This window comes from Misgurnus anguillicaudatus, chromosome 21 (assembly GCF_027580225.2).
Source record: "Misgurnus anguillicaudatus chromosome 21, ASM2758022v2, whole genome shotgun sequence".
NCBI classification, from domain to species: domain Eukaryota; kingdom Metazoa; phylum Chordata; class Actinopteri; order Cypriniformes; family Cobitidae; genus Misgurnus; species Misgurnus anguillicaudatus.
In genome coordinates, this window is record NC_073357.2 from 63758732 (window position 1) to 63902910 (window position 144179).

Consider the following 144179-nt stretch of genomic DNA (forward strand, 5'->3'; position numbering starts at 1 on the left):
CAGACTAGATGCTAGTAAGATAAATCATAAATGTTTCATTAAATTATATCAGTATAGGTTTCTATGATACAATGCCATAGAAGAACAATTTCTCATTTGCCATCAATGGCGTAGATAGATCCTTTCAGTCATAGATTTGAATTTTTTCTTAGTACTTTGTCCAAATACTGTTTATTTTACATTTTCATTCCACCAAATGCAGCTGTGAAGTGTAGTTCAACTTGAACAAGCTTAAAGATGCCAAAGTTGCGACACTCAACAGCCATGTTTGCCATGCTTCTGGGCAGTTGGTTTAGTCCAGAGCCCTTTAGTAAGAGACTTTTAAAAAACGGAATTCCAAAAAACTTGGCCGTTATGTGATTCATAGAGACTTCAGTTAGTTCATGGAAGCTCATAGTGAGCCATTGAAATACATTAAGTTAGAGGCAATGAGCTGTGATTTTTCTTAATAAATAGTCAAGAAATGCATTGATTTACAATATTTCTATATGCCACCAATATGTGTAGGTAGTATTTATATGTTGTTCTATCAACAATGTTTTTTGACAAATAAATACACTAATATGAGAAGATTAGTATGGTTAGCTGCTGATAATTTACACTGCCTTAAAGAACTGTAAATCTGTAAAATGCAACACACTGTGTAGCATGTAAGCTTATAATGTTGCATGTTTATAATGTACAATTGAATGTGTGTTGTGTATATATTTCATACCTGTTTGATTTATAAATATACAAGGAACAAGATTTAAAAAAACTCATACAGCACTTCATTTAATTTTAATTATAATAATACCCCTGGCTCACTCTTGTTTTCTTTATGTTGTTAATATGATCATCTGATTGAAGATGCCATTTTCATCACTTTCATTTTTAATGAATCCCTGAACGTATTAACATATTGTCGCTGTCTGATGAAAACCACGTATGTCCATTTTGTCGATTTTGCTATTTTTCGACGGATTGAATGTGCAGGTTAATTTCCGTATACAGTATGCTTCACATATCTAAATGGCCAATGAAATGTTGTGAAATCATTTTATCTGATTTTCACGTATATCCATTTGGTGTCAAAGCTGTCAATCACGCCGCGTATCTCCTGCCCTGTGGAAGCGTCTCGCCGGTCTCGTGAAGTTTCATCGAAGCTCAGCACTGGATAGCCGAATAAACATAGCCTGGTATGACAGCGACTTTCCTTCATCGAGGTAAACGTTTCCCCCCTGACGCCAGCCGTACGTTTGGCAGTGACAAAATTACGGTAGGACTGTGCAAACAAAGCATTACCATGTCAGTGTATTGATTCATTGTCCCTTCACAGTTTGCAAGAGACATTTAAAGGATAATTCCGGTATTTAACACTTTGAGTCTCATTTCTGGTTTGTTTTGGATGAACTACAGTGATGGACACAGAAATGTTGACAATGGGTCGTGTCTTGAGTTTTTGACTCGTTTAGAAGCGTCTCTTGACTGTTTCAGAATGAAAGTCAATGGCCATGCACAAACATGTCATTAAAACAACACTTAACGTTCATTTTCAAAACTGTGCTACTCACCGAGTGGTTCGTGGTGTTCGTTGATGATTAAAAACAAGTTGTGTAGCGAAATACAGTTTCTGTCGTGTTTTATTTGGCATTTTGTAAAATTCCATTGACTTCTCTAGAAGACTCATTGCTCGCTGATATATCACTCCGCCGCCGGGAAACAGAAAAGGGTCTGTTTGTTTTTACATGTGGTTGTAGTTTTTTTGCTCGGTTTCTCTCAGAAGAAATTTTTCCCATATTTGTAGGGCTGGACCAGAATATTCGAATATTCGTTCCGTGGGTTGACATTCGATTTTCAGTTTTGAGATTAGAATATATATATAAATATTTTACAGCGTTAATGCAGAGCTTTTGCCAAGCAGGAAGTGCGCTTCACGCTCCCGCTCTATAGGTGGCGCAGACAGACCAACATCCATAGCCAACAGCCACCAAACGTCACCAGTGTGGAAGAGATCGCCTTGAACGGAAAGCACGCTTCCTGCTTTGGCATTTACGCTAATAGTGTTGTAAATAACGTTCAGTTTCTTGCAAAAACTGATTGATTTGCTTCACAAGATGTCAATATGTCACACGGAGTTATGGGGGATTACTGTTGTATTGGATATATATGCTTTAGCTCTTAAAGTGTGCGGATCTGTTGACTTGCATGACGGAGCACTGGGGTTTCTGCAAAATATCTTCTTTATTGTTCTGCCGATGAAAAAACATATTCGATGGTGTAAGTGTTATAAATAAACTTGATTTTGAAAGTATGCTACCGTTTTATTACAGTTTGTTGGACTACGTTCATTCATGCTTCAGACTCAAATATAGAGCGGAAGTATATACGCGGTTGTGAGGTATCTGAAAAAAAAGTTCCACTATAGCAAATAACACGGATTGAAATCATACATTGCGCTAATATATTTGTTTTTAATCATCAACGAACACCACGAACCACTCGGTGAGTAGTACAGTTTTGAAAATGAACGTTAAGTGTTGTTTGTGCATGGTCATTGACTTCCATTCTGAAGCAGTCAAGAGACGCTTCTAAATGAGTCGAAAAGTCAAGACTCGACCCATTGTCAAAATTTCTGTGTCCATCACTGTAGTTCATCCAAAACAAACCAGAAATGAGACTCAAAGTGTTAAATACCGGAATTATCCTTTAATAAATGTATAATTAATATGAAATAAACTAAGCGTATTTAATACACTAAGAAATAGGCTATTTAATAAACTGAGCGTATTCATCTGTATGGACCACCGTTACTGTAAAATATACACGTATGTCCATTTAAACTCAATTTTGGTTAAATGTGGATTATATGATTCATTACACTGGCAAGAATATGGTTACATGTAAAGATGCCGTACCAAGTATGACAACACTACATTCAACTGCTTTTGAAATACGTTTTTTTTTTTCACTTCCTGAAAAGTAACCGTTTTGGACATAGGTGAGTTTCATCGGGCAGCGATGATATGCATTTTATGTTGATAATAAATTAATTTCACCCATACTTCACCAAAAAAAATCACCCATACTTTTTTTACCATCATCGCATTTAATAGCCTCTCTAATTACACAATATTTGATGAATCTGCATTAAGAAAACAAAATGAAAAGGCTGTTTGTGGTTTGTTATGTGTTGCTTACGTTATCCTTAGCCTGTCCTAGCCTGGCCAGTTTTCTTCTAACATCCACTAAATGTAATAATTTAATGAGAAATAATCCACTACAAACACATTGATGCACAAAGTGATTGATTTACATGTAGTGCTAACGTACAATCTTTTTTTAAACCTCTTAATTTTAAAAGTTTTATCAAGTTCATCACATTCAGTCTTTTCTGCTGCAGCTCTATGAAGCTGACAGTAACATCTGGGAACTCTTGAGACGCTCCATGAGCCGCCATTGCTGTAAAAAACTCTTCCATTGGAGTGAATGGAGTTGATATGCCAGTAGTCTTGCCAGACTAAAGTCCTATCTAATTTAATACGCCATGACTCATTCCATTCTCATTTAATGTGGGAAATATTCATTGCTTGAAATTATTACAATGTGATACATTTTTTATACATATTTGCCAACTTAATATTATATATATTTAATAAATCATATCTATCTATTTTATATAGCAAAAAAAGAATTACATGGAATTTAATGTTTTCTTTTTTATTGTGTACTTCAGATTTCAGGTATCAGAGTAGTGTAATTCATATAGTCGAGAGACCTCAAGTTATTGAACTAAAGAGCTTAGACTTGACACAACTAAGTAGGGCAGGGGGCGTTACATTTATATCAAATTACAATAAAGCCTTTCTGGTGTTAGATACATCTGATTCAGACTTAAGATTATCTACTGTTTTAGAATGAAGACATTTTTCTGTTGAAAGACACAACTAGATCGGATCTTGAATGTGCTCATATTGCCTTGAAAAGAAAAAAGATTTGGTAATAATATGAAAACATATCAATGATTTATATTAGATGAGGAGGGGAAATGATCACAGTTCTCTTAAATGTCCATAGAGTATTATTCACGCTAACACCGGGTCATTGGGCACTCCTTATTATCAAGCCCTAAACTAGAAGCATTCAATTTAGTTGAAGTGTAACGATATATATGGGTCATTCCCCCTTCTTCAGAAAGAATAACCTACTGGAAAGCAATCAGTTTGGCTTCAAGAGTGGTCACTCCACCGAGACTGCACTGCTCTCAGTCATTGAAGCCTTAAGGCAGGCAAGGGCAGCATTTAAATCATCTGAACTGATCCTACTGGACCTCTCCGCCGCTTTTGACACTCAATTACCACATCCTCTGGTAGACCCTCAAGGCTATGGGTGTCTCTGGTACAGCACTACTATGATTAAAGTCTTACCTCTCAGGCAGGTCAGAGTATCTTGGAAAGGTGACGTCTTAGAACTGTAATGTCTCAGTACTGGCATACCTCAAGGCTCAGCGCTTGGACCACTGCTCTTTTCTATATATATGATATCCTTGGGTTTTGTCATTCAGAAAAATGGCTTTTCTTACCACTGCTATGCGGATGACACACAGCTCCACTTGTCATTCTAGCCTGATGATCCAACGGTTTCTTTTCAGCATGCCTGGGTGACATCACAGTCTGGATGATTTGTTAAGACTCTGGTAACAGATGATCTTTTAATTACATCAAGTTGAAGCATGCTTTATTGTCAATCCATGTAAATATAAAATAAATAAGTAAAAGGATAAAAATATAAAAATGTAACATTTTATTTTCAAATTACTGCATGTTTTTAAACCGATATATCTTTCTAGTATTAAGTTGATCATTTAGGATGGTGCACCTCTCAGAAACAGACAACTAATGATCATTTTAGATGTTTAATTACTAGAGTACTGGGATTGCTAGACAAGGAATTAATGTAGGCTACTTATTTTTTATGGAAACCTCCAATTCATTTAGACAGCATGGGTCACATATGGAACTGTGCTGACAGACACAATAAATGCTTAAATGTGATGTACAGTATTGTCGGCGCTCTCAAGTTTGTTATTTTAATATACAATACAGTAGCACATAGGCAAAAGCTGTATGGAGCTTTGAAAACGAGACGTTTGTATTCCATGCGTATTAGTAACGAGAATCAAGTTATTTGTCTTTTTGATTAACATTTTGTATTTTTGTTTTTAATAGAATAGATTTGAATAGATATTTAAAGTTAAGTTATAATTATAATTAAAAGCAAAAATGCATGTAATTTGACAAACTTCCGGTTTAAGACCCACCCACTTAAAGTTTCATCCAAATACAAATACAGATATAAATAATTTTGAGATTGTTACACATACAAATACTGACTCCGCTGCACACCCCTACTTAATATAATGTTTATTTTATTTAAATTATTGTGTGTGCATTTTTGAGGAAGAAACAGCGATATGGATGTGACAATTATAAACTTTGCATTTGCACGAAAATATAAAAATATGGAAAATAATTAAAAATGCTTTAAAAACTTTAACAGAAATATTGCATTGGTATTTAACCCACGCTAACTCATCTTCCTCCTGCTGGGGTTACCATACTGACACAAATAAACATTGATTGAATATTGATGTCAATAATGTACAATCATCTCTTTTGACTTGAATGAAGAAATCTCTTTAGTTTTGAGAAGTTTTATGTTTAAGAATGAAAGATTGTGATGTCTGATGGTCATGTCAGCTCACAAACACCTCACGCATCATTAAATCTTAGACACAGATCATTTGTTTGTTTTCACCATCAGTCAAATAATGTTTACCTCGTTTCTTGGAAGAGAGCGTCATATGTTTGTACATGCACATGAAAGAAAATAAATGCTGAATAATGTTTCTATATTCACTGATTGTGCACCGATTCAAATATTTATAAATAATAATTAAATAATTAAACAATTAAATAATCGTTCTTGTGTCTATAAAATCTGTTATGCTATAAATAATTAAGAATTCTTATTACTGGGTGAACTAAACACAAATTTTAACACACAACTTTCACAGGGATTCCTCAGAGGGGAAGTGTTTAGGGAAGTTTGCGAGTGCTCATCTAAAACTGGAGTGGAACGCAGCCCTGGAGTCTTAAGATAATATTTTTGGAGGTGTCGACTACAGCTACTTCGACTAATACTTCGAGTTTGCTCTGCACAATAACAACATGCTTATTTGAGCCATGCCTCGCCAAAAAGAGCTTTCAGAGGAGCTACCCGAATTGTTGCTTTAGATAAAGCTGTAAAGGGTTAACAAGTTTTTTTGAAAGACTTTAGAAATTCATCAGTCTACAGTTAGACAAACATTCTACAAATGGAGACACTTTAGGACTGTTGCTACTCTACCAAGAACTGGGTGCCCAGTCTAAATGACACAAAGAGGACAACGAAGACTCATTAATGAAGTAAAGAAACAACCCCGAATGACAGCCAAAGATTTAAAGGCATTATTGGAACTTGCTAACCTCTCTTTCAATGAGTCTACAATACATAAAACACTGAACAAGCAGGTTATCCATGGCAGGACACCATGAAGGAAGTCACTGCTTACTAAAAAGAATATTGCTGCACAACTGAAGTTTGCAAAAGAGCACACTGACTCTCCACAGCGGTATTGGCAAAATGTTTTGTGGACCGATGAAACTAAGATTTAACTATTTGGAAAAAACTCACAGCGCTACATCTGGCGTAGAATGGGCACAGCATATCATCATAAAAGAATATTCTTTTAGGATAATGTGAGAATGTATGTACGTCAGCTGAAACTGTGCAGAAGGTGGGTGATGCAACAGAACAACGAGCCAAAACACCGGAGCAAGTCCACAACAGAATGGCTTCATAAAAACATAATCCACCTTTTGGAGTGACCAAGTCAGCTATGGATGGACTTAAAGAGGGCCATACACATGATGACAGAGCTAAAGCAGTTCTGCCAGGAAGAATGGGCCAAAATTCCTCCTCAAGAATGTGCAGGTTTGATCCACAGCTACAGGAAGTGCCTGGTTGAGGTTATTGCTGCCAAGTTATACATTCTAACGTTTCACTTATTTTTTCCACTGCCATGTTGAATGGGTTTGTTCAATATAAAGACATGCAAGATCAGAATTTTTGTGTACTTATTTTTTAGACACATTATGTTTGTCAATTCTGTTGACATTTTATGACAAATTTATTCAAAAAACCATTAAATTCCAAAAGGTTCACATACTTTTTCTTGCCATTGTAAGTAGCAAGTGTATATAGACCCCTTCAAGGTTTGTAAACATTGAATGACTATCGGGTGCGCGCGCAGCACAGGGTCGAACTGTTCATACCATTTAGGCTTTATAATTTAATCTAACAGTGCTGAAAAATGATGACTTACCTCAAATGAAGTGAGCACTACAAACACAAGCCTCTTTGATATTTGCATTGTCTCAGTCTGCACGTTAATTGCTTGCAGACGCAAATGCTGTATTTTTTTGTTTTTGAGTTTCTGCATGAATCGCGAAAACTTAACGGAAGACCTGGTGCGATTTTCACAGCCCACGACGTAAGTAGGCATTTTTGACGATACCGAATAATACGCAACTCAATCTGCTGTAATGACTTTTCTGACCCCGACATGCGCAGTGGGAACAGCCTGTGACGTGAACCGTGAAGGGGTCTATACTGAAACATACAACAACACAAAATCTGTGCCTTGAATGTGTGCAGTAACACAATCTGATCTTTAGATGAAACAGATCCTGAAATGAAGGGTTTGGAAGAAAATGCAACATTGTCATTGAAAAACAATCCGATGGGAATGTTTTTCAGAGGTACCAGGAAAGAAATGTCACTAAGCTCACCTGCCATTGATGAGATGCTTCTTTAACAATTAACAACTAACACAATACTAACTAATACTCTTAACTCCTGGGGCCTTATGTATAAAGCTGGAAACATGCGTACGCCAGTTCCCACACAAAGGTTGTGATTTATAAAAAAAACAAACTTCATGGAAGAATGGGCTTGCAGGGTGGGATATTAGGATGATTCATGTACGCACACTTGCAGGTGATCTGTGATTTATAAAGGGAACATTGCTTTGTTTTAGAACTCTTCATAATTTTTGGCTTTTGTGCGTACGTAGACTTTTAATAAGAATCTTACGCACAGTTTTATTCATGAGGCCCCTGAAGTTTAAATACAGTCATTTAGTTTTAACAGTTCACCAGCAGAGGTCACTACTGTATATTATTGTGTGCTTTACATGCATATCCTCCTATGTACTTTTCTAGGTTTATAAATTCTTTATCGTTTTTGCTATGCTAGTAACATATATAATTGAATAAAATATTTATGATTTCTAAGTAGGATTTAATGAAGTACCATTTTGATTTACAACCTGATCTCATGAATTTCCGTGGCATAGTCACGGAATTTTGTGCTCATTTTTCCGTGGCATTCTCACGGATCTCCGCATTTTTCCGTGGCCCTGCTACGGACTGTCTTTTTCCGTGGCATTCTCACGGATTGGTTACTCAACTGTTTTGTCCTATTTTCTTACCATTTTCGCTTCAGTTTAGGGTTAGATTTACATGAAATGACATCCCTACCCAAACCCAACTCTAACCCCAACTGCCACGGAAAAAGACAGTCCGTAGCAGGGCCACGGAAAAATGCGGAGATCCGTGAGAATGCCACGGAAAAATGAGCACAAAATTCCGTGACTATCCCACGGAACTTTGTGAGATCATGTTGTTGGCTTACCATGATTTCAATCAAAGTTTTATTTCCATTTCTTACTTTTTATTGGGACCTTTTAAACCACAGCACTAAAACTCATCTTATTGTCTCAGTGTCATACTCATAGGTGATTCAATAACCTCTTTCACACAGTAATTCTGGTAAATTACCATGAATTTACCAGAATGAATTTACCAGTAAATACAAAAATGTGCTGTTCACACATGCAGTGACATTCCGTCTTTTTACCAGTAAGACATCATTCACACATCAGTATCAAAATACCGGTAAATTCATTGAGAAAGCGGAAGTACCTGTGGCGCGCGTTGAGCTCAGTGTTGTATTTGTAAACAATCCACGTCGTTCATATCCACGGTCCGTATTTTGTTGTTTTTACATCTGTGGTAAACTCTGGCAGTCGCGAAGTTGCTCATGACCAAACAACATTGCATGAGGCGACGTCAAACCGAAAATGCGTTTTAAACAACAGTACTGTTTGCACCTTAGGGTTCACAGAGAGCGTGCTAAGGACGTCGGCAATTCGGCAAGTATGTGGTAAGCTGTTTTAAACAACTTTGGTGAAGAAATGTGGATGTAAACTTCAGGTGTGCTCGACTTTCAAGCAGCGCGTGTGTGGAAACGTCCGTAAAACAGTGCGGGGGTAAACTCGTCATCTCTATTAAAACATTATGATTGGTCTGAAGCTGTCAGCGCGGTCTGACGTCGTCCGTTCTAAATGCCGGTATTCCTATATTTTTCGTTCACACATAGCGCTTACCGGTAAATTACTGGTAATCTTACAACCTGTCTTACTGGTAAATTGGGAGCACTGATTTACCGGAAAGGTTCTGTTCACACATGATCTGTTAACTGCAATTTACCGGTAAATTACCAGTAAAGACTGCATGTGTGAAAGGGACTATTGACATGACAGCATTGTATTTTTTTTACAATTAATGTTTAATTTTAATTACCTGATATCTAATTAGACAGTAGTGTTATTTTATGTTATGTTAATGTGTATAGTTAGATAATAACTCATTTATTGTATTTTAATTGCAGTTAGCTAATGTAACACTTCACTAACAAACGTAACACACGTTAGATAGGATACAGTCATGACATCACAGGGGACATGGGATTTTGTGCTTTTTACAGTGCTCCAGATGCTGCAGCACTCCTATTTCACCCGCCAATGACATGGAGTCACAGCAGCACAACACGCAATTCTTCATGGTTGTGACTCCATGTCTGGAGCCCTGTAAAAAACACAAAATCCCATGTCCCCCCACTTTTTAAGTGATGTCATGACTATCTAACGTGTGTTACGTCTTTTTTAAAGTTGTTTGTTATGGTCTTTTAAAGCCGTGATTAAACAGAAGTAGTGATTGTCTTATTTTCTCTATGGTGACATATATCCGAGTGAAAAGGCTTCTGAAATGAAAAAGGCAGGACTGGACTTGAATTCATTCATTGAGAACTGATTGAATCATTTGAAGTTGGGTCATGCGGCTATAATCGCTACAAACTTTTCCCACACCACCTGCCATACAAGTAGTTAGTTAGAACTTTATTATCCCCTTGGGGAAATTTTGTTGCTTGTGTTTCACATGCACCCACATAGCACAACAATACACATAATACAACATAAAAGAAAAACATAAAAAAATACACGCAATCATCCCTGAGACCCGCTCAGATGGCACCTACACCGTGATCTTTATTCAATAATTTAACTGCCTGGGGCAGGAAGGAGTTTCCCCCCCTGTTTTTAAAAATGGCTGACATCCTAAATCTACGCCCTGAAGGTAATGTTTTGAAATTAATAAACAGAGGATGCCTACTATTGTCTGTGATTTTTATCGCTTTACTAAGGCATCTGTTTCTGTAAATTTGTTCCAGGCCTTTCAAGGGGATACCAATTATTTTACTCGCTGTACTTACAATTTTCCTAATCGAACTCTTTTGTTTAATTGTGGCATTTCCAAACCAACAGGTAATACAAAATGTAAAAACACTTTCAATAAAATAATTATTTAAAAACTGAGGATTGGGACACTTACATTAAATGACCTCATCTTCCTAAGGAAGTATAGTCTTTGCTGTCCTTTTTAATCACAGTCTCAGTCCATTTATCCCACTTCAGTTTATGATCAAGAACAACCCCTAGATATTTATACTCATTAACACTCTGGATTGACTCCCCCTTGATATTGGTTACACTCACTGAAGACTCCTTCCAAAAATCGATGCAAAAATGTTTAAAGCTCCACTGTGTACTTCTTTTAGTTAATTCTTAGCAAAAGTCCATGTTTTCTTTCAAAAGTATGTGCTCATTCATGTGTAATTACTTCCACCCCACTAATCAAAGTATTCTCGTAAGTGTAGAATCTGCTATTTAAAATACATACCGCCGTATCGCTCTCTGGCTGAATCCATGTTGTGCCTCGATCTTTGAAATACATTCGCCGACGAGGGACATTCCTGAAATTCAAGCTCCGCCTTTCGTGCTTTCACACTACACTCACACTGGTTGCACGGAGGTTGCATGTGTAGGCGGTATACGTCATCAAGACAGACTTATTTCAGAATATTAACAATTATAAAGCTGACAATTATTCTTAGTTAATTGTAAATTGATGTAATATGCTTATGACTTGCGAATGTAATGCTCAGTTAATTTAAATAAACCAGGCTTGATGACGTATGCAGCCTGCGACCTGCGTAGACTGAATCCTTCGGCCGCACGCCGTGTTACCTGCGATCTAATGCTTTGATTTGAAAGCCTGTTGAAGACATATTCTCGAGGACATTAAAACAAGTCGCCAAGGAAGCGAAACGGGGATTTTAAACAACAACGCGACAGGAAAAACATCAAGACCAAAGTCAATATTGGAGTTAGTTTTCCAAGATGGGGCTCAGTGGACACTGACGTTGCTAAGTTACTTTCTATCTTCACCACAGGTAATTCAGCATATTCGTTTACATCTATACAGTCTATGTTGTAAACTTGAAGTTTTATAGTTCTTTGGCTAACTATAGCATGGTTATGCAGTTAATGTAAACACGCATGTGGTTTTGTGTGCTCGAACCGCCACACGCCGTCTCTCCGCCCATTTATGTAATCTGAGGTATTGAGATAAATGTTTTTCATATTTTCTGACCTCTAGCACAAACACAGGGTGACAGCGCTATTTTTAGCCTTTCATTGATAAAAGCATCTGATCTGCGCGTCGTTCGTTTCATTTTACAAGCGTGTGAAAGTTGTGCAATCTTATTTCACCAATATCAGAGAAAGCTCTTACATATACACGGACATGTAACGTTTACTTAAAACATAAGCATTGGACATTGGATAGTGTTAAAGGCCGAAGAAAAATCAGTAAATAAAATTTTCACATGATTTTTAGAATTTACAAAATGCGAATATACAATATGCAACAGTGTTAAAATTGCATCGTCCACTCCCTTATTGGGCTGATAGGTGAACTGCAAAGGGTCCAATATATGTAGGGTTTTTGACACAACAAACCGATGGCATAAACAGGGTGCGAGACCCAAAAGTGCTCAAGACATTAGACTGTCACGAGTGTCACAAATTGCTGCATTAGCATCATCTACCCCAGATATGGGTACAACTTGAGTAGCCAATATTGGTATTCTACCACCCCCTGTACGGCTTGAAAATAGATTTTGAAGCACTAATGAGTTTTTGGTATTTATGAATGCTATATCAATGTTGCCAAACATATCGGCAGACTCTGTTGATGTTCTCCTTGAAAATTTAAACATTAAAGTTAAAGATGCCATTGATGGTATAGCTCCAGTAAAGGTCAAGGTGATCACTGGCAGACGTAAAGCACCCTGGAGAAACACAACAGCAGTACAGCACATGAAAAGAACATGCAGAAAAGCTGAACATATGTGGCGGAAAACAAAACTTGAAGTACATTATAGCATCTATAAGGACAGTCTTCATGCTTTCAATGTAGAACTAGGCACAGCTAGACAGACCTTCTTTTCAAACATTATAAACAACAACATAAACAACACTCGCACTCTTTTTGCTACTGTAGAGAGACTAACAAACCCCCCAAATCAAGTTCCTAGTGAAATGCTCTCTGACAACAAATGCAATGAGTTTGCAACCTTTTTCTCTGAGAAGATCAGTAATATCAGAATAGCGATCAATACGGCCTCATATTGTACTGTGGTCACTCAGATATCATTGCAACAACCTCAGAAAATAGTCATTTTCTCAGAATTTGATATAATTGATATAAAAACCTTGGAAGAAACAGTACAACATCTTAAAGCATCAACTTGCAGCCTTGACACGCTCCCCACATCTTTTCTCAAAAAGGTACTTAACTGCTTAGAAACTGACCTATTAAAAATAGTAAATACCTCTCTGATCACAGGCACATAACAAATGAAAATAAGACGAAAATGTTAGGGAGGGACGAATGGAGAAGAGATCCAATCAGCGCTACTCATTTTGTGGGACAAGTTGGGAAGAAATCCAATCAGAGCGAATCTTTGAGGGTAGGTTGATCTATGCAGGCAGCAGAGGCATTTTAAAAACCCTCGGCAAAGTTCGTTTTCACAACAGGTTGTTAACATTATATTTAATTGTACAGTTATCTAGTTTTGGCTGAAGTCAGTTGACTTCGTTCGTAAGCAACACCCTACCATTTTGCAGTACACCCGGTCCGAAGACATGTCTCATTGACAACAAATGTCAGAGCTAACGTCTAATTTGGTCACACTTTACATATGACAAGACCACCTTTAAAGACGACTCATTCAGAAATACATGCGAAGGTAAACAAACACGCTAAGGTTATTTTATCAGATAAACCACTGTGTTTTCGCTAAACTTGGAATAACATAGAAACGAAAGGAATACACATCTGAACTGTATTGATTGTATTGGATTGTCTGAATTAATACGGAGTATAAATATTCAGTGTCCTCAAATTGAATGAAATGTGTAACGTTACTAATATAGTAGATGTTGTGCTGTTATATGTTTGGACAAAGTGTGTGCGTGTGTGTGTGTGTGTGTGTGTGTGTGTGTGTGTGTGTGTGTGTCTGTCTGTCTGTCTGTCTGTCTGTGTGTCTGCGCCCGTTTGTGTCTGTGTGTGCATGTCATTTAGGGAGAATGCATATCTTTTTCTTGAACCATGTATATTTTTTAGGTAGAGCGGGTCTTATGCCTATTTTATGTGAGATTATCTTTTGTGAGAAAGCCACGGTCAGTGTTTTGACATTAAGAATAAAATAAAATAAGTGTTTTCTATAACAACCATTAAATCTGTGTCTGTATTGCATATTCAAACCTTACCATTCCATAACAGACTGAGGATACTTCCAATGACTAAAAAACTTTAGACTAGACTAAGACTAAAACTCTTATTATATTTAGTCAACTAAAAGACTAAGACTAAATCAGAATTTGCTTCAAAAATTAACACTGATGTATACCAACACAATGCTCAAGGCGAGAGGTCAGTATATTGTGATCTATGGTGTCAAATGCAGCAGTAAGATCTAATAGCATAAGAACAGCATAGTTACTGTACCTACGTCAGTGGCAATAATAAATCATTATAAACTTTTAACAGGGCAGTTTCTGTGCTGTGAAGTGATTTAAAACCAGATTAATACATTTCTTGCAAGCCATGCAAGACAGTAATTGTTAAAAAAAATTCTAGTATTTTGGTAAATGTAAATTTGTCAAAATTGGGCTTAAGTGGTCATACTTCTTAGATCGAGTAAGCTCTTGCAGCTGTATTTTAAACCAGCTGAAGCTAATTTACCTGATTTGTTACCTGAGTTTTTCCTTTCAAAAGCATTTGATATGATTGACTTTCAAATTTTACTTGATAAATTGTCGCACTATGGGTTCAGGGGGTGTGGCTCTCCAGTGGTTCAGGAACTATATTTGCGGACTCTGGATTACAAAATATAGTATTTGGGGTTCCCCAGGGATCTATTTTGGGGCCTCTTTTCTTTATTATTTACATTAATGATTTTGTATTTTGCTCCTGTGATGTTCAAAAAATACTTTTTGCTGATGACACAAATCTGTTTGTATCTCATACAAACAACAATTATTTGGAAAAATTCGTAAATGATACATTAGCACAAGTAGAGACCTGGTTTAAATGTAATTATCACTAAACACTAGTAAAAACCTTTTCGTTCAAGTAGTCATAAGTTTAGGAATTGTGACATTAATTTTAATATAGATGGTAGAGCAATTCAAAGAGTTGACGCAATAAAATTTATTGGAATCCATATTGATCAATTCATAAACTTTAAGGAACATATTAACAAGCTGGTTAAAAAACTTTCTAAGCTTGTGGGTTTGTTCTTTAAAGTGAGACATGTGCTCCCATCAGATGTGCTCTTGTCACTGTATAGGTCTCTGTTTGAGCCTCACTTGAGTTACTGTAATTTTTAAAAAAAGGAAGCGTAAACTGCGCTTCTGCAATCCAAAACAATCCGGTGCGACCAGAGAAGGACGGAACAACGTAGACAAAAAAGAGATCGCCGGTGCAGCACAGATGTCTATTATAAAAATATTTTTAAAAAAGGTGCACAACAATGACTAACGTTTCGATGCACAATACATCTTCATCAGAGTCCAGGACCCCTATTTATAAGCTGCTGCTGCTTGGGAGTCCATTTTTCACAATAGTATTAAATTGTAACTGCTGCATTGAAATGTAGTGTACAATGCAACATGTGTAATTGTAATGCAACATGTGTAATTGTAATATTGTGAAAACAAATACTATACTATACTAGACAGAGAGAGAGAGAGAGAGAGAGAGAGAGAGAGAGAGAGAGAGAGAGAGAGAAAGATTTGTAATGTTAATATTTTTTTTACTTCTATTCTATATATCTAATTTGATTTTTGTGCCTTTAAAGACACAATGTATAATCTGTTTGTGTTTTGCATCAACCAAATAAAGTCTGAGTAATTTGCATTGTTATGATAGTGAAATCAATGCTACATTTACATTTGGGCATTTAGCAAAAGCTTTTCTCCAAAGCAAGTTACAAGGATTAGCAAGAAACCATTAAGCGATATATCATAAGGAGGCAATATTAAAAAAGGTGCTTATTCTAAAATACACGTTTTCACTTTTCCGTATATAATACCTGTTTTTGGAAAGAGAGAGTTGGTGTGTTTTATAATGACAAAAGAGATAGAAATGCGGTCAATATTTATGCAATGTACTTTTGGAAGAGATGGGTTTTTATTTGTTTTTTAAATGTTGCAAGAGATGTAGCTGATCGAACTGCTATAGGAAGGTCATTCCACCAGCAGGGGGAAGTGAAGGAAATTGAGTGGGAACGATTTAGTGCCTCTTTGTAAAGGTAACAAAAAAAATTGTTGTGTTGTCAAGTTGAATGTATATGTAGGTTGTGCTGTAGCGTGGGTTGTGCCAAAAATACCAGCAGCTCCATCTTAACAAGGTGGTGTTTCTTCATCCAAGCCGAGATGTCCTCTGAACAGGCTGTAATGCATGATGCAACAGTGAAATCATCTGGGTGAAATGAGACGAAGATCTGGGTGAATGAAGATGGAGAAAAGGAGTGGACCAAGCACTGATCCTTGAGGGACCCCAGTGACCATATGGTGAGCTGTGGACTGCACACCCTTCTGGAGGATCTCCCGGAGAGATAAGATTTAAACCATTGGCGAGGAGTAGGCGGGATCCATAGCGATGATAGGGTGGCTAGTAGCATCTGATGATTAACTGTGTCAAATGCTGCCGATAGGTCTAGTAAATCAGAACTAAGGATTTGGCTAGCGAGCCCTAATGCTTTGGTGACTGCTAACAGCGCTGTTTCGGTGAAGTGGTTGCATTTATAGCCTGATTGCTTGTGATGGTCATTCAATGATTGAAAGGAAGATACCTTGCTGAAAATTGTTCTCTCAAGTGTTTTTGCAATGAACGGGTCAGTGAGAGAGGGGTTCAGCATGTTTTTTAAGCCATGGAGTGACCAGGGCCCGCTTGAAATTGAAAGGAAAGGTGCCGGTGAGCAAGGAGGTGTTGATTATACATGTGAACACAAACATGTCCTGTAAATGTTCTGGGTGAGTTTTATTGTAAGTTTAATTGCAACCTGACATCAAAATCATTGTCATTAATTGTCATTAATAGGACAAAACAGTTTTTGAGTCATTCACTTCAACAACCTAGTGACCTTGCGTAATCCACTAGATCAGTGGTTCTCAATCCTGGTCCTGGAGGTCCACTGCTCTGCACATTTTGAATGTCTCTCTTATCTGACAGACAATGAGATCTCTGCTAATGAGCTGATGATTTGAATCAGCTGTGTTAAACAAGAGAGACATACAAAATGTGCAGAGCAGTGGACCTCCAGGACCAGGATTGAGAACCACTGCACTAGATGATCCCAATTCACAGTTTGAAAACCCCTGGTCTAACCACTAAGGAAATAGATGGGGATACCTTTATTCATTTGTTTTGTGGCTCTTCTGAATCTGCAAAAGACTTGTTATGCACATAGGTTGCAGATGTTGCAATCCTTGAGCACATGTCCAAATGTTTAAGTTTGTGTATGCAAGGAGTGGGCAGACGTGTTCGCTGAGTGTGCTGATTGGTGGACACTGCATCATCCTCTTATTGGCGAGTGTCCTTTAAGTGAGATGTTACAGATAATACTGCTGTCTGTTTTCCCAGCGGCAAATGTAGCAATCATATCAAATATGTCCAGTGGGATTTTCTATAGAAAGATTCAAAATACGGGACAAAAACAGGATGATAGGGTGATTGACAGGTATTATCCAGACAAATCCCAGCCGGTTTTTCTGTGTATTTAAAGTAATCTCTGTGTGAAAAGAGAGAACGAGAAGAGATGGAAGTCAGATGATAGTGTGGTGTATTCATAGGTTTGTGGTGAAAAGAATTGGTTACTGAGGATGATGCTTTTGCTGGTTTGCAAAGTCACCAGCTGACGATAGTAGATGGATGAAGGGAGACAGAGGAGAGGGTTGAAAGTTTTGAAACAACTGCCTTGTGTTGGGTGCGATAGTTACCTTGGTGGTCAAGTAGAGAAGCAGAGAAAGAGAAGTGATTGATAGTGACAGAGGTCGGCAAACACACACATCTTCAATAATATATTTGAACATGAGGGAAATATGTCAGTTTTGGCCATAACTTTATTCAAATATTTTATTAAATAGATTCTTGAGTTCCCACCCAAAGATGAATTTTGAAACAACAGTTCAACATTTATTCTGGTCTCTTATTGACTGCTTGATTCTTCAGTCCAAGTCATCTCAATCCATTATCAATAAATAAAAGATTTCTTACGCAATAGAAGAAACTAAAAGGTGAAAGTATGTTTGGAATATGTTTGCTTTTGACCTGCAAAACTAATTTTATCTAAAGCAAAGGCTCGTCTTCAGATCAAAAGTGTTTTAATATCATGAGAAACATTTCAGTGAAGTGTCCCTAAACTTTTGACTGGTAGTGTAAAGAGATGAATGCTCTGATCTGGTGGTTTTCCTCTCATCTGGTCACAGCTCATCAGCTCATGGTTATCTGTAGACAAATTTTCCTGACTTTGCATGTCTTTGCTTAAAGATGAAGATTTTGAATAAGAGATCTGAGACGGACAGCATCAGCATGACTCCATCCATGACTTTGGGTTATCTGATCAGGACGGTGGTTTGCATACAAGGTTGTACAACAACCTTTTTACAACAAATAAAACACAATACAGCAGACATCTCAGAGAGTTTAACCTGTACAGCGAGAAGATCAAGCTCTTTACTTTTCTCCAATATTTCAGGTCATTTGACTTTACAGATTGACTTACAGATAATATATACTATTACGGTGTAAAAGCAAATAGAATCATGTATTTGTTCTGTAAAGTTGTGTATTTAGGCTTGTTTCTGGAGGAAATGTAATACTAACATCTCATGATGATGTTAGTTTATTTAAGTGTGTCTCTGTGTTTCATGTAGATCATTACATCAAAAAATATCTCTTCGTTTTAAGAAATTAACTACACTGATCTGATCTAATTTGGAATGGAGATGAAAGGTCTGCTTCAGATATTACTTCTGCTTGGTGAGTAATCAGGTTTTACAGAAAACCATATCATATTGAAAGACATCAAATATTGTTAAAAACTCATTAATTTATTCTGTGTCTCTTATAAATGAGCCGGGACTTCTGCTGGTGCTTCTCAAAAATCATCAGTTCAGTTTTTATTGTAATGTTTGTTTGTGTGTCTATAGGAGTTGTGTTATACTCACAATGTGATCAGTATATTCTGATCCAGGAGGATAAAACCTGGCATGAAGCTGATGTGTTTTGTAGAGTGGAAAAGTATCTTTTGGGTACGGTTCACAATGAAACGGCCTGGGAGGACTTCAGAGCAGAGATGTCTGCCAGTAACTTTAATTTTAACATCTGGATGGGTTTGTACGTTGACGTCAATAGCTGGCGATGGTCTTTTCAAAACGAAAACTTAACATTTACAAAGTGGGCAAGTGGAGAACCCAACAATCATGGTGGCCACGAGGAGTGTGGTCAATATCAGACAACCAATGACGGAGGATCTTGGAACGATGCTTCTTGTTTTGAACGTATTGCTTGTGTTTGCTTCGACGGTGAGAAAATACATTAATTTGTTAATTAATTCATTTTAGTGCCACATAATGTAATACATTTTCATTCATATTATTTTGACTAAATGGTCTTGAGAAAGATGTTCTGGACGATTCAACTTTGAGGATTTTTTTGTGATTTTCGTGTGATTAAACAAAATAAACTTTCAACTGTGAATTTTCCACATCATGGTCTGGTGCCTTAAAATTAAAATGAGAAATATAAACACCAAAATGCATGTTGGACAGATGGACACACTAACTTTCACAAATTATCCATAAAATAATAGTGTGTATATATTTTTCTCTTTTAACAGGAACGACAAACCGTTTTGTTCTTGTTACCGATCAGACAAGAACATGGTCTGAAGCTCAGCTGTACTGCAGACAAAAGTACACAGATCTCGCCACGATACGTAACATTAATGATCAAAATCAGATAAAGAACTTGATTTCTCAAGCCAATAACGTTAAGGCCTGGATCGGATTATTTCGAGATTCCTGGAAGTGGCTGGATGGGAATGTCACCTCTTCCGCACCCATCATGTGGGCTAGTGGACAGCCGGATAACAGTGCAGGGGATGAAGTTTGTGCTTACTCTGATCCTGAAGGACTAATTCATGACAGCACATGTTCACTTCCGTTTCCATTCGTCTGCATTCAAGGTAAACACCAAATACATTTACTCTTAAATATCAGCACAGCAAAAGATTGAAAAATTGTGTTTGACTTGTTCTTTTTGTGTGTGTTGTAGTTATTTTGGGAAAAATAAAGATTGTGAGATTGGAGGTAAAATCAGTCAGAAACATTTCAAATGACACTCGGATTCAAAGCATCATCTTACAGCAGGTGACTGTCACTGTCTGCTAAAATACATTCATTAATAATAATAATAATAATAATAATAATAATAATAATAATAATAATAATAATAATTCATTAACTTTTAATAACTGTACATACAGTATGGATGTAATACTAGGGTTGTAAAATTCAGGTAAGTTTTAAGGCTGGAAACTAAATGGAAATTAACGGAAATACTGTATATTGGAATTAACAGGAATAAGCTGGGAATTAAAAAAAATGCAGAGTTGCAGGGAACCTAAATATAGTTCAAAAATCTTGCAGCATAATTTAATGTCATACAATAAGATTTAATGCAGTTTCAGTTGAATATCCACCCTGCACATCCTCAGTCCCATGCACACTGTTTACTGAAGGGCCATTGAGGCCACACCCCCTACATGAACTTTGATCAAATAAATCCAATCTTGATGAGCACAAGAATATCAGGATTCTTCAAAATTTATATTACCTTGCATGCATGTCTGCTTAGACAAAATGTTTATTTATGTTTGTATATGATATAGTTTATAAAAAATTCCCATACATTTCCATTAACTTTCCATTAAGAATATTTCCAAATTTAATGAAAACTTTCCACCCCTTTGCAACCCTACATTGCAAATACAGGAGAATCTCTGAAATTTGTTTTTGCTGATTACTAGAGAATTAATGCATGTTTAATGTTATTTAATTTAAATAAAAATTATTTCAGCTAATTCCCTTAAAGGGACAGTTCACCTAAAACTGATTTCTGTCAAAAGCTGCTCATCTGGAGGGGCCGGATTACCAAATCTTTATTAAGAAGAAAATTCTTCTTAGCTGCCACTTTTACTTAAATTCAAACTTAAGAAAAAAAGTTAAGAATGTTTTTAAGAAATACATCCTCAAACCATGCAAGTACATTGCATTACACACACACACAAAAAAAATTTTGCAACGTCATATGACCCCTTTAATCCTTGACAGTCCTCAATTATTTTCTATTTATTGCAAAAGAGAAGCCAGACGATTCTTAGATATCTTTGAGTTTTGTCATAATGACAGAATCTTTATTTCTGAATGAATGTTTAATAGGCATAAACAGTGAACTTCAGTAATGTAAGATTGGTTTTTTTTCTCAGTTCCAGGAGAAGCTGTTGCATCATGGGATGGCAGCGGGAGTCAATATAACGTGGAAGGTTCAGTCAGACAATCTGCTCTTTCACAAGAAAGATTATACACAGAAAATAGATACATGTCCTAACTGTAAATGTCTTTATAAATGGCCCAAATAAAATATTGTAAGTCGTTCAGAGGAGAATGAATACTACAGCAGATTTAATAACACAATATCTCTCTCTATAAAATACTAGTTCACATTCTTATTTGGTGTGGTTTTATATTTTACTTGTTTTATGTATTGCTTGTGTAATATTTTTTTCTCTTGTTCAGCGCTTTGAGATGCTACCTTTAAAGGCGCTATACAAAATAAAGTTTATTATTATTATATTATAATTGTGTGATAAAGCTCAATATCAGCACAGCTGTGATAAGGACAGAAGCAAGAGGCCGCATACGATCACAGCAATGCTTATATAGAGTTATATTACACGACTAAAAGAGCGATATTGCACAAGTGTGTAAAATAGTGAAAAAAAACTTTGTAGTGTCTTTAAAAGTCTCCTTTGTGAGGAACTACTTACTTCCACCACAGATTTGACAAAGGCCAGAATGACAGGCAACCCTTTTAACCGTTTAAAGGTCATAACTCAATGTGAAACTCAATAGATGTAGCTGTTTATCAATATTACTGTTTTTGGGTGACAAATGTAGTTTTAAGATTAGTTTAGGTGAGAATATAGATGGATAATCTTTCAATCTGCAGTCGAGTAGTAAAGGTAGATTAGACTAATTCAGTAATGTGAGTTCCAGACGCGACAGTCGAGTATCAGCGCTCGTTTACTCCGCTGAAGACAGACTCATCTCGGACAACCCTATAGTTCACGGCTGACTCTAATGTATCTGTGTCTGATGAGATTTCATTTCGTTTGGGTTTATCTAAGCAGCAACAATCTTTAGTCTCATGAATTCTATTTAATCTTAACGCTGAACTAGAGCTCTGTCTTTTTACTGGATTTTGTTCTTGTCAATCCTACAAAAACAGAATAATAATAAGTGTTTTTATATTTACTTTAAACAGTTTTTTTAAACCACAGGTCTGTTGAATGCTTTATTCTGATTGGTTGAGAAATGTTTCACACGTATGCATTATTTTTCTGTAAACGCACACCTGGCCTGTCAGAGGTCTTAAAATAACCACAAGAGCGATGTCTGTGATGGCCGTGATATAGGAGGAATAATTGATGACATTTTATCAGGGTGCTGAGCTAGGAGAATACAACACATTAAAAATACAAAAAATATAGATAATGAAAATTATAAAGAAAATAAAATAATCAAGTAAAAGCAATCCTAAAATAAAACGTTTTAAGACGCGACTTAAAAGTCTCTAAAGTATTTGCTTCCCTTATGTCAGCTGGAAGAGAGTTCCAAAGCTTAGGAGCATAGGATGAAAATGCTCTATCACCCCTGGAGCGAAGCCGTGTCTTAGGCACAACTAAGAGTCCACTTTGAGAGGAACGCAGATTACGACAAGGAGTATAAGGCATTAAAAGATCAGTTAAGTACTGAGGAGCCAGATCATGCAAAGCCTTATAGGTTAACATAAGGACTTAAAGTCATTACGGTACCTGACTGGGAGCCAGTGCAAAGACTTCAAGACAGGGGTAATATGGTCTCCAGCCCTGACCCCAGACAGTACTCTAGCAGCCGAATTTTGTAAATATTGGAGTTTGTTGAGTAATGATCTAGATACTCCAACTAAAAGACCATTACAATAGTCCAGACGAGAAAAAACAAAGGAGTTTATCAACTTCTCAGCCACAGCAAAGGACAACATGGGACGTAAACATGCTATGTTTCTGAGGGGAAAAAAAGATGTCTTAACCGTATTCTGAACAAAAGGCTCAAATGACAGCGACGCATTAAAAATGACCCCATTTTAGTTTGGTTTGAAATGCCAGGGTGACACCATCAATAGACAGGGTAAGCGAACCATCAGCACTTCGCAGTTGATGAGGAGAGCCTAGGAGCATAATGTCCGTTTTAGAGCCATTTAAGGACATCCAAATCTTAATCTCAGTAATACAGTTAGAAAGATGCACAATGTCCACATGTTGACCTGGCCTTGAATGAATATAGATCTGCGTATCGTCAGCATAAAAGTGATAATTAAGGTCTAGAGATCTAAGTAGCTGACCAAGTGGATAAATATACATACTAAAAAGTAAGGGACCCAGTACTGACCCTTGTGGGACACCCGTATGTATAGAACCAACTTTGGACCTATGGCCACCCATAAAAACAAATTGACTGCGGTCAGTAAAATAAGACCTAAACCAGCCAAGAACGGTCTCTGACAAACCAAATACAGTTTCCAGACGATTAAGTAACAGTGCATGATCAACACAGTATCTGTGCAGTTTCCGAAACCCAGATTGAAGGGGCTCAAATAAACTATTTTCACTTAGGTGATTGTTCAATTGGGCCACACCCTCTAAGATTTTAGCCAAAAATAAAAGTTTAGAAATTGGGCGATAATTTGTAAGAACATTCACATCAGAATTTTGCTTTGAATGGCATCTGCTGCATTGGTGGAGAAAGAGTTAGCAGTTCACCCATAAGACCTCCATTCATTTTCGGAACACAGTTTAAGATGTTTTAGATTTAGTCCAAGAGCTTTCTGACCCTCTATTGAAAATGTATGTACGGTATACTGTCCATGTTCAGTTGGTCAGTTAGGCTAATATTTGTTGAAGCATCGAAAATACATTTTGGTGCAAAATAACAAAAGTTACGCCTTTATTTAGCATTGTCTTCTCTTCTCAGTCTGTTGTGAATCTGTGTACATGAAACTGCAATGACGCTGCTGACGTGTAATCTGGTGCACCCAAGCTTCGTTTACAGTCTGAGGGATTAGGAAATCAGCGACATGCACACATACTTAGCAATATCAATAACAAACGATGTAAAATAGCATGAATATGGTGTGTGTCCCCCTCGGACTGTAGGCAAAGCTCGGGCGCACCAGATAGCACGTCAGCAGCGCCACAAAAATGTATGCACACCTGAGGTGGTAATGTGATGTGATGCAAAGCAGAGTTACACTGCAGGAGTGTGTTATTTTGAGTCAATTATTCCTCTTATACCACGATTACCACAGACTTTGACTTTGTTGGTTATTTTAAGACATTTAACAGATCAGGTATGCATTCAACAGCCCCTGTGGTATAAATATAGATTAACAAACATGATTTACATTTAGTCATTTAGCTGACACTAAAGCAACTTACAAATCAGGTAAACAATATAGAAGCAGAAACAGATTTTACAAAATGAATGGTAATTTGCACTTTCTAAATGTCTTTATTGATGTAAACTCTAAAATTCAGTGAATTGTGTACAGATTCAAATTGTTTTTATACAAATTATTTCAAATAAATACACATGAATGACTATCAGACAGTATCGTTCTGTCTTTATATGTTCACAAGTTACTTAAATTCTTTTATTGTTTAAGTTTTTTTGAATTTGTGTCTTACATAAACATTCATTTAGTCAGTGAAGTAATTCTGGGGTCAATAAATATTTTACATAAAAACAAACCCGTTCATTTATTCGATAATATTTGTTGTATTTTTCTTCATCCCTATATCCATGACAAATAAAAAACACAAGATTCTAAACCAAGGTTTTAAGATAACAGAGAAACATGATGAGTATTGAAACTCTTGTAATTGTTTAGTCTGGTTAATAATCGATCATTATTATGTGTGTGATGATATACAGATGTAATGGTTATACGTTTAATTCATTGATAATCATTATTCAGTTATTTCCATGAACTAAATTTCATTCGCTATATACAGAAATAATGGGTTCGGGCCAGGTCCGAGCTCGAAGCCCTCCCCCGAACAGCACGCCAAATACGCATTAAACCTTAACCTCTCATATTGTGTGTAAGTGTGAACTTGTAAAACAACAGACTAACAAACAATGAAGACTAAATTAAACATAAGGAAAAACTAATTAACAATGACAAGACCGTAACAGTACTCCACGCTCCCCCTAGGCACATCCCGCACCGTAAATAAAACTACACTGGAGTGGTGGGAGGGAGGCAACTAAACAAAAAAGGAAAGTCAATAGGTGTGTTCGAGATCATCCGGCTCTGCGCAGACCGATCGGCGAGGTTTGCCGCTTGCAGTCGAGAGAGGAACTGAAGACGGAGCCGTCAAGCCGGACACCTACTGTTTGCTGTAGTGACGTGTGCGCCGTGTTTCCTTGTTTTTTATCACGAATTAAGTGAATTAGATGCTGAATTTGATAAAAACAAATCTTTTAATAAAAAGTTGCAACCAGAAACATTTAATATCGAATATTTTAATTGCTGCTTATACTGTATACCCGAAAATAACGGGAAACAAGCCTATATTATTAAAATACCAATAGAGTTTTTTATTTTCATTTTTATTTTATTACACGACACAATATAACATTTTTATACATAATAACGTGTTTTCCCTGTTTTAAAACGTGAATTTATAATGTTTATTAGTGGAACTAAAGGTTGGATTAAACTTGAACGCACATGATCGTTGTCACCAGTGAGGCGACCAATCACGTAAAGCTGTTACGTCATCACAACTCCGGGCAGCCGCTCTGGAGAAGCTGCACCGGCTGAGCTAGCCGGCTACTCTCGAAATGCTCTCGCGGTACTTAAAAACCATATGACACAGTCACGTGCCTGCAGCGCCAGCTGAAGTCGGACAAAATTACTAACCGGAATGCACTGCTTCAAGTCAGCCGCCGATCGGTCTGCGCAGTGCCGCATAAAGTCGAACACACCTAATTAAGCCAAGGGGGTGAAGACGGAGGGAGGAGCGTGAAGTGGGAGGACCTGATGTAGCTCCAGAGACCAGCCAGTCTCAGCAGGGAGGAGCCAGGTTGGAGTGATGGTGCTCGACACCCTGGGGACGACCAATGGTGATGGGTATTCTGGAGGAGGAGACCTGGGCGGAGCCGAGCAGACTGAGGGCCGGGGGGAAACCGAGGTTCCGGAGGGCCAGGGCGGAGCCGACAGCTCAGGCAACTGACGTGGAGGCGGGGATCTGGAAGCCTGCAGTGGAGCCAGAGCGACCGAGGACTGATATGAGATAGACGGAGGGAGTTTCAGCAGCACACACACATTAGTCCCTTGGGTTCAATCTTACCCCCAAGCCACTTTTCTTCAGTTAAAAAACATGGTTCCTGTTATCTCAGTGGATTAAGATGTTGTGACTTTTCTAGACTATCTGTCAATGTTTATATAAAAAAAACATGGGCTTGATTCGATCATTCTAAAGATGTGTAAAATGAGGCCATTTGGGAGTAAAAATGACCCCAATTGAAAATGAGTAAGAAATGCAAAAAAAGTATAATAATAATATTAATTTGTCAAAAAATAAATAAATGCATCCAGAATAAATCTAAAAATTTCAACACAGAAAAGTAGGCCTGGTACTAGAGCACAAATGCAATATAGAAAAGACATACTCAATCACTAGGGTGACCATACGTGCCATTCTTCCCGGATGAGTCCTGGCCAGGATTTCGGTGCGTCTTCCGGAAGTCGTATTTGTTGACAGTATACGCCATTCAGTTAAAAACATAAGACATACAATCATAGTTTCATTCTTACCTTAAAATGTAACGGTTGCCTTTCTGTAATAATAATAATAATCCTCTATAATGTATGCGGTCGACAAATACGACTTCCGGAAGACGAACCCGAAATCCTGGCCAGGACGCGTCCAGGAAGAATGGCACGTATGGTCACCCTAGTGATTGAGTATGTCTTTTCTATATTGCATTTGTGCTCTAGTACCAGGCCTACTTTTCTGTGTTGAAATTATTTTTAGATTTATTCTGGATGCATTTATTTATTTTTTTCACACACACTCACACACACACACACACACACACACAAAAACACACACTTACATTCAGTCAAATATTTGTGGCATGTTGTAAAAACAGACATTTCAAAATGCATTATAAAAATTATACTATTTGAAATAATATTTATTTTTAATGTCCTTTCTAATGTATATATATATATAAACATAAATTCACAAAATGTATCACTAAAGTAGTGGTGTTGAGCAGTTGGCCACATCCAGTGAAATGAATGGGTCTCTATGGGTACATCATATCTCCCAAAACACAGCATTAATGTATAGATGGGAAGTAAACAAATAAAATTGATATATTATTTGTATCATTAAAGATGTATATATTTTTTGTAATTTCTGGGGTCATTTTGACCCCCACAGAACTCTAATGTATACAGGAAAATATATGGGCTTTTGAGGGTTAAGAATGAAAGATTGTGATGTCTGATGTTTATGTCAGCTCACAAACACCTCACGCATCATTAAATGTTAGACACAGATCATTTGTTTTCTCCATCAGTCAAATAATGTTTAAGTCATTTCTTGAAAGACAGCGTCATATATTTGTACATGAAAGGAAAATAAATGTTGGATAATGTTTTTATATTAATAAAATGAAGAGTAAATATAAAGATATTCAGATTCATTTTGGATGATCTGATGACCTAAATGTTTTAAGATGAAAAATGAAGGAGCATAAATCACAGATAGATTTACTGTAAGTACATAACAAGTTTTTATTGTTTTAATATCTTAAAGTAAACTTTTAACAGGGACATTTTTGCACAAAGCAATGTTTAATCCATTTCATTTAATTGTGTAAAACAATAACAGAGGTCATGTAATATTATGCTGTTAAAATTAATTTGTTCAGTATGAGTTTAATATAATTGTTTTCTTTTGCTCTTCACCTCTGAAGACATTGAACTATAAACCAAAATATAATAATTTGCAAAAAAGATATTAAATTAAATTTCAGTTAAGATTTTTTAATATCTTTCCAGTGCACTGATTTAAACATGTTATGTTATATGTGTATCTAATGTTACTTGTGTATATCACTCTTTCCCCCAGTTTCAGGCTTAAGGTTAGTCTCAACTAAAAATAAGTTGCACATGCAGATCTTAAAATAATTCAGCGCTGTTAATTTGTCTCAAGATACAAACCAGTAAAGTCTTTCTGAGGCAAGCTTAAAAAAACTCTTAATTTAACTAGGGTCTAGACCTAGCTTTAGCTAATCCTTGTCTGTGAAACCGGGCCTTTGAATAATATTTTCAATGTAAAACCTGACGTCAACATGCTAATAGAGATTTTAAAGTGAACAGACTTCACACGAGCGTTCTTCTATCTGAAGTTACAGCAGTTGAAGGATTTGTGTGATCATTTATTTTCATCATGAAGATTGTTTTACTGTTTGTCTTCTTATTAGGTGAGAGACTTTCATTTCTTTTATTGTCATTTTTCCTCATTTGTTAAACATTTGATTAATGTTATTATAATATAAACTAATTTGTTTTATAATAAGTCTAACTGTTTTAAATGTGAATGTGTCTAAATGAATATTTTTTGTGTTTTTTCAGCTCTGTTTGATGGTTCATCTCCACAGAGTTATGAGTTTATCTTTGTGCCTTTATTTAAGACGTGGTTTGATGCTCAGATGTACTGCAGACAACATTACACAGATTTAGCCGTCATTAAAGATCAGACAGATCATGATAAAGTGGTAGCTTTGGGAGAACCTTCTTGGATGGTTTGGATTGGACTGCATGGGACGACTCATAATCTCTGGATCTGGTCTGATCAAAGCCAACTCACATTCATCAGTTGGGCTAATGGACAGCCGCGTCTCGGTACCTTCTCAGTGTGTGTTGTATCTACAAATGTGGGATGGTATGATCAGTATTGTTCAAATATGTACCATTTTGTTTGCTACAGTGGTGAGTATTTATCATGAATTTCACTGGAACAATATCATTTTTTTAATTTGTTTTTGTTTTTTATAAATATTCTTAAACTTTAACTAGATTATAGTTAATGTTCATGAATGCATTCAAATTATAATCATCATCATCCATGACGTGTTATTGTTTATTTCTAACAAGCATTTTTTTATGAGTAGATCAGAGCTTCCCAAACTTCAGAGTGGAAAGTCCCCCAAAAATATAGCAAAAGCTCCACCCCCCCCCCATTTGTATATTACATACGTTTTAAAAAACAGATTGTCTCTTTGCATAAAATTATATATAATATTTATTAATCAGTTTTTAAGAATCTCATGCAATTTGTGAGAACTACCATAAAATGTAATATTTTATTTTCTGTTGAAAGATGACGTAAACATTCTTTACAAATATTTAACCTGATAAGGAACACTGTGCCGTACACGGTACACCCCTTCCCTTGCACGTGAGGCTTCATTACATCATTGTAACTTTGAAGCATTAAATCTACAAAATATACGGTCATGCAGCACATTGTTTGAAAGCTTAGACTTTCACACAAAGCATCATATGAATTATAGCGGTCATAAATCTGTAATCTAGTTGTTAGTTACCTGGCGGCACCGTTTTAGGATATTTACTTACCTTCAAAATCTTCCCTTTATCCGCTTCGGTGAAATTGCCCAAAACAAATTGTTCATAAATCCCCAAAAGTCCAAGGAAATGGAATATCCAAGCCGTTTAATCCAAAACGATTTGTTCATCTCACAATCTTGACGTTTCTGACCGAATTACGATATAAATAGTGTTTTTAATTAGTTCACTAATGGACATTCGTTAGAATCTCACTTTTCATTCACGATTTATAATGAATATATTCGGATGTCACGTTTATTCTGAAACGTCTGAGGAACAAATACGCCCCCTTGTGGAATTTCAGCCGTTCCATAAGAGGCTACACCCATAACACTACATACTTTCTGCAAACTATTTACAATTATAATGTATCAGAGTGTGTCACATAAGCTATATAGTTCACAAATCTATTGTAATGAATTACATAACTATGTTTAAAACAAAATAATAAAATCGAAAACTATTTACATTTAAACTGAGGAACGATGAAGGATCCTGTATCCATCTCTGCTGTTTGCTGATGTCAGGGAAGTAGTCCTCCTTCTGAGACTTTAAAGGCTCCATGTGCTCTCTCATAGTAACAGGATGTGGCCTCTCGTCCTCAGACAAAAAGTCTGACACGTTTTCGAAGCACTTGTAGTTAGCTCGGCCAATTCTTTCCCCCACTGATCAAATGTCCTTATGGTTGCCTTTATTTTGTTTTACACATGAAACCTTTATACTGTTGTCCCATGCAGAGCTAGATTGAGTCCATTCAAATGACTAAAAATGTCTGCCAAGTAGGCCATCTTACAAAGCCAAACGAATTCACAGAGGCGGTCTGCAAGTTCAAATTTGGATTCAATGAAAAATGTTTTAACCTTGTCGCGTAACTTGAAGAGCCGGGTGAGCGTTCTGCCGCGTGGGTCCAGCGGACCTCTGTAGTAAAAGCTGGTGGTATTCGCTACCCATCTCTTTACACAAATTGGAAAACAAACGTGCTTTCAGTGGATAACTTTTAATATAATTCACCATTCTGACAGCATCGTCCAAGACGATGGGCATTTACTAATGCCTCTCTGTGAATGCAGCCATGTACGTGATTGAGCAGCGGGGGCCACGTCTCAGACTCACTTCACCACTCCAGTGTGTCGGCCCAGCATAGCACCAGCACCATCGGTGCTGAGTCCAACGCACTTTAGGTCATACCTAATGAATGCCAGCAGATTTGCCATACCAGCAATTATTATACCCGCAATTTGGTTTGCATAAAAACAACTCATTAGCATAGTACACAGACAGACGTGGGGTTGTCAGCAGGACCATCACTCGTAGCACTCCTCGCTGTACTTACAAGTTTTTCGTTTACTTGAAGTTCAGTTAGTTGAAGTTCCAGTGGATGAGGATGGATTGTCATCCTCTGCTCCTCTTTTACCAAACAGCCACTGTCACATTTTTTAATTGACGGTAATAACTAACTGAATTCTCAACTGATGTCAGTTTGAAAATAAGCAATCTATCTCGCCTCACTATAATGGAAAAACAATGTACTATAAGCTTTATTTTTATGTAACAAGCAGGAAAAAAAATCTTATTTCAGAACAATTTGAATAATTCATTTATTTGATTAAGCCTGCAGTAACACTATGACCCCGCGGCCTACAGTTTGCACTGGAATAGATGATGTACATACAATTTGTGATGTATTTTATAGTTATCTTACAGCTTCTGTGTGTAATGTCATAAAAAATTATTTATATTTTATTTTAAAAATGAATCTAATGAAAGTGTTAGTTCATGCTAACATGATGATTTCGTCATTAATTCCTCACCCTCATGTGATTTCACACCTGTAAGACCTTCATTCATCTTCACAAGATCAACACAACACACACAGACACTAAAGAGAGGAAAAGTTTGAAGTCGTTCTTTTTGTGTATTCTTGTTGCTTTAAAATCTGAAGATTGAACCTCTGTAGTCACATGAACTATTTTACACATGAATGTCTTTCTGAGCCGTGACACTTTCAGTTTCATTGCTGTCTATAGAGTCAGAAAGCTCTTAGATTTTATCAGTAATATCTTCATCTGAAGGTCTTACAAGTGTTGAATGACACGAGGGTGAATAATTAATGTAAGAAATTTCATTACTGGGTAAACTAAACACAACTTTAAACTTCTTTTATAGAAAAGAAGAGCCAGATCTTGAGATTGGAAGTGAAATCAGATCAGAACGTGAATGATCCTGAAGTGATGTCAGATGTTTTAGTGAAGGTGAATCTCACACTTTTGCTGTATTTTAACCTACATGTTCATATTTATATAGATAACAGTTTATATACTAAAATAAATGACATACAACAAAGTGTGCAGTAACACAATCTGATCTTTAGATGGAGCAGATCCTGAAGATGAAGGGATTGGCAGAATATGCCACAATGTCATGGAAAATCCAATCCGATGGGAATGTTTTCCAGAAGTACCAGGAGAGAAATGTCACTAAGCAGCCCTGCCATTGATAAGATACTTCTTTAACAACCCACAACTAACACAATACTAACTAATACGCTTAACTTCTGTAGTTTTAAGAGTTTACCAGCAGAGGTCACTGCTGTGCTGTATATTATTGTGTGCTTTACATTCATATCATCTTGTGTACTTTTCTATGTTTATAAACTCTTTATAGTTTTTGCTATGTTAGTAATAGGGGTGGGCCGATCCGATATTCTAAATGGATATTAGTCAGATATTGGTGAAAATGGTCTGCTTGAATATTGTAGAAGTCGGGGAGAACAATCCGATCTGATACCAACACGGACCTTAACTGTCATGGCAACTTGGCGTAAAGGCGACTTACTGAGCAACATCCCATAAAAGCGTGACATAAGCAACATGCTGTAAAGCACGGCAAGTAGAAACCGTAGCTGAGCACAAGCAATAGATGAGACCTGTCCGGAGGTACTTTTTTATGTTTATCATACGTAAGTTAGGGTGACCATACGTGCCATTCTTCCCGGACGAGTCCTGTCCAGGATTTCGTGCGTCTTCCGGAAGTCGCATTTGTTGATCGCATACGCCATTCAGTTAAAAACATAAGACATACAATCATAGTTTCATTCTTACCTTAAAATGTAACAGTTGCTTTTCTGTAATAATAATAATAATCCTCTATGATGTATGCAGTCGACAAATACGACAAATACATTTTCAAGGCTAACAAATGTGTTATTTGCAGCTTAATTGATTAAAAGGGCGATAGAGATGGTATTGGATCGGTATCGACAGATAATAAAGGTTGTGGTTTCGACATTGGTATCAAACAAGACAAAGCGATATCGGCCCAGCGCTATGGTTAGTAACGTAGAAACATAAATATTTTATTCAATTATATCAGTAGGAATAAATGATGTGCCATTTCGGTTTAGCATGAATGACATTTTTTTCATCATGATGATGGTGCCAGGATGTTTGCCAGCTTGCCATCTCAGTTTTGTCCTTGTTACCCGTTTTATTTTATCTGTTTCTGGTCTGTTTTGTTAAGCGCTCTGTTCCCCTTTGGTGTATGATCGCTTGACCTTACTGATATTAGATCAGCTGGATCTGGTTGTTTGTTCTGGGATCGCAATCCTATGATTGACAAACAGAATTTCACTCTATACCAGTAACACTGAGAGAAGTCTCTTACCTGCTGGGATGTTTGTGCCTCTTCTTCTTCTTTGTTGGGTTTTATGGCGGATTGCGAAACTTCATAGCTGCATACTGCCACCCAGGGGCGTTGCTAGACATAAAGCTCTACTGGGGCACGGGTCCCCCATTTTTTTTTTTACTTTTTCTTGAAAGCCTGTGGTGTGCAAGATACAATTTCCTTTGCTAAACCACTATTCCAACATTGCAACAAGTACTGGGAAAGACAAACATTTATTTAAAAATATTTAAGTATCATTATATACAACTTTATTAACATGTTTAAAGGCATAAAATGTTTGGAAATAATGTAAGGAGACAAAATATTTTTATGCACATTTGCATTTTACATAACAATGATTAATAACTTTTTTATTTTTAAGAATATTTTCATTTTATGACTGCTACTAAAAAAAATCTATCTTACTGCTAACTGTTTTAGAGCTAGTGAACTAAATATAAATTTCATATCTGAAAATACAGAACAGTATAACACAGTTTTTGTATGTGAATTCAATTTTATAGACTATTGACAGAGGTTTTCCTGAGATTTTTCCTCTAATGTTTGAGCCCTGACAGGGTAAGATGTTATGTGTCTTTACTCCCTTAAACTCATCATCTCTCATTTTTGCTTCCCTTTTCCTGCTTTGCACAAAACATTTCTGATGTCCATCACATGCGTCAATGATCGGGTGAAAATAAGATTTTCATTATTATTTAGAAACTTACTTTAGTCTCGTCATGTTTTCATAAACCAACTCATTCGCGTGTACTTTGTATGCGGCTGCGCACAGCAAAACAGTCGCGCACGGACATGAATTGGGGCGTGCACGCGTCAGTTCGACTGCTGCGTCGCTTTTTCAAACCTGAATTGGGCAACTACATTGCATATAGATCCGTTTTGCCGCGATTGTCTTTGTAAAGGAATATACTAGTTAACTGCTAAAATGTAAACTTGAGATTTACACAGGGGCACAAAAGATTTACACTGGGGCACGTGCCCCAGTAAAAGGGGTCTAGCGACGCCCCTGCTGCCACCTACTGTGATGGAGTGTGAAGAGAATGAACTAAGCACTCCTAAATCCTGTTATATAAATACTTCCTTAAGACTTCAGCTTTCTGTTTTATATGCCTTACATATCTTCAGGACATGATCTACTGTCTCCTAACAGGTGTCACATATAATCCTGTGTTATGTTTCCCTATGATGTGTAGATTGTGTTTAGATTTGAATGACCTGTACATAAACATGTAAAAATAACTTGTTCTCTTCTACTTAAATTGTGAATTATTTTTATCTTGTTTATGCTTTTGTAATAATGCCGAACCTGTATGACAGGCATTTAATCTTTCTGCCATTTCATATTACACGTTTTTAAAATAAAGTGCTTTCCTTCTGATCCTAACAACTGAAATATTTATATTTGGTTCATTTATCTTAGTTGATTCTTTGGCTATTTTGTCAACCTCCTCATTTCCTTAAAATTCCCAAAAGATGCACCCACATAATCCAAATTATTAGAATGTCGATTTTTACATATTCTAAATTTACGTATTATGTTTTTACCCATGGTTCATTCAAATGTTCTTCAGGTGTGACTTGTGTGGCAGTAAAATGAATGGCTTTCTATGCCCTCTGCTGGTCAAAGCCATTTCAGTAATTACTTTATGTTTATCTCTAACCAGCAAAAGGTGGAATTCTACACCTAACACCTAGATCAATATCCAGAAACAATTTAAACTAAATTTAGATAATCATTTATGTGATTTTTTTTATAAAAATATATATTTCACATGCACGCTAATGGTGTATTTGGGGATTTTTGTGGTAAATGGGTACAAAAGTACTTCAGATCTCTCAAAACACATCTTCATTGTATAAATAAGAAGTAAACAACAAAACAAGATATATTGTTTGTATAAGGTATTAGGTCCATACAGGGGGAATTGGTGAGTTGCACATTGCCGATTAAAGGGGTGAGCGGTTGTCCAGTCATAGTGGATGAGGGGCAGGACATAAATAGTTACTGACCCATTACACCAATGCCAACGTTTTTAGGAAAAGGTTTAGTTAAGTGATATTCATGTTCACTGCAGCTGAATGAGCAGTCTGGTGGTGGTCTGTCGGCCACGTGTCAGGCTTTTCCGTGCTACAATGGAAAAGAGTCAGGTTCAGTTCAACAGCCTTAAAGGAATATTCCATTTTCTTAAAAGAAAAATCCAGATAATTTCCTCACCACCATGTCATCCAAAATGTTGATGTCTTTCTTTGTTCAGTCGAGAAGAAATTATGTTTTTTGAGGAAAACATTGCAGGATTTTTCTCATTTTAATGGACTTTAATAGAGCCCAACATTTAATACTTAACTCAACACTTAACAATTTTTTTCAACTGAGTTTCAAAGGACTATAAACAATCCCAAACGAGACATAAGGGTCTTATCTAGCAAAACGATTGTCATTTTTGACAAGAAAAATAAAAAATATAGGGGAGACCGGGGTTGGTTGTCACAATTTTTACTCATGCATGAATTGCTCATCTTCAAAAAATCTTTCAGCAGTAATTCCTACATGAAATGAAACTTTGGAGTCTTGGCTTTAAATGTGTATACTTTTTATTTTTCGAATGTATTGTAACAGGAAGTAATTAACCATCAAAGACACTCTGACACAATGTGACAACCAACCCCATAATGGGGTTGGGGTTGGTTGTCCCTATAGAGGTTCAATAGGATTTCAATGATAAAATGGGATCTGAAAAGATAATGTGTAACTTTTTAGTTTTTTAAGCTAGAAACTGCAAATAAGTTTTAATATGAATCCACCCCTTTGATAGTTGTTATTAATGCCCCTTATGTTTAAACAATGGGATTAAAGTGGGTGATCAGTTACTTGAATAGGCTTTATGCCCAACTGCACTATGAACTTTAGCCAGCTCCTTGTTTCCTGTCTGCCATTATTGGACAAACTGATTAATCCAGGTGTGTGTGATTGTTGTTGTTGTGACTACTGAGGTCAGGCACACCTGGATTAATCAGTTTGTCCAATAATGGCAGACAGGAAACAAGAAGCTGGCTGAAGTTCAGGAAGTAGTGCAGCTGGGCATAAAGCCTATTGTCTACTGTGTTGAGAAATAAAATAAAATAATTTTTAGTGTTAAAACCTCTTTATTTAATGCTTTATTTTATTTTATTTTAACAGCAAACAAAGACAAACAAACAGTCTTAAAAGGTCTACATGTCCAATATTCTTATGTGACAACCAACCCCGCAAGCTATGTGACAACCATCCCCAACTGACTTCTTGACAAACATGCTAAGCTAGCTGCCACACGGCTTTAACTTGATCGCTAAAAAATGACTCAAAATAAAGCTAATACTTTTAGCTTTTTAATGAGTGTTTTGTTTTTGAATGACTACTACAAGATCTCAACACAAAAACAACACCAAAATGAAAATTTACTCTGACCCATAAAAATAAAAAATTGTCTCCTAACCTCAATGTTTTGTGTCTGCTCAGCAAAATTTCAAGTGCAAATGTGTAAGCTATTAAAGGCTAACAAATTGATATCAAAATTGTAACACAGTGCCATGTAGTATGTCTGGAATAAGCAGTGTGACAACCAACCCGTGAGACAACCAGCCCCGGTCTCCCCTACACTTTTAAAGCACAACTTTTCGTCTAGATCCGGTCCAGCGCGACCTAATGTAAATGCGTAGTGACGTAGGGAGGTCACGTGTTACATATATAAAACGCACATTTGCGGACCATTGTAAACAATAAACTGACACAAAGACATTAATTAGTATCAGTTGACATACAACAACGTAGGAAAGGTCCTCCTTCAACACACTTGTAAACACTGGGGCGGAGTTTTGCGTTCGTCTTCTGTGACCTCTTGACATCATGACGTATTGTGTGGGGTCACCTGGCGCATCACGACCAGATCTAGACGAGAAGTTGTGGTCTAAAAGTGGATATTTTTATTTTTCAATCGTTTTGCTAGATAAGACCCTTATGCCTCGTCTTCAGAATTTCATTTATGCATTTTCCACTTACCAAACCCTTTCTGAAATATCATTGGCATTGTCCTGAGTGTAAAAAAGTATAAACATGACAGCAAAATGTTACCAGCATTCATTCAATCATTCATTCATATGCTGATAACTGTGATTATTTGAACAGTTTCGTAACAAAGAGATTTAATTCAGAATGCTAGTGTCTTTAAACGAGTATAAAGTCAATAGGTGATGGTTTTAAGTCCACTTTAGTGGTGCAAGGATGCAAAGATGTGTCCTTTGGTTTAGCCAATACCTTTGTAAAATGCTTTTCCTTAAGGAATGTTTACGACCATCCTGCCTTCAGATGATGGTGAAGGGGGGGTTCAAGGTTCAAGGTGTGGGGGGGGGGGTTCAAGATGATAAGCAGAAATGGTGTGGTCTCCGCTTTGGCACGGAGGTCAGTTGTCCGAGCAGCCTTATCTGGTTGACTGGACACTTGCTTTTGTTAACCCACCAAAATCCAGTCCAAATGTAGCAATTGGGGAGGGGTCTGGAAAGCTTTGTTGTACGCTGTTTACTACACTTGATTCTTTGAGTTTTAGCGGTTAGAGTAATTTGTCAGCATAGGCACGTAGATGACATAATTACACAGCATTTTGTCATGTCCAAATCCAACTTAAGAACAATATAAACTACTAAATAACACATTTGGAGGCTTGAAGGAGCCTTTGAATTGGGACAGCCTTCATCACGGCCCGGTGACATCATTTGCATTCAGCCCCATGAATTGGGATGCACCAAGCCTTGGCTATCCCAAGATGCAATGTGAGCCCCTGACGTCTGGGTATTTTGAAATAAGTTAAATAAAAGTGTATATTTAAATTTAAATTAAAGGTCCTGTCTCATTTTAGTTCGCTTTGTGGCCTCTGCCGCCTTCAAATATCGAGCCTTGCCTTCAAAGTCCGCGGCCTTTAAAGGATCCAGACTCTGAATTGGGATTCACCCTGGCTGTTTCTCAATTCCAAGAACACAATGAACAGACTTGCGTTCTCGTGGAGATTGGTCTTGCCAGGCCACCTTGAAGGAACGAACTCAGAAGATTGCGTGAACACAGAACGCACTTGTGAGAATTGAGATGTGTGCGATCTTCCTGCTGGTCATGTGATCTCCCCAGATTTCAACGCGCAAGTCTGCACTCGATGCATCCTCGATATCAAGAACTCATACGGGTATTTTCATGCGTCCTCTGTACTTGCGTCGACTGTTAATGATGACGTAGAGCGAGGACACAAGGACGCAAGATCGAAGAAGAATGCATATTAAAAAACAGCCCGTGTCTCTCTCAGGCTAATAACCATCATCTGCAACTCGTTGTGTGCTTGCCTGAGTCTGAGCAGTGCTGAGGAACACTTCTCCACAGCTTTAGAATAGAAATTGTTTGTGAATTCTGAGATAGACCTGTGCTTATAATCTTGAGCCAGGTGTTGCCATATATACTGATTTGCTATGCGTTAGCTGCAGTAGCTTGACTTAGCTTATCAATTTATCTTTGTGTGGGTAATTAAAAGATATTGTATCTCTTCTTATCACTACTTGCTAATTGATGGGAAATGTAGGGCGAGAGTGCCTTTTTATTTTGTGTATCATTATTTTCCCCTGTTTTATGGTCAGCGAAGAAGCTCAGAGAAGTTTATGTTGTTGGTTTTAGTCTTTTTTCTTTTTGTGTAGGGTGATTAGTTTCTCTAAATCTTTTGTTTGTTATCTTTTGTTTGTTATTTTAGGCCATACTCTCTACTAAATATTTATTCCCTTATTTTTGTTAACCTTTTTTGCTACAACAGTGTTTACATCTATTTTGGCCTCTTGTTGTAACATGGGCTGCTTACACAAAGCGAGAGTGAGACGAATCCATGTGCAGGAGGTTTATTAAAAAGTAAATCCACATAGGCAGGCGAACAAATCCAAATTAGGGCAATCCAAATAGTGTAATTCAAAATACAGGCAACAGGTCAAAATCCAGAACACGAACAAGAAACGCTTGGTAATGCAGTGGTAGACGTACAATACTTCGCAGTCTTATGTTGAGCATGAAGTGGCTTTATACAGATAAACAGGAAGTGGAAATTGAAGCATGACATGACCAGTTTTCAAAATAAAAGACCTGACAACAAAACAAACAGAACAAGACAAAACCCTTACACTTGTTGACTGCAGTAGTGTAAAGAGTTTAAAAGGGCAGGGCAGTGGTGTAGTGCAGGGTATACGCAGGTATACGGAGTATACCCACCTCTTTATTTGATGGCATGGGGTATACCCACTTCTACTGGGGGGGAAAATTAAGAGTATACCTACTTCACCAGACACCACTGGGGCAGGGTCAATGCTATTTTATGTATTCTGACTTATTAACAAAGTTTAAGAGATATACTCCTCATGATAAACAAATGCAAAGTGTCAAAAAAGCAGTTAAGCATGTGACAGAGTATTTCTGAGCAAAAAAACTCATGCCTTCTTTTTCCTACAAGTTTCGGAAAGTTTTTTTCAAACATGGGTACCCGTTATGTGTCAGTGACCCCATATTCCTTTTATGGGCAATTCCCCCAGAAAACCACGCCCACGTCAATCAGAGTGAGGACGCTCATTATCATTACAGTATGATAAGGAAAAGTCACAGGCATCACTTCACACAACAGCTTTGTTTTATAGCAAGACTCAACAATGGCACAAAAGAAGAAGTGTGTTTTGGGATGTAAGGAGAAGAAAGCCTTGTTCAGCTTTCCAATTGAGTCAGCATTATGGTAACAATGGATATAGTTTGTTTATCCGGGGTAGTATGTGTGTTTGTTTAACGCTGAATTTCACTGAAAATCCTCAGAATCGACACCAACGAATAACACGAGCAACTTCCTGTTGCGCTCACATGACACTAAGCATTTTCTGGCACATAATGTGACGTTTCAGAACCTAAAACCCTGTTTCTCCCAGTTGACACGGGAACACATAACCAGTGTTATCAGAAATCTCCACTTTGGCCAGAAGTTTTAGAAATAATAATTTTCTGTGATAAAAACAGGGTTTTCGTGTAAATAAAAAGGCCAAACCGCAGGAAAATATTTGCGTCTTTCCTTCGTGTAAACGGGGCAACAGGTGGTAAGTAAAACTGCATCAAATGTCTGTGTTTTGTTAAGTGCATATAATGTAAATGACATGAACATGTAGTGAATCATAAGTTATCCAGAGATAGTGAGATAATATTTTGTGTGTGTTGCTCGTGACTCACTCTTCCTGCTGGATGCCTCTGGGATTTTGTGCTTTTCCGGAAACATTCCCTAGAGCTGATCTGTCTTTTATAAATCTGATAAAACTAAAGACTCTTCAGAGATATGAAAGATGTAATACTACTCTATAGGTACTCAAGATTAACACGAGATGAGCAGAAACAGTGTGTGTTATTGGAGCTTTAATGGTCATCTGTTGGTTTTCCTCTCTTCTGGTCACAGCTCATCAGCTCATAGTTATCTGTGGAGACTGCACATTTTTCTTGGCTTTGCATGTCTTTGCTTAAAGAAGATTTTGAATAAGAGATCTAAGCTGGACAGCATCAGCATGACTCCATCCATGACTTCAGGTTATCTGATCAGGACAGTGGTTTGCATACAAGGTTGTACAACAACCTTTTTACAACAAATAAAACACAATACGGCAGAGATCTTTACAGCGAGAAGATTAAGAAGACTGCTCTTCACTTTTCTCCAATATTTCAAGTAATTTGTCTTGACAGGTACAGATAATATATACTCAGTGTAAAAAACAAACAGAATAGTGAATTTGTTATGTAAAGTTGTGTATTTAGGCTTGAGGAAGTGTAATAAAAACATCTCATCTCATGATGATCTTAGTTTAAGTCTGTCTCTTTCTTTCATGTAGCTCAATACATCTGACTAAAACACATCTAATCTTCATTTGAAAAATTAGCCAAAGTGATCTGATTTCATTTGGAACAGAGATGAAAGGTCTGCTTCAGATATTACTTCTGACTGGTGAGTAATCAGAAAACTGTAACATATTGAAATGCATCTAATATTATTGAAATAAATATAATAATAATATTAATAATGTAATATTTGTTTGTGTGTCTATAGGAGTTGTGTTATATTCCCAATGTGATCAGTATATTCTGATCCAGGAGGTTAAAACCTGGCATGAAGCTGATGTGTTTTGTAGAGTGGACAAGTATCTTTTGGGTACGGTTCACAATGAAACAGACTGGAAGGACTTCAGAGAAGAGATGTCCGCCAGTAACTTCAATTTTAACGTCTGGATGGGTTTGTACGTTGACGTCAATAGCTGGTGATGGTCTTTTCAAAACGAGAACATAACATGGAGCAAGTGGAACCTCAGAGAACCCAACAATCATGGTGGCCATGAGGAGTGTGGTGCATTTCAGAAAAGCAGTAGTGGAGGATCTTGGAACGATGCTCCTTGTTTTATACCTATGCCTTGTGTTTGCTTTGATGGTGAGAAAAGACATTAATACGTTTAATTTTAGTAACATATAATGTAATACATTTTCATGCTTATAGACTATGTGGTCTTGAGAAAGACAAAATAAACTTTCAACTGTGAATGTTCCACATCATGGTCTGGTGCTAAAAACTGAAATGAGAAATACAAACACATAAACGCTTGTTTGACAGATGGACACAATAACTTTCACTGATTATCTATAAGATAAGCCACCACTCTACCCAGTAGTACATTCAGTGGCGGTCCTGGCTAGATTTACGCCCTGGGCGAACCATCCCTTGGCCGCCCCCAGAAAAAAAGAATTACCCCCAAATCCCGCCACGCCACCAACATGTATTATTTTATTATATATAATCTTAAATACAAAAAGGTACCTACCCAATTCCCTAACCCCAACCATCACTGTAAACTTTCTACTACTTCACATTTTCAAGAAACATCATTCTGTTTGATTTATAAGCTTGTTTCCTCACGCACCTCATCAGACTCCACAACCATGTCTGACTCCTCATTTTTGCCAGTGGGTGCTCTAACTCCAAAATATTTCAGAAGTGCCCCTGATTTTACAATTAAGATATATGTAAGTTAGATACACTAACATCACACATGCATCAGTTACCCAATTAAAATGACCATAACACAGATTTTATTAGTTTATAGGATGTTAACAAATGCTAAGCATGCACTACAAATTATTTAAAAAGCTATATCACTGTGTAGCTTACAAAATGGCATGTCAATTTATATTAGAAGTTATTTAAGTTGACACATATAGCGTATAGCAATAAAAAAATGACACAGTCAGGAGGTCTGTGTGAGTTTGCACTTGTGTTGCAAACACAAACTAGACTGTGTGTTGTCTATGGGTGAATTTAGTTGCATGACATGGTGCCTCAATTCTAATAGTTACTAGTTCAGCAAAACTAAAACCAAAAAAAAAAAACAGTCGTGTTCTGTGGCTAATAGCAACATAATAGCAAGAGGGCGAGCCTAATATAAATAACGTTAGCCTATTTCCTACTGTCACTCACGTCGTCACTCATAGAAATCTGCATACCTTTATCTTTTGCCCATTTTCCTCATCTTCTTTTCTTATTTTTCTGATCTGGGCAACTGATGGCTTCTTTGGTCTTTTAATTTGATCCATGACATGATGATGATGAAGACTCGACATCATTAACTTTGCATTACATTTAGCCAACAACAACGTCCGTTTGCCCGTCAATCAACCGGTGTCACGTGACGTGAGTCACGTAGATGACTCTACAGATTTTTTTTTCACAAAATCCAATTGATAACATGTTCGTAGGTATATGGGTCTATGTTAATTTTAGGAATGAAAAATAAAATGATTTTGGAAGCAGACGCAGCAGTTTGTGTTGTGTGGCCTCTGGCCTGGGATCAGTCTATCCCTCGCTCGCCCCCCTTATGGCGAGCGAGCGATTTGCAGTCGCAAGTTGTTTCCCCGCCCCTTTCTCCCATGCCTCTTCTGACACGCCACAACCTGTGTATGACTCTCAGCACTAACTTGACATGGAATTGAGCGTTTGTCTAAAAAAACGCTTTGATGTATTTTTTTTTGTTTGAGTGCGCTCGTGCGCCCTCACATAGATTGCGCCCTGGGCGTTCGCCCACATTTCCCATAGCAAAAACCGGCCCTGAGTACATTTAATGCTATATTACCACATGAACATCTTGAGTCATTTAAAGCTACTACAATAGAGGAGCTCTCTAAATTAGTAACATCATCCAAATCATCGTCCTTTATATTTGACACTTAAATTACTTAAAGAGGTATTCCCTGTAGTGTCAGAACCAATATTAAATATCTGTAACTCATCACTAAAACTAAGGTACGTTCCAAACGCTTTCAAACTCATAAACCTTTTCCCCACCATTGACAAACTCGTCAATTAAAAGAAAACGCTTCCCTGCCAATGACGAGAATCTCCAGCTTTCCGCAATACCGCACTTCCGCAACTTATACAACCAGGAAGTAACACCTCACGTGAAAGAGAAAGAACTCCGATTATGTTTTAAAGAATGCTCTGCGTCTGATCTCTAAGTCCTTCACAAAAATATAATTATCTCAGCCTTTTGCTCAAAATTGGGTGTTTTTGAAGAAACCTAACCACATTTGAGAGGTGAATATGGATGAAACTTTTTTGTGTTGTTGTTTAAAAGCAGAGGGTCTTTTATTTAATTTGATATATTGTATGTTTAGATATTTAAAGGGGACATTCCAGAAGACGTTTTTCAGATATTAAATAAATCTTTGATGTCCCCAGAGTACATATGTGAAGTTTTAGCTCAAAATACCATATAGGTAATTTACTGTGGCATGTTAAAATGGGCACTTTATGGGTCTGAGCAAAAATACACCGTTTTTGTGTGTATCCCTTTAAATCCAAACGAGCTGCTCAGAAGTTAGTGAGCGATGTTAAGCATTATATATTTGAACAAGTTTAAAAAGTCAATCATCTGTTTTATGCACACTAAATACATGTTTATCAGTAGATGGGGAACATTGTGGAATACAAATAAAGACTTTAAGGTCTCATAGGGGTCGTTTCCCGGACAAGGATTAGCTTAATCCCGAACTAGGCCTTAGTTTAATTAGGAAATATAACTGGTTTTAACAAACATGCCTTACTAAAAACATTACCTGTGTGCAGTTTGAGGCAAAACAAAGAGCACTGATGTATTTTAAGATATATAAGTGCAAGTTGTTTTCAGTTTGGACAGCTCTTAAAAATGTTTTAGTCTAGGACTAGTCTAATCACTGTCCGGGAAACCGCCCCATAGTGTTTTAAACGGGCACAATGATTTACAGCATGTTACAATAAAATACACGTCCACAAACACTCAGAAGTTAACTTTTTGACCAAACCACACGAGCACATTTAAATGATCTGTAATAAAACAACACGTTCAATGCTTAAACTTTAGAGAAACAGATCAAATGTTTAAGTTTATTGTGTACACATATTGAACACATTCGCGTTTCTGTCAGTCTCTCATTCTCTATCTTGTAACTCCTCGTATTCATTTGAAACTTCAGAGAAACATTAAACAATATTGTGTATGATAGTGAATACGCGTTGTTCTCGTGCAGTGCATTAATCCTCGTGTTCATTCACATAAACTTCAGAGAAACATATTAAACAACATACATGAAAGCAAACCGTCGCGTTGCTCTCTCTCTCTCTCTCTCTCTCGTTCGTTCGCTCACTCTCTCTCTCTCTCTCTCACTCACTCGCTCTCTCTCTTGCACTAAGGTAACGTTAATCCTTTAGAACGTTAATTCAATCTTTAGAAAGATTATTATAACTACAAGTTATAAGATTGTAGGCTACTGTTTGTGTTTGAGGGAATACAAACGCGTCATGCTGTCAGTCATACTTTCTCTCGGTCGCTCGCACTCGAGGTAGCGTCATGGTTGGATAGCGCAGTTGAAGGGGCGGTATCATTATAATAAGAGCCCTTACCTACATCATGGGGGGAGCAAAATCCGCATGACTCATTTATTCACATGCTTGCAGAGAGAGCCTTACCAAAACAAAGTTACAGGGTTGCTATTTTTCATGTTTTCTGGGTTGATAGAAGCACTGGGGACCCGATTATAGCACTTAAACATGGAAAAAGTATGATTTACATGGAATGTCCCCTTTAAAGAATTACTATCCAATCCATTACGTACACTGCGGTTGCAAAATTCTGGTCTCTTAATTATCCCTATAATATCAAAAGTGTCTAAAGGTGGTAGATCCTTTTCCTTCTTAGCCCCTAAGCCAGGGGTCGGCAACTGGCGGCCCGCGGGCCAAAAGTGGCCCGCCAGCAATATTTTCTGGCCCGCCGGATTAATTTGAAGTCCGTTTTTTAATTTTTTTTTAATCCGACTTTTTTATTTTACAATAACAGTTTACAAAAATGTCCCCGTGTATCATTCCTTCATTCGTTTTTTTCAAATCAAAACCAAAAAGAAAATAAAGAAAAACGACTTGTTTTTCTATTATTTATTTCCTGAACTAAAATCAAACGACTCGTTTTCTGAATGTGCGCTCAGATCAAAAATAAAAAAATGAATGAAAACGGGTTCGGACAAATTTTAATTGAACACCTTAGCAGACATATACCAATGAAATCAATTTAAACAGATCAGGTACTAACAGATTACATTTTAATAAGGGTTTTAATAAGGGTTTGAATACTTTCCTGTAAGTCTCATTCGCTTACAGTCCGACTTTTGAACTTTTTTCATTATTATTTATTCGCGTATATTATTATTATTATTTATTGCTACACTGACAAATAGCAAGAATGTCCTGAAAAAAATATGTATAATAGCTATCTTAACGGGCCGCTTTTTCTCGTTCTCTTTCTCTACCAGCGCATCCGCGATCATAACTGTCATTAGAGTTTGAGCATACTTCTAAAACACAATCGATCAAATAATTGCAGAGGTATTACTTCATGAATCATTTGCAAATTTACCTCGTAAATCATGTCAATTCATCACTCGTTAAGACGTTAAACTCCGTGACATTGCAAATTACTGAAAAGTAATTGCTGGATTTTAGAAACCACTACAAAATATGATAAAAATAAACTCTTTTACTGCAATAATATTTTAACTAATACACTTTTAAAGTAGATTTGAAAGGAATACTGTTGTTTTCTGCTACAGTACTTGAACTTGGGGCTCGAGCGCCCGACCTAAGGTTCGACCTGCCTTCGAAAACAGCAAGTCAAGTTCGTTTACCGTTAATTATTAAGACTAAATGGGCAGGTAAATTCGTTAAAAAAATGAAAGTAATCCGCCAAAATATGGTTTTACATGTCTATTAAAATAAAGCCATTATTAATTTTCCTAACGCATAGTTCTTTGATCTTTACCTCCGTTTAAAACGTTATAAATTTGGCAAAGGAGGATGTTTAGCAATTTGAACAGCAACTCCGCAACCAACTCGGTTTATGATGGTGAGAAATTTGAGTGAGAGGCTTTGCCCTATTTAATTTATTATTTATATTTCATTATAAATACAATGAATACAATGTTAAAATAATATTTTTATTGGCACGAACACAATTTTTGTATAACATTTAAAATTATCTGTCTCTTTTCGTTAGAGACATTTGAATGTGAGAGTCTGGAAACGAAACGTGACGTTAAGTTTTGCGGACCCGTCAGGTCGGGAAATAAAGCGGGTGAACACAAATGAATCTATGAATAGAACCTTGTCGGAGCTGGACAAAAAACAGTCCAGCGGAGACCTCCTTAAACCTTAGGTGTGTATGTGTGTGTCCCGGTTAAATATTAATAAAAAAAGGAATAGTTCAAAAGTCGGACTGTAAGAGTATTTCATGGGAGTATAAATGCCTGTAATATTACCACTATAGTACTTGATCTGTTTAAAATGATTTCATTGATATATTATGCCTATAAAGGAGTTAAATAAAAAAAATGTCTAATCCAGTAATTATTTTTTTTATCTGAGCACACAATCAGAAAACCCATGGTGGTTAATTTTTTCATTTTTGTTTTTAATTTGAAAAAAAAACGATTGAACGAATGATACACAGACCCATTACCATGTTTTTAGCAATTTTTAATGCCGTCTTTCGTCTTTTAAATAGGAAATAAAGACAATGTTTCTTGACAAAAGATCAGATAGCCTATACTAGGCTAATTCAAAATAAGACGTAAGTGTGCCAACAACAGTTGGCCCGCCATCTACTGGCTAAAAAAAACATTGGCCCGCGGCCAAAGTTACTTGCCGACCCCTGCCCTAAGCTATGGAATGATTTGCCAATTGATGTCCGAGAATCAGACACAGTCGATCACTTTAAATCTGAACTTAAGACTTTTCTCTTTAACAAAGCATTCACATAATTTGTCTAGTACATTATACTTATCTCGCAATAGTTAGCCTGTACGGAACAAAGGATTCACATAACTTGTCTGGTTAATATACTAATGCTGCAATAGTTAGCCTGTCTGGAACAGAGCATATATTAAAACACAACACTGTGTGACACTTGCAATACATGCATACGGCCCCTACGCTAATAGGATTTTGTTTTCTCTCTGTCTCGTCCTTGAACCCAAGGACATTGAGACAAACAGACCCAGTTCTTGCTCCCGTGGAGGTCAACACACCACTGATCTACTGGCCGTCCTTCAACGTGATGCCCAGCCGATGCCTGACCAACAACCACCGACGAAACCCATTTAATCTCCTTATCCATTTACATCTCATATACATTTTTTCTCCTAGGGGGGTTTTCAACCCCGGGGAGTCAGCTGACATTGGCTTAACTTAGCACCCTCTTATGTTACATTATTAATATGCTCCCTTGTAAAAGTTTATTCAGCCGCTGTATTTTCCTACTTATATTGTCTGTCGATTTTTCTGTGTTTTCCCCTGCTTCTATTAAAGGGGTGGTGAATTTGTCGATTTTATTGTTTTATACTGTTGTCTAAAGCAATAAGTAATAGGCTATTTTGTAACATGGATTAGTGGCTGTCTGGAGAAATGGTTTGTTTGAAGGGGCAGGCCGCATTGAAGACCTGTACGTAATCGCCCACTGCTATGATTGGACAGCTTCATTCCTTGTCATTACATGTGGGGAAATGTTTTAAAAACATTGTGTAAAAATAGCAGCCGAACACATATGTTTGACCCACAAAAGATTCTGGGTGCTAAAGATACACATAAATGACAATACGTATATTAAAGTAGAAACAAAACTTTATACTCAAGGTGACTAAATTACGGTAAACAACACAGTAAGCGCGCATCAGAATCTAAACTGCGGCTGATAAATAACTTTGTATATTTCTATTGTGCTTGTCAGATTGCTCTTAGATACACGTAACGTTACATACCACAGTTATATGATAAAAAAGCTTTGTTGAGTGTTTGACCTTTCAAACGCAACTTCCCTAAAATACCGTATAGTAAGCAGGCATCAGAATCTAAATTGCGGCTGGTAAGTCCTTCCTTATCACTAACTTTATATATTTCTATCGTTATATTACAATCGTATTGTTAAGTGTTGTACCTTTATTAATCGTTTAATGGTTTCAGTAAATTAAAACAGTCAAACATACGTGTTTAGACACAGATCAGGACATATCAAGCGATCTCTTCTAACAAAGCAATAGTGAAACGCAATAACTTAAATAAAGTAAAATGATTTACTTACTGTGTATTATACTGCTGTGTCATTTTTGTCAGATCCAATATTAGTGGTGTTTTTAATCACAGTCTCTCTACAAATCCAGCAACGACTTCTTTACAAATGAATCCGCGCTACACAAAGTAAACAAACACTCCCCACGCCAGCTGGAACTTCTTCAAAAACAAACTTTATCCACGCATTCCTAATGTTATGTTCAGAGCCTCCAAGTTAAGGTTATCCAGCGTCTGTGTTCTTCTCATAGACGGTTCTTCCACAACCGAAAACTGCGTTTCCATGGTTACTCTATCATAACAGATCACAGCGTCTCTCAGAAAAAATGTACTTAAAACTCACTTTGGTTACATTTGGCATTCTTTAAAGACATGTTTATTGATTGTTGAGACACACGTGTGTCACCCGAAGCTGTGGGCGGGGCTACAAAAGTGGTCGTTGTATTTGGCTTTGGGGAGGTGCTTCAATTCTACCCTGACATCATATTTCTCCAAATTCCTCACTCGGCTTTTGTACTGGCTTGGTGCCAAAAACTGTTATATTTCAGTATCACAGCCGTTTTCAGCTCTGAAACTTGCAGGATGTTCATTTAAGTATGATGACCTCTTATATAACAAATGATCAAGTTAAAATTGAGTATTTGAATATACCACTCTTTTAATGTAAAGCTGCTTTGAAACAATTACCAATTGTGAAAAGTGCCATATAAATAAAATTTAATTGAATAATAGTGTGTATATTTTATTTTTTTACAGGAAGCACAAACAGTTTCGTTCTTGTTAACGATCAGACAAGAACATGGTCTGAAGCTCAGCTGTTCTGCAGACAAAAGTACACAGATCTCGCCACGATACGTAACATTAATGATCAAAATCAGATAAACAACTTGATTTCGAAAGCCAATAACGTTAACGCCTGGATTGGATTGTTTCGAGATTCCTGGAAGTGGCTGGATGGGAATGTCACCTCTTCCGCACCCATCATGTGGGCTAGTGGACAGCCGGATAACAGTGCAGGTGATGAAGTTTGTGCTTACTCTGATCCTGAAGGACTAATTCATGACAGCACATGTTCACTTCAGCTTCCATTCGTCTGCATTCCAGGTAAACGCCAGTCACATTTATTCTTAAATTTATGCAAAAGATTGAAAAATTGTGTTTGACATGTTTTTTGTGTGTGTTGTAGTTATTTCAGGAAAAATAAAGATTGTGAGATTGGAGGTAAAATCGATAGGAAATATTTCGAATGACACTCGAATTCAAAGCATCATCTTACAGCAGGTGACTGTCACTGTCTACTAAAATACATTCATTAATAATAATAATAATAATAATAATAATTAATGAACTATCATTAACTGTACATTCAGTAGCTACTAGGGTTGTACAATTCTGGTAACTTTCAAGGCTGGAAACTTTTCATTCATGGGAATTAACGGAAATATATTGTGAATAATGGGAACAGGGAAAAATCTTGCAGCATAATTTTGTTTAAATTAACAAGTTTTAGTGCAATTTCAGTTGAATTTCTTCAATGCCTATTCCTCACATACACACGGCTTACTGAAGGGTCATTGAGGCCACACCCCCTACATGTACTTACTTGCATTCTTGCATAACATGCACAGATTATTTCTTCAATCCTGCAGACAAAATAATCTCAAAATGTCCATCTTTGCATGTATCCATGTAAATTACATAACATCCTTGTGATGTGTTTTCATATTAGAAGGATTTCTGAATCCAAGCTTGATGAGCACAAGTGTCAGGATTCTTCAAAATGTTTGTTACCTTGCATGCATGTCTGCTTATGACCAAACAAAAAGTTTATTTATTTTTGTATATGACATAGTTTAAATCATAAATTCCCCTGATTAAGTTCCCATGGAAAGTTTCTGGAAAAGATTTCAGTAAAACTTTCTGCCCCTTTGCAACCCTACATAACAAACACACAAATACAGGGGATTATCTGAAAGAGTGGTTTATTGTATTTGCTATTAACTAAAAAATGTTTAATGTCATTTAATTTAAATAAAAATGCTTTCATCTAATTCTCTTAAAGGGACAGTTCACCTAAAATAGATTTCTGTCAAAAGCTGCTCATCTGCAGGAGCCGGATTCACAAAACATTTTTAAGAAGAAAAATCTTTTTAGCTGCCATTTTTACTTAAATTCAAATTTAAGAATAAAAGTTAAGAATATTTTTAATAACATTTTAAAGTTAGGATATCCTCACAGTCATCTTAAATCTCAAAATGTAAGAATGTTTTATAAATACATTTGGCTGCTTTAAACGTGACATGTATTGTTTTTGATTGGTTTTGTTTTCTCAGTTCCAGGAGAAGCTGTTGCATCATGGGATGGCAGCGGGAATCAAAATAACGTGGAAGGTTCAGCAAGACAATCTGCTGTTTCACAAGAAAGATTATACACAGAAAATAGATACTTGTCCTAACTGTAAATGTCTTTATAAATGGCCCAAATAAAATAGTGTAAGTCGTTCAGAGTTGAATCAATAAGATAAGATAATAAGATTAAGATAAATTTAGGCAAGAATATAGATTGACAATCTTAAAATCTGCAGTTGCATAGTATTAGACAAATTCTAATAGAAATGTGAATTTCAGGTGCTAGCAGCGGGCGTCAGATTCCATATTTATTAATTTATTTCAATTTTTGAGCTTTTTGGCTTTTATTTAGACGGTATAGTGAATAGTAGACAGGATAGTGTCGGGTGGAGATACAATTATTTAATAAATAGATTTCTATTTAATCTTAACACTGTACTAGAGCTCTGTCTTTTTACTGGACTTGGTTCTTGTCAGTCCTACATGAAACAGAATAATTGATTTTATATTGTACTATAAACAGTTTTTTTTACCACGGGCCTGTTGTTGAATGCTTTATTCTGATTGGTTGAGAAATGTTTCATAGGTGTTGATTATTTTTCAATAAACACACACATTGACCTGTCAAATAATCACCAGAGCAATGTTTGTGGTAACTGTATAAGAGGAATAATTGACTCCGGTCCTTTAAATTATGTTTGATATTATGTATAGGTGGCAAGTCGTTATCGCAGAAATAATCCCCGACAGTATGATCAGGACACAAAGCAGAGGATCTTGTATCACACTGAAGAGGCATATTTCACAATAACGACTGTACATTATCCCACTTATTACACGGCTATTTACCTCATAAGTAAGATAAGGAACATAAAATATTCATTTGAAATATTTTATGAATGAAGACCTTCCGCAAGGAAACCCCATTTACTTTCAGTTTTAAGATAAGACACACTAATGGGTTTAATAATTTGTAAACCTAATGTCATATATGAAGAATTTGGTTCCAAAACGCAATAAACGGCATTTTAAAAAAATGGGGTAAAGGAAAAATCTGTATTGTATCAGGTCAGTATTAAAAAGTCAACTCTTAATTTTACGTAAAATCCGATATCTGCTGGTTATTCTGTCATATTTTTCCCAAAAAGAAGGCAATAAATCCGCTCAACCAATCACAGCGCACCATTACACACATTGAAAACAATAAGGGCAGCGCTTTAAATACACACAGAATCCTAGTTTTTCTCATCTACTTTGTACTTGATCAACAAACAAACAAAAACTAAATAATACTTTGATGGCATTGATGAACCTGTGGTGGTTTTCTGTAGCGGGGAAGAAACGTAAGCCATCAAAATTGAATAATTTACCTGAGAGGTACTCGGGAGATGGAAAAATGCAAGCTGTTGCTTGCCCTCACACGACAGCATGAAGTTTTATTGCATTTTGCTGAAAAAGTAATACATTTTTATATTAATCTTTATTATAACCTGAAGATGCCATGTGAAACTTTGTAACATAAAATAGTGGTCCCTTTCATGTTATAGAAAACTTTTTATACCATGAACAATTTTTACCCAAATTAGTCAAAATGGATTAATTGCATTTGAATCCAAACTCTAACTCAAACATAATTAAAGGGGACATATCATGAAAATCTGACTTTTTTCTATGTTTAAGTGCTATAATTGGGTCACCAGTACTTCTATCAACCTAGAAAATGTGAAAAAGATCAACCTAGTAACTTAGTTTTTTTGTAAACCATTCTCTAAACGCACATGAAAAAAAAAATAGCTCATTGAAATTTGTCTCCCCTTGTGATGTCAGAAGGGGATAGATAATACCACCCCCTTATCTGCGCTATTCAACCACTGCCATTTAATGCAGAAAAAATAATTGACAGCACAGTTGAGTTTCAATTTCAACAAACCACCATTATAGCGATCAGTGTTTGAATTTCATCAACTTTTTTGCATGTTAAAGGACACACCCAGAAATGGCAAATTTTTGCTCACACCTACAAAGTGGCGATTTTAACATGTTATAATAAATTATCTATATGATATTTTGAGCTAAAACTTCACATACACACTCTGGGGACATCAGACTTATTTTAAATTTTAAAAAAGTCTTGTGAAATGTCTCCTTTAAAAGACATATTCATATTTTATTAGTATTAAAATGATTTTCAGCATCCGGGTTACTGTGCGTTAATAGTTTTGAACGAACCTTGAAATGTTGTGACTGACCAGCTGTGAAATAAATATAGATAAACACTAAACACATGATTTTACAACATGAATAATAATTTGCACTTTCTAATTGTATTTATTGCTGTAAATTCAAAGGAATTATTTGTATACAGGTTAAAATTGAACTCATACAAATTATTTCAAATAAAGGAGTATCACAGACCTTCTTTCTTTCTTAACCCGTTCACAACACAAACAAGATCTTATAAGTTACTTAAATTCTTTTATTGTTTTGAGTTTAATTAATTTGTCTCTTACATAAACATTCATTTAGTCAGTGGAGTAATTTTGTGGTCAATGAATATTTTACATTAAAACAATCCCGTTCATTTATTATTTTGCTGTTACTTTAATATTTGTTGTAGTTTTCTTTATCCCTATATCCCTATGACATCATCTTTATCTGAGAAATAAAAAGCACAAGATTATAACCCAAGGCTTTAAAATAACAGAGAAACATCATGAGTATTTAAACTCTTGTAATGGTTTAGACTGGTTAAAAATGGATCATCGTTATGTGTGTGATGATATACAGATGTTATGGTTGTACGTTTAATTCATTGATAGTCATTATTCAGTTATTACAATGAACCACTTTTTTATTTGCTATACAGAAGTGAACAAAAGTGATGTCCAGAGATTATATTTATACAATATTTGCTTATAATGTGTTCTTAGGTTTGTTTAAAACATCAAAATATCATCTGTATGATACTAGAAAACCCACTTAACATGGTTAATGTATTTATTTGACAAAGTTAAGAGAAATGTTCAACTATACAGGTTATAGGACTTTTCAGATGTAATAAATGCATAGAAAGTTTTATCTGTTATATTTTGTTTTAAATGACAGTGATTCTACTCAATAAGCTTTGCTCATGTGTTGTATGATTTTTTGCCTCCTTCCCAAGGTGAGTTTTGTTTTAAACACAACTACACAACACACGAACACATCTTTAATAATAATATAATTATATCAGTGTTCATTTCCTAAAGTTGGACATCACTTTTGACCAGTACTGTATTTATTAGCATTATAGTGTTTACAGTAGCTGCATTTCCATTACCTGCAAATTGTGCAAATTATAATAACAAATTGAAAATGCGCCCAATGGAAACACAGCAAGTCCGAATAAACAAATGTGAATTAAGTGTGTTCCATCAAGTTGTTTGAGTAAATTACGGTGGTATTGTCAACCTAGTAACCAAGAGTAAATTAAACAAGGCACACTTAAAAAAATGGAGACAGGACTGCATTTAGTTATGATTGGGTAAGTTATAAATGAACTATCAGTGCAGCTTGTAATTGTCAAACTGAATGCTGTGCACAGAAGAAATGCAGAGTTTTTGATGTAGGCATTACGACAATGTCAAGCCTCATATATGATAAAGACAACATCAGCTGATACAGCTGCGTTTCCATCTCCCATTATTCACATTTACTCTTTAAGTCAAACACCACCTCAAGCGAGTGTAAACATTTATGTGCAAATTCATCACCCATGACTATGGTTTTTGGAAAAACTTATCCCCGACAACAAAATTACGTTTTAGTGACACAACATCGGTTCATGAAAACACTGTCATTTTGCAGTAGTTTTAGGAAAAGTTTTGCACAAATCTTTAATGGAAATGCAGCTAGTTTTGTCAGTAGTCTCATCTTACACTGTATTACTGTATCACAGATGGATGTAAAAAAATAAATGCGGCATGAAGTTAAAACAACTTGGTTTTGCAAGTCAATTCAACCTACTGTTTTAAGTTTTTACCTGATAAGGTGACATAACTTTTAAAACAACTTGAAATTGTTTAAGAGATTTTTTTTAAGTTTAAATAACATAAAAATATATGTTGCTGCATTTCTTTACAATTTGTGTATTTTCGCCTTCAGTTTACATCAGTATGAAGTCAGAAAGTTGGTTGATGTCTCTGATTGACGGGTAAGACTGTAATGTCATGATAATAACACTTTCCTGATCTGGAAAGATCTGTGCCAATCTCTGTCTCAGCTGTAGCGTTTCCTCTGGCGTCCTCACGTCCTCAACGTGACCTCGTCCCTCACCTGATCTGATCGACCTCTGACCTCTGCTGTGGTGACCCCCGCGCATCACATCTCGATATTGCAGTACTTCAGTGTGAGGACGCGGGGCGGCGGGAGACGGAGGAGAAAGAGTCACACCTGCAAATGTGTGACTACCTGCAGCCGGTGAACTACTGTCAACAGAGATGTACATCAATAACATTTAAACATTTGACAGATTTTATACAAAGTTGTGTGAGTGTTTACCTCTTCTTTGTATGCAAGAAGTCATTCAGGTGTGGTCCACCACGGCCCAATGGGTCATCGGGTAACATGAATAGATCCCCAGCAAAGCAATACTGTAGTAAACTGATAAATATGACAATCACATGGCTGTGAGATGAATCTGAGATGAAGTGCTTTTTAATTAGATGTGAAGTTGAATTTGTTCACCCATGAATAAAATGCCATCATTACTTTACCTTCTCTTTATGATATCTCTCCATGCAGGAGATTCCTCCACCAGATCTCTCAAGTTGTCATTGGTCACAATAACTCCATTTGTCTGCTGAGCCAAGTTGAGCAAAAACCTGTGAACAAGAAGATCCTTCACTTTATATTCACATCATCTAGAAAGATCTCCTCATTGTCACTGCAGGTATTTTCATTATGACATACAGAGTTAACTGTAAAATATACTACATATGATATGAATACAGCGGGGAAAATAAGTATTTGACACTTTAGCTTTTTTATCAGGGGGGATTTCTAAGTGGGCTATTGACACAAAATTTCCACCAGATGTAGCCATCAAGCCAAATACTGAATTCATATAAAGAAATCAGAACATTTAAGTATACAAGTTGAGTCATAATAAGTGTGCCTTTCACATAACACGTGACCCTTCCATGTGATAACATAATACGTAAGGTCCTGCTGGTGCATCACACAGCTACTGCAAGATGAGAAGTTATGGTTTAAAAGTACATATTATTTATTTGACAAAAATTATGATAGTTTGGTTAGAATAAGACCCTTATGTCTCGGTTGGGATCGTTTAGGGTCATTTGAAGCTGCACTGAAACTGTACAGTAAACTGTTGCACTATATGGAGATTGTTTTCCTCAAAAACCTAATTTCTTCTCGACTAAACAAAGAAAGACATCAACATCTTGGATGAAATGGGGGTGAGGAAATTATCAGGATTTTTTTATGAAAGATTTTTTTATTTAACTAATCTAATCACGTAACCCCAGGGGGTACGTGAAGAGTTTCCAGGGGTACGCAAAAAGATTAATATTTTGCTTTCATTTACTTTTAATAAAAATGTCTTCCGTTTGTCCATTCATTGAGCTAAGATTGATTTTTGTGAGGAAAGCATTGTAAAAAGGACTACCTTAAATGTAATTTTAATCTTTTCATAAATATTGTTAGCCGTTGTGAGTAAATGAGTTGCATGCTCCAAAACGCAAAAGCGATGTCCAACTCAGAAACAATCTGACTATTTTCAATGAACCTGAATAGTTTCTAAAGACACAAAGTTTATTAACTATGAATAATGATATTCATTCCCGCTGCCATTGCATTTTCAAATGACACAAAAAACATTTGCATTGTTTTTGGCTAACATATTTTGTCCCGTATGATGTGTTAACACATTTTGTTTTTCTTTATATTTGAACAGAATAATTTAACTTATTTGCACACTTTAATTATCAGTAACTTAAATTGAGATTTTAGTCAATTTAGGGCCAGATTTACTAAAATGGACGTGAGAGCTTAATTCCAAACAAAATTTGCGTGTGATTTACTACAAAGGCGCAAATATAATACACAGGCACAATAATGACATAAGCACATTTCCATAATGACATTGCAATCTACGAAGAGCAGCGCAAATTAGTATAGAGTCGCAAATAAGAGACCTCGGCAGGACATCGCACTGCGGAGTGTGAAATTCCAGCTAAGTAAAAGTAGCATACACTATAGAAGAACCGGAGGACGAAAGATGAAGGGTAAAAGAAGTTTTGAAACACCTGATTTGACTTCTCCTCCTCTTTTCTCCAGCAAATTAAACATAGCATGGCTTAGCAAACGATATGTTTTTAAAAAGAAGGCTATGTTCCTCTGGCAAAATGTAATACTTTCCTCCGATTAATGTTGCTTCTAAAAGGAAAACTTCCACAAATGCATATGCAATAAAGTCACAAAATTAACAAATTTTCAGAACTAAATATCTACTATATATATATAGTATATATATATTATATAGTATATATATTACTGATATACGGTCTTTAGTAAGTTCAGTCGTTATTTAACGCCAAAATGATGGTTTGCGCAAGCTGTTAGAAAATCTGGCCCTTAAAATTTTTTAAATTTGTAAAATAAGTCTCTGGCGTTCCCAGAGTCCGTATGTGAAGTTTTATCTCAAAACACCCTACACATATTTAATTATAGCATGTTAAAATTTCCATTTTGTAGGCCTGAGCAAAAATGTGCCGTTTTTGGGTGTCATTTAAAATGCAAATGAGCTGATAAAATGCAAACACTGATCGAAATGATGGTGGTTTGTTGAAATAAAGATGCTTCATCAGTCAGTGCTTTTTACTTTAATGTTTAAAATAAATATGATTAATTATTTGTCTTTAAAACACAACTTTGGCTTAGTTTTAATGAAGGGGTACTTCAGCCTTACTGATAGGGCTATGGGGGTACTTAGGGCTAAAACGGTTGGGAACCACTAGCTTACTCGCCGGATTTTACTTCTTGTGACTTTTTCACTCGAGTTGAATATTTTTAATTTCTGCAAAAATGTGATTGAGGGGAATAGTGCATGTTTTCACATTAAACCACCCAATTCACCCTGTACGAGTTCATGTCTATTTGTGTCTTTGCATTGACTTTTATATGTAATCTACAAAACATTAAATTCGCATTTGGTGTGTCCAGGCAGATGTGAGATGATGTTACCTGTCATCATATGAGTTTATTCTTTTGCCCTCCACCTCTCTGGACGGAGTGAACGACAGCAAACCCAAATCCTGTAGTTCAATCATGTAATGCTGCTCTATATAGAAGACACAATAAATATCATTGCTTTAAAGTCTTAAACAATTCAACTCATAAACACGTCATCAACTGATGCTCATGTGACAAAAAATTAAACTGAGGAGGAATTTGAGACGGTGCCAAAGGAGTTAACATTTTATAAAATACATTAATTTACCATAAATTCTGTGCAATAAAGTTACCAACCAACAGAACTACACAATATGTTTTGTTTAATTTCTAAGTTTAAGATGAGCTTTTTTATGTCATTAAGTTTATTTGATGCACACTTCACAAGAAATTACACTACACACTAAACCTTTGAGAACCGCCGACATAAAGCAATGAAAAACATCTGATAACAATATATCTATACATGTGAGCAATGTTTCTCTAGAGTAATTGGCAGATTTGAACTGCTGAATTATTTAAAGAGTGAGGTGCGAGTATTACCTATATGCTTGAAATCTTTCTTTTGTCTCCACTGAGGGACAAAAACTGTGATTTTTCGATGACCTCTTCCCCAAAAGTGCTGCACGGCCAGAGCGATGCCTCGACAGGAGAAGAAAAATCCCAATCCATGACTGTACACAAACCAGAATCATTTTATCATCTCATATCTTCTCAGTTTTTCCTTTCTCTGCTTTCTCTTCCTTTATTATTTTGTATTTAAGGTTTTATAAAACGGTTAGTTCCAGTCCTTGATTCTAATACACTGTTTACAGTCGGTCTGAAACTATTTTTTCCTGTCGACGGAAGGCTAATGCTGCGTACACACCAAACGCGATCACATTGCATTGCGTTCCTCACTCTAGATTACGTTGTATGTAATCTGCTCACGCAAATCGTTGAATTTGCGTTTGGTGTGTATGCTGCATTATGGGGTGTACGCACTAAACACAAATTCAACGATTTGCGCTTGAGTTAAATATTTTCAACTTGCACAAAGACGTGTTTGAATAGCGCAGGTGTTCGTGGCAATCGTGTTGCCTTATTTGAATCATCCGCTCAAGTTCGCATCTGTTTGCGTCTTTCCATTGACTTCGTATATAATCTACTCACGCAAATCGTTGAATTAGCATTTGGTGTGTACACCCCATAATAGTGATTTTAGTTTAGGAAAGCTGTGTTGGTACGTATTTCCTTGCGTAAGTATTTGTATTGAGTGGTAACCGTTTTATAAAAGCAATAAAGTACAACTGAAGGTGTCACATTGGCTTCTCATCGACACCCTTCAGCAGTGACTTATTCATAATGCATCACAGCCTTGAGTACATTTATCCTTACACATACATAATAAATACTGTTTAATTCTCAAAGTTTTCTTTATTGTCACTCCCTGTGTTCAATTCATAACCTTTTACTGCAGTGTTTTACCTCATAGCAACGTTGCTTCCATCAATGATGATCTGACGCAGCTTGTCATCACCGGGGTCGTCCGACAGCTCGAGTTTAAAGGGCGTCTTGAGGCTCTCGAGGAATCTCTGACGTCCAGTAACTACGGCTGAAGCTTCTGCCAGTGCTCTCGCTGGTTTCTGTTTGGTCTGCATGTCCCGGTGCTGAAAGCTGGAGATCTTTGGTCCTTTATGGGAACTGAGATGTGGATGTGAACCAGAAGGTCGGAATTGTGAATTCATTGGTTGTCTGTTGGAGCCGACGTCACGTACGTTCAAGGTTTCGAGATCTGTTCTCGAGGCATATGTCGGTTGTGGTGGACCTCTCACTGACAGAAGGCCGCTATGAAGCGGTTGCTGGTTTCCGGAGGCCGCGGATGACTGCGGTGTAACGTCGGCCCACTTTGATGCTTCCGGTTGCGTCACTGTCTGTGTGGTTTTCTTTCCTTCTCCGGTGTCGTGTTTTTCCGCATTTGTCGCTGAATTTGCCCCGGTCCATCTGTCTGCTCTGGTATCACCGCCTCGGATCTCGTCGGTGAGTTTGAGCTCCTGTCTCTGAAGTTCAGTCAGTAGCTCGTGTGGGTTTGGTTCATGCAGGCTGCTGTACACCTGCTCAACTCTCTCTTCTGTATATCCACAGGTGGCTGCCGCCTTCTTTAACACACCCAGGACAAAGTCATCGTTGTCTTTAGCGCTCAGTTCTCCTGCACTGGTCGTTTCTCCGCCGCTCACAGCCACGTGGTCTTTAGTCTGGGTCTCCGTGTTAGAGTTTCCTCTTTGCCTGACAGTTTTGTCCTGTTCTTGCTCTATTAAATCTAAAAGCTGCGATGCTTCTTTGGGGCCGGTGCGGTCCAGAACCTGCTGTACCACCTCCTTCGTAAAGCCCATAGCTGTGAAAAACTCGATAAGGTGCACATCTCTGCTCCCTTCAGATGATAGATCAGTCTCTCGTGGAGGCATTTCTGATTCATCTTCTTGCGGTGAACTTCGTTCCAGTTCCTCTGGGTTCTCCAGGAGATTTCTGTGCACTGAGACCGGGACGACATCGTTGGAAATTTTTCCTCTAAAATCTATCATTCTTGTTAACGAATCATCCATGCCATTAGCTCTGTGATGGCCAGATTGTGAAATAAGACTTGAACTTTGGGAATGTGGGTTTGTGCACATCGTGTTTTGGTAGACGGGCCTTTCCGCAGGTTTATGTTCCTCAGACTCTCTGAGCGTAACTTCATTGGCAGACCTCTGATGACTTTCTAATGGCCTAAGAGTTTCATGGCCTCTCTGTCCAGTCAGTCCAGCCTCCTTCACCAAATCTAACAAAGCCTCTTTCACTATCATGGGTAACACCAGCAGATCAAGCGTGTGACGATCCTCCAGGCTTTCCACCATGCACTTAAAGTACCGGCGCGAATCCAAGGATTCGCTTGCGGTCTCGGGACGTCGGCCCTGGCTGCTCTTGTACTTCTCTACCAGATCTGTAATGAACGAGTACGCTTTCACCACCGGTTCGGCCAGCCCAGTGATGAGGAGACAGCCTTGAGATCCCACCTGAATGACACATACAGAATGTAAAAGTCGGTGCAGCTTTTTTGTTTTTTCACGTACAGCATTAGCCACGTTCAATAAAGAAACAGTTTGACAAATGCTCTTCTGTAAAGTCATGATGTCAGACACGGGCCATTTTACAGAGGTTTACATCACAACCAAATTAGAGTCAAACTAAACTTAAAAATATTGCGGAGGATTTTCTTTTTCCGGGTGGAACATCAAGACTATTGGTCCTCCTAGTTGTCAATCAGGAGTGTTACACAAATGCATTTTTTTTAAGTGGAGAAGGCAGTTATTTTCTAAAATTCGAGAAAATCCTCCACTATACCTTTAACATAATTAAAGCATTAAGCATATAAACAAAGAATTGAATCTGGTCTTTTAAGATCAAACTGACTTCCATTTTATAATGGGTTACAATGCAGTAGGGCTGCATAACGATTAATCGCGACTAATCGTTTGCAGAATAAAGGTTTTTGTTATCATATATGTGTGTACTGTGTATAATAATTATATATCAATACACACACATACATGTATAACTTTAAGTTAAGTATTTATGTTTATATAAAACATAAATTAAGTAAATCTTGGCAAAGATTAATCACGACTTATCGCATACAAAATAAAATTGCATTTTTGCATAAAATATATGTGTGTAATTAGTATATTTAAACACACACACATACATTTCAGAAAAAAATATTTCTTAATTATTATTATTTATTTATATATATAGAATATTTAAATATATCCACTGGTAAATGTTTCTTAAATACAAACATAAGTGTTTGTGTGTATTTATATATACATAATTATTATACACAGTACACACACATATATGACAAAAACTTTTATTCTGCGAATGATTAGTCATGATTAATGGTTATGCAGCCATATAGCGCAGTGGCAACAAGCAAGCGTTTACTTAAAGATAAGTATTCTGTGAGCACATATCAAGACAATATGGCATACTTTAAAAACTTTTAACTTACCACTAAATGTGCCGAGGTATTTTTAATCAGGCAATCCATGAACAGGCCTTTAGCACCACAGAACACACAGTGAAGGGCTTCAGGAAACTGAAACTCCTGTTGTGCCTCCTGATTCACGACACCTTTCACAAAAAGCTACGAACACAAAGTACATCACCAAGTTACAGAAAAATACTAACATGTTTTCCTCAAAAAAAAAAATGTATTTCTTCTCCACTGAACAAAGAAAAACATAAACATCTTGGATGACATGGGGGTGAGTAAATTATTGGGATCTTTTATGTTTGGGTTACTAATTTGTTTTATAGATTTCGGCATCTAGTTTAATATGAAAAATAGCTGAGAAATAATGTTGTAAGAGAGGCCATTATTTAAACTTTTTGTGTAAACATGTTTTGGCTGGGTCAGGTGGTCTTTCTGTGTCAGCGTGGGTTTACTCAGTTTCCTCCCACAGTCCATAAACATATAAGTTGGGTGAATCAGAGATACCAAATTTCCCCCCTCCCACCACATGTGTACGGATTTACTTGTGTAGATCAACATGTGTATGAATTAACCAGTTCTTGCCAGAAATATAACCATAGATTCTGAAATGACGTAAATAATAAAGACAAAAGTGTCAACTCTACTTATTTAAAACTGAAAGTGCACCTTTGCTGCCCGCACATCTTTGCCGACCCCGCGTAAACGCAGCCAAATCTGTCCATCCTGAGAGAACGTGTCTTCACCTCCGTCGATATTCAGTGTCACCCCAAAAACTCGCTCAACAATGGGCTGCAGGGCCACCAATGCTCCCCTCAATACAGCTGCAGAGGTAAACTCGTCCTGCACCTGCTTTTCATCCCATTCACGTGTCCAAACCGGAAGAACTGATGAGAGGGCCATGACCCAACAAACTCACTGAAATATACAAATACATTAACTAGTCTTTAATGCTGTAAGGCTCAGACTAACAAACCTTTAAAAATCAACATACCTGAATGTAGCTGTGCTTTTCAGTCAATTACTCCTCTTATACCAAAGAGATTGCTCTGGCGATTATTTGAAGACATTTGACAGATCAGGTGTGTGGTTATAGAAAAATAATCAATGTGGAACATTTCTCAACCAATCAGAATAAAGCATTTAACAGCCCCGTAGTATAATCAATAATATTTCCTTTAAATAGTGATACCCATATTTTCTGCAAATATTTTGCAATGCTGATATATGATTATATGATCAGTAACTTATTGGACAAATGCCATCAATAACAGTGACAAAGTACAACTGAAGAGTTTGCGCCCTCTTATGGCCGTCGGGACGAGCTCTGTCAAAGATAGACTAGACTAATGCTGCGTTCCAGAGCCCATCCAAACCAGTGGGATGTAGGACTTATCCTACCTCCAACTAGGAAAAGTGCACTGGAATGCCTGTCGAAGTGGAACCTCCTACCGGCGAACTCGGGGGAGTTCGACCTACCCCGACTTCAAAAAAATAAGTCGGAGGACAATGGCGGCGCCCATAGATCGCGTCGTCGTGAGAGGAAATCTTCAAGGAATAGACTACAAATTGTACTTCTCTGCTTGTATGGTTGTTTTAGACACTGTCAATTTTAACACAACTTGTTTTTTTATATTATGGCGTGAAATTATGTCGTTATTATCTGTTATCATGAAATTACGGTAAAAATATACCAAGTTACTTAGCGACATGCAGCGCTTTTATATAATGGCTCCAGAACACTTTGTAAAGATGATTAACTTGTTGTTTTACTGTAGTGTGAACTGCACAGTTCGGGCCGACGTTTAAAAGTTATGTAGTCTGTACGAGCCTTAAGAAGACCGGTCGGTCGTCCATGTTTTCTGTTTACGTTCCACTTCAAATGTCTGGAACGCTTTGAAGTAGGAGCTAGGACACTTCAAGGAGGATAAATCCCACGTCCCACTGGTTTGGATGGGCTCTGGAACGCAGCATTAGACTTCTTTAATGTCCATTAAACTTACATAAAATGGAAAATTGTCTTTGACAGTGGCATAAAAACATACAAGCACCACACACATATCACAGACAACATCATGCACAATAAATAAATTAATAAATGTAATATATTGATAGAAACTATAAAAGTCAGTCCAGTTCACTCCATAAAAGAAGTAAAATATGTAACTAATAAATAAGTAAATACATAAAATGCCTAACTACAAACATTTACAATAAACATTTGTTCTCAAATAATTTTTTAATGGATTTGTTTATTTATTTAAATTAAATTTCAGCACTGACGGACTCTTATATTGTAATCATCGACCACTGAACATATCAGATCGTACAGTGGTTTTACAGTAATAACAACTGTCAATACAATATTTTCCGACAGCAAATAACTTTTCATATATCGACCGACTGCTTTAAAAGAAACACATTTACACTTTAAATAAAATAATAAATTAAGCAAAGTATTAAATTGGCGTATTTACCATGATCACCTGAACTTTGAAAGCGCTTAACTTGTTAGTTGTTTACTGTGATCTGTCTTCCGTATTCTGAAACAACCCAGATCTTAATACTGTAAAAGTTATAACATTCACTTTCACTTCGCATTAAAGTTGTGTATACGATTATCATTCACATTTCTTTATATAAAATCTTCTTCACAGCGATTTTCTTGTTCGACCGGATTAGCATGTGCTTGTGATTGTTGATGAAAAGAAACTGAAGGGAAACTTTACAGCGCTAAGAGTCTACCGTAATAAACATAAAGGACGCGCATGCGTATTTTCTCCATCAGATTTATGTGATATCAGACATATGATCGACAGATATTTAACAGAGTTCAGATGAAAGCGTGTTTGTTAAAACTACCATGTTAAATATTACATCAGTCATTAAAACACACATTTGTACATTTTCTTAGAGACTTTTTTTATGGTTTTATTTATAAATACATGTCGTGGGAATTTCCAGTGACGCAAAACCTGTTCCGCTTGAAACCACGAAAACTCCCCGACTCAAACTTAGCACCATCCGTATTTATTAACAACTCAAACATATATACCCATTATGTATTACAAACTCAAAATTATTTAACTATATTAAAAAACCCAAACTTTACCATGTTTCTATTCCATGAGAAAAAAGTATTTTTTATTTATACGTGTCTAAACTATAGTATATAAGATCATATTATATCATATTTTATTAAAACTAGCAATATATGTGTACCGGAATTTGTAAAACCATTTTGTCATCAGAGCTGTCCACAAAGCTTGCGCGGTGACGTCATTACTTTTGTGCATGTGTGTGCCTGTACACTACCGGCTCCCGTGTTATTTAGGGAAGTGAAACGAACTCCGCATATGTGTATGGTCGCCATTAATAGGGATCTTAGCAAAACGTGAAATGTTTTAGCCCTATACGTTATATTTTTAATGAACTCGGATATGGACGCGTACTGCATGCGCTCCGATCCGATCCGCGATGACAGTCTGGAGCGTTGGAGTAAGATCGGATCGGGTGGATTCGGACAGATCTACCGAGCAAGACACACCGAATGGGGAATAGATGTTGCTGTCAAGGCATTATTATGTGAAGGGTAACTGTGTTTAGATATTAAGCTTACAAATCACAACTGAAAGGGTACAGATACCACTGTAATGACTGCGATAGATATCAACACAAATGTTCAGGTGTCAAACTTTTGCTGATTCAAGAGTCGTTTTTTCTTATAAAAGTACATTTTAAACACAGATACACTGTAAAACTGGCTTCAATACTTTCATATGAAAAGACTGTAATGTGTGCGTCTATATAGACATTGACATTCTGCACAGACACAGAAATGTAACCTAGAGTTAAAATTTGCCTTTATCACATTACTAAATTTTTTATTACAAGTCAAGCAGTGTATCAGTTACAAGCAGTGGTGGACGGTGACTTCTTTTTTGAGAGCGCACAATGTGAAGCTCGCCACGACATGTATTTTTCCCGTCATCCCACTAAACACAGGACGTCGAATAGACCGACGGAATCGTGTTTGGGTCCGTCGGTCCATGACCAATTCTGGACATCTATTCGACGTCCAAACTAGGTCCACTATTTGGACGTCCAACCATGACCCTACTTGGACGTCATATTTACAGGCAACATTTGATGTTTGAACTGGGTAAATCTTTGGAGGTCCTTTGGACGTCTATGACAGGCCTATGTCTATATTACATGATTAGGCCTATAAAAAATGTTTTATTTACAAACATCAGCATTATTGTAACGTAGACAAACGACAGACGTGCTCCGACTGGCTTTATACAGTCATCGGACGCTACCGACTTTAAACATTAAATGTTCCAATTTCAAATATTTTTTTAACAAAAGGTAATTATTTGGTTAGCGTAAGCCTGCCCACCGGTCGTTTTCAAACACAAGAGGCGCACCCTGCAGACTTACTAAATAATCACTGAAACAGTTTGCTTGAGGTTCTCTTTCCTGATCGTGGATGAAAGGTGGGGAAATGAGGATGACACAGATATAAATTTTGTGTGTGATCTCAAATTATTTATTGAGTTATTGGCAGTTAAAGGTCGTCTGTACGAAACATCGTTGTGTACGGAACACAGCTAGTCTATGTTACCAACATGATTAATACTTACGAATAGTCTATATTATTTATACAGTTCTGTTTTTCTGCTTTCTTGAATTATATACAAATTCATCTAAATGTGCAGTTAAAAATCTGTAATTAAATGCGTAGTTCGTTATATTAAAATATATGACCATATACTAACAATTTAAAATGAAAATATTCTCACCTATTCTCATAATGTTGCGTTCGTGTTATGAATGCAATAAGTATGCCTTATATACAAAATTAACATATGGCCGTGTGGCCGAGTGGTTAGCGAGACTTCCTTGAAACCCAGAGATCGGTGGTTCGAATTCCACAGCCGGCAGGAAATGACTGAAGCGTTTGGTGTTGCAATGGATGGGTGAAGTGCGGAGACAATCATTTCATTTAGCTTTTTTCATGTTTTTTTCCTTACACTGAGGTCCTACGGATGTAAACATTTAGACGTGCAGAAGACGTCGAAAAAAAGACGTCGCCTGGCGTTACAAAACAACCCCTTTTATGTACCGAATTCGGACGTCCAAAAATTACATGAAAAAGACGTCATTCCGACGTCACTTTGCGCAGTGGGATGTGTCTCTCCTCGTGTCAAAATGTGTGTACTGCGCATCAAGTGAACCTATTTTGCATCACGCAAAATATGATCCTGTTGCTGCAGACGCTTTGAATGGGTTTATGTTTAAAGAGACTTTTAAAAACATGGTTAAAAACATTTTACATTTAGATTTATGCTTTTACACAAAGTGACTTCTTACATTAGGGTTCCCTGAAGATTGAACCCATCGTGTCCTTAAAGGGGCGATGAATTTGTTGATTTTATTGTTTTATACTGTTGTCTGATGTCTACTTATGATGTTCGCATGTTTTTTACATTAAAAAACATCAAAAGCAATAAGTAATAAAAGGTTATTTTGTAACATGGATTAGTGGCTGTCTGGAAAATGGTTTGTTTGAAGGGGCGGGCCGCATTGAAGATCTGGACGAAAACGCCCACTGCTATGATTGGAAAGCTTCATTCCCCGTCATTACATGTGGGGAAATGTTTTAAAAACATTGTGTAAAAATAGCAGCCGAACACATATGTTTGACCCACAAAAGATTCTGGGTGCTAATGATGACACATATAAATGACAATACGTAAAGTATAAACAAAACTTAACTCAACGTGACTAAATTACAGTATACAACACAGTAAGCGCGCATCAGAAACTAAACTGCGGCTGATAAGTCCTTATCAATAACTTTGTATATTTCTATTGTGCTTGTGAGGTTGCTCTTACATACACGTAACGTTACATACCACTGTCAGGATTTCGAAACGAGGAAGAACCCAAATGCGGACGTGATGAAACACAGGACTTTATTAAACAAACAGGGTAGAAACAGGAAGACAAAAACCCACAAGGGGGCAAACACAAATCAACAAGACTACACTGAACAATATTAATTAAACCAGTGCTTCCCAATCCTGATCCTCGAGCACCCCCTCCCAGGAAGTTTTAGATGTCTCCTTATTTAAAACACCTGATTCAACTTATCAGCCCCCTTCCAAAATGGTGAACATGTCTTCCTACAAGCTGATGTATTAAATCAGGTGTGTTAAATAAGGAGACATCGAAAACTTTCTGGGAGGGGGTGCTCAAGAACCGGGATTGGGAGGTACTGACTTAAACAAAACACTAAACATAAACTGGAACATAAGATAGATCAACCGAGTAACACAGATGTGGCAGGATGACTGAAGGATGTGGCGAATACGCCACCACTTCTTTCCTCCTCCTCCTGTTCCTGGATCCGGAAGGTGCAGAGGGGACAACAGGAGTAGACATGGGTGAGGCAGATGTGAGAGAAGCCCCGGGGGTTGGAGAGGCATGAACTGAACTCACCAGCCTTATCGACCCCGTGATGAGACCCCTAGGGGCCGATAGTTGCAGGCAGACTGTCAGCTCCTCATCCCGGGGCCATTGCTGTCAGTCGAGACGGTCCACCATCTCCCAAAACGGCATTGAAATAAGACCCGCACTTTCCGAGACAGGAGGAGGATTATCGAGGCCGGCCAGGAAGTGTCTGTTGACCATCCGGTCAGAAAAGCAAGCCCTTCTGTCCAGGACCTTCTGTGCATAGCTCCGCAGAACAAGTCCCTTCTGTGGTGGAAAGGACCCAAACCCGGAACGTGACTCGGCAGTAAGGGCATTCCACCACTCTGGGTCTTCTGCCATAGTCCACTGGGTTCAGTTTTGGTGGGTTCATACTGTCAGGATTTCCAAACGAGGAAGAACCCAAATGCGAATGTGATGAAACACAGGACTTTATTAAACAAACAGGGTAGAAACAGGAAAACAAAAACCCACGAGGGGGCAAACAGAACAGGCAAACACAAATCAAACAAGACTACACTGAACACTATTACTTAAACAAAACACTAAACATAGACTGGAACATACTGCAAGACTTACTGGAAGACACTTTGACCAACCGAGTAACACAAGACGAGACCCGGGAAATGCGTGGTCAGAATAAACCAATACTAAAACCACGCATCTCCCAAATAAAACATTGTACTGTCAGAACCCTGCCATGATGACTAGATCTAAATACAAACAAGGATCTGGCAAGATTCTGACAACCACAGTTATATGATAAAAAAGCTTTGTTGAGTGTTTGACCTTTCAAACGCAACCTGCCTAAATTACCGTATACAACACAGTAAGCGGTAGGGGTGCACGATTCAGAAAATTTCACGATTCGATTCGAAAACGATTCACAGTATGTAAATGTAGTTTACTTTTTCCTATGTGACTGATTGTAGTAGATATACAATTTTAAAGAAAAAGAAACACAACAAATTAAATGTAGTTTGATATTACTTTATGTCTTTATGGAAAAATAATAGAATAGAAAAGAGCCAGTTTTATCACCATAGAAACCGTCGGCATGCTGAAACTGCACGCGAGCTTTAGCGCTGTAGCGCCCACGGTCATTCTCCGATCGACTCAGGTTTTATACATAATATTAATCAGACTTTGGACCCGAAGTAATTTAACTATGACTGACCCGGACCCGATTGACCTTTTCAAATACAAACCGGGAACCATACGGGCCGCGGGTGCTCCGTCAAGTTCTCTAATGTTAAAACTCTGCTCAAGTTCAGAAACATGAAGGATACAATGTGACACGAGCTTTTTCACTTCGCATCCCAATTCATTGAGAAACAAAGAGCACGTGAACGCATACCGAACTCATCATGTCGCACACAAAATGTCATTATTAAAGAGTGTCATCATCACGGAAAAACAAAAAAGACAAAATTTGATGCCAGATATACTTGGGCACTTGTTAATATAACTGGGCAGCGCTGCAGCAGCAATGTGTGGGAAAGACTGTGACAAGAGTGTGCAGGCGTCAGTGTGAATACGACGCAGCCCCATCTATGGGAATACTGAGATAAACCCATTTCAGGAAAATAGTAACACGGCATTACAAAAAAAATTATGAATCGATTTTTGGAATTCTATGAATCGATTCTGAATCTGCAAAGCTTGAATCGCGATTCAAATGTGAATCGATTTTTTTGCACACCCCTAGTAAGCGGGCATAAGAATCTAAATTGCGGCTGGTAAGTCGTTCCTTATCACTAACTTTGTATATTTCTACCGTTAAATTACAATCGTATTGTTAAGTGTTGTACCTTTATTAATCGTTTAATGTTTTTAGTAAATTAAAACAGTCAAACATACGTGTTTAGACATGGATGTTACAACAGGACACATCAAGCGATCTCTTCTAACAAAGCAATAGTGAAACGCAGTAACTTAAATCAAGTTAAATGTTTAACTTATTGTGTATACTGCTGTGTCATTTTCGTCAGATCCAATATTAGTGGTGCTTTTAATCGCAGTCTCTCTGCAAATCTAGCACTGACTTCTTTACAAATGAATACGCGCTACACAAAGTAAACAAACACTCCCCACGCGAGCTGGAACTTTTTCAAAAACAAACTTTAACCACGCATTCCTAATGTTATGTTCTGAGCCTCCGTTATCCAGCGTCTGTGTTCTTCCCATAGACGGTTCTTCCACAACTGAAAACTTCGTTACCATGGTTACTCTATCATAACAGATCACCACGTCAAAATAAAAGTCTCTCCGAAAAAAGTATTTAAAAGTCATTTTGGTTACATTTGGCAATCTTTAAAGACATGTTTACTGATTGTTGAGACGGCTCTCCTGATTTTGCCGGGTGTTTGATGTCCTCAGGGCAACATTGTGTTGACCCTGGAAAAACATTTCAATCAGCCAATCAGATTTCAGAAATAAGATTATAGTTTGTTTTAAGTTTAAGCTTACAACCAAGATTAGCTGTTTCTAGACCATTGTTTTTTACTTATCATGTCCCTCTGATTTTAGGGTTTGGTTATGGTTAGGGTTGGGGTTTGGGGTAGGTTTAGGTTTTATTTAGAAAAATGTTGTCCTTGGGTCAACACAATATGTTGCCCTGAGGACATCAACCACTTGGCAAAATCAGTTCGAGCTTGTTGGAGCTGTGGGCGGGGCTACAAAAGCGGTTGCTGTATTTGGCTTTGGGGACGTGCTTCAGTTCTACTTTGACGTCATATTTATCTGAATTCCACACTCGGTTGTAATACTGGTTAGGTGCCAAAAACTGTTATATTTCAGTAGCACGGACGTTTTCAGTTCTGAAACTTGCAGGATGTTCATGTAAGTGTGATGACCTCTTATATAACAAATGATCAAGTTAAAATTAAGTATTTGATTCACCGCTCCTTTAAGGACTATTTAATTCTGGTTCTGTAGGGCCAGTGTCCTGCAGAGTTTAATCGAACACACCAGCCTGTCGTTTTCAAATAATCGTGTAGACTCTTCTTCAGGTGAGTTGCTTAAGGGTTTAAGGTTCAGGTCAGGACAGTGGCCCTATGAACTGCTAGCACAATGCTCTACCAGGAACACTATTAATACTAATAATGCATCAGTTTGCATGTTGGGATCTCTCTCTAAAGTTTGTTTTTAATTTTTTTTCAGATCTGTATCTACCCTTCAGAGAGAAGCCAGTCTAATGTTTCAGGGTGGGAACCCCAATGTTCTCAGAATCTTCGGCTTATACGAGGGCAACCTAGGCATCAAAGAAAACCCATCTCAGTTTGGTCTGGTAATGGAGTTCATGGAGAGAGGGTCTCTAGCGGATCTTCTGCAGAATTTGGGTGGACCTCCAGCCTGGCCGCTCGCTTTCCGCCTCTCTCATCAGATTGGTTTGGGAATGAACTTTCTGCATCATCTTTCGCCTTCTCTCTTACATCTGGACCTGAAGCCCAGTAACGTGCTGTTGGATGACAGTCTCAATGCCAAGGCGAGTTCCAGCTCTGTTCCATACAAGAAAGTTTATAGTGTGTATATTATTGTAAGGTAACAGGTTTCCTCTTGCTCAATTGCCAAATCATTATTTTCTCTTATTTTAGCTTACAGATTTTGGCTTGTCCCGTGCAGCTCGTAGTCTTTCTAAATGTGTCCGGGAGCAAGATGAGATGGAGGGTGGGACCCTGAGCTACATGCCTCCTGAAGCATTGAAGTCTGTGAATTATAAACCATCCAAAGCCTCTGATGTTTACAGGTATCAAGCCAAAGCAGAAATAACAGAGTACTCCACATGGTTAACGGTTGTTGTCCTGATCATTGTAAACACAAACACTCAGTCTGTGTTCTGTAGCCTAAGTTCGTGCAGGTCCCTAAACATTACACTTCTGCATGTAATTCGTCTCAAAGCTTTGCACCCTTATAGCCTATACCTTGTGAAACTTCAGCTTTAAGTTCATCTCTAAGTTGTTGTCATTTGTTTCTTGTTATTTGCAGTTACGGTGTGCTGCTGTGGTCCATCATCACCGGGCAGGAACCTTACCGTAGTAAGCATCCAGGGGCGTCATGCACCAAATATTTTTAAGGGGGCACAGTGTGATATGGTGCCAGGGGGGCCCCAGTTTAATGACATTTTATAAAATAAATTAATTTATCATGAATTCTTTGCAATTAAACCTAAAAAATAAGACTACTAACCAACAGCACAACTTCATATCATTTAATATGTTTTGTTTAATCAAAAGTTGAGTTTTAAAACAGTTTCTTGTCATAAATTTTCTTTGGGGGGGCCGCGAAGGAATGCGCCATACAAAAGGGGGGCCGCACACTGAAAAAGTTTGAGAACCACTGCTGTAATCATATAATAATGCCAATTAAACATCAAAACCTTTTACAAATGTGTAATGAACTGATCTCATCTACACTGGTGTTTATGATCTGATCTCTTTTATCTCTGTCTTCCAGATGTCCCCTCCAGTCTGGTGCGGTTTCGCATCCCCGAAGGAGACCGACCCGATCTGAAGTTAATAGACTGCAGTCAGGCAGATGGGCTGGGTGATATTGTTAAACTCATGGAAAGATGTTGGGAGGATGACCCCAGCCAAAGGTTAACTTTCAGAGGTGAAACTGAAGCATATTCACTTTGACAACAGTGGCTTTACAAACCTCCCTATTAACCTCTACTACTGTAATTTTTTTTGGTTATTGCTTGTTAAAGTCTGTGTAAAGTCATTATAGAGAATTGTTTTTAAATGCATTATAAATGTCAGAAATGTATTGCTAAAACACGAAGACTGTACACTTTTACAAAGGCTGTAATCTATGTGATACTGAATTGTGGAGTTACAGTCCATTAAACAGTTTATTCACATTTGTGAGTTCAGGATTATTTAGGCGTGGCTAAAATGGTGGCTTGATGATGCACTGAAGCTACCGAGCATGGCCCCGCCCCTAACACAATCGCAAGCATCCACGGCAGCTTTCCCGCGAGTGGGCATGGTTTTATCGTAGATAGCAGACACGACCCCAGCATTTGAGAGCAAAAAATATTGCCTGTTTTTCCAAAAATGTTACTTTGTGTTTTTTATCATTTAAATGTGTCTGGGTGGTTAATATCACATTTTTCTGTTGTTTCACGAACTGAGAACACATTTAATATCAGACTTTACACAGACTTGAAAACATTTCTGACTTTGTTTTTGTTGTATTTCTGTAAATCTGCTGGTTATTGCTCTCTTTTCTGTGTTTAGATTGCGTTAATGTGACTGAAAAGATCTTTGAGAAACACAAGCGTGGAGTGATTGAGGCGGTCAATGACGTCCTAAAGCAACTGGTAAAATACTTTTACTTGTATTCTGTTTGTCTGCTATATTTATCAGTTCAGAGTGCTAAATATCAAAGTTATTTGAAATTTAATTTTAAATCATATTATTACTGCCATAAGCTAAATTGAGTTTTCAAATGGCAGTCTACACGAAAAAAGTAGTGCAGAACATTTAGTGGAAATTCATTGTAATATTGTATGATATTGTACTGTATATTAACCTTTCTGTGTGTTTTTCTATAATTTTAGCTGATTTCTTAATGATCATTTATGTACTTTTGTAGGATAATGACATTTGTTCCAGTTTGAAATCAATCCAAATCACCCCGAAACCACAGAACGGTGTGTCGCAAATCCTCATTCACACTCACACAGAATTCCTTTCATGAATTATACGGCTATAACAAAGACTTTAAAGGCAAATTTGTTCACTTTCATAAAATCTAATCCTAGTTCTTTTGCTTTCTGTCCCTGTAGTAATTCGTCCTCCGTTGTCTCACTGTGTCACAGGTCCTCCTCCTAAACAGGTGAATAAAAAATCTCCTCTGCGTACAGTCTGGAAGAAAGTGACCTAATAAAAATATTATTACATTTTATTTCATTAAATAAACCTTATATACAAGTTTTACTTAAATAACAATATAAATTAAATATACACTATATATATATATGTGTGTATTTATGATTAAATAACATTTGATAAATATTAAAAATAAAATTGAAATCTACACAAATTTATGTCAAGATATATTCATGATATATAAAGATCATTTGTTAATAAACATCTGTCGTCTTTAGGAGACTGCTGGTGATCGCAACAAAGACTCCAGAAAAACAGGTAAACAAAACACACAATGATTTATTTATTCTTCATTTATCCGTGTGATTTGATGTTTTATACGCTTTTTATTTTAAACAGAATCAAGTTCTCATCCAATCCCTGCCAATAAGAAAATACCTCAGAAAACCCCTCAGGTCTGAAACAAAAATCACTGAAAATTAAATAAATAGTAAATATAATCCAGTCTGTAAACTTGATTGTGTTTGTTTTTGTTTACAGCGTCAAACATCATCACCAGGTCAGTTTTACAGTAAGAGTACAGTAACTGTTACTGCATTTTCTCTATAGACATAAATCAAAATACAAATATTAAAGTCAAAATATTGACTACTAGTCATTAATTATAGAGTATATAAATTAATTGTATGTCATATTAATTTAAATCATAAACATTAGAAGTACATTAAAGGATTTATTTTGTGTGAAACATCATTTGCCTTATTGTTTATGTGCACGTCTAAAACTTTTGCTGCCAGATTACAAAAGCACAAACATCACTTTTCTCTATTTTCCTTTAGGAGGCGTTCACATCCACATGTCTAATGTTTCTGGAGTTCAGATCGGCAACGGCAACTTCATGAATATAGTTCAGAGACCTCGACAAAGACATAAAACGGCTCCACCAAGTGTCGATAGGACTTTAAACAACTCAGAGAAAACTTCATAACAGTATTCATACAGTATGTTATCTTCAGAAACTCTTCAACTGTGCTTATGCTTAGATGTTTTTAATTTTAAAGTAAAAAAACTGTGACATTAGTGTATTTTCATACAGTATGACTATGAAGGTACAAAAACGAAAAAAAAAAGAAATGTCCCGATCATATTTTACTCCTATAAAAATGCTTTTGGTACATTTTGATAGCATTGAGATTTTTTGCATCGTACACTCTAAGAAAGGATGTGTTCATTTTAACACATTGTTTTGTGTTAAACTATTTAACACATTATGTGTTATTTTAACACATTGTGTGTCATTTCGTGTAGATTGTGAGCTTAAATAAATGAAATGGACAACACAAGATGTGTTAAAACAACACAAAGTGTGTTATTCCAAAAATAACACAGAGATGTGTTAAGTTAAGGACAACACACTAGATGTGTTGTCTTTAACTAGACACAAGATGTGTTAATTTAACACATTCATTTTAAGAGTGTAACAGTTCATATTAATTTTAATGAGTTTTCATGAAATGTGAAACAAAGTTTTATTCTCACACTTTTGCAGTATGCCGGTATGATTCCTGAAAGATTTATTCTTTAATCTTCTGTTTTCTTCATTTGATTTTTAAAGAAAATTCTTGGCATTGTGATGGTACTGCCTGGTGTGTGTGTTTGCGTTTGCGTACGCGTGCGTGTGTGGTCAGCAGGGATCTGGCATTCCAAATCCAAACATTCCATCTGTTATACCGGAACCTAATGAACAGAGATCTGCATCATCAGCACTGTTTCCACGCCCCTCCATTTTAATAATAGACACTGATGGTAGAAAGTGTCTTAACCACATATACACAGCTCTGTAAACGTTACCATCCTCTGAAGCCGTCATCAGATCTTAAAGGGATAGTTCACCCAAAAATAAAAATTCTGTCATAATTTTCTCATCCTTATGTTGTTCTAAACCTGTAGGAGTTTATTTTTTTCTGATGAACACAAAAGAAGATATTTTAATACATGATGGTTATCACACAGTTGATGGTACCTATTCATTCCATTGTATTTGTATTACATCTATCAAAATATCTTCTTTTGTGATCTTTAGAAAAAGATGAACTCATACTGGTTTAGAACAACATACAGATTTTTACTATCCCTTTAAATTCTGTAAGTTAATTATTTTGTATGAAGGTACACAAAACAGCAATTTAATGGCAATAATATTACAATAATAATTTCACCAATAAACAAACACTAGAATAAGACACCAACGTTTGATAAATGGATTTTATTATTGATATTCTGCCAAGTTAAAAATGTTTTCCATGGCTGTTGTTGAATCTTATGGGAATGTCTCAGTCTAAATGTTTTTACAGGTTTATGAATTGTCACTGTCTGTGTTTTGTATAATAGCAGCTTTGAAACAATATGCACTGTAAAAAGCGCTTTAAAGTTTTACAAATAAATATGAATTGAATTGAATTTGAGCTATTGAGTCTGTTTCTACATGACGTCCGGCAGATCATTGAGAACACAACTAAGATAGATTCAGTAGAGGCTTTTGAATCCCTGTGATGTTTTGGCATAGTTGTAGTTGGATCTATGACCAATGTGTCCACGCAGAGCTTCTGTTCCTGGGTAGCAAGGTAAAAGTTTTGAAGCCAGAAGGACAGATGGCTTTTAATGATGATAAATAGAAACTCAAGCCACCATTGTGACCGTTTACACTTTGACCTTCAGAACACAGACGAATAAAACCCAATGATTCACAACGTCTATAAACCGCACCTTGTGCATCACTACATGCAGTAAATAACATATGAAAAATTATTATTATGATGATATGTTTTTACATATAGAAAATATTCACTGAATGTCTCATGCATCATAACATGGTAAGGTAACGTACGATGTAAAAAAAATGCTACTGTAAATTAACAGCCCACCCCCATATTTAACGATATATTACAGTATTAATACCTTTGACCTGATTTTATTTTGGAAACCAGTTGAGCCTTAAGTTTAGGATGCAAGTAAATTTATACAATACTTTACTGTTTTGTTGAAAAACATAATTTTCCTGTACAATCTGGACATTTTTAACAGCACCTTTTAACAGTAACTGTAAAATACTTTTATTATTGAAAATAAACATTTATTTTAAACAAAGTGAATGTCTGTATCCTCCAGATATAGTAAGAGAAACATGATAAAATGATGAATAAAATAAAAAAAATCTTTTATTCCTGGCAAGTTTAGTTGATTTAATTTACATCACTGTTTCTAAGAGTTTCAGGGCATGTTTTGTAATCTATTTGTGGTAAAGATTTATATATTGGTATTCTTAAATAGGTTAGTTCACCTCAAAATTAAAATTTGATACACATATATTTTTTACCTCTGTGTCATTCCAAACCATGTCTAACCTCCGATTGTCTTCAGAAAACATTTTTAAATATTTTTGATGAAAACCGACTTTCGATTTGTGAAAATTAAACTGCAGTCTATGGGACAGTCAGTTTTCATCTAAAAATGTGTCCCAAAAACAATCTTGGAGAACTTGGTGGTTTAGAACGACAGATAGGTAAGTCATTTAGGATAAAATTGAAATTTTGGGGTGTACTAACCCTTTAAAGGAATATTCAATTTTCCTAAAAGAAAAATCCAGACAATCCACTCACCACCACGTCATCCAAAATGTTGATGTCTTTCTTTGTTCAGTCGAGATGAAATTATGTTTTTTGAGGAGGGCATTGCAGGATTTTTCTCATTTTAATGGACTTTAATAGACACCAAAATTAACACCCAACTCAACACTTAACAGTTCTTTCAAACGGAGTTTCAAAGGACCATAAACAATCCCAACCGAGGCACAAGGGTCCCATCCAGAAAAACGACTGTCACTTTGACAAGAAAAATAAAAAATATGCTCTTTTAAACCACAACTTTTCGTCTAGGTCCGGTCCAGCGCGACCTAATGTAAATGCGTAGTGACGTAGGGAGGTCACGTGTTACATATATAAAACACACATTTGCGGACCATTTTAAACAATAAACTGACACAAAGTACATTAATTAGTATCAGTTGACATACAACAACGTCGGAAAGGTCCTCTTTCAACACACTTGTAAACACTGGGGCGGAGTTTCGCAATCGTCTTCTGTGACCTCTTGACCTCATGACGTATTGCGTGGGGTCACCTGGCGCATTACGAAAAGTGTATATTTGTTATTTTTCTTGTCAAAAATGACAATCGTTTCGCCAGACAAGACACCCACGCCTCGCTTGGGATCGCTCATAGACCCCCGAAACTGTGTTGAAAAAAACTGTAAAGTGTTGAGTTAAGTATCAAATGTTGGGCTCCATCAAAGTCCATCAAAATGAGAAAAATCCCGCAATGCTTTCCTCAAAAAACACAACTTCCTCTCGACTGAACAAAGAAAGACATCAACACCCCGGATGACATGGTGGTGAGCAAACCATCTGGACTTTTCTAAGAAAATGGAATATTCCTTTAAGAAGTGAAGCATAATGCACACAGTTTTTCATACAAACATCAGTCAGACTAGAACATCATGCACATCTCTTACAATCCGTTCTATAAGGGAAAAACAAGAAACCCAGAGAATGTGGAGTACTTCCAGCCTCCCATCAGGTTGCCTCTCTCTAGTTTAAGGTAAGCCTTGTCTCCTCTCTCCATGGTAACCAGAACTGCATTAGTTGCTGCCTCGTGAGTTACATCCTGGTCGCCAGCGAAGGCCGAGATGACCGGCCAACCGTTTAAAATTAGACTCACCTAAATAAGAAAAAAGCTCTGTTTTATGACATCATTTAAAAGATTAGATTATTTTCCACACAAAAAAAGGTGGAAGCTATTTTAAAAAATGTTACCAGCCAGCACCAGCATTTTTTATGATTTTCACAAAAGTTTAATGCCTTCCAGAACATGTTCTTCTATAAATATAAAAACATACTATATATTAAACGAAAGAACAGACCATCTGCTTTCTGCGGGTTTCTTTAAAAATACCAAATTTTGAATAATTGCATTTTTCTGAAGATAAAATTCAGAGCGATGAATTTACTGTTTTTGGATCAGTGGATGCTTCAGTGTTTAATAAGTTGGGTAAGAGCGACACTTAGTGGATCATAGCAGAAATATGGATTGGTGTAAAATTTCATCATTGGCAGGAAAGCGTTTGTTCTCTTTGAGATAACTCCTCCATGGCGAAGAAAGAGGTAACAGTAGAGGCAACATTAATAATTAAGATCTGAAGCACAGCTGACATGATGATATCTTAAAAAAATTCATGAAGAATGATGTGCGACTCACTTGTATTGTCTGTCTGTTGTAGACTTTGACCACATGGAAACTGAAGCTATATATTCCTTTTCTAGGAGCCTGGAAAATACTTCGTGCTGGATCAAAATGACCCCCAACATTTACCAGAACCTTTAAGAGAATATACAGATAGACATGTGGGAATACTTGGTCAGGTAAATCAACTTAGGTAAAAAAAAACATTACAGAGAATAGTTTACCCACAAATGAAAACGCATATACTTCGGCAATCATTTTTGTTTTCTTTAGTGCCTGACAGCTCTGGTCAATCAACAAACAGTTAATGACTATGAAACAACGTCAGGTAAAATTATATGCATCTAACCTGGTCAAAGTATATGATCATGGTTCGGTTGCTCATCTCAGAGGGTTCCAGGTTGTTGTTCCGGAGAGCCGAGAAGGCGATGCGGCCGGTCCCAGACCGCACGGACATTCCCAAGGCGTTCCCAGCCGGTTCTGTAGTGGGAGTGGAATCGCACACAACTAAACACTTTCCCTCCAGCAGGATGGGCTCTGTGTCATTTTGACTCCACACCAGCAGGGGACTCATCAGAAAGAGAAAGCGTACGAGAGGAGAGTAGTGGGCTAACCACGTGCCATTCATGATCCCGCTCCGAGTCTCTGACCCTCACCGGTGATTCAGGACAAGCACAAATAAATGCTCAACAGAAAATCTGCCTGTTCATTAAAAGATAAAAACACAACTTAATCCAGCTTCACCCAAGTCCACTATCTTCTCTTTGTCTTCAGGTCTATTAGCTTCTCAAGGTGTCTAACAGTGAACTTTTAACATGCAGACGTCAAAGCAGGTCTCTCCTGTTTAAGGCCAAAAGACAAAGGCGTGGTTATATTAGTCAGTGTGTTATTTTGGACTGTGTGTGTTTTGAGAAACCTGCAGAAGGCCATCTGGACTAGATGTCGCTCACGAAGTGACCATCTGCCTCCACATCACACTTCCAAACATTCCTACACGCACATGTAAACTCTATAAGAAGAAAGGATGTGTTCATTTTTAACACATTAAGTGTTATTTCGAGTTGATTTTGTGTTCAAATAAATAAAATGGATAACACAAGATGGACACAAAGTGTAATAACTCAGAAATGTGTCAAGTAGACAACTAGACACAACATCCATTTTAAAAAGACTGGGGCTAGTTGTCACAATTTAAAATCAAGTGTAAACCTTTTGTACAAGATGTCAAATAAATCTTTGGTGTCCCCAGAGGCGCGGGAAGATATTTTCGGTAGGGGGTGCTGGGGTGCTGGGGGGGGGGGTATAGTTATAGAATTCTAATTCTAAAATTCTATTTTCTGCTACTATCCTCTGGCCGGGCCGGGCCGTTGATTAAGCATATTTAATATTTAATCATTACTTTATTAGCCTCATTGGGTGGGGAGAAAACTATGCCATATTATCAGAAATATTATATCATCATCTAAATCATCTTCATCTAAATAAATAAATAATCAGATAATCGTTTACATTTTCAAATAACAGTATGCTCTATTAAAAATCAGTTTTGACTTAGTTCAAAACCAGCAACATGATTTTAAACAATAATTTAATTAGAAAGATTTAATTCAAATGTTTCAGTTGTTATTTACTTACTTTATTTGTATGTTAATTGCAATTCATGTCATAGTAATCTTCAGTTTAAATTTTGCTTTTAAAATGCTACATTTTCATATTTTTATCTATTTACTTATTTATTTTATATTCACCTAGATTGACAATAAAGCTTGGTTCGAGTATTTAAAAGATCATCTACCGGAGTCACACGGAGATACGGAGTTATTAACGAATATTTTATTATCAGAGTGCAGCATTTTATCAAGGTTTTCTGGTCTAATTAAATAAAACGGAAAAAAACTAAAAGGGTCATTTTTAAAGTTGGGTTAAAAGAATTTTGATATTAGCGGCGTTTTTAAGATTTTAAACTAATTCCAAAACAGCTCGCGTTTCTAAATAAGGCTTGCGCCGAAAATGTCATTTTATAGATTGCACTCATTCCCTTCACACACATATTATTCGTGCTTTAAGGGGTTTATAATTTAGAGCTGTTCCAGTAAACACGTGATTATGTCTGACCGAATATTTTCTCTGTTATTCGAATGAATTCGTTATTCGTTTTAAAGCTATTATCCGTGCCCTTCCGAATAACGTATTCGGCTTCGGGCACATCCCTATTATAGACTATATTTAGGCCAAAGTAACAATGTGTCCAAAAAGTTACACAAACTGCAAAATGATTTGTAAAACTTACAAAATGCAACACGAGTCATGTGCGGAGTCTCCTCTGGGACCCATCACGCACCGGGTCTGCTATTCTGTATGATGTAGCTTAAGTGCAACATGGAGTTTCCAGCGAACCAGTTATACATTCTCACTCGTGCCATGTAGCCTACGCCTTCTTTGTTTTCCTTTGCTTAAGTTTGTAATATGTATAAATTTTAACATGGAAACTTTATTGACATCACTCGAGTTAAGGCGATTTAGTGGACCTTTCAATTCACGGGTTTCATTTAATTCTATTTTTAAACGTAAATGTAATATTTTGTCTTAAGTTTTGTTTCAGTTTGCAATGCCTCCCTCCTGCACGGCGGTGTAAAAATAAGATATTTTTAGACTTTAAAATTCAAACATCATATCCTAAATTGTTGGAATATATTCCATATGTATTAAATTGGATTTATAGATGTTTAACATTAAAATCGATGCATGGGAATAATTTATATTAATTTTTAAAATACCCACCACTTTTAAATGCGCATGTTCCTTATTGTACATTGAGGCTTTACAATTTAGTTCCTTTCATGTCGTTTTAATAATTTACTTAAATCTTTTTACTTTAAATGTTTACTTTAAATGTTCTTTTACATTTACATGTGCGTTAAACACAATTTGGCTATATTTTTAAATGGTTTTTGAAAAGATTACCTTTTTATGATATGTGAGTCATTTGGACAAATAACGCTAGTCCTTGGGACTTTCGGGCTGTGTTTTTGAAAAAAAATCTTCTGAGACATTGCGAAGCTGATAGATAGGCTACAGATAGCCTAGTAATTCGTTCTATGTGGCTGTGAGTGTGCGTGCTTGTGTGTTATGCTTATAGGTACGCAGCGTATCGGCTGAATCGCAATCAGGTCATTAAAACACATCTGATTGGCTAATACACACTGAAATAAATTAAATCATTTTAAAATTAATAAATTAATCATTCTCTCTTCATCACACAGCCCAAACATGATTACATACAAAATGTATTTGAACAGTAACAAACAACAATCAGAGACATTTATAAGCTATCATTTTATGGTCAACGCAGTTTTAAATCTTTGCCACCAGGGGGTGCTGCGGTACCTGCAGCACCCTCACTTCCCGCGCCCATGGGTGTCCCCAGAGTACGTATTTGAAGTTTTAGCTCAAAATGCCCCACAGATCATGTATTACATCATGCTAAAATTGACACTTCTCTGCACTAAATGGCAGTGTTGTGGTTAGTGATGCGGTTATAGCAGATTACGGGGGGTATTATTATAATATGATCCCCTTCTGACATCACAAGGGGGGCACATTTTCTAGGTTGATACAAGAACTGGGGACCCAATTATAGCACTTAAACGTAGAAAAAACGTCAGATTGTCATGATATGACCCCTTTAAGTCTTGACCTAAGTCTACCTCAGTACTCAAATGATCATAAAACCTCTTATAAAACTATCAATATCTTACCTAAATTGTGCTACAGATTTACTGCCACAGTTTCAAGCTACAGTAGATGAGTCTTTCATTCTTTACAGACATCATCTCTTTGGGTCAGCTTCCCGGACAGGCTTTAGGTTAAGCCAGGATTAGACCTTAGTTATATTACAACATTTTAAGTCATTTTTGCAAACATAACTTACAAAAAACAATACTGGTGTGCATCTTGAGACAAAACAATGACACTGATATGTGTCACCATATGTCAATGTAAGATGTTTTTAAATTAAGGCAGCTTAATCATTTTAAATGTGCTGTGTATAGTCTATGTAAGCTGCTCACGAACACTGGACATATCTGACTGATGATGACAGTAAACTCTCACACACTGTGTCTGCAGGGACCGATGTCTAAGTTAACTCCTGGATAACAGGTGGGTCAGGTGATCATTGACTCTTTTAAAATCATGAGAAATATTCATTTAGAGCATATCATGTGAAGCTGAGAGTTATATTGACTTTGCACATTCATGTTTTATCTGACTGCTTGACATCCTGTAAACCAGTGGTTCTCAAACTTTTTCAGCTTGCGGCCCCCGTTGTGTAAGGTGCATTCCTTCGCGGCCCCCCCTAAAGAAAATTTATGACAAAAACTTCTAAAACTTAACATTTTAATTAAACAAAACATTAAATTATACAAAGTAGTGCTGCCTTATCTTTTTAGGTTTAATTTCACAGAAATTAAACCCCATTTCACAGAAATTAAACCCCAGTTTGAGAACCACTGCTGTAAAAGATGTCTGAATGGAGGATCTACTTTTAGCCAATGCCCCAAATATCTAGCCTGGCTCCGCCCTCCTACGTGCTTCCACTTAATTTTCATTTCGCTTCAGTACTACGTCTGGGACTGCTGTGTAGAGTTTCGTTTTCTCCTGCAAAAATCTGCAGGTCCAATCCATCTAACAGATGGGGTGGGTAAGAACGATGACGTTGAGGTCATGCGTCAGATTGAGTTGTAGTTCAGTAATGGCAGCGGAGAAAGACGTGAGAAAAGCTATTCGGTCCGTTGTTGCAAAACTGCTAAATATACAGAAGTTAAAGCCGGAGCAAGAACAATGTTTGCTAAGTTTTGTTTGTCTGATTATTCTGACTTGTTGTTTCCGGCCAGATTTGGTGCATGATATACGTCACGACCACACGTTAGCGATCGCCTATGGCAGATCCTGAGTGACTCTGGGCAGATCCAATAGTTTTAAACTTCAACAGACGACCCTCCTTAACAGAAGTAACGCTTTACAATGGAGCGTGGCCAGACTCTCTGTACAAATGAAATGAATGTACGAGAGTCTGGTTGGACTAGGCTACCAAATTATTAATCTGGCACCTTTAATCAAATGAAATCAGACAAAGCATTTATAGCTTTTCTAAGAAATCTTATATGTTTTAATAACATACTCAAATATTTTTTTATTTTAACACCTTTTTATATTAGTCTCTTGAGTTTGTGTAATTTAAGTACATATTCTTTTTAACTTTGTTTTTATTTCTTTTTTCTTTTTTAAGCTGTATTATAATTAGTGTTAGTTATGATGAATACTGTACTATCTTTATTAATACTAACATTATATCTAAACAAATATATATATATATATATATATATATATATATATATATATATATATATATATATATATGAAGAGTTTGGTTCCAAAACGCAATAAACGCCATTTTTGAAAAAAATGAGTTACTGCCAAAATCAGTATTATATCAGGTCAGTAGTTAAAAGTAAATTCTTAATTTTACGCAAAATCCAATATCCGCCGTGTTATTCTGTCATCTTTTCTCCCTTTTTTCCCAAAATGCGACAAACGCCACTCCCACTTTTTTACAGAACGCAATAACTCCATTTCTGATATTACAGCCCACCGTTCACGCAATGTAAACAAGCAATGGCGGACGCGCGTAGTACACGGAGTCCTGGTTTTCCTCATCTACTTTGTACTACGTGATCAACAAACAAAACAAAATAATACTTTAATTGCATCGCTAAACCTGTGATGGTTTTCTGTGATGGGAAAGAAACGTAAGCCATCAGCATCTAACAATAGGGCTTGGGCGCCGCGTTGCATTCTGGGACGTGGCGGCCATGTTGGTGGCCTCGCGAATGTAATCATACAGCAAGTTGAACGAGGAGAAGCGGCAGAGTTGGGAGAATTAAAAGAAAGAAAAAAGATGTTAAAATCCGGAAAAGTATGTGTAATTTACTGGGATACGTTAAACAGGGAAGCAGGGACCGGTATGTGGACAAAATCGGAACTATTAACGGTTGGGATCCATATGAAAAAAGAGTCATTTAAGATAACAGCGTGGTTGTTGTAAGAGCACGATTTCACGCCAATCTGTAAGCAAAGTCACGTATGACCTAGCTTCACAACTAGCTTAGTTAATGCAGCAGTTTTTGCTGTCAGCAGAGGGATAGCAACAGAAAGATGAATGTTGAAGTGTTCCCGTATTTTGGGCGAGTAAACCGGGACATTTCCTTTATGTTCAATGTTGACTTAAGCTATATAAATTAATATTCAGATGTTATACTTCACTGTCGTATATATAAATGTCATTTATATGTCATGTATACACATTACTGAGGGGTTGAGGTTAATGTTTGGTTTCCGATATTGAATAAAATATAATGAAGTTTTGTTCCTATCTGTCATTTTTAATGTAAATTACTTTTAATGTGTTACTTTATTATTAATACAGCAACGGTTTACCATGGTTGAAAAAATAACGAAAAATTAATCAAATTAAGACACACGATTGAGAGAAAGTATGTCTATAAACAGAGCGCAGCATGGAGCGCAGCAGTAAAGGAGGCAACCAACATGGCCGCCACGACAAGTAATGACGTCACGACGCCCAAGCCCTATTTCCCTGAGAGGCACTCGGGAGACGGGTGCTTGTTCTCCCGACAGCATCAAGCTTCTCATGCTAACACATTGACCCCAGAGGATCTTATGAAAAACTTTACATTATTTTACTCTAAGTCAACGAAAATCGAGCAGGACCAAAAACATTTTACAGTCGATCGCTGTGAAAGACGTTAAGCGAAGACGTCAAGTAACCGCAATGACAGGGTTCTTAATATGACAAAGTAAGTGTTTTGATTAATAACATTAATGTTTCTATTTTTAATAAGTGTGTACAACTAGTCAACTAAATGAATATAACATGGCAAAGATGAATGCACATTTATATAGGCTATTGATTCAATAGATTTATAGCATTTTGAATAAAAACTTGTCATGGATTTATTGCATTTTGTGGAAAAAAATAATCCGTTTTTATAATAAATCTTTGAAAATCAACTTATGGATTTGAATTTTTTATGTTTTTATAACCTAAAGATGCTGTGTGAAAGTTTGTAACAGAAAATAGTTGTTTTCATCTTGTCACTTTCTTGGTATAGAAAACACGTTTTTACCAAAATTTGTCAAAATGGATTTATTGCGTTTTGGAACCAAACTCTTCATATATATATATATATATATATATATATATATATATATATATATATATATATATATATATATATATATATATATATATATATATATAACAAATAGCTACGCTAGGTAAATAAATAAATAACAATGTATTGTTTATAAGACAATTAATAAAATATACGATAAATCAAACTTTTACAAATCACAATGACCAATGGATGAACTGCTAGAGGCGTCGTGTGGGCGGGGTTATCCGTGCTTTACTCTCATTGGTTTGTGAGATTTTGATCGACAGCTTTCCGACCTGGAAGTCAAGACCTCAAAACGGCTTTCTGATTGCGGCTCTACTTTGAATTGTAAATTACTCACATATTTATTTAGTATATTAGTTAATATAATCAATATTTGGGGTTTAATCATATGACTGTTTAATCGAGATGAGCTCAAAGTGCGTCGTCGTTATCATCATCATCATCATCATCATCGTTGTCCTCAACTTCTCACCCTCAGGTAAGTTAAGACTTTCAACTGACTTTGTGTTATTTTGGGAATATTTATTAGATTTACAATTTTCTTTTAAATCATGATTGTGTTTGTATCTGAATGATGAGGTGTTGGTGGCTACTGTTGATGTCTGTCAGATTAATATATGAGATAAGAGTTGTTTGTAATGTCAGGAGGAGTGTACTGACTGAAGTTAACACTGTAACTGTTCAACTGTTAGTCAATTTGTAGGCATTGCAGCAGTGATATTATTATGTGTCTGTCTTTCTATTAAAAGTTATCAGTTCATACACTTTAAAATCAGATTTTTATGACAAGTGATTATAAAGGGAAGAGATAGTCTTTAGGAGGAAGGTTAACAATATTTCATACATTCAGACTTATTAACAAAGTTAAAAAGTTGTAATTCTCATGCAAAGCAGTTGAGCATGTGACGAAGTATTTCTGTGACAAACTCACGCCTCCTCTTCCCTACAAGTTTCTGAAAGTTTTTTTGAAACATGGGTACCTGTATCAACCTAATATTCCTTTTATGGGCACTTCCCCAAGAAAAGCACGCCTACACGTCAATCAGACTGAGAGTGAAAAACAGTAGCTACGTTTACATGGACACATTTTGCCTCCATCGGAATAAAATCCTTCTGATTGATAAATCCTATCATAGCGTTTACATGAACACCTAATAATGTGTTCAGATTGGTGTGCGTGTTTATATGACACAAGCTTTAAATCAGATTTGATCATTTGACATGCGCACATTGCACAAATATAGTTTCGCAATGTTTCAGGATATGCATACAAATCATCCTCCTAAAATTAAAAACCTCCTATTTCAGCGAATATTTAATAAACGACGAGCCCACAAAGCTTTGTGCCTCGTTGATTATCAAGCAGCAGCAAAAACCACCATTCATGTGTGTACAAAAAGCGTATTTTCTTTCACGCAGTGCTGCTAAGACCGGCCGTGAGAGGGAGTACAAACACACACATTTGTGGATCAGATATAATTAATGGACTGACAGAACAACACTGTCTCGTATCACTTTACGGGAGATTGAAAGGAGAACAGGAACATTTTAAGATTGACACAACAAATCATTTCATGTGACTTCCTTCAAAAAAACTTGAGTTTATTTGCGTCACAGTCATTATGCCAATTTTATGTCATTGCACGTGTGCAAATGCTCCACACTCCTGTCCTGTAGGTGGCGGAAATGCATCTTTCAGTGGGTTTGCCAACCGCCAGTAAAATAGAAAAGGAGAAGATTGCACATGCGCAGAGCGTCCCGGTTTCAGTTATCCATCCGATCAAGTGTTCACATGTCCTTTTGAGCGGATTACAAAAGGTATAAACCACGTCTATCAAGCGGATTAAGTTTTTAATCGGTTTGGCTCTTTTTAGTCGACTGAGGTGTTTACATGGAGCATGTTTATTCAGATTGAACATTTAAACCGTTTACAAATGTCCATGTAAACACAGCTAATAAGGACACTCATTATCATTGTTCCTTCGAGTAAAAGTCACAGGCATCACTTCACGCTACAGCTTTGTTTAATATCAAGACTCAACAATGGCACGAAAGAAGAAGTGTGTTTTTGTAACTTTTGTAGCTTATGCGGATGCGTTGAGTATAAACAAAGCTTCATGAGTCGCAGGCGGTAAATAAAACTGCATCAAATGTCTGTGTTTTGTTGGCAATTGGCACGTAAGTGTGTATAATGTAAACGACAGGAACATGTAGTGAATCTTAAGTCATCCAGAGATAGTGAGATAATGTTTTGTTTGTGTTGCTTGCTCGTGATTTGGGATTTTGTGTTTTTCCGTGATCACTCGCTAGAGCTGACCGTCTTTTATAAATCTGATAAGACTAAAGACTCTTTGGAGATATAAGGATGTAATACTGCTGTATATGTACTCAAGATTAACATGAGATGAGCAGAAACACTGTTTGTTATGGGAGCTTTTAAGTGTTGATTCTGGGGTGAGCAGTCCGTTAAGTTTTATTTGTCCTTTCAGTCCGCCGCTTTCTATTTGTTTTATATTTATTAGGACTGTAGTGAGGATAAATGGTGTCTGTTAATGACATGAATGAATGAACAAATTTTTATTCTCATAGATGTTTATTTCAAATTAATTTCAATAATCTCAAACACGTTGAATTCTTCATTGTTTATTATATTCACAATTGGCCTCCATAGATTTGTATGCCCTAAACCAGCATTTACAAAACTGAGATTCGCAAACCCCTACTGGTTTGGAAGGGAATTGCAGAGGTTTCATGAGTTGATAAATAATTAGTAACATTTAAATAACTATTTTAAAAAATAATCCTAAATACACAACACTACAATATATCATAAAACAGGAGAACAGGATTTGTGTTTTGATAAAAGAAATATAAGGAATATAAACCATACATAAACCATATAGGGGTGGTTTCCCAGACAGGGATTAGACTAGTCCTAGACTAAAATAAATGTAAGAGCTGTCCAAACTGAAAACATCTTGCACTGACATATCTTAAAATACATCAGTGCCCTTTGTTTTGCCTCAAAATGCAAACAAGTAATGTTTTAGTAAGGCATGTCTGTTAAAACTAGTTATATTTCCTAATTAAACTGAGACCTAGTCCTGGTTTAAGCTAATCCCTGTCCGGGAAACCACCCCATAAAGGTCTAATAACAGGTAATGATAATAATAAGTAAAATACTACCGATAAAACTTTTAAAACCGATGAAAAGTCTATCTTTTTCAATTTCAACATGCAACTGTGATATTATTACATTATTAAAATATTTAGTTAATATCTCAGAGGTTATCTTAAGTGAATAATTTACATCAAGGGGGTTCAGCTGACAAAAATATTTTATAAGCCCCAAACTAACTCGTATCAGGAATAGATGTGTTGGCATTTTCTTTTTGACCCATCGCAGTATTTACACACAATATTTAAAGAGGATAGGAAAGAATTTTAACATAAAAGCTAGACAGGAATCTGAGCCACAGGTTTGCTAGTAAAGATTATATCTACATATTTCCAAACTAAATAAAAAAATAATAACAGTTTTGTCACGGGAAAGAAATGTTCCTTCAATAAAATTGGCTATAGCAAACATTGCTGACATAAGCAGGTGATGGAACAATTCTCTTCTGAAAGACTTTTCCATTCAGCTGCTTCCTCCACGTCAGTGTAAGCTCACTATCTACCATCAGATCAGATAGAGTCTCCTGTAACTAAACAAAAACAAACACACTTTGATTAAATATGAACATTTATACATGTGAGGAGCTCTGATCCAAAAGCCGCTGAACACCACCTCCGCCAAAAATGAAGAAATCATGTCAGAAGCACTTAGAGGGTTTTGCATCTGAACTCTTCATATACACATTTCATACTTGATACACAATCTTGTGGGTTTATTGCTCTTGACAGATCATAATGTTTTATGTGTCATCTATGTCCAGAGAGATTTAAACTACCCAACCATTGTGTGAAATTACTTCTCTGTGCCTTTATTTTGTGTTATTTTCTTTAGATTTCAAGCCACAATTAAAATGACAGCATTAACGTTGACTAAATATTTTTCAACATAATAAGTGTCATATTGTTTTAAGTGTTATATCTGATTTACCAACATTGATATTACGCTGCTGTAGACATCCATGATTATCTGCAGGTGTAAAATGCTGGTTTGAGGCCAGCTGTTGGGTTACATTATCCCAGAAAATGTTTATATTTGACCCAATGCTGCATTGAAAATAATTTAGCATTTTTTAGAGCATCTTACTGATCAAACATGTCGAATTTCAGCAGTGCATTATTTTTACCTTCTGTAACACAAGTGTCTTCAGTTGAACATCACTCATATTGTCCACGGTGGAGTTCAGCTGCACCCTCACAATCTGCCTCCTTAGCTTTACTGGGGTTCACACACAAACACAATAGCAGTTAGCTAATAAAGTCATAAAAATACTATAAACCTAAGTGTTGAGATCAGACTTACCAGTATTGCAATAGAAGTAAAAAGTTGTAGAGCAAACCCAATTTTGAAAGGAACCATAATAATTTCTAGTAGCACAATTTTGAGATCCTCCACTGAGATACTGAGCAGCCAGTTGGTTTGATGAAGAAAGATTGGACTTATCTGACCACGTCCATGTATCCCTGAATAATCCGATCCAAACCTCTCCATACCCATACCTCAGATTTCTTAACAGCTCATTTTCAGTTTCATTTCTAATGGTGACCAGGTCTGTATATCGATCTTTGCAGTATTGTTGAGCATTGCTCCATGTCTTTGGCTGTTTCATTAAGTAATATTCCACCGTGCTGTTAAGTACTGTAAAGATCAAAATTAAAGTCAAGACATTAATGGCAGGACAAGACAAATTCAACATTATAATAACGGTGCAGTCGATGGTGGTAAGTTTTAGTAATCAAATTGTACTCACCATCAAAACAAAGAAAAGCATAAGTGTAGGTACAGTATCTATCAATCCAATATCCGTCATTTCTTAATGTAACACATGCCTCTCCTGCAGCATAGTTGTCTGGTTGTCCGGATAACCATTTTAAGAAATCAATGCTCTCCTCCTGATAAGACCATCTCCAGCTGTTGATGTTATCATAAAGTCCAATCCATGCGACTGATGTGAACGTACTGTTTAGTGCTACTTCTTGTACATTTGTCTCATCTTCAGCAGTTTGAATGGTGGCCAGGTCCACGTGATTGATTTTGCAGTAAGTTTGTGCATCTGTCCATGTCTTTAACTCTTTGATCAGAATAAACTCACGATGTTTACAGAGAGCTACAGATAAGAGTCCTGAAAATAGATCACAATACAGGTAGTGTTAAAATATTTTGTTTCAGTTTTTTTAAAGGGGCAGTGTGTAAATTTAGTGGTGAGGTTGCGAATTTCAACCAATGGCTCAGTCCACTGCTCTTTCCTAGCTTTTGAAACGCATAGAGAAGCTACAGTAGCCACCACCAGAAAAACATGTCATTGACTGAGACAAATTAATAAAAAAGTTTGTCCGTTAAGGGCTTCTGTAGAAACATGGCGGCACAAAATGGCGACTTCCACGTAAGGGATTTCTAAGATAATTAAAAACATAATGTTTCATAATTAAAAGGTCTTTATACACCCATGATAATATAGTTTTGTATATTATTTAGCATTTCTGTCAAGAAATCCTTTTAAAAGTTACACACTGCACCTTTAAGTATGTCTTTTTTGCAGGATTCTGTGAAAATTAATTGTATCAGGGAGCTACACTGCGACCAAAATGGTCGCATATGCGACCTTTTGAACTGTCGTTGCGACCATAATTTTTAATGGGTCGCAAATGTGCTACCTAATGTTTTAGACAATATGCTATGATTTACTATGAGCATTTATTAAAACAGAAATGTGGATTTTAAGAATACGTTTTATAACGTGCTCTGAGCCATCAACACGTTGGCTTCATTTTGTGTGAAAGCACGTCGTGTCTCTCCCTATCAGTGTGCGTTTGCGTGCTCAGCTGTTTCTCAATGAATAATTAGGTGCGACGCGACGCAAGCGCAGTGTCTTCCACGTTTCTGAACTTGAGCAGAGGTCTTTCTTCACTGAGGACGCGGGACCCGTATGGTTCCGGGTTTATATTTTAAATGGTCTGTCGGGTCCGGTTAGGTCCTAGTTTAATTACTTTGGGTCCCAAGTCTGATTAATGTTGTGTTTACAACCCGAGTCGATCGGAAAACGGCAAGCGCTACCGCGCTAAAGCTCGAGTAGCGTGCCTTCGGTTTCTATGGCGATGGTTCTTGTTACGACCACGCGCTGCATTTTCTTTATCACATTTTTTAAATAATCTTATTATTAATAAACCATATCTTTTCTAAAACCATATCCATATTAAGTTTGGACAGAGATTGTAGCAAAAAGCAGTGCTAATGTCAAGCCCATTGCACTGAACGAGCAAAGCAATGTAAAGTTTGTCACCGGGACAGCAAATAGACTTTTAAATCTGAAATAATGAGTGGATTAAGCTTTTTAAATCGGCAAGAGAGAAAAAGAAAGATAGAGCAGAAGCAGTAAAAGTGCCTATCTATCTAATAGAAATGATTACCATTATAACATCAGTCATAACATCAGTCACATTTATAATCTATAGACCTGCACTGTCTATTAATATACATAGTATTGTATTATATTGAGTTTGATAAAAGGGGTCTAATTGCTTCATATATCAGTGCAAAAACAGTAAGTGTTTTCGTGGTGCTTTGACAAACAGTGTCAGCTTTGTTAATGGCAGAGAAAGTTTGGGGTGGTTAGATTGATGAAATATAATGTGAAATTAATATTAATTTTCAATAAATCAAAGTATTGTGTTGTGTCACATTATTAGTTCCTTGTCATATGTATAGTAGACCATTATTTGTCAGTGGGTAATAATTGCCCTTTTCACCGGCTACCACCACCAAGTAAATTTCAGATCTGTGGGAAGGAAACACTGCAACGTTTAAGAAAACAAGAAGGCATGTGGTTTAAAAGATGGCAAGTAAAATAAAAAGCATATCTGTATGCAATACAGTTTCATTATTGTTCATTATTATCCAGAGCGCCTTAATATAACTTGAAAAAAATATGTGCGACCAAATCATATTTTGCGCCAGTAACTGAAAAAGTTGGTAGCGCAAGTGCCACCAGTGGAAAAGGTTAGTGTAGTTCCCTGTGTATGTAAACTGTCCATATTTTGTCTAAAAGTCCTCAATGTAACATGTTATTTAATTTACAAATAAGCTCACACTGTAAAAAATATGCAGCATTTTTGTCAATTCAACACATATTTTTATGTTACTTTAACTTAAATTTCAACTTGTTTTTATAAGTTATGTCAACTTATCACAAGCCCAAACTTTAAATAGTAGGTTAAATTAAAAACACTGACAGAATCGCAAATCTAGTGATAAAAATGGAATTTCATATTTTTGATGAATAAATAAAGTGCCTGTGAATATTATAATACAAAATAACTATTTAAATACAAATCCTGCACGTTAATTTGATTTTCCAGAAAATGCACAACACAGGATTTGTGAAAAAGTCATATTTTCAAAATTATTAAAAATATTTTTTATTAATTCAATTAATTACACGTTTTGTGGGAAGGGTGTTCAAACCTTTGACTGGAACTGTCCTATAATATAAACGAATATCAGCTGATATCGGAATATGTCATTTTAAACCCTAATATCAGCACCCCCACCCCCAAAAAAAAACCCATAACGTTCAGGCTTTATACACAACCAAATACAAAAACACTGCAAACTTAAAACGCAGCCTTTCTGTTTATATGTGCTTTCTTCAGTTTCAGTGACCTCTCACGACTCACGTTTCTTTTTTATATAGATTTACAACCTTGAATCTTACACTTCAGATTCTCAAATAGGAGATCAAATACAGTATACTTTGGAGAGTATCTGAATGATGAGCTTGGATACATAAACATGTCGCTAAATGCCAACTCGGTCAAAAATAGTATAATCAGTGGCATCGTGCCTATTCAAACTCCTAAACTCTTCTTATCTTTTTTGTCTGTGTAGTGCATGAGAATGAGAATATGCCCTAAAAAGGTTTTAATATTTTCTATTAATGTACATTAATCATTATAATTACATGATAACACTGTGCCCCCCTAAAAATGTATTACATGACACCCCTGGGTTTAATGATATGACTCAAATGCTCTTTACACGTATTATTAGTGCATCAAATACCTTTGCTTTAAATCCCAGCAAATCTTTCTTAATTAAGAGTCTAATTTACAAGAAAACATGTCACTTACAGGGTTTTGCATCTGATATAGAAGTCAATGGTGTTAAACAAAACATGAGGCTTGTGACAATTTGCCAGAATAATATCTGAGAAATGTTTTCTTTTAGCATCCTTAACAGTTTTTTGATAATGGCGCCAACAATCCCTTAACATTTGAAGAGACACCTGCAGTTTGTCCTTCTTCCACTTGCGCTCATCTGCGGCACTCACGTCTGGCAGCGTGCATCACGTCATTTAGCCGGGGCTCAGATTTAGTTTTCGGCTGCCTGGATTTTAATGGAGCCACAGTGTCTAAAACAGTTTGGCGGGTGGAGTGAAACCATAAGCTAAGCTCCTCTGTGTGCAATACAGACTCAGAAATGATGGAGATCTGACTGAAAGCAACCGAGAACTGAACAGCAGTGGAAGGGTTAATCATACGACAGCGCCGTGCAGCAGCGCAAGCTTTAACTGTATGACAGGCAAGAGCAGTATCAAATAGTCTCATATGGTCAGAAAACACTGCATCACATATCTCTAGATTAAAAACAGGTAAACCATATGATAACACCAGATCAAGTGTGTGTCCGTGTTCTTGTGTGGGTCCAGACACAGATTGCACAAGATTAAAAAAATCAATGAGGTTTAAAAAACCCTTTGCCATTGGCTTATCAGGACAACACACGTGAACATTAAAATCCCCAACGATAAGAACACGATCATATTTAGGCATGATTTCGGCTAGAAAAGCAGAAAAATTAGCAAAAAATCTGTTACTCTAATCATTTTAATTTAATTGTTTCTGCTTACCTGAGAAAGATAAGATATAGAGACACAGTTGCTTCATCTTATTCCAGCTGCCAGTGTATTTTCACTGAAGAAAATAATAATTCAAATAAATTCAAACAAAAAAGTGCCTTGAGATTTCTAAGCAAATATTGATTTATAATCTATATTCTGGAAACTCATGACAATGGACAGGAGTCTCGGAGGACTGATGAAATGTTACCGTACCTTTAACCTGAGTCGTCTTGTTGTTTTAGTTTTCTTGTTGTTAGTTTGGTTCAAAAGGCTTTGCTTCATTAAAATGGAAATTTCACAGTCATAAATGCAAAGTGCTTTACATGTTCCTTTTGTTCAAGGCCCGGCCATATGTTTCTTTTAAATGTTTCCATCATTTGCCTCTTATTTAAATTGTGTTCTTTTATTTTGTATACGTGTCAGAAAAATATCCAAAATATCCAAATTACATTACGTGTATACTACAATATATCTTTTATAAAAGTAAACTAGTGCAAAATGGTTGTATGTTTGGTTTGTTTTGAAGAAATACAATGAGCTGTGAGCTACAGTATCAGATCACAGTCTGACGCTCTTTCTGTGACACCTGAATGGCTTTCAGTTCAGTCAATTCTTCGGAGCTGTTGTGATAAAAACTTTGGATAGAATATTTTAAAGGTAAGATTATTTGTTCATTTACATTGAGCAGTGTAGTATACGCCTGTTTATAAGAAAAGTCCTAGTACTACAGTTTGAGATTATGTCTTAAAGTTTAAAGACAAATTATGCGATTATAGAGAAACATGAGCAAGCATGATAATGGCTGGAAATTACACAGCTATAATGACCGCTATACAAATCACTTTTGTTCAAAAGTTTATGGCATTTGATAAAACAAAATTTGCTTGATTTGCAATTTTCAATCCATTTGTTACTTAAATGAGATTCCAAGAAATAAAATTTTCTTTTATTGGCTTCAGACTTCTCATATTGATCCCTTATTGAGTTAGAAGTTATTTGCATAATATTCAGCAGATGCAAAATCACTGGAAAGAAAATCTTCACTTCATGCAAACTAATGACCTTGTTTAACATTGAGCTTGACTGAACATTGAGTCCCGTGACACTTGCATCAAATTATTCAAATTTGTTGGGATGTCATACAGCAGTCTGATCATACATACTGTACAGTCATCTAAAATGAATGTGATGAGTTACAAAGCTTGTGTAAATGTAACAGATTTTAACATACTTAAATAATGTCACTTATTCAAATATAAACCTTTATAAAGTTTTTCAGCCTTTAGATGTCTAAAGTCAAATTGTATTCACATTGTCGGCTGGATGAAGTGATGATATGAGAATGCTTTGGTATTAAATACTGTTGTTATCATTTTTACTCTACTTACAGAAGTGTTTTTCTTTGGAAACTACACCCTAAAGCAAGGCTTCCCAAACTTTTCAGCCCACGACCCCTAAAATAACAGTACCAGGGATTTGCGACCCCAATTTTAGAGGTGGTTAAATAGACAAACATTTAGGGCAACGGAGCACACTAACAGGCATATGCAAACACAACCATAATGGCAACATAAAAGAATACAATACCAATAAGACTGAAATAACATTCTTTTATATTAATGTACATGTTTACTTTCATTTTTAACATTAATCTCACCTAATAAGATAACTACGCACAATGCATGGAGCACAGAAAGTCCATTCTTGTTACAGATCGCGCATCGGCGCACATAAACTTCTAGGCAAACTGTATCTGATGAATACAAGCAGATTGACTGAGTTTGATACATCTGTGGACTCTTAATTATAAAGGCTGTTTAAAATATGCTGATATAAATGTATACCTTGTTGTAATGCACGTTAAGTCGCTTTGGATAAAAGTGTCTGACAAATGCATAAATGTAAATTCAATTTCAATGAATACAGTATTACAAATCCAGTGCTTTGTCTGGAGTTAATTCAAGTAAAAGTAAGAAAGTATACTAGGGCCCTTTTTAAACGATCTAAGCGCATGTTCTAAGATTAAAGTGGTAGAGCATTGCGTTTGCAGCGCAAAAGGTCATAGGTTTTTGTTTTAATATAAACACACATCGCTAGACAGGAAGAGACCACAATCTACTCAATATGTGAATGTAATATTCCTCTATGTTTATGCACCGATATGTAAGAGAATAATACACTTTAGCAAGTATTTAAAAATTAAGTCAGAGAGCTGTTCAAGCCTAGATGAGTTGATTTTACTTAAACAACAGGGTAACTCGCTGCCCAAAAAATGTTTGTTAAACAAACAAGTCATTTTAAGTAAATCATTTCCTTGTTCCAGCAATGTATCCTTGTTAGATTAACTAAACATTTCCTTTTCTACAAATGGTCAGTTAACAGTAGAAGAAAGCTTATTTGAGACATCTTATTCTAACAGTTTTATAAAACTCATAATGTTAAGAGAACTTTGCAATCTTTGCCTCTCAGAAAAGGGGACACCTTGCAAAGCAAAGTTACTGTACCATCAAGTAAAGCAAACACTGTAAAAAATAATTCTGTAGAAATTGCAGATGGGTTGTCGGTAACTTACCGCAAATTTAAATGTATGTTTTTTTACTGGCAACATTTTGTTCAAAGTTAAATGAACATTAAATAAATATTTACAAGTCTTTGTCTTTACAGAGTAAAACTAAAAAAAAAACAGCATCAAGCAATTCTGGGAAACAAAATCTGAAGCAAAAACAGAAAAAGGTTGATGATGATTTCTGGTTCCCAGAATGCTTTGCATGAGGCTGTTATTGTATAGTTTTATTCTGTAAAGATAAAGACTTAATATTTAAAATGTATTTAACTTTGAACAAACTCTTGCCAGTAAATAACATAAATTTAAATCTACGGTAAATAACCGGCAACCCAGCTGCAATAACATTATAATTTCTACGGAATTTTTTTACAGTAAAGGTTTCAACTTCACACAGAGACCTCAACACACAAATCTCAATAAAGGTGACACTAATCAAATCTCATGAAGTGAGAAGATAAGCTCTTAACTTTACCACAAAAATAATAAGCAACAATGATAACAAAAACAACTGCAGTAGGAGAAATAAAGACAACAAACAGCAAAACAACACTCATATATAACAATAGCTGTTAATGAAGCAATAAGCCCCAAGAAGCAGTGGGTTACCAGTGCATTTTATAACAGCTAACGGGCGTTGTAGGCACGACGTGAAGCTTAGCTGTTATAAATTGCACTGTAACACCTCTGCTTTGCGGGGCTTATTGCTTTTATAAAACGGTTACTTCACATGCATAGCAAGATTTCATAAAATAAAACACAAATAGGTTGTAATTATATTAGTACAAATATTACTCTTCCGCCAAAGAAATTTGCATTGCATCAAGAACAACACTCACAATTAATTACAACAATAACTTTTTATTTTATTTAATTTGAACATGCATTACTGAAATTAAACAAATATATTAAGAAGGCTTTCTTTGTTCTTTGTAAGCTCTCTGTCAACCATTAATATTGAAAGTGTCATTAAATGTACTATAATCTTAGACTTTAACCCCCACCCACCTCATCATGTTTTAAATTACCTCTTCTTTTATATAATACAGCCTCTTTTCCTAATAATTATAAACCATCTTATCTAAATCCTTAATAACCTTAGAAGCTCATCAAATTGTAAAGAAAGAATATATTCTGTATGGATCTAGATTTTACCTTCTACTGTTAACAAATATTGACATATACCTCATTATCACAGGTAACAATACCCATTTACCCCACAATACCAGTGCATGGCATTATAAAGCTGATGAGCAGTAGATGAATTATAGCATTTAAAGGATTAAAATGACTTGGAAAGACCAGATTACATGGAGATAAGGGAGGACAGAGATTAATTATATGAAATAAGTTTGGTGCACTGTACACAGTAAGTCTGACTGTTCTGTATTTTTAAAATCTATTATATACAGCAGAATGGTTTCATGTTTTTCATTGATTATTACCTGCATTTTTTTTGCTTAATAAATTAGATCTTACTGAATTAAGTTTGATTCACTGAAGCACACATCTGGATTGGAATATATAAACTAAATATAATCTTGGCGAACAGAAATCAACTGATGTCAAGGTAAAACCTCATCCATTAATCTGATCTGATTTTGGTCTGTCACTTTATATTTAGATGGAATTAGTAAGAGTTTCTTAGTTTTATTTCATTTATATTTTCTGGAATAATTCTGGAAATATGTTTCTGTCATTTTCAAATCATGTTTCTTATTTGAATGAGGAGGTGTTGGTGTCTGCTGGTGTACACGTGCTTACTTTTATTCAACAAAGATCAAATTCATACTTTAAAGCAGGGCTATTCAAATCCCACCCTGGAGGTCGGAGCTAAACTCTGCAGTGCTCCGGCCCTCCAGGGTAAGATCCGAATAGCCCCGCTCCGAAGAGTCGCTCAATCAGTGGCCATTATTCAATTATTTACATTTCAGAGAGTGATGATATACTATTACTTCATTCAGGGCTCAACGCTAAAGGGAAATTTATGGCTCTGTGCTATAGGCTGTACGTAGGCTATATGGTCCTGTCCCAAATGGCGCACACCAGGCTTGTGCACAATTCAGAATTGAATTGAGAATGACTCCTTAATTCCAATTAAATTCTTGAATTTGAATTGAATTTGAATTGATGTCAAAAACAGGATCTAGAATTACAATTCGAATTTGAATTAAAGGAAGCAGAATTGCAATTCAATAGAAATTCACAGAAATTCGTACACATATTATACAGAAATTGAAGTGTTAAAAATGAAGCTTTCAGTATATGTCAGATATGATTGCATTACATATTCTATAAATTATATTAGTTTGAACTACTTGTACAGATAAAATTAACAGGAAATGTTTTCCCCGCAGCAATTAATGTTAAAAACTCTAGTCACATAACAAATAATTAAGTTAGATTTTTTTGTAATTGTAATTTTGTGGAACACGATGGAATATGACTTAATTTCCCAAAATGCTTTACTTTAACCAGGTGTTTAAAATGGTTGCCAAACAATTTTCCAAAGTAACTTTCCTAACACTGAATGTATGTAAGATTCTTTCTGTTGTGTGACTGTGTGGAATTTCTTTGAATTACCATGAATTTTATTCCACTTCCTGTCATTCAAATTCAACTTCATTTAGGGCGGAGTCAATTCAATTCAAATTCCAAATTCATGAACTGAATGGAGGTCAATTCTGAAATTCTGAATTGTGCACAAGCCTGGCGCACACGTGGACTTTAGGTCTTGTTTCCTTAAATTGCACATGTTCGCTTAGTCTACAAGTCTGTAGGGTGTCCCATCTGTCATTTTTACACTGCGAAGTGTGCTCATCAGCGCCCTCTTTGCTTCGGCGAAGCGCGCACTGCTTCAGGCTCCACACACTTTACCAACTCAGAAGTCCTCGCGAAAGAGCAATCAGATGATGGATGGAGGGAGTTTCCTCCACTTCTCTTCCTATTTCTGGCGTGATTCTCGAGTGTGGACTCGTGTCAAGGGTCCGCACTACATGATGTCATTAAAGTGTGTACTTTGGGGAAGTCCACAAGTCAAGAGTGTGCTATATGGGACATGGCCATTGTGTAGCTCTGTGTAGCCTGGCCTGGTGTGCATCTTAACAAAAAATCAGACAGCGCGTCTGCAAGCGGACTGCAAGTGCTGTAATTGGTTTGCTAGAACCCCCTTATCAGATAAAAAAATCAGTGGTGCATTTCATGATATGGATTTCCGCTTACGATGTGATATTTCAAGTTCACATTTTTTAAACCCTAGTTAGTGTGTAATGTTGCTATAATAGCATGAATAATACCTAAAGCTCAAAGTTCACTGCCAGGCGATATATTTTCTTTAACAGAATTCGCCTTTTAAAGCCTACAGCGAACGGCCGGTTTGGACTACACCCCTCTACTTCCTGCTTTAACTCTTTCTCCGCCATTGACGAGATATCTCGTCAATCAAGAGAAAACGCTTCCCCGCCAATGACGAGTATTTCCGTCTTTCCGCAATACCGCGATTATCCACTAGGTGGCGCCCTTCCGCAACTTTTTAAACGGAAGTATTGCCCTCTGGCAGGCTGCTGCATGTCCGTGTCTGTTTTAAAGATCGCTCTGAATGGGATCTCTATGAAAAGTCCGTCACAAAAATGGAATTATCTCTGCTCTTTGCTCAAAATGTGGTGTTTTTGAAAATCATGAAAAACGCTGGTGCTGGCTGGCAACTTTAAAAAAATGCTGGCGGTGAAAGAGTTAATGACGTCAGTAGAACAGTTTCTGGCTAAGCTCCGCCCACAGGAATAGGTCAGTCGCCAGCTAAGCTAACGGCAAGCTATGAATCACAAAACAAATCCCTGAAGAAGGGACTTCATAGAACAAGGAAGACATCAGACCGTTTTGAGGACAGTGAAAACAGCGCGCTATACAGATAAGTAAATTTTTGGAAAAATACCGCGTTTTTTACACGTGAAACATGAACACATGTTATATTGCGCACCGTAAACACAATCAAAGCTTCAAAAACACAGAAAGAACCGGACCTTTAACTCAAGCTGCAACAATAGTTACTGTCCATTTACCTCCATCACAGCTGATCTTCTCAAATAACAAACTACTGCTTTTTCTTTTTCATTTGTGGGTGTACTGGCCTTGCTGCTGCTTCTTCAGCTGTTGCACTGCTACTTGGGGTTTGCATGTGTAATTACAAATCAGTCTTAACGCATTAAAAAAATCTTGCCTTTTGTGCTTGAATATTTAAATTAGCAAGGCTAAAAATAAACTTTTGTGATGATGCATGCATGCACTGGCCCGATCAGGCAAGCAACAGATGCATCATCTGTCCCGAGACAGAAACTACAGTTTAATTTGAACCAATCACAATATTTGCAGACTTTTTGTGCATCAAACATTGATAGGAGAAACCTTTAACATAAAAGTAGACAATGATCTGTACTGCAAGTTTTCTTAAGATTACATCTAGATGTTTATTTTCAAACTAAATATTTTAAGTGATATTTTTTATGAGTTTGTCTCTGAACTTTACATACAATGAAATGAATGAATATTCAGATATAATTATTCAGAAGTGTGTTTCCAGACACAAAATTAACAGATCTGATATCAGCACTTTATAGTGAACCCTTTCTCTTCTGAAAGACTTTTCCATTCAGCTGCTTTCTCCACGTCAATGTAACCTCACCATCTACCATCAGATCAGATAGAGTCTCTTGTAACTAAACAACACAAACAAAGACATTTTAGTGGATGAACATTTACTTACACATTTCATGGCCAATACTCAATCTTGAAGCTTATTGGGTGATGGATTTGAATGTTGAGGCACAGTAATGATTGTATAAAAGATTACTGAAGTATTACTGATTTTACCTTCTGTAACACAAGTGTCTTCAGTTGAACATCACTCATATTATCCACGGTGGAGTTCAGCTGCACCTTCACAATCTGCCTTCTTAGCTTTACTGGGGTTCACACACAAACACACTATCAGTTACATTACTAATATTGAACATATCGTCATTAAACAAAAGTGTTGAGATCAGACTTACCAGTATTGCAATAAAAGTAAAAAGGTGTAGAGCAAACCCAATCTTCAAAAATTCCATAATAATTTGTAGTAGAACAGTTTTCATTTGCTCCATTCAGAGACTGAGCAGCCAGTTGGTTTGATGAAGAAAGATTGGACTGATCCGACCACTTCCATGAATCCCTGAATAATCCGATCCAAACCTCTCCATACCCATACCTCAGATTTGTTAACAGTGTATTTTCTGTTTGATTTCTAATGGTGACCAGGTCTATATATTGATCTCTGCAGTATTGTTGAGCATCGCTCCACACTTTTAGCTGATTAATTAAGTGATATTCCACCGTGCTGTTCTGTACTGTAAAGATCAAAATTAAAGTCATTAAAAGCAGGACAATCCAAATTAATTTACTTTGTTTAAAGAAGTGTTAAATAAATGAGAAAAACAACAATAACTGAAGTAAATTTATGCTTTAAAATATAGTATATGCCAGAAAACATATACTAATCAAACATATACCTTCACTGCACTGTAAGTCATTTTGGATAAAATTGTATGCCACATGTAGCCTGGTAATACCATCCTCTGCTAATTTTCTACGCTTCATAGACAGAGTCTGGCTTGGCATAATTGACAATTGTTTTCCTTCTCGTGGGAGGGGCTTGTCTGAAGTTTAAAATCATTGGTGTAATGGTGTTTGGTTATGATGTACGTTATGCGCGGCTCAGCTGCATCGAATTTCTGCTGTAAAACACACGTATGGTGTAAAAACAAAACCACTGAGCGAAATACCGGAGTGAACATGGCTGTAAATGACTTTTGCAGATTATGTTAAGTAAATCGGGCCAGAGATAGATGATTCTTAAGGTGTCTTTGCACTCAGGTCTAAGTGAAGGAACGTCCCTCTCTCCTCTCAAAGTCTTCCACTAGACAGCCCTAACAATATGTAAATTAAATCTTCCTACCTTATTTTCTGGTTAATCAGAAATGTCAACAAATAATGTTTAACCACGCATTCTCCACCATTAACTGTGAACAATGAAATTCAGGCTTCAGTTGGCAAGTGCCCGTTCTCCACAACAGAGCGAATAGCTTTCTGTGCCTCCATGTCCGCTGTAAAATACAATCTTACATTCGGCGCTTAGCGTCTACGTCACGGCTCTCAGCCCGCCCTCTGTTTGTTGATTGGGCCGTCGGTCTTGAAACCGGAGGAAAACGGTTAGAATGGGAGCTATCTGAGAAGCGTAATGAAATTTAGCGGAAGTACAAAGTCTGACGTAGTCAGGCTATGCCACATGCCTATTTTTTTGGAAAATGTTTAAAGAGCATTATTATGCTATCGTGGAAATTCCCTTTCAATGCAGTGCGTCATGTTGTTGTAAGTGCAAAAGCTGAAAGTGAACCATAACTCCAGTTATTGGCTTGTAAATTAAAGATTCGCTGAAATGAGTCGTCCAGAGTTTGAATCGCTTTTCTGTAAAGTTGTGACGTCATGCCTTGCGATACCGGCCTAAGTTATACGTAGTCTCTACCACGAATACATAAACCATGTGTCACTGCTAAGTCAAGTTAATAGAGGGAATGCATTGACGTCACTTTTCCACATGACCACGCCGGAACTCGACCCCATCGAGTGGCAAACCTTCAACAAAATGGCTGGCTTTCATAGCGGCTGCGGCGCAAATGCTAGTAAAACTGACTATTATCAGCTTAAATTGAATTTAGTTACTTGATAGCAGAGGTGGAAAATGCTTAGTCACATTAGTTACATTTTCAAAGCATCTGTGCTTTATTAGGATGTTTGTATTGGGAAAATTTTTACTTCACTACATTCTAAAGCATAGAATAATATTGTGTATTCTTTAATGTTGCATATTAAAATGTATTTAATACCTATTAACATAAAAACTGTGTACTTTTACTTCAGTAAAAGTACTTAAATATTAAATGTAAAACAAACAAGTGAATTTATGAAATGTAATAGAGTAAAAATTATGATACTATGCTTTCCAAAGAAAAACACGGATAAAATACAAACACTTGAATTTTTTTTAAGTAGAATGTAAAATCTTTGCTTGATAGTGACCCTAGCAACTTATCAACCCGCCTGTGGACGTTGGCATGAACGATCAATTTATTTCTACTTTCGGTGGTTTTTGTCAGTCTGTAAAACGATAGCTCCGAATTCTTGTTATATGTTGGTACAGTCAATCGCACAACAGCTTTTTCCCATTTCGACGCGTTTTCGCCGATGTCACGCTGTACTCAAATGCTGCCACATGATTTTTGCCACTCAGTGGGCGTAACCGCAGTCCCTCTCGCCGGCTGTGATGTCATATACATACCCTCTGTAGCTCTTCTAATCTTCTATCTGCCTGCTATTGTCTACAAATGTGTTGCTTAAAGCTGCGGTCAGCAACTTTTTTGATCATTTTTTTATCATATTCACTGAACATGACTTCTCGACAGGAATTTGTGCTTTATCAACCATTGATTGTATTTCTGAGTGTTATGTAAGTAATAGTATTCTTGCTATGTATGCGTTCACAAAAATACTGGTGCCGACGCACTGACGAGGACGAGCTCGAAGGGAGGTTGCTCGGTGGGAGGGGGGACGTTTGTAAACATTTTGTAAACATTTGAAATCAGCTCAATCCTCCAGAGTTGCCGACGGCAGCTTTCATATAGATAATCTGCCATTCTTAATACTTCGAGTCACGGTGAAAGGTAGAGTAATATGTTGGGTTTACAAACTGCAGTGCTTTACTCTGTGTCTGTTGTGCTAACACATATAACAGAATTGTTTGTGTGTTAACTACCAAGTCGTGGGCCTGGTTCACTAACTTAACTTTTTGTTTTGTTTTATAACAGTGTGTAACAGTATCTGTCATGATTCACAGGAGGAACGGGACCCAAGTGCAGGTAATGTTGAACTCAGATGGGGTTAATTGAAAACAAAATTATTAACCAATAATGAATAATTAACAAGGAAATAAGGGGGCGGGGGCAGAGACAAGACACACCAGCACACAGCCCCAGCAAAGGCCATGTGCTAACATGGGTACTACAATGTCCCTTAAATTAATAAAAAACAGAAAGGGGTTTTGGGTTGAACTTATGGTTTATTACATCAAACTTTTTTGAAAAAGAAACTTTGATTCTTAATTTATTACTATTTTTAATTTTAATATTTTAAATAAAATGATGAAATACTCATTAAATTCTCTCAGTGCTGCTCTGGATATATTCATTTGTTCACATTGTCATATAGTGAGTGAAATGTATTGTTTTTGTTAAATGGCCTATAATCAACTTAAATTGATCTGTAATATAAATCACTTAAATGGGCTTTAGTGCCTCCTTTTGCAGCCACTCTTCCACATTCCTTGCAAACTGGATATCCATCTTCAAGGACAACCCTGCATTCGTTTTTCGGATACCCAAAGTATTTCCATACTGTAGATTTTAACTTTTTTTCTGGTGGGGATAGAGGTTAGAATTTGTAGTCTCATTTTCTCAGCTGTACATAAAAAGGCACGCCAAATGAAGTTGCGTGTGCGCAGTAGCGCAGGTGAGATCTGCTTTATTATTTTTTCCCCAAAACCGTGGATAAGCAAATGTTTACGGTATGATAATCGTGAAAGGTAATATCATGGTATACCGCCATACCGTTACAGCCCTAGTACCGCCACAATCCTGCCACATGAACTATGAATTACTGTGACAGGCCTGCAGGATCATGACAAGTATTATTACTGTAAAAAATAAGAAAAAACGCGAGCAGCGTACACTGTAATCCTTTTCCACTGTAAACACAGAGTAATGTGCAGAGTAGCGTCACGCAAAGAAGGGGTTTGGTGAGATGAATCTTTGAATGATTCATTTGAGAGTCATTGAGAAACAATGCATGTTATGAAAACAAAAGTGTTTTTTTGACCTTGCATGTAAATCTGTTGTTGGGCACATATAAATCTTTCAAATAGCGAAATATGTGCGCTTTAAGTCTCTTTGTATTTAGCCTGAACCTGTGTATTACTATAACCAGGACCTTTTCATTAAAGAAACAAGCTCAAAATATTATCTGAGATTTTCAACATTATGCTACAGGGACAGTATTTCATTATATTCGATTAGGTTTTGATTGCTTAAGTTTAACATTATTAAAGCGAGTGATTGTGACTTACAGTCAAAACACAGAAAATCTCTTGTGTAAGCCAAATTTAACATTATGCTACAGGTGCAGTCGATGGTGGAAAATGTTTGGGAACAAATTGTACTCACCATCAAAACAAAGAAAATGCAATTTGTTAATACAGTATCTATCATGCCAATATCCGCCATCGGCTAATGTAACACACTCCTCTCCTTCACCATAGTTGTCTGGTTCTCCAAGATACCATTTTGTGAAATTAAGGCTCTCATCCTGATAAGACCATCTCCAGCTCTTGATGTCATTGTACAGTCCAATCCATGCGACTGATGTGAACGTATTGTTAAGTGCTACTTCATGTACATTTGTCTGATCTTCAGCGGTTTGAATGGTGGCCAGGTCCAAGTGATTGATTTTGCAGTAAGTTTGTGCGTCTGTCCATGTCTTTAACTGTTTGATCAGAATAAACTCACGATGTTTACAGAGAGCTACAGACAAGAGTCCTGAAAATAGATCACAATACAGGTAGTGTTAAAAATATGAGCTTTTTTTAACTCAGGATGTTTTGGTTTAAGTGTTTAATAAGGTTTAGAAAGGACTTTATAAGAGTTTTTTTTAAGTGTGGCCAGTGGTATAAATATTTTTTTTGCCTTTTAGTTTTCACTGTGTTAATAATAATAATATTAATACATAAGTCTTATATAGCGCTTTTCAAAAGACACAAAGATGTGTTGAAATTGTCTTAAGTCTATAAGTCTATAAGTCTTCAATGTAACATGTCATTTAGTCATTTTATTAGCATTTTTTCAAATCAACCACATATTTTTATGTTACTTAAACTTCAACTTGTTTTTATAAGTTATGTCAACTTATCACAAGCCAAAACTTTAAATAGTAGGTTAAATTGACTTGCAAAACCAAGATGTTTTAACTTCATGCTGCTTTTTTTACAGTGCACTATTTATATTCACATTGCAGACATTATTCTGTAAGAAAAGCAAAAGCACTTTATGAAAAGAAATCAGCATTATATTAAAAATAACCTTAAATTATAGATTAACTTGTGCTGAAATCAAGTTCTGTACTGCTTTCTTAATGTTCTCCTGTGCTGAATGTGATGTCTTCCAATCAGATTAATTTGCTGTACAGTGGTTATTGTTTTAGAGCTTGACCGATTTTTTTTTTTTTTTTAGTTATTATCTTTCTGCATTCCAATAGACAGCAGTGCGACGGTGGCTTGATGTCTGATGAATGATTTAATCCTACATTGCTATAGCTGGTGAGACTCAATGCTATAGAAAATAAACAAAGTCCCCGTCTGTTACATTTACTGTTAAGTTAAAGTTTTGACTATACGTTAATTTATCATCTTATCATGAACACAAGTTGAATTTGCTTCACTTAATCTAATAAGACAACATTTTAAACAGTTAAAGTTAAAAATTAAAACAAGTTAAAATGACTTGTGCAGCCAATTTGATTCAACTTGAACATTTAAGGCAAGTAAGATTTTTTTAACAGTGAAGTGTATGTTGTTTTAAATATTACTGCATGTAAAACAGTAAAAATGTCCATCTCTTAGATTTAGTTTTTTGTTTTTACTTACCTGAGAAGGACAAGATATAAAGACACAACTGCTTCATCTTTTCAGCCGTCAGTGGATGTAGCTGGATAAACTGGATATTTAAAATGTAACAAAAATGCCTTGAGATTAGTAAGCAAATCTTTATTTATAATCTATATTTTCATGAAGCTGTTATATACAGAAATCTGATGTAATGTTGCCATACCTTTGCTGAAGTGTTTAAATCTTCTTGGTTTCTTTCAAAATAGACACTTTCACAGTCCTTTGCATGTTCTTATGCCGTAGCCCTGCCCATATGTTAAAAATGTTATTGAGCCCTGCATTTAGACATTATTTGGATAATATTCATCAGATGCAAAATCATTGGAAGAAAAAATTTAGGATTCACTTGATGCAAACGAATCACCTTGTGTAACATTATTATTATACATATTATTCACACTTTGGCAGTATGATGTTCACAATTTTGTAAATCTATTTTCATAATAAATTTACCTACCGCTTATATATGTTCATGATTGTTCACATCCGGGAAGAGGGGGAGGGGTATGGAAACACACAGGATCAGCAATGATGAGACAATATGCAAATTTGAGCAGCACTCAGCGTTTGATCACTGAATGCAAAGGCTTTGATTTGGGTAGAGACGATAGAGACACACATGTCCATACCAATATCCAGAGAACACTGAATTGTTCCTAGCAATAATTTTGACCAAACAATAATATATTTGTACATGTAACCACTGGTGTCCGTCTGTGACTTGTGTTTTTTTACGTATTACTTATTTTATTTAACATTTATTTACCCATGAATCATTTAAATGAGATTAAAATCTTTTACAACTACGTTCTATAAACATAGCGCTACAGGTGGTACACAAACGGTTAATAAATCTCGTTCTCTGCAACAAGTCCCGCCTTTGTAATCAAGATGCTAATAGGATTGGCTTTGCCTTTCTTGAGTCCCGCCTCTTCAACCAGCGTCGTTTTATGATTGGCTTTGTCTTTACTCGCTGTCTGACATAGGCTGCATTTGGAAGTATGAAGTGCCTAAGCTCTGTCAACAAGACGCGATGTGCATCATGTCATGATTATGTGGGCTACCGGTGGTGAGGAAGAAACATTTTTATATAAACAGTTTTATGCACAAAATATATTTCAAGTAGAGTCACATATTGATTCAGGGACAGTGTTTTCTCCCAAAACATGACAATCCTATATTAAAAGGATGAGTTGCAAATGTAAACAGTGTATGTCTGAACTTGTTTACAGTATATTGACAGTACAGTGCACACTGAGCTGTATGTAGTTAGCAATTATATTTTTTGTTCCTTGTTTTATTCAATTGACAAAATTCTGTAAATAATGCCATGTGTTTTGTGATGGCTAATAAAGTATAATGTGTTACTTTTTTCTGCATTTTTTTTTTTTTTTTTTTTTTTGGGTGGAGCAGATCTGGAGGAAATATTTTAGTTTAGTTTTTAACTTGCCATGCCAGAATTTTTACTGGCATCACAAAAAAAGTTAAAATTAAGCAAAATAATAACACATAAAATAGAACTATTGTATATTTGTTGTTTTTGGCCTGTTTCCTTAATAAATAAGATTATGATTACAAAAATACTATTTTAACTATTGTTCAAGTAAACAGCGATAAACCTTTGTGACAATGCGGCTCTGAAGACAATTTTATTTATTTCCCCACCAAAGTCAATATCAAACGTATGCCCTTGCCCTTGACTGGATGTTTAGACACCATTTCATTTTTATGGAAACTCATGGGTTAAAGAAACACTTTCTAGATAGGACCCCTCAGTCTACAACATGCTACAGATTAGCCAGAACAATAATTCCCACCACTAAAGATAGCTTTATTAGCACTCTTCCAGACCTGTCTCAAATGAAACATGTAGCAGATAACGGTGAAGATCTGGATATTATAATAGAAAACCTGAACAACGTTTGCACTAGCACATTGGATGCCGTTGCTCCAATTCGAAAAAAGAGAATCAAAGAAAAACCGCCAGCTCCATGGTATGATCACCATACTGGAGCCCTTAAAAAAGTAGCCAGAAACATGGAAAGAAACTACCGAAGCACAAAGTTAGAGGTATGGCGTTCAGCATGGAAAGAGAGTGTTCAACACTACAGACAGGCTATTAAAACCGCCAGATCTACCTATCTCAGTACGCTTATTAAAGAAAATCATAACAACCCTCGTTTCCTATTTAGCACAGTTGCGAAACTGACTAGAAACAAAGAACAAACAGAAACAAATAGTAAACTCCAACACAATAGCAATGACTTCATAAACTTCTTTACTAACAAAATTATGTTTATTAGGGAAAACATAGAAACTACGCAAGCAGCCACTACTATTCCCAATAGTACATTTACCTCTAGATTACCATACGAACATCTTGAGTCATTTAAACCTACTACAATAGAAGAGCTCTCTAAATTAGTAACGTCATCCAAATCATTGTCCTGTATACTAGACCCCATTCCCACAAAATTACTAAAAGAGGTATTTCATGTAGTGTCAGACACGGTACTAAATATCTTTAACTCATCTCTAGAATTAGGATACGTTCCAACAGCTTTCAAACTAGCAGTTATTAGACCGCTCATTAAATAAACAAACCTTGACCAGGGAGATCTTAATAACTTTAGACCTATCTCAAACCTACCATTTCTCTCTAAAATATTAGAAAAAGTAGTGGCAAGTCAGCTACGCACATTCATAGCGAATAATAATACATATGAAAAGTTCCAATCAGGATTCAGGCCCCACCATAGCACAGAGACAGCGCTGCTTAGAGTTACAAATGACCTCCTATTAACATCCGATCGTGGTGAAATCTCAATCCTCATATAACTAGACCTTAGTGCAGCCTTTGACACAATAGATCACAGAATCTTACTCAGTAGACTAGAAAACTATGTTGGCATCAGTGGTCAGGCGCTAGCCTGGTTTAGATCGTATCTATCCAATCGCTATGACTTTGTTTATGTAAATGAGGAAGAGTCATATCACTCCCCGGTTAAATTCGGCGTACCGCAGGGATCAGTTTTAGGCCCTATCCTATTCTCGTTATATATGTTACCTCTAGGAGACATTATCAGGAAACATAACATAAGTTTTCACTGCTATGCGGATGATACCCAGCTTTACATCTCGTCACATCCTAGCGAAACCCATCAGTTTTCTAAGCTAACAGACTGCATTAGTGATATTAGGGACTGGATGGCACATAACTTTCTTATGCTAAACTCCAATAAAACAGAGATACTTATTATTGAACCGAATCGCTACAAACATAATATGTCAGATTACAAGTTGTCCATAGATGGCTGCACGGTGGTGCCATATTCCACGGTTAAGAATTTAGGCGTAATGTTTGACAGCAATCTATCTTTCGATAGTCATATCTCCAACGTCTGCCGCACAGCATTCTTCCATCTTAGAAATATCTCAAAAATACGCCATATGCTGTCTGCATCAGATGCAGAAAAGCTTATCCATGCTTTTATGACCTCTAGAATAGACTATTGTAACTCGTTACTCGGGGGATGCCATGCAAATCAGGTAAACAAGCTACAGCTGGTTCAAAACGCCGCCGCAAGAGTGCTTACTCGATCTAAAAAGTATGACCACATTAGTCCAATTCTGGCATCTTTACACTGGCTACCAGTTAAATATCGTATAGAATTTAAAATATTACTAACTACCTACAAAGCCTTAAATAGCCTAGCGCCCTCATATATTAAAGAACTACTATCAGAATACAATCCACCACGTAAACTGCGCTCACAGAATTCGGGTCTCTTAATTATCCCTAGAATATCAAAACTGTCTAAAGGTAAAGGTAGATGCTTTTCCTACTTAGCCCCTAAGCTCTGGAATGATTTACCAAATAATGTTCGAGTATCAGACACAGTCGATCAATTTAAATCTAAACTTAAGACATTCTTCTTTAACAAAGCATTCACATAAAATGTCCAGTAAATGTACTTTTCCCGCAGTAGTTATTTTGTCTAGAACAGGGCTATTCAATTAGTTTGACGTGGGGGCCAGTTCATAAAAAGTATCTTAAATGAGGGGCCGGAGATATAACAGTGATGATGACTAAATTTTAGTACATTTAAACATATGCATGTTGTATTTTGAAACTGCATAACAACAAAATCAGTGCATTGCACAATAGGCTTTTTCTACAAACATGTATTTTGAAACTGCATTCAACAACATTAGTGCATTGTTAGATGTCTAAGTAGGCTTTTTCTACATCCAGACATGTTCATATGTTGTATTTTAAAATTGCATAACAACATAAGTGCATTGTAAGATGCCCAAGTAAGCTTTATTCTACATTTAAATAGGTAAATAAGATCCATATCACACTTATTGAGAATTTAACTCATTTACTCACTTCAGTGCACATAACAAAAAGTTTATATGGAACAAAATTGTTTTATGCTGTTTTTTTGTCAAAAGCTAATTATTACAGTAGCCCTATTTAAACTACAACAGCCATCTTAATAATTGGCAAACAGTAGGCTACCTTCTAATAAGACAGAATATGTTTTTAGATTGCGCAAGAGCAGTGAAATCAGGTGTATGTTTGTCAGCACGATACGCATAAAGTGGTGCAGCTGCTGGGCTGTGAGCGATGGGCGACTAACTGTTACTCGTTTTAATTGCATTCTTGTGTGAGGATTACTCGCATAATATTTGAGCCTTTGTCTGCTTTGAATTTTGGAGAAACGGCAGGAACTTTTTGTCTAGTTCACAAAATCGTTTCAACGAGTGTCCTTTATCTAACGTTAATGTAATTGTGGATAAGCATAAACATATCAGACAACAATTGTCGGAAAAGGCAGTGTTTTAAGCTGAAAATACAACAAATAAAGTTAAAACAACCATAGAGTCCGGTCTCAGTCTTAACTCATCACTGTCAGCTATCACGTCTTGAGACGCGGGCGCGAGCGGGGGAGGCGATCGCTTTGAACTTGTGGACAAAAGCGCGAATATAATCACGTGACACAGCTGCTCGCACCAGTCACGTGACTCGCACTCTGCAGCTCATGCTGCATGAAACAGACGCACGCGCATCAACTCGTAACTGTACGGCCCGTTGTCTAACTTACTAAATTTATTTTAGAGATGTCTTTTTTACAGACTACATAAAGGGCCAGATCCAGGGCCGCCTTAACCTAATGTGAGGCCCCGGGGCTAAGAGGTTTTGTAGGCCCCCCTTCCCCTCGATTTATAGTCAAAATTTTTTTTTAAGTGTAATATCTAGGTTATCTACATCACAAAATGCATTAGTTTCTTTCGAGACATACAACAGTGAGTTTTCCCTCTTTGAGCCAGAAAACACCATAATATCATTATTAACATATCACTGAGCCTACTTGAGCATAAACACAAGACACTTTATTTAACAACCACACACAGCAACATGTGTTGATAATAAAAACCAAAATGTGTGAAAGTATATATGTCTATAAGCTTTATATTTATATAGTTTTTGGAATATACAAATTTGCAGAAAATTGCCACTCATAACTAAATGCTCACCACAGTTTTAAAAATATAATAAGTTAAAGCTAGTTTTAAATTGAAAATGCATCAATGATAACAAAAGATAAGTCTTTATAGACAGAATCTTGTTAAATGCATTAATGATAACAAAAGATAAGTCTTTATAGACAGAATCTTGTTTTTTAATCAGTTATTTATTTTGTAGGCTACTGAAGATATAGTATGCATTGTATTTAGTATTTATGCATACATAAGCATGTAAAACGACCAAGTATGAATATGCACAAGACAGACAGGGAACATACCTGTATATAAGATCTTTAGATAATGAGATTATAATGGTGCTATCAGGGGATGATCATTTGAGATGGTCTTGTAGCTCTTTACTTTCTTAGACTTGCACCTTTACCGTTCCGTCTCTTTCTCGTCTTTCTAAACCAACAGATGTGTGTACTGTGAGCTAACGTCGCGTCAAACTACATCGCTCCAGCTGCTATATAAACGCGAGTAAACTTAAACTTTATAACAACTAACAGCATTATGTGCGGGAACTTCTTTCTTAATTTAGCGGCACAGTTTCTTGTGCACGTTTGGAGAGACTTCTGCATGCCAGAGACTCAGACAGCTGCACAAGCACAGAGAAAGCGAACGAGCCCGCGCGCGCGCGCACGAAAGAGAGAGAGACCTGCACCTCACTAGTGCTTATGAAATTTCAGAAATTACTCTTTCATTTGTTGGTGGATTATTTCCCGTTTCTCTGTCACACTCAGTCTAACGTGCAGGAATGTCAAGTTGACAACGCGCACTTAATTACGTTACGCGGAATAAAAAATATGTTACGTCTAACATTTTATTTCACGTTAAGTTACAACGGACCAATCAGCAGAAATGTAACGTGCAATTAGAGTGATTGACAGAAAACCTGACAAGTTACAAAACAATATGACCTTTTCAGCTCATCATGAACGCAAACTTGGGAGGCCCTTGAACTTGGGAGGCCCCTGGGCTTCAGCCCAGGTAAGCCCGTGCATTAAGGCGGCCTTGGCCAGATCAAATTACATTGGGGGCCGGGTTTGGCCCGCGGGCCGCCAATTGAATAGCCCTGGTCTAGAACAAAGCACTCACACACCTCATATGGGTAATACACTATTGCCGCAATAGTTAGCCTGTCTGGAACCGAGCTGACTTAAACAACCATAATGTATGACACTTACATTACATGCGAACGGCCCCTACGCTAATAGAACTCTGTTTTTGTCTCCCTGTCTCGTCCTCGCCCCCGAGGACAATGACACTAACAGACCCAGTTCCTGTTGCTGTGAAGGTCATCGCACCACTGATCTACTGGCTGTCCTTCAACGTCATGCCTAGCCGATGCTCAACCAACGACCACCGGCTGAACCAGTTTAATCCGCTTACCCGCTTCCTATCCCTACCGTATCTATATCTATCTATCTATCTATCTATCTATCTATCTATCTATCTATCTATCTATCTATCTATCTATCTATCTATCTATCTATCTATCTATCTATCTATATATATATATATATATATATATATATATATATAGATAGAGAGTCAGACAAAGTTGGCTGACTCTCCCTGGGACTAAAAACCCCCTAGGAAAAACACCCGGTGGGAAAAATCCTAGAAGGACAAAAACCCTTGGGAGAGATTAATATGTATACACTATCAGGCTTTCCGTGCTGCAATGGGGAAAGAGTCAGTCAGTTCAACAGCCTTGAACACGAAGTGCTGTGAAAATGCTGATCTCCGGGAAGCACCGAGAGGATTCTGGCGATCTGGAACACGCAGATGCGATCCTGTAGTCAGTGCAGAAGGTCGTATCTGGAACACGCAGATAAAGGCCTCTTGAAGTGTAGGTTTGCTCTTCTGAGCTTCACCTTGTTGCAGATGTAGGTTATTGCCTTTCTGGACGTGAGGCTCAAAACGTGGTGTGATCCGCTCAGTCTCTGGACGCACGGGCCAGAGACTCAGAACTTGTGGTCAATCTGGTTCAGTCTCTGTTGTCAAACTTAGAACGAGGAGCTGTAAAATCTCAAAGAGAAACTCACAAGATTGGTTGGTTTTTCGATGATCTGTTAATCTCTCTCTTTTCAGCGGTGAGACTCAGAGCTTTGAGGTGTTTGTTGTGTCCTGTTTTGGTCTCTGGCACGCAGCCGGGAGACTCAGAACAAGGAATGTCTGGAAAAAAGGATGAAAGGATGAGAAACAGAGATGGTGTGGGCCCATCAAAACGTCCTCTCCTTCTCCACTTTGGCATGGAGGTCAGCCATAAAAGATGTTGGTCAGTTGTCTTAAGCCGTTTTCACACAGACATTCCATAAAATACACGTAAAATGCATCCTGGATTTTTCCGGAATAGTTAAGAGTTTTTTTTTCGTTCACACTGCCAAGATTACACGGCATCTGATGGTCCCGGAAAGACACGTGACATGTTGAAAGTCCCGCCCTCTCTTCTACGCAGCGTCTGAAGTTTGCATATTATATATTATTTCTCTCTCCAGAAACAACTCGCGTGCATTTTTGTTTATAATAAGACTACAAAGGAGCGCGTGAACGCACAGTTCTATTCTGGTGAATGATCTCAGCTTCAGAGTGGATATTTGACGAGCTCCCTGATTTCTGCTTTGATACAGTTTTCAGACATTTCTCATCGTGATTGTTTATATGCATTTAAAACCCGCATTTTGAGGAGCTGGACAATATATCTCGTTGGAATGACATGCGGGTATTTTCGTTTATTATAGCTCAAATGAGCACGTGACGCGATATTCTTTTATGCTGCTGAATGATCTCCGTTTCAACGCAGTAAGTAACGAGCTAACTTACCTGATATCTGCTTCAGTCCAGTTTGCTGACATTTCTCGTCGCGAATGTTGTAAATCCCTCATTTTAAAGAGTTGAACCAACTTCATGTTGCCATGACACGCGCATCCACACTACGGCACGTGCGTCATTGTTTATGCGTCTCATATATCATTTCCTGATAACTGCTTCAATCTAGTTTGCAACATTTCTCGTGGTGAATGTTTATATGCATGTTATCTGTCGTTGTAAGGAGCTGAACCATAACTTGTGTTGTGATGATGAGGCGCGCGTCCTCACTTCGACACACCCTTTACGGCATTCTTGTTCACACAGAGGGTTACCCGCGTATCTTACTAGGTCCTCTTTCCGGCAACGATCCCAGAAGATAAACGGAACGAGTTTTTGTTCACACAGACGCTTGTCTGGCAATTTTACGGGTATTTTCTGGGACCAGAGGTCTGTGTGAATGGGGTTTCTTTTGATCGAACTGGACACTCTATGTTAACCCACCAAAATCCGATCCAAATGTAGCAATTAGGGAGGGGTCTGGAATGCTTTGTTGTACGCTGTTCACTACAAATTGAATATATTTTTCCCCTCTTTATAGATTTGACAAAAGTAATTTAAATGTAATCCAAAAGTAGTCAGATTACGTTACCAATAATGTGTAATCTGAGAGATTATGTTACTACAAATTTTGTCATGTAATGCATAATCTGTAACGGATAACAATTCATAAGTTATCTACCCAGCTCTGAACACGAAACACAGGAATAACAGGGAAACACAACGACCGACAAACAGGCAATAAAACAGACTGTCAGGAATGGCAAGGCAAGAACCCAGATGCAGACAGAAGTAAACAAAAACTGATGACTTTAATAAACAAGGTACCAAAACAGTGAAACAAAACCCACGAGGGGGCAAAACATCAAAACTACAAGATAACAAAAACACTGACTATACTAAGATGACACTACAAACAGACTTTACCTGAGTACAACAAACTAGACTGGTATAATCAGGACACGATACTCACAGATAGAATGACAAACGCACAAGCACAGAACAAAGAATAGAGAGAACTAATGAGGGGAACAGCTGAAAATTATAACAGGTAAGGGATCGTGTAAAAAGTGACGAGACACAGGAAATACATGGTCTTATAAAACAATTTCAAAACCACGTATCTCCCACATAAAACATTGTACTGTCAGGACTCTGCCATACTAGAACTAGATATACAACAAGACAAGATACAGGCAGAATCCTAACACAGACAGAGTATTTAAACTTGATGACAACCAATAACAGAGGAGAGACAATCAGTTACTATGGGAACAGTGGGTGGAGTATGAATTAATGGCTGTTTCTCAATTCCAAGAACGCAAAGAACGGACTTGCGTCCTCGTGGAGATCGGTCTTGCCAGGCGACCTTGGAAGAACGAACTCGGAAGTTTTGCTGCAATGACTTCTGGGGCGTAAAGCGATTTCAGCAAGTCTGCACTCGATGCATCCTCGATATCAAGAACACATCCGGGAATTTTCATGCGTCCTCTGTCCTTGCGGTCTTGAGAATTGGAATGAACTTCGACCGTTAATGAGCGAGGACACGAGGACGCAAGATCGCTGAAGAACGCATATTGAGAAACAGCCAGTGTCCATGGTAACAAACGAGGGGACAGAGCAATACATATATTGTGTTGTGTACTAAAATAAATACAAATGCCGAACTCTATTGGTATTGTAATATAGGCTTGTTTCTCCTGATTTTCGGGCATACAGTATAAGCAAAAATTAAAATATTCTATATAAATTGTTTCTGGTTGCAACTTTTTATTTAACCCAAATAAGACCCTTAGGGGTCAATTCTACCCCCAAGCCACTTTTCTTTAGTTTTAAAACATGGTTCCCTTTATCTCAGTGGAATAAGATTTTGTGACTTTTCCAAATTATCTGTCAAGATTCATATAAAAAACTGGGCTTGATTCGGTCATTCTAAAGATGTGTAAAAAATTAACTTAATTAGTCCCTTTGGGGGTAATAATGACCCCAATTGAAATGAATGGGAAATGCAAAAAAATATATATTTTTTCTTTTTATTTGTCAAAAAATATCAATGCATCCAGAATAAAACAGAAAATTTTGACAGAGAAAGGTAGGCCTGGTACTAGAGCACAAATGTTACATAGAAAATACATGCTCACTCACTCACACACACACACACACACACACACACACACACACACACACACACACACACACACACACACACACATTCTGGTTTCCATGTTTTGTGGGGACATTCCATAGGCGTAATGCATTTTATACCATACAAACTGTATATCCTATTCCCCTTACCCGCCCCATTCCCTAACCCCAACCATCACAGAAACCCTTCTACTACTTCACATTTTCAAGAAACATCATTTTGTTTGATTTATAAGCTTGTTTCCTCATGGGGACATCAAAATGTCCCCACGAGGTCACAAAAACACTGGTATTCCTATCTTTGTGGGGACAATTGATAATTACCAGGTACACACACACACACACACACACACACACACACACAGAGAGAGAGAGAGAGAAATGTATACAGGCTTGTAACCAGGGGTGTTTCCAGCATTGAATGACATCCGGGGGTTAACCCAGACCATTTTATTTAAATACAGGGATCACTAGCCTAGATCACCCGCTCTAGCTAGCCTAGAACCAATTATACATTTTTTTTTAAAATTGTAACTTAAATCATTTTAATTTTTGGATGTACAATCCCTTTAAAGTGCCCTATTTTCACACATTATTTTTGTACATAATATACCAACAATTCTTCAACAAATCTTTAGGACTTAAGATAATCTTAAAAACATAGGTGTCCTTATCTGTGTTATTTTGAGATGTCATGAATATGAACAGAAATGCATTTAACATACTATCTCACATTACAAAAATGTATACTACTTGAAGTAAACTTGTACTAATCTTTCATACTGGGTTCAAATTTATTATAAGTGGTACCTAAATACATTTTTAAATTACATTTGATCATATTTCATATGAATGTATTAAAGAACAAAAAATGTAGGCTATATTAAGTACAACATTAGTGCATAAAAATAGAGCACTTTAAGTATGGAATTGTACTTTTTAACTTGAGCTTACTGTACACATACAGTATTGCAGAACATTTAATGATGAAAGGGCAATAATAATGAAATGCATCTCTGTTAAATAAATTTTAGGAAGCCTCTAGTACTTTCCTAAAGCTCCTGGTTGTAAAGCTGTTGGATTTTTGACTGAATCAAAAATAATTTTGCACAAATTTGGCTTTATTCCCCAATATTAGCTCTCAGTGTCTTTGATCAAAGACAATGTGATTTCATCCAGGAATCGTGAAATCAAAGTGCTTAAAAATGGGTTATATCTACCGCATTCATCGGATCTTGCTGATCCAACTTCCACTCTGTTAAATCCATGTTAGTAATGAACGTGCTTACAGCGGGATAACATCATTTAACCAGAAACAACTTTGCATTTCTTTCTGATTGTTTGGTAAGATGCATTAATGTGTGTACGACTTCACAAGGCGCTGCAAGAAACGACCAGTGGATGACATTAGAGTAACGCGAGAGCGTTTTGAAATCAGCCTCCTCCGCAAGATTTCTCTGATGTCAGGTTCTGCAGCACTGTCTAAAGTTGAGCACACTTAAAAAACTCGAAGCAGCTGAATTCGACAGAACTGCCCCGTGTATGCCTTCACCTCGTCTATTAATTGTATATAGCAGGACAATTTATCTCTTACTTCTTTGTATGAGAAATAGCTACAAGGTGTGGCGTGTGAACTGACATTCGGGGCTTGACTCAAAACATTCGGGGCTGAAGCCCCGGCAAAATCGTCTGGCGACGCCCCTGAGGGTTAATAATATTTCATGCGTTCTGACTTATTAATAAAATTAAAGAGTTGTAATTCTCATGCAAAGCAGTTGATCCTGTGACAGAGTACTTCTGGGCTTAACTCATGTCTCCCCTTTCCTACAAGTTTCGGAAAGTTTTTTTGGAACATGGATGTATCAGTAAACCCATATTCCTTTTATGGGCACTTACCCCGGACAAGCACGCCCACACGTCAATCAGACTGAGAGTGGAAAACTGTGAAGTTCATTAGCATTATTCCTTCGAGTAAAAGTCACAGGCATCACTGCATGCTACAGCTTTGTTTAAAGGGGCCATGGCATGAAAATCTGACGGAGAAATGACACGTTTAAACTACGCGCAGCCGTGCACTTATATAACACTATATGAGATTACTGCTGCTTGTGTTGTTAGTTAACATGCTAATTTCAGAGCAATTGATTCAATAAGCTCGCGCAACTCTACACCCTTGCTAAATAAAAGAGGCGGAGCGAAGACGCTTTAGTTTTATAAAAGTCTAAAGTTTGCACGGAACCCTGGGTTTGTGTTATAAAAACGTAACGTTGTGCACAACATTAAACATAGCGTACATTAGTATGTGCTCCGTCAAGCATTGTCTTCGTAACGGTGAGTGGCTAACAAATTTGTGAAGTACACAACTTACTGTAAAGCTAATAATCAATGACTTCATAAGTTTCTCTTTATAACGTTATTCTTGTCAAAACTGCAAAGTTTTATGTATTTTGTTCTCTTTGTGTTTTAAAGTTATTTATAATAAGTCAAGTTTACTGTTTAGTGCACTGATATCCAACTAATTTTGGATAATAAAGTTTATTGTTAACTTCTTGCCTATAGTACATAATTTGTCACATCAATATAAATGTTGGATCACCACCTTTGTGAGTAATCACCACATTTGTGAGTGATCATTGCATTTAATTGTATTTATTCATATACAGTATATTATGTTAAAGTATATAGTGTATTCTATGTACAGTACTGTAGTATAATATACTGCAGTATATGTGTACTGAACTATAATATACACATAAAGATATCGGCCGATATATCGTTATCAGCCTTTTTTTACTCCCTAATATCTGTATCGGCATCGGCCCAAAAAAACGCATATCGGTCGGGCTCTAATGATTGGGTCCCCAGTGCTTCTACCAACCTAGAAAATGTAAAAAAGAACAACCCAGTAACTTAGTTTTGGTAAAACATTCTTTGCAAGCATGTGATAAAATAGGTATTTCAACCTGATCTCACGAATTTCCGTGACATTCTCACGGATCTCCGCATATTTCCGTGGCCCTGCCACGGACTTTCTTTTCCGTGGCATTCTCACGGATTGGTTACTCAACTGTTTTGTCCTATTTTCTTACCATTGTCGCTTCGGTTTAGGGTTAGATTTACATAAAATGACATCCCTACCCAAACCCAACTCTAACCCCAATGCCAGGTGACAATTGATTAAAGTTTAGAAAATATAAAAGAATACATCAGAAAAAATTGTATAAACCAATACTTACAGTGACAAAGTAACGCAAGCACCAAATCTAACCCTAAACCGAAGCAACAATGGTTTGAAAATAGGAAAAAGCAGTTGAGTAACCAATCCGTGAGAATGCCACGGAAAAGAAAGTCCGTGGCAGGGCCACGGAAATATGCGGAGATCCGTGAGAATGTCACGGAAAAATGAGCACAAAATTCCGTGACTATCCCACGGAACTTTGTGAGATCATGTTGGAAATTTGGCTCCCCTTGTGATGTCATAAGAAGCTCTTATTATAATAATACCACCCCATAATCTGCAATATCCAACCACAGCACTGCCATTTAGTGCAGAGAGGGAGAGACAGAGAAAATAATTCACAGCACAATTAAGTTTCAATTTTAACAAACCACCATCATTGTGATGGTGTTTGCACTTTTGCATTTTAAAGGACACACCAAAAACGGCACATTTTTGCACACACCTACAAAGTGGCAATTTTAACATGCTATAAAAATTATTTTTATGGTATTTTGAGCTTAAACTTCACATATGTACTCTGGGGACACCAAACATTCATTTAACATCTTAAAAAAGTCTTATGACATGGCCCCTGTAATATCAAGACTCAACAATGGCATGAAAGAAGAAGTGTATTTTTGTAACTTAGCTTAGCTTTTTGTAACTGTAGCTTATGCGGATGCCTCTAGTATAAACAAAGCTTCATAAGTTGTAGGCGGTAAGTAAAACTGCATCAAATGTCTGTGTTCCCTATCAAAAGCTTTACATGATTCTGCGCTGCTAAGCGCTATGGGGAAACGTCTTTATTGTTGACCAGCTGAACATAATGTGCAAACACCTCAATGGAATTGACCCGGAGGTATTGATGACGACATCACAGCGCACCCGATGCAAGGCTATAAAATAGATGAGCACTAGCTGTGTCATCAGGTCTTTTCATTTTCAGACCAACTACTGAATGTGTGTGTGCTACACTGAAATGCAAATCTCTCTCTTACCTTTTGAACTTCATTTGAGATCTTTGTTAGGAGTTAGATTCCAACAAGATAGAGTGCAGACTTTTTCTCTTTCCGATTTTAAAAGAGTTTAAGTTAAAAGGAAAATATGAGTAAGAAGACTCACGAGCAGTCTAAGGGGGCGTGCACACCAACGCTTTTACGCCCGCGGCCGGCGCATGTTTTCAATTGTTTTCAATGGAAGCTCAGCGTTTTTCAAATAAGCCAGCAGCTAGCGGTTTTCTTCCGCGCCGGTTTTGAGCGCCGAGAGTTGAGAAATGTTCAACTTTGGAAGAAAAGCTCTGCTCGTCAATGTCAGTTCTCACGCGGCGTTCAATCACAGTGGAGGTGGGGCGGGACAAGTATCACAGCAACCAACCGGCTCACAGCTGACGTATCAGAGCTACCAAAGCGCTTAGCTGAAGAAAGCTGGCACTCAGCTGAAAAACAGCTGGCATTCGGCGTCCTCAAGGCGTTTTCAGCCGCGTTTTAAAGTTTTGGTGTGTCCAGCCCCTTAGTCATGTGTTTGTTTTCGCTTTATGGCGAATGACGACACACACACACTTAACTGTTTTGTGTGTTTGGGGGAGGAGCATGCGGTCATGGCTTTTCAGTCTGATGAGTGCGAGCATTGTGAATCATTCACAATAAAAATGCTTTGTGCTCGCCGTGATTATTTTCTGACCGCACCGTCAGATTAAGATATATTTCTTCGCGTAATTCCGAAGCGCACTCTGGTGTTTCTTCATGTGGGGGATAATTATAATAATGACGTTGATGATATCTCTCTCAGTTTTGCGGAGTTTGATAAACCAGCCTCCAAGCGTTGCTCGCACGTTGAAAGTCGGTCGAGGAGCTTCTCGAGGTGGTAACACGTGCCAGGTTGCAAATTGACTGGCCTTGTGAGCCAGAGAACCCCAAACAAAACAAACTAGCGGATAGGTTTCTATTAAAGAAAGGGAGAGGCTCATGTTTCGTCCTCTTCCTTTCTTTAATGATCTCCATGGTGAATTAAATAAATCATGAGAGAGACCATACTCATCACGTGTTTTCGTGCCCACTGCGTCAATATAAATATGAATTGAATTGAAATATAGGACTATCGTGGGTACGAAGACGCGCGGATATACCGAAATGCCACAGGTGGAAGAGACACTCGCGAGTTATCTCTCGCCTGGCTCAGCATCCTCATTAAAGAAGCATACCCTGCCCAAGAAGCCGTGTAAAATAACTTCAGCTCTCGTGGGCAAAGCTTATCAAGCCGCAGGTCAGGCTGGTGCTGCGCTGCATACTATGGCAATATTACAGGCATACCAGGCTGATCTGTTAAAGGATTTGAGTGCAGGCGAGACGATAGACAAAGACACATTTGACGAGTTGCATAGGACTACATATCTGTCTCGTGTCATTAAATAAACGGCCTAGCTTTATCAACCCGCACATATACAAAATGTATGGATGCAGCACTGGCTCCATTGAGACTCCGGGGCATCCGCATTTTATATTACATGGATGATTGGCTAATACTGGCAAAATAGCTAGAGGTGGCGCTCCAACACAAAATAATGGAACTCAACGCCAAGTAAGCATTTTTTCTCATGCCCAGAGAATGACTTATTTAGGGATAGTCTGGGATTCGATTACGATGCGGGCACATCTGTCTCCTGCACGAATCACAACCATTCAGCATACCCTGAGCAGAGTCAGGATAGGCCAGGATCTCACTGTGAAACAATATCAGAGGATATTAGGGCTTATGGCATCAGCATCCACAGTGATTTCTTTGGGGCTGTTGCATATGACGCCGTTTCAGTTGTGACTCAGAGCCGGAGTGTTTCATCCAAGGGCCAACGTCAAAGGCTGATTAAATTGACACGCCGTAGGCTTTGTACACTAACTATGTGAATAAGACCCCGGTTTCTTGCCTTGGGTCCCACGCTATGGGCGACTTGTCATCGCGGACTGCTAATGACAGACGCCTCCCTGACGGGCTGGGGTGCAACCTTAGATGGTCGTCCAGCTCAAGGGGAATGCCTAGAGCTGTCGGCTGTATTTCTGGCCCTGAAATACTTTCTCCCCCAACTGAGAAGCTGTCATGTCTTAGTGCGGATGGACAACACAGCGACAGTCTCATACATAAGTCACCAGGGAGGTCTGCCCTCACGCAACTTGAACAGGATAGCGAGGCAGATTTTTCTCTGGGCTCAGGACAATTCCCGCTCACTCAGAACAGTGTACATCCCAGAAAACCTGTATGTAGGAGCAGATTTACTGTCCAGGCAGACATTATTGACTGGGGAATGGAAACCCCACCCAGACATAGTGTCTCAGATATGGGCCTGATATTACAGAGAGGAAGTGGACCTCCTTTACTTTACAATGTCTCCTTTACTTCTCTCTGAGTTCCCCAGCCTCCCTGGGTCTGGACACAATGGCGCACACATGGCCGGTCAAGCGCCTCTATGCGTGTCCTCCATTGGCGCTGCTTCCACAGGTTCTAGCCAGAGTTCGCCAGCAAGGCTCTTGCCTCTTATTGATAGCACAGCGTTGGCCGAACAGAGTCTGGATCTCAGAGATAATATCTCTCCTCAACGGCTCGCCATGGGCGAGTCCGGAGAGGAGGGACCTTTTGTCTCATGTGATAATGCATCTCAGGCCCGACCTGTGGAATCTCCATGTTTGGCTCCTGAGGGGTACCAACTGAGGGACACAGGTTTGTCGCCTGATGTTATTGACACTATTTTGAGTGCTAGGGCTCCCTCCACTAAAAATAATTATGCCTTTAAATGGGGTGTATTTGAAGCATGGTGCATGACACATGATGCAGATCCTGTTAACTGCCAGATTGCTACAGTTCTGAGTTTTCTGCAGGAAAAGCTGTCAGCAGGCTTATGCCCATCCACTCTCAGGGTTTTTTGGCCGCTCTTTCGGCTAGCCATGCTTTGGTGGATGGGGCGCCGCTTGGGAGGCATCCAACGATTTAGGCCTCCAACAAGAACTAAGATTCCTTCGTGGGACCTAGCTATAGTCCTTGAGGGTCTGGTTCAGACCCCCTTTGAACCTCTAGAGTCAGCGTCTGATAAACTTCTGGCACTAAAGATGGTTTTTCTAATGTCAATAAAATCTTTAAAAAGAATTGAGGATATGCAGGCTCTGGCGGTCTTGCCAACCTGTCTAGATTTGGCCCCAGGAATGAAGAAGGTGTGATGCGGCGGGCTGGTCCTTTCCGCATATGTTCACAAGATTTTACAGCTTGGATGCTCATGTCACTCCAGGATCTCATGTCCATGAGTCAACATCTCAAGCTGATGTCTATACCATTTGTCCATAAAGGGGTATCGCCCACTGCTATTTATTAGTAAGGGGTGCCTTCCTATAGGTTTGTGAGGCGGCAGGAGCATCTTTTCCGCACACATCCACTATTTTTAGCTTGGTTGTTTATGTCTGAGATTTCCTTGCGGTCCTTGTGCGCACACTTAAACATCCGTAAGGCGTCCAGACATCTCCAAGCACGGCAGCGTGGGTATTGTCGTTCCCCATAGCGCTTAGCAGCGCAGCATCGAGTAAAGCTTTTGATAGGGAACGGAGGGGTTACTTGAGTGTAACCTTGTTCCCTGAAAAAGCGGAACGAGATGCTGCGATGTCTTGCCGTACAGTATATATACAGTTTGTTTCATCTAGCGTCACGTTTCGGACTCCCCACAATAAAGAGCCGGCTGGCAACAAGTCAGTTATTGAAATAACCAGCCGCAACCGAATAGCATCTAAATAAACAACATTACTCACCATAGGACAACGTTGTGCACTTCATCAACAGCCACACCAATGAGACGATCCTGTTAAACGTCTGTTTGAAGCATATCTCTCCACTTTTTAACACATACAAGCAATTCAGGAGAACTGAACTTTTTGACTCCACTAACTGCCTTAAGCTAAACTCTTGGACGTCTTTTAGAGAGTCGATGCCGCGAACTTTGCATATTTTTAAGAATCCAATGTTTAGCTGATCATGATAACTGCTCATTATTATCCACGTGAACACGACTGATTATCTTCCTCAATGGAACGTCAGAGCTTTGTTTTCCAGGGACCGAAACTAATCGCGACACTCGCGTCTCCTGGAAATCCATTTTTTTCCACCAATCAAAGACGACTTTAACATTCTCACAGGGTTTCCAGAAAAGTGTACGAAAAACATCAGACGTTTAGCCAATTGTTTGTGGGCGTGACGTCTGAGGCTGAGACTATAAAGGATATAATACTGCTTTATATGTACTCAAGATTAACATGAGATGAGCAGAAACACTCTTTGTTATGGGAGCTTTTAAGTGTTGATTCTGGGGTGAGCAGTCCGTTAAGTTTTATTTGTTCTTTCGGTCCGCTGCTTTCTATTTGTTTTATATTTATTAGGACTGTGGTGAGGATAATTTGTGTCTGTTAATGACATGAATGAATTAACTTATTTTTATTCTTATAGATGTTTATTTCAAATGAATTTCTCAAAAACACTGAATTCTTCATTGTTTATTTTATTCACAATTGGCTTCCCAGATTTGTATGCCCTAAACCAACATTGACCAAACTGAGATTCGCAAACCCCTGCTGGTTCGCAAGGGAGTTGCAGAGGCTTCATTAGTTGATAAAAATCATTAACATTTAAATAACTATTTAAAAACTAATCCCAAATATGCAACACTACAATATATCTGAAAACTGGAGAACAGGATTTGTTTTTGTACCAGATAAAAGAAATATAAGGAATAGAAACCATACATAAACCATATAAAGGTCTAATAACAGGTAATGATAACAATAACTATGTAAAATACTACTGATAAAACGTTTAAAACCGATGAAAAGTCTATGTTTTTAAATTTCAACATGCAACTGTGATATTACATTATAAAAATATTTACTTAAAGGTATAGCGGAGGATTTTCTCAAATTTTAGAAAAGAACCGCCTTCTCCATTTTTATTTAAAAATGCAATTGCGCAACACTCTTGATTGACAACTAGGAGGACCAATAGTCTTGATGATCCACCAGGAAAAAGAAAATCCTCTGCAATACCTTTAATATCTCAGAGGGTATCTTACGTGAATAATTTACATCAAGGGGGTTCAGCTGACAAAAATATTTTATAAGCCCCAAACTAACTCGTATCAGGAATAGATGTGTTGGCATTTTCTTTTTGACCCATCACAGTATTTACACACAATATTTAAAGATGATAAGAAAGATTTTTTACATAAAAGCTAGACAGGAATCTGAGCCACAGGTTTGCTAGTAAAGATTATATCTACATGTTAATTTCCCAACTAAATAAAAAAAATTTGTCCCAGGAAAAAAATGTAACTTCAGTAAAATTGGTTATAGCAAACATTGCTGACATAAGCAGGTGATGGAACAATTCTCTTCTGAAAGACTTTTCCATTCAGCTGTTTCCTCCACGTCAGTGTAAGCTCACCATCTACCATCAGATCAGATAGAGTCTCCTGTAACTTAACAAACACAAACACACTTTGATTAAATATGAACATTTATACATGTGAGGAGCTCCAATCCAAAAGCCGCTCAACACCACCTCCGCCAAAAACGAGAAAATTAACCGGACATCAGGGTTTCCCGCAGCATATTTCAGTTAAGGCGGCCCGCCTAAGCTTGGAAACCCTATCGCCTTAACTAGCTCGTCCAAAAAAAAAAATGCTGCACAAAAGGCCGTCAAGTGCATCTTGGAGAATAGCGCATACGCGCATCACACCGCGAGCGGGGACGCACGTCACACGGCCGAAATGAGAAAGACGTGGTTCGGACCGTCACTGTCTAGAGCAGTGGTTCTCAACTCCAGTCCTCGGGACCCACTGCTCTGCACATTTTGGATGTCTCCCTTATTTAACACACCTGATTCAGATCATCAGCTCGTTAGGATAGATTCCATGAACTGAACTGAGTGTGTCAGATATGAGAGACATCCAAAATGTGCAGAGCAGTGGGTCCCGAGGACTGGAGTTGAGAACCACTGGTCTAGAGGATAACTAAATATCTCGGAGAATAGCGCAGACGCGCTTCACCACATGGCCGAAATTAGATAGGACGTGGTCCGTCATGTCTGGAGGATAGCCAGTTGGTATACGTGTCCGCGAGAACTCTAGGTGGACTTATGTTTTGGGGTTATTTAAGCCTGTTATTGCATTAGTCTATAGTTCTTGCAATTTTAAAGTAAGTTAGCTGGTGATTTTGTTGTTTGAGCAACCTGCTAGCTAGGTTTCACCTGCCTGTTGATTAGATATAATTGTTGAGCGCTCTTGCAGTTACACTCCTTTAAGATAATGTAATTAATAGTGGGAAAAAATCTGTTTTTACAGTCTTCACACTATTTATCATCATTCACCAAACGTTATACAACATCTGCTTTAGTTTGTGTTTATTAACCCTTTTGTTTCACTTCATCACGCAGCTATTCTCGTTAGAGGTAAAAACATTTAATTAATTAATAATCTAGTATGTGTTCATTTTTTGTCATAGTTTCTTCAAAATTAAGTTTTATTTGAGTGTTTAAAAAATAAATATTTTATTTATTTATTTTATTAAAATATTTTAATTTTCATCATAGCGCATCCGCCCCGCCCCTATAATTCCACGCCCTCGGCCCCAACCACCCGCCCAACCCTACCATCTTAACTAACAAATTTTCTGCGGGAAACCCTGGACATATTACACGTTCATCAAATACTTTTGCATCAAATCCATTTAATCCCAGCATTAGGCCATTCAGAAATACCAGTTTGTTGTAAGAATCCATTAAAAGTTCATGTTAGACGCACTTAGAGGGTTTTGCATCTGAACTCTTCATATACACATTTCATACTTGATACACAATCTTGTGGGTTTATGCTCTTGACAGATCATAATGTTTTAGGTGTCATCTATGTCCAGAGAGATTTAAACTACCCAACCATTGTGTGAAATTACTTCTCTGTGCCTTCATTTTGTGTTATTTTCTTTAGATTTCAAGCCACAATTAAAATGACAGCATTAACCTTGACTAAATATTTTTCAACATAATAAGTGTCATATTGTTTTAAGTGTTATATCTGATTTACCAGCATTGATATTACGCTGCTATAGACATCCATGATTATCTGCAGGTGTAAAATGCTGGTTCGAGACCAGCTGTTGGGTTACATTATCCCAGAAAGTGTTTATATTTGACCCAATGCTGGGTTGAAAATAACGCAGCATTTCGTAGAGCATCTTACTGATCAAACATGTCGAATTTCAGCAGTGCATTATTTTTACCTTCTGTAACACAAGTGTCTTCAGTTGAACATCACTCATATTGTCCACAGTGGAGTTCAGCTGCACCCTCACAATCTGCCTTCTTAGCTTTACTGGGGTTCACACACAAACACAGTATCAGTTACATTTTAGCTAATAAAGTCATAAAAAAATACTATAAACCTAAGTGATGAGATCAGACTTACCAGTATTGCAATAGAAGTTAAAAATTCTAGAGCAAACCCAATTTTGAAAGGAACCATAATAATTTCTAGTAGCACAGTTTTGAGTTCCTCCACTGAGAGACTGAGCAGCCAGTTGGTTTGATGAAGAAAGATTGGACTTATCTGACCACGTCCATGTATCCCTGAATAATCCGATCCAAACCTCTCCATACCCATACATCAGATTTCTTAACAGCTCATTTTCAGTTTCATTTCTAATGGTGACCAGGTCTGTATATCGATCTTTGCAGTATTGTTGAGCATTGCTCCATGTCTTTGGCTGTTTCATTAAGTAATATTCCACCGTGCTGTTAAGTACTGTAAAGATCAAAATTAAAGTCAACACATTAATGGCAGGACAAGACAAATTCAACATTTTAATACAGGTGCAGTCGAACCAAATTATACTCACCATCAAAACAAAGAAAAGCGTATGTGTTAGTACAGTATCTATCACACCAATCTCCACTATTATGTAATGTAACACATGCCTCTCCTGCACCATAGTTGTCTGGTTGTCCGGGATACCATTTTAAGAAATCAATGCTCTCATCCTGATAAGACCATCTCCAGCTGTTGATGTTATCGTAAAGTCCAATCCAGGCGACTGATGTGAACGTACTGTTTAGTGCTACTTCTTGTACATTTGTCTCATCTTCAGCAGTTTGAATGGTGGCCAGGTCCAAGTGATTGATTTTGCAGTAAGTTTGTGCGTCTGTCCATGTCTTTAACTGTTTGATCAGAATAAACTCACGATGTTTACAGAGAGCTACAGATAAGAGTCCTGATAATAGATCACAAAACAGGTAGTGTTAAAATATTTTATTTGTGTTTAATAAAGTTTATACATGACTTTATAAAAGTTTTTTTAAGTATGTCTTTTGCAGGTTTCTTTGAAAATAAATTGTATGTAAACTGTCCATATTTTGTCTATAAGTCCTCAATGTAACATGTTATTTAGTTTTCAAATACCCTCAAGTTCACACTGTAAAAAATATGCAGCATATTTGTCAAAGCAACACATATTTTATGTTACTTTACCTTAAATTTCAACTTGTTTTTATCAGTTATGTCAACTTTTCACAAGCCAAAACTTTAAATAGTAGGTTAAATTGACTTGCAAAATGTCTCAGTTACATATGTAACCCTCCTTCCCTGAAGGAAGGGAACGGAGACGTCACGTCGTGACCAACGAATTGGGAAACCCTACCATAGCGCCACAGAAGCTGAACCCTTCCAGTGCCTGCAAAACCCCTCCGGCCTCCATGTGGGGGGCGGATGCTAAGGCTTACTGCAGAAGGCCAGTCACTACCTGTTCCTTAACCCACGACAGTGACTAGGCGAGCTGGGAAGCTAACTCATCAGGCGGGACTAGAACACTGCAGATCTACCCTCTAGGGGGTCTACCACATGGGTGACATCGTGAGAGCTTAAACTAAAGTGAAAACCCTCTTAGTAGTATTTCATACTAGGGGAACGCAGAGCGTGCTCCGCTAGGGGAATGTGGTAAGAATTTCCACAGAAATACACGCATAGAGACCCACAGTAAGCGCAATGCGGGTGCCTAACCTAACCCAGGTTCACATGGAAACATCTAGTGAGGGGCTGACAGCAGAAGCTCTGCAACATCAGCTGTCAAGGCAGTGGAGGAGTGAAAAACATTATTTTGTGACTTTTTGCTATAACGACCTTCCATAATGGTGGGGTTGCGCACCAAAATAGAGGCTGCAAGCCGACACGAGTCTCTAGTGGTCTTTACTGATTGGAACAAAGAACCTGAGAGGATACCAGCTCAACATGAACACTGTAAAAGCTAGTGAACATGTAAGCAGCTCTGCCGGTGTCTGTTAGCGAGGAACCACAAGCCTATGCACAAGATGATGCCACACTCGTAGAATGTGCACGCAGATTAAAAGGGTAAGGAATACCCTGCTTTTCATATGCAAGGGTAATAGTGTCCACAATCTGATGGGACATCCTCTGCTTGGTGACGCAATCCCCTTCTGCTGACCACCGTAACAGACAAAGAGCTGTTCTGAGGTTCTAAGCTTTGAGTCCGAATTACATACATACGTAGCGCACGCACCGGACATAATAAAGCCATGGCTGGGTCTGCGTCCTCCGGGGGCAGCGTTTACCAAGTTCACCACTTGGTCTCCGAAAGGATTAGTGGGAACTTTGGGCACGTAGCGGGGCCGGGGTCTCAGTGTTATGCTGGATTCAGCAAGACCGAACTGTAGGCACGAATCGTTGACCAAAAAATGCATGAAGATCTCCTATCATCTTAACCGAAGCCAAAGCAAGGAGTGTTAAAGTTTTTATAATTAGAAACACTCACAGAATGCAGAGGCTCAAAGGGAGCGTCCAGTAAGGCTTTCAGCACCACGGACAGGTCCCAAGGAGGAATAGAGGGAGGACGAGAAGGATGCAGCCTTCGTGCGCCTCTTAAAAAATTAACAATCAGGTCGTGCTGACCCACTGGGTTACCATTTATGGGTGCTGGGTGCGCAGATATAAATGGAGATAAATAAGCACAACTCTGGTTGAGCATTCTCTGGGCCTTCTTGTTGAGAAGCACACCAGTCAATGAACAGATTCCATTGTAGCGTGTTCGCCTGTCTCGTAGACGCCACTCGCACTGCAGAGATGGTGTTAGATACCGAGTGTGGTAAATCACCTAGAACCTCCACGCCCCGTCCAGAGACCACACATGGAGGTTCCACAGATCGGGGCGCGGGTGCCATAATGTGCCCCCTCCTTGAGAAAGATGGTCCTTCCTCAGGGGAATCTGCCAGGGAGTGTCTGTCGTGAGGAGAGTGAGCTCTGGAAACCAATTCCTGGTTGTCCAGTATGGCACACCTAATAGAATGCGCTCCTCATCCTCCCTGACTTTGCACAGTGTCTGCGCAATAAAGCTTACTGGGGGAAAACCCAGTGGCCAGCTGTGTGCCAGTGCATCCACACTGAGTGTTCCCTCGGTTAATGAATAAAACAGGCTACGATGGGTTGTCTCTGGAGAAGCAAACAGATCTAACTGTGCTCTGCCAAAACGTTTCCAAATCAGCTGAACCGACTGGAGTCGCCACTCGCGGGGGTGCGCTGCTTGTTAGAGCGCGTCTGCTGCTGTGTTCAGCGACCCTGAGATGTGAATGGCACGAAGAGACCTCAGATTCTTCTGACTCCAAAGGAGGAGATGACGGGCGAGATGCGACAGGTGACGAGAGTGCAAACGCCTTGGTGATTGATATACGCTACAGGCGCACTGTTGTCAGTGTGCACTATTACATCTTTTGCCTTGAATCCCGTTAATGAAATGGACAAGCGCAAGATATACAGTCCACAGCTCGAGGCAATTTATATGCCAATGTTGCTGGGGTGTCGACCAGACCCCCGACGTGACGAGCCCGCCGTACGTGGCTTCCCGCCCTGTGGTAGAGGCATCTGTGCCAACAATAGCATGCCTGGAGACCTGTCTCAGTGGCACCCTCACCCTGAGAAATTCTGGGTATGACCACTGGGTGAAAGTGAAATGGCATCTCTGTGTAATTATAATACTGTGAAAGCCGGTGAGCCACGCTCTCCTCTGGACTCGGTCGTGAAGCCAATCTCATATGGAGCAGCCCGAGCAGTGTCATAGCCGCAACTGCTGCCATATGCCCCAGAAGTTTCTGAAATTGTTTCAGTGTTTACTCTTTTCCCAGTTGACCTGAAGACCAAGATGGGCGAGGTGTTTAAGTACACAATCTATGTGTGCGCACAGCATCTGACGGAACTTACCTATTATGAGCCAATCGTCTATAGATGGTTTAATCGGATGCACGTGATAGACGTCTGGATCCGAACCTTACTTCCGGTTTCGTTTTTTTAAATGGTCTGACTAGTTGCTAAACTGATCTCTTATGCCTCGTCTAAAATAACGAATATTTTGGTTTCCTAGGTAATCTATGTGTTGTTGTTTTTTGCTTGTTATATAAATAAACTATGTTTAAAGAACTTTGTTGTTATTTATTCTTAGCGGAGTTTACCGGAAGTAACGTGCGGACTGCAACAGCCCTTGTTTATGTTGTTACTGCTGAAACGGTCTATACGTAAAAATGTAAACACCGCTCTCTCTCAGGGGCTGCAGTGCGCCATCCGCAACTTTTGTAAAGACATGGGGAGAGAGCAAATTGAATGCATAACAGAGACGGATCGTGCGTAAAAGCCAACGTGACGGGCTGGAAAGCTCTGACCAGGCCCCCAGATACTCAGCGAGAGGAAATTAATGGCACAATATGTGTACCCGTGGCGAGTCAAGACAGGGAACTCAACGACACGTGCTCTTTGGCTGCATTGTGAGATGTTGTGTTTAATGAAACACTCACCCAACAACGCTGATGGAGGCTGAGCAAAGGGGGCTCCTTTGTAGTTTTCCCGGGACGCTCGACACATCCACTGGCAAATGAGGAAGAGGAGAACATAGGGTTTTGAGCCCGTCCGAAACTCCTACGTGCCTCCGGAGACCTGGAGAAGGAGGAGGAATTCACTCTTTGAGGTTTAGTGGGTGCCGACTGAAGCCGGCGAAACAGAGAAAACGAAACCAAGGATTTCCCATCCGGCCTTCCTCCGGGGGGGAGTGGTGCTTTTACCATCTCCTGAAGAGCGATCCTCTCCATCTTTAGGTTGCCTGACTCAGAGCCACTTGGTTTCATTTTCCACCTCTGTAGCAGGCTGAGTGGGCAGGTTGAACTGCTTACGACAGGTGCCTCAGAGCTGCCGGGATGGAGGAATGAAAAAAGCCTTAGCAGGACGCACTTGACGAAAAGCAGACCAATATACTAACGTAACAGAGGGGAAAGCTAGGCTCCGACGTGGCACGATGCCTCAGTCTGCTCTAGAGTGGCTGAGAATTCTTGGACCCTCTCAGACGCGGTGCCGAAATGGCTGGTCTAAAATGGAGCATTAGGAGACGATTATTAACGACCTACTTAATGCCCGCAAGACACAATCAGAGATTGCGTTCCTGGACCACCGGGGTGGGCATAGCACGTCCGATGGGATGTGCAGTGAACCTAAGTCGTTCGTAGCGCTAGGTCAGAGCCACACAGGGTTCTTTAGCTGCCGGACCGTGACCTCACCTGTGCAGATCCTTCAATGCCTTAGCCTGGCGGACCTGCAGCAACGCCATGGCGCGCACGGCAGAGGCCGCCTCCCACAAGCCCATGGGTATGTTAAGGAAGGGTGGCTGGTCTCTTGGAGCAGTGTAACCCTTAGTGGCCCCGCCTTTAGAAGAGGTGAGAGGTCATGGCTGAACGGTTGGTTCCGGGAGGAAAACAAGTTTTCCACGACTGTGTCAACCAACATGCACCTCGGGAAAGAAAGGCACAGAAGGTTGGGGCTGTTCTTGCTGTCCCGAAGTGCCAATCATCTAGGCGGGAAGGTGAGGGTGAGGGAGGAGTTCTCCACTCCACACATACAGTCTCCATGCGCCCAAGCGTACACGGCCGCCACTCTGGGTCGAGCACGGGAGCCCCTACCCTACCCGAAGGCGGGAGTGGGTCTGAGTCGGTGACCGAATAGACAACCCCCTCTCCAATGCTGTGACAGACATAGAATCCTCGTGAGAACTGAAAGAGGACGAGCAGACATAGAATCCTCGTGAGAACTGAAAGAGGACGAGAGCGCGTAGAACACACGCCACCCGTCTCTAACGGTACCTCTGGCTGCGGATGGGAGTGCTGACAGTCACTGGACAAACCAGCTAACCGATTCAGCACTGTATATACAAAGATAAGCATTCCGGAGTTTTGCCACCGCACCTTAAACGGGGCTCCGCAACGGAAAAAGGGGGGGGGGTGACGATCCCAGGGGTACGAAACCCGTCTCCGCCATCCAAGAGGGTCACGCTCTCTTAGAAGTATGAACCCTCCCTGAACGCAGCCTCAGCATGCACTCTTGCGCACAAGAGAGAACGATCGTGGCCACCCAGGGACCCATCCATTTGCCGCATTCAGAAACACGGACGGAAAGACATCTTTAAAAAGACGCTCCCACCTCAGTGCGAGTGAATGCTGTCTTTAAAAAGACAATACTTTAAACAATACTCTTTTAGCGGAAACACTCTTTTAATGTGCTGATGTTGATGAAGCACACAGGAGAACGGCTATGCACACACTCAACTAAGAGTGAGAAAAAAAGTCAAAAAAATTAAAAAGAGAGGTGGAACACCCGCGAGCCTCCGCTGAAATGCATTTGCCCAACCAAATCAAACACACAGAGTTCTCCAAAGAGCAGAGAGTGTAGCTTCTCGTGAGCAGATTACTGCCAGCTTTCGAAGCGAAAGAGCTAATGATATTGCACCTGATCCTCGTTTAAATACCCGAGCGGCGGGGCGGTGCCGTCAGATGCAAATATCTGCATGCCAAGTTTATTGGCGTGTAAGTTGTTCTGGAAGTAGATTGGTCCCGCGAGGCACGTTCCCAATTCATCGGTCACGACGTAACGTCGTAGTGACCGACTGAAAGGGAACCAAGTTGTTTTACGAATACCGGCTGATATCTGAATATGTCATTTTAAACCCTAATATTGGCACCCCCCCCAAACCCATAACGTTCAGGCTTTATTCTTTTACACAACCAAATACAAAAACACTGCAAACTTAAAACGCAGCCTTTCTGTTTATATGTGCTTTCTTCAGTTGCAGTGACCTCTCACAACTCACATTTCTTTTTTATATAGATTGACATCCTTGAATCTTAAACTTCAGGGGGCGTATTACAGAAAAGTCCTAACTTTAAAATCTTATCTTAACTGTTTGGTAACCATGGTAATTTCAGTTAGGACCTCATTTAAGACAAAAGCTATTACAGAATGATGTTCCTAAATGCATTATCTTATCTTAACTGCAGATAGGAAAGTTGTATTACAGAAGCATCCTAACTTGACAAAACATCTCTTAACTTTAGGGTAACCTCACAGGTGTCCCAACTTAAAACTTTAATGAGAGTCAGCTGAAATAATCACATTATGATAGAGCTGCGGGAGAATGACATTACATTTTTAACAAAGTGGAGGATGAAAAACATCAATGTTTATTTTTGGATTACTCTTTGAATGTTTTTTTACCTTCACACATTCACATAATCACAATGTTTCTCACTAGTGGAGCGATCTTTCAATTTCTGTCATCCCTCATTATTAAAAAACAGTTATCTTAACTCTTAACAGTTAACACTTAATGGGATTATAGTGAATACAGTACACACTTGACTCAGCATCTATTTCTTGTCATGTCTCTATCAAATGTTGAAATGTACAAATAGTATCCTAGCACTTAGGAAGAATATTTTTTTAATTTTTGTCTAATGTTTGCTAAATGTTTAAAGTGAATGGTAACTGATAAATGATGTGCTAAAACACTAATACAAAAAACACAGACTATGATTACTATGAATTTAATAAAATGTATTTTTCTGGCCCATTGAAATTAAAAGGACAATTCTTTTGTTTACTGTAGCAGCAGCTCACGTATTGCTGGTTGCTTGGTAACAGACATGACAGTTGATAGCCGAACATGATTAAGCGATTTGGGATTTCCCAACTAGAGATGAGATAAGTTTTGGTGAGATAAGATGAGAATCCTAAATCAATTTAAGATTTGCTTCTGTAATATGAATTTGTGAAAAATCTTAACTTAACACATCATATCTTAATTTAAGACCTAAGATAGAAAGTTTCTGTAATACCCCCCCCTGATTCTCAAATAGGAGATCAATTACAATATACTTTGAAGAGTATCTGAATGATGAGCTTGGATGCATAAACATGCCGCTAAATGCCAACTCGGTCAAAAATGGTATAATCAGTGGCATCGTGCCTATTCAAACTCCTAAACTCTTCTTATCTTTTTTGTCTGTGTAGTGCATGAGAATATGCCCTAAAAAAGGTTAATGTTTTCTATTCATGTACATTAATAATTGAAATTACATGATTACACTGTGCCTCCTTAAAAATGTAATGCATGATGCGTTTAATGATATGACTCGTATGCTCTTGACACGTTTTATTAGTGCATCAAATACTTTTGCTTTAAATCCCAGTAAATCTTTCTTAATTAAGAATAAAATTCTAATTTACAAGAGAAACATGTCAGACACACTTAGAGGGTTTTGCATCTGATATCTTGTTCATTTAAAATGAATATCACTTAAATATCACTGCATAGCAAAAAATCTGTTAATCTTATAAGTTTAATTTAATTGTTTCTGCTTACCTGAGAAAGATAAGATATAGAGACACAGTTGCTTCATTTTATTCCAGCTGCCAGTGGATTTTCACTGAAGAAAATAATAATTACAATAAATTCAAACAAAAAAGTGTCTTGAGATTACTAAGCAAATGTTGATTTATAATCTATATTCTAGAAACTCATGACAATGGACAGGAGTCTCAGAGGACTGATGAAATGTCGCCGTACCTTTAAACTGAGTCGTCTTGTTGTTAGTTTGGTTTAAAAGGCTTTGCTACATTAAAAGGGAAATTTCACAGTCATAAATGCAAAGTGCTTTACATGTTCCTTTAGTTCAAGCCCCGCCCATATGTTTCTTTTAAATGTTTCCATCATTTGCCTCTTATTAATTTATTTAAATTGTGTTTTTTATTTTGTACAAGTGTCAAAAAATATCCAAAATATACAAATTACATCACTTGTATACTACAATTTATCATTTATCATTTATAAAAGTAAACTAGTGTGAAATCGTTGTATGTTTGGGTTGTTGGGTCCAATGAGCTGTGAGCTACAGTATCAGATCACAGTCTGACGCTCTTTCTGTGACACCTGAATGTTTTTTAGGAGCAAATACAGTCAATTTAGTCAATTCTTTGGAGCTGTTGTGATAAAAACTTCTGATAGAATATTTTAAAGGCAGATTATTTGTTCATTTACATCGAGCGGTTTAGTATACACCTGTTGATAAGAAAAGTCCTAGTACTACAGTTTCACTGTAAAAAAATGCCTCCCTAACTCAACATTTTCTAGTGACCGGTAACATTGATATTTTTCAATAGCCAATAGATTTTCTGTGAATTGAATTTTATCAATTGTGGCAACAAATCTTTAAACATTAGCTCAATGTGAAATAACAAATTGAGCCAATAAAAAATAAGAAACCATGTCTTTTGCCCAATTAACTTTTTAAAAATGTGGTAGCATCTGAAATGTATATTGGTAAAATTATATTGGTAAGGAACCATGCTGATCTGTTTATTTCCCGTTGTCCTAATAGAAAAAGAAACACTAAAACTATTTTGTAACATTTTATTCATTTTTAAACATACATAAATGGTCTACATACAATTGCACAGTAGACATTAAAAAATAATTATTTTTAATAAAAAAAAGTTTAGAAAAGATATTTTACAAATATCTCCAAAACACCAATATACAAGTGGGGAGGGTTCCTCACCCAATGTAATCACAATTTCACTTGAATTTAACATTCTCACATGAAGTAAGAGCTTATGAAACTACTTTAAACATTTAAAACATTTAAACAATGCCTCATAACGGTTTAAACATTAAACACCTAAAACATTCGACAAATTAAAGGCATAAAGTCTCACAAATTTTCCAGCACAACCTGCTCACTGGAAATTAATCTGGAAATGGATCAGAAACTGCTCAGTGTTTCATGAATTCCCATTTTCATGTCACGTGTGTAAATCTCCAAAGCCTCAGTACTCTGTAAGAAGTAAAAAAAGTATCACTGAGTGTACATGTACCAAATGAAGCCAATGTAATAAATAAAACCAGATCAATAAGAATATCCTCAAAGTTTAACACTCTGGGGTCGACTGCGGCGCGGGCGCCGCAAGCTCTTTATTTTTCAATCACTCCGCAAAGAGACTTAGATAACTCTGCTGATTTTGGACATACACACATGATTTATACATCATTTAAAACGTTAAAGTGTCTAGTTTTTTTTCTGTCCACTCCCAATAAAAACAGAATGTTGTGCTTTTCACAAAATTAAGAAAATAAACATGATGCGCGTTTTGTTCTCTCTCCCTCAGTGAAGTCCTTTCAGAAAAACGTCTCTCCTGTTACCTGTTTATCTGTAATGAGATGAGATCGCCACACCCCCGCACCATTGAAGTGAATGAACAGAGACATCCATACGCATAACTCGTGCCTCCTGCAGTCAATGATATGCAATTCACAATCCAGTCTCTCCATTCCTTGTTTTTTCATCCGAGTGCACCAAAACATGACATCTAAATCCTTATTTACTTGCGTATGTGTGTCAGTATCTCCAGATGCGAGTGTTTTCTTTGTTCTTCCGTCAAACAGTTCACGCGACGGGAACGCACATAGACAAACACACGAGTCAGGCAATTTGACACGCTTTTTGTTATTCTTATAAAATGCGTGATTGCAAACAGTACAATCCTTATTTAGTTGCATCTAAGCACATATCTCCACACAGCAAGTTTATTAAACACAGGATCATTCGCGTGTGCATACATACTGCTTTCATGATCAACACGTGAGGGAGTAATGCCGGCGGCTGTAAACAAACATTGATAAGTTTATCACGCTTGTCCCTTGTTGTGTTTCTACTATAATGATTACAAAAACACAAATAAGAGTCCAGACAACGATAGGCAGTTCTTATTAAAACTCTCGCTGGCCAACCAAACACTAACCCTCTGTTCATTTTTACGATGGCCAAACACTTTACTATGATTACTATGGTTTATAAATGTATACTTGTGAAATTAATAGAAAATATTTCTATATATATACACACACATTATACTATATATAGATTTTTTGTTATAAATTCCCAAGTAAACCTTATCATGGTTTTACTACAGAGAAAGTTACATTCCTGTTGAACATCCCTACAAGGCTCATTATGTGGCTCATTATTCAACTCTTTTGTTTCTCAGCTGTCAATTACTGATTATTCAGGAGCTTTCCCGCCTCCACGCATACAGCCTTTCCCAAGCAAATGTGTCTTAGAAATTGTAAATCAATATATTGTTTTATGTGAATGACCAGGCCGGATGATTTTCAGATAATTTTGAAGAAAAAACTCTAGACTACTAGATTGTGTTTACAAAAGTCTTGGGAAAACATGTTTAGAATGAGTGTTGTGGACTTATATCAGTGACTTAAAAATTTTGCTTTTTCAAAAAATATAACATATGCATAAACATTTTTCTCTCAAAAATACAAACATGTACATACATGTTGATCATATAATATTGTAGCCCAGTTTGTGCTGAACGCAGTGTTATGAGACTTTTGCCATTAATATGTTTTTAAGCAACTAAAAAACGCACAAATGTCAGTGCATGTCAAAACTTCCCCAAGGCCCTAAAAACCCCTTAGACCCCAGAGGGTTAAACTTCTGAACACTCTGAAAAACGTCTGTTCTTAGCTATATTGCTGTTTAATATTATGAAAATAAAACAGTTTTAATATAGAAGTACAGTTATTTTGGTATTGGAAATTTTTTATTACTACAGTTTCACTGAAAATATCCTTTAGTGAGACTATGGTAAAGTGTGTGGTTATATGGTTATCCAACACTACAATAGTAAAACTATGGTTAATTTTCTAAGGGATGGGCGAATTGTTCAAGCAAACCTGTACTAATGTTAAGCGCTTCCTCATGTTGGTTTTATATTCGATTACTTACAGTACAGTCAACGCGCTGATTATTTAAACATCTCGTCCGTTTTGTGCGGT

At 37.4% G+C, this 144179-nt stretch overlaps 7 protein-coding genes and 1 long non-coding RNA gene across 13 annotated transcripts; 3 read left to right on the forward strand and 5 right to left on the reverse strand.

Moving 5' to 3' along the window:
* Positions 1-4150: 4150 nt before the first annotated feature.
* LOC129440614 (uncharacterized) lies at positions 4151-23420 on the forward strand. The gene is made up of 6 exons (XM_073858860.1): positions 4151-4417; positions 18384-18480; positions 19046-19420; positions 19735-20082; positions 20172-20266; positions 21385-23420. Exons 1-6 carry the CDS (start codon positions 4151-4153, stop codon positions 21535-21537), a joined length of 1335 nt encoding a protein of 444 aa, XP_073714961.1. The 3' UTR covers positions 21538-23420.
* A 25833-nt stretch (positions 23421-49253) lies between these two features.
* Positions 49254-52185, forward strand: LOC141352781 (uncharacterized). Its single transcript, XR_012359917.1, has 3 exons — positions 49254-50359; positions 50442-50536; positions 51589-52185. It is a non-coding gene; the product is annotated as an uncharacterized lncRNA (long non-coding RNA).
* Positions 52186-54058: 1873 nt separating this feature from the next.
* Positions 54059-65602, reverse strand: khnyn (KH and NYN domain containing). Of its 3 annotated transcripts, none has more exons than XM_055218179.2 (9): positions 65323-65602; positions 63515-63763; positions 62864-62998; positions 60304-61868; positions 59380-59510; positions 58849-58945; positions 56358-56465; positions 56143-56244; positions 54059-56066 (listed from the first exon to the last, which is right to left on the reverse strand). In XM_055218179.2, the coding sequence occupies exons 2-9, from the start codon at positions 63746-63748 to the stop codon at positions 55748-55750; spliced, it is 2691 nt and encodes an 896-aa protein (XP_055074154.2). In that variant the 5' UTR covers positions 63749-63763; positions 65323-65602; the 3' UTR covers positions 54059-55747. The 3 variants fall into 3 exon arrangements, with proteins under 3 accessions (XP_055074154.2, XP_055074144.2, XP_055074152.2); XM_055218169.2 differs by having other exon boundaries at positions 54059-56069; positions 65323-65600; XM_055218177.2 differs by lacking the exon at positions 65323-65602 and adding an exon at positions 63840-64151 and having other exon boundaries at positions 54059-56069.
* A 526-nt stretch (positions 65603-66128) lies between these two features.
* Positions 66129-77637, forward strand: ripk3 (receptor-interacting serine-threonine kinase 3). Of its 4 annotated transcripts, none has more exons than XM_055218181.2 (12): positions 66129-66437; positions 72506-72830; positions 72940-73091; positions 73331-73380; positions 73799-73954; positions 74584-74666; positions 74942-74999; positions 75135-75184; positions 75456-75495; positions 75577-75632; positions 75718-75748; positions 76017-77637. In XM_055218181.2, the coding sequence occupies exons 1-12, from the start codon at positions 66274-66276 to the stop codon at positions 76163-76165; spliced, it is 1314 nt and encodes a 437-aa protein (XP_055074156.1). In that variant the 5' UTR covers positions 66129-66273; the 3' UTR covers positions 76166-77637. The 4 variants fall into 4 exon arrangements, with proteins under 4 accessions (XP_055074156.1, XP_055074164.1, XP_073715722.1 ...); XM_055218189.2 differs by having other exon boundaries at positions 66130-66437; positions 75718-75736; XM_073859621.1 differs by lacking the exon at positions 66129-66437 and adding an exon at positions 69177-69650.
* A 1840-nt stretch (positions 77638-79477) lies between these two features.
* Positions 79478-81323, reverse strand: LOC129453814 (cerebellin-1). Its single transcript, XM_055218205.2, has 3 exons — positions 80824-81323; positions 80490-80609; positions 79478-79952 (listed from the first exon to the last, which is right to left on the reverse strand). The coding sequence occupies exons 1-3, from the start codon at positions 81100-81102 to the stop codon at positions 79755-79757; spliced, it is 597 nt and encodes a 198-aa protein (XP_055074180.1). The 5' UTR covers positions 81103-81323; the 3' UTR covers positions 79478-79754.
* A 9072-nt stretch (positions 81324-90395) lies between these two features.
* LOC129449657 (putative C-type lectin domain family 20 member A) lies at positions 90396-97494 on the reverse strand. Its single transcript, XM_055212098.2, has 5 exons — positions 96817-97494; positions 92662-93033; positions 92214-92549; positions 92038-92129; positions 90396-91443 (listed from the first exon to the last, which is right to left on the reverse strand). Exons 1-5 carry the CDS (start codon positions 96851-96853, stop codon positions 91300-91302), a joined length of 981 nt encoding a protein of 326 aa, XP_055068073.2. The 5' UTR covers positions 96854-97494; the 3' UTR covers positions 90396-91299.
* Positions 97495-103977: 6483 nt separating this feature from the next.
* LOC129453832 (macrophage mannose receptor 1-like) lies at positions 103978-110606 on the reverse strand. Its single transcript, XM_055218218.2, has 6 exons — positions 110335-110606; positions 110151-110220; positions 108676-109047; positions 104416-104751; positions 104237-104328; positions 103978-104082 (listed from the first exon to the last, which is right to left on the reverse strand). The coding sequence occupies exons 2-6, from the start codon at positions 110185-110187 to the stop codon at positions 103978-103980; spliced, it is 942 nt and encodes a 313-aa protein (XP_055074193.1). The 5' UTR covers positions 110188-110220; positions 110335-110606.
* Positions 110607-129411: 18805 nt separating this feature from the next.
* LOC129449817 (putative C-type lectin domain family 20 member A) lies at positions 129412-140931 on the reverse strand. The gene is made up of 6 exons (XM_055212198.2): positions 140898-140931; positions 140694-140757; positions 132855-133226; positions 132425-132760; positions 132240-132331; positions 129412-130441 (listed from the first exon to the last, which is right to left on the reverse strand). The coding sequence occupies exons 2-6, from the start codon at positions 140728-140730 to the stop codon at positions 130298-130300; spliced, it is 981 nt and encodes a 326-aa protein (XP_055068173.2). The 5' UTR covers positions 140731-140757; positions 140898-140931; the 3' UTR covers positions 129412-130297.
* Between the last annotated feature and the right edge of the window lie 3248 nt (positions 140932-144179).

Coding starts and splice junctions, on each gene's coding strand:
- LOC129440614 (XM_073858860.1), top strand. CDS start 4,151: ATGGGTCATTCCCCCTTCTTCAGAAAGAATAACCTACTGGAAAGCAAT. Junction 19,421..19,734: donor TGCTTGTGTTTGCTTCGACG/GTGAGAAAATAC, acceptor CTCTTTTAACAG/GAACGACAAACCGTTTTGTT. Junction 20,083..20,171: donor TCCATTCGTCTGCATTCAAG/GTAAACACCAAA, acceptor TGTGTGTTGTAG/TTATTTTGGGAAAAATAAAG.
- LOC129449657 (XM_055212098.2), bottom strand. CDS start 96,853: ATGAAGCAACTGTGTCTCTATATCTTATCTTTCTCAG. Junction 93,034..96,816: donor CTATATCTTATCTTTCTCAG/GTAAGCAGAAAC, acceptor ATCTATTTTCAG/GACTCTTATCTGTAGCTCTC. Junction 92,130..92,213: donor TTACTTCTATTGCAATACTG/GTAAGTCTGATC, acceptor TGTGAACCCCAG/TAAAGCTAAGGAGGCAGATT.
- LOC129453814 (XM_055218205.2), bottom strand. CDS start 81,102: ATGAATGGCACGTGGTTAGCCCACTACTCTCCTCTCGTACGCTTTCTC. Junction 80,610..80,823: donor TGATCATATACTTTGACCAG/GTTAGATGCATA, acceptor ATTCTCTTAAAG/GTTCTGGTAAATGTTGGGGG. Junction 79,953..80,489: donor ACAACAGACAGACAATACAA/GTGAGTCGCACA, acceptor TTTCTTATTTAG/GTGAGTCTAATTTTAAACGG.
- ripk3 (XM_055218181.2), top strand. CDS start 66,274: ATGAACTCGGATATGGACGCGTACTGCATGCGCTCCGATCCGATCCGC. Junction 74,667..74,941: donor ATGACGTCCTAAAGCAACTG/GTAAAATACTTT, acceptor GTACTTTTGTAG/GATAATGACATTTGTTCCAG. Junction 75,185..75,455: donor CAGGTCCTCCTCCTAAACAG/GTGAATAAAAAA, acceptor TGTCGTCTTTAG/GAGACTGCTGGTGATCGCAA.
- LOC129449817 (XM_055212198.2), bottom strand. CDS start 140,730: ATGAAGCAACTGTGTCTCTATATCTTATCTTTCTCAG. Junction 133,227..140,693: donor CTATATCTTATCTTTCTCAG/GTAAGCAGAAAC, acceptor ATCTATTATCAG/GACTCTTATCTGTAGCTCTC. Junction 130,442..132,239: donor AGACACTTGTGTTACAGAAG/GTAAAAATAATG, acceptor GTGTTTGTTAAG/TTACAGGAGACTCTATCTGA.
- LOC129453832 (XM_055218218.2), bottom strand. CDS start 110,187: ATGAAGCAGTTGTGTCTTTATATCTTGTCCTTCTCAG. Junction 109,048..110,150: donor TTATATCTTGTCCTTCTCAG/GTAAGTAAAAAC, acceptor ATCTATTTTCAG/GACTCTTGTCTGTAGCTCTC. Junction 104,083..104,236: donor AGACACTTGTGTTACAGAAG/GTAAAATCAGTA, acceptor TGTGTTGTTTAG/TTACAAGAGACTCTATCTGA.
- khnyn (XM_055218169.2), bottom strand. CDS start 63,748: ATGGCCCTCTCATCAGTTCTTCCGGTTTGGACACGTGAATGGGATGAA. Junction 56,466..58,848: donor ATAAACTCATATGATGACAG/GTAACATCATCT, acceptor TCTTGTTCACAG/GTTTTTGCTCAACTTGGCTC. Junction 56,245..56,357: donor AGAGATATCATAAAGAGAAG/GTAAAGTAATGA, acceptor CATATTTATCAG/TTTACTACAGTATTGCTTTG.